At 34.3% G+C, this 140,723-nt stretch overlaps 17 protein-coding genes and 1 pseudogene across 23 annotated transcripts; 7 read left to right on the forward strand and 11 right to left on the reverse strand.

The window, feature by feature from the left end:
- Positions 1–243: 243 nt before the first annotated feature.
- On the reverse strand, positions 244–3,750 carry LOC105802628 (agamous-like MADS-box protein MADS3). Its single transcript, XM_012634382.2, has 8 exons — positions 3,442–3,750; positions 2,074–2,149; positions 1,865–1,926; positions 1,650–1,749; positions 1,453–1,494; positions 1,168–1,209; positions 881–1,020; positions 244–555 (listed from the first exon to the last, which is right to left on the reverse strand). Exons 1-8 carry the CDS (start codon positions 3,621–3,623, stop codon positions 468–470), a joined length of 732 nt encoding a protein of 243 aa, XP_012489836.1. The 5' UTR covers positions 3,624–3,750; the 3' UTR covers positions 244–467.
- Positions 3,751–16,398: 12,648 nt separating this feature from the next.
- Positions 16,399–18,709, forward strand: LOC105802626 (histone deacetylase complex subunit SAP18). Its single transcript, XM_012634367.2, has 6 exons — positions 16,399–16,622; positions 16,873–16,905; positions 17,500–17,610; positions 17,733–17,828; positions 18,221–18,295; positions 18,382–18,709. The coding sequence occupies exons 1-6, from the start codon at positions 16,509–16,511 to the stop codon at positions 18,436–18,438; spliced, it is 486 nt and encodes a 161-aa protein (XP_012489821.1). The 5' UTR covers positions 16,399–16,508; the 3' UTR covers positions 18,439–18,709.
- Positions 18,710–19,597: 888 nt separating this feature from the next.
- On the forward strand, positions 19,598–23,792 carry LOC105802622 (polygalacturonate 4-alpha-galacturonosyltransferase). Its single transcript, XM_012634362.2, has 11 exons — positions 19,598–19,893; positions 19,987–20,141; positions 20,623–20,657; positions 20,759–20,818; positions 20,927–21,061; positions 21,188–21,254; positions 21,334–21,374; positions 21,457–21,791; positions 21,906–22,263; positions 22,407–22,988; positions 23,250–23,792. Exons 2-11 carry the CDS (start codon positions 20,000–20,002, stop codon positions 23,523–23,525), a joined length of 2,031 nt encoding a protein of 676 aa, XP_012489816.1. The 5' UTR covers positions 19,598–19,893; positions 19,987–19,999; the 3' UTR covers positions 23,526–23,792.
- A 1,722-nt stretch (positions 23,793–25,514) lies between these two features.
- Positions 25,515–25,891, reverse strand: LOC105802625 (gibberellin 20 oxidase 1-like). Its single transcript, XM_052623700.1, has one exon. It carries the CDS (start codon positions 25,889–25,891, stop codon positions 25,535–25,537), a length of 357 nt encoding a protein of 118 aa, XP_052479660.1. The 3' UTR covers positions 25,515–25,534.
- Positions 25,892–25,924: 33 nt separating this feature from the next.
- LOC128032015 (gibberellin 20 oxidase 1-B-like) lies at positions 25,925–26,466 on the reverse strand (annotated as a pseudogene).
- Positions 26,467–27,248: 782 nt separating this feature from the next.
- On the reverse strand, positions 27,249–32,251 carry LOC105802620 (UTP:RNA uridylyltransferase 1). 4 transcript variants are annotated; one of them, XM_012634350.2, is made up of 6 exons: positions 31,058–32,250; positions 30,347–30,715; positions 29,453–29,676; positions 29,094–29,157; positions 28,251–28,447; positions 27,249–27,897 (listed from the first exon to the last, which is right to left on the reverse strand). In XM_012634350.2, the coding sequence occupies exons 1-6, from the start codon at positions 32,123–32,125 to the stop codon at positions 27,687–27,689; spliced, it is 2,133 nt and encodes a 710-aa protein (XP_012489804.1). In that variant the 5' UTR covers positions 32,126–32,250; the 3' UTR covers positions 27,249–27,686. The 4 variants fall into 4 exon arrangements, with proteins under 4 accessions (XP_012489804.1, XP_012489805.1, XP_052479901.1 ...); XM_012634351.2 differs by having other exon boundaries at positions 27,750–27,897; positions 28,205–28,447; XM_052623941.1 differs by having other exon boundaries at positions 27,751–27,897; positions 28,334–28,447; positions 31,058–32,251.
- A 1,246-nt stretch (positions 32,252–33,497) lies between these two features.
- On the reverse strand, positions 33,498–34,713 carry LOC105802624 (probable carboxylesterase 8). The gene has a single exon (XM_012634364.2). It carries the CDS (start codon positions 34,644–34,646, stop codon positions 33,603–33,605), a length of 1,044 nt encoding a protein of 347 aa, XP_012489818.2. The 5' UTR covers positions 34,647–34,713; the 3' UTR covers positions 33,498–33,602.
- A 3,426-nt stretch (positions 34,714–38,139) lies between these two features.
- On the reverse strand, positions 38,140–40,482 carry LOC105802623 (receptor-like serine/threonine-protein kinase At2g45590). Its single transcript, XM_012634363.2, has one exon. It carries the CDS (start codon positions 40,342–40,344, stop codon positions 38,386–38,388), a length of 1,959 nt encoding a protein of 652 aa, XP_012489817.1. The 5' UTR covers positions 40,345–40,482; the 3' UTR covers positions 38,140–38,385.
- A 2,275-nt stretch (positions 40,483–42,757) lies between these two features.
- Positions 42,758–48,420, reverse strand: LOC105802619 (calcium-dependent lipid-binding protein). Of its 2 annotated transcripts, XM_012634348.2 has the most exons (12): positions 48,114–48,420; positions 47,860–47,968; positions 46,838–46,939; positions 46,339–46,389; positions 45,773–45,893; positions 45,330–45,451; positions 45,074–45,172; positions 44,568–44,648; positions 44,372–44,457; positions 43,999–44,224; positions 43,544–43,708; positions 42,758–43,354 (listed from the first exon to the last, which is right to left on the reverse strand). In XM_012634348.2, exons 2-12 carry the CDS (start codon positions 47,962–47,964, stop codon positions 43,019–43,021), a joined length of 1,494 nt encoding a protein of 497 aa, XP_012489802.1. In that variant the 5' UTR covers positions 47,965–47,968; positions 48,114–48,420; the 3' UTR covers positions 42,758–43,018. The 2 variants fall into 2 exon arrangements, with proteins under 2 accessions (XP_012489802.1, XP_012489803.1); XM_012634349.2 differs by lacking the exons at positions 47,860–47,968; positions 48,114–48,420 and having other exon boundaries at positions 45,773–46,019; positions 46,838–46,936.
- A 9,306-nt stretch (positions 48,421–57,726) lies between these two features.
- On the forward strand, positions 57,727–77,656 carry LOC105802618 (BEACH domain-containing protein C2). Of its 2 annotated transcripts, XR_008191056.1 has the most exons (33): positions 57,727–57,981; positions 58,645–60,700; positions 61,366–62,153; positions 62,575–63,264; positions 63,562–63,696; positions 63,963–64,067; positions 64,275–64,388; positions 64,504–64,580; positions 65,162–65,243; positions 65,518–65,841; positions 66,165–66,781; positions 67,096–67,180; positions 67,448–67,642; positions 67,896–68,438; positions 68,536–68,673; positions 68,790–69,269; positions 70,207–70,352; positions 71,082–71,151; positions 71,296–71,379; positions 71,603–71,659; positions 71,741–71,809; positions 71,921–72,007; positions 72,084–72,200; positions 72,884–73,033; positions 73,188–73,272; positions 73,360–73,480; positions 73,633–73,729; positions 73,815–73,928; positions 74,067–74,442; positions 75,407–76,197; positions 76,597–76,719; positions 76,838–76,963; positions 77,113–77,262. XR_008191056.1 is itself a non-coding variant. In XM_012634347.2 (32 exons), the coding sequence occupies exons 2-32, from the start codon at positions 58,705–58,707 to the stop codon at positions 77,188–77,190; spliced, it is 8,934 nt and encodes a 2,977-aa protein (XP_012489801.1). In that variant the 5' UTR covers positions 57,728–57,981; positions 58,645–58,704; the 3' UTR covers positions 77,191–77,656. The 2 variants fall into 2 exon arrangements, 1 of the variants encoding a protein (XP_012489801.1); XM_012634347.2 differs by lacking the exon at positions 76,838–76,963 and having other exon boundaries at positions 57,728–57,981; positions 77,113–77,656.
- Positions 77,657–79,716: 2,060 nt separating this feature from the next.
- LOC105802617 (uncharacterized) lies at positions 79,717–81,288 on the forward strand. Its single transcript, XM_012634346.2, has 5 exons — positions 79,717–80,012; positions 80,098–80,135; positions 80,235–80,467; positions 80,731–80,860; positions 80,942–81,288. The coding sequence occupies exons 1-5, from the start codon at positions 79,856–79,858 to the stop codon at positions 81,065–81,067; spliced, it is 684 nt and encodes a 227-aa protein (XP_012489800.1). The 5' UTR covers positions 79,717–79,855; the 3' UTR covers positions 81,068–81,288.
- A 158-nt stretch (positions 81,289–81,446) lies between these two features.
- LOC105802616 (cytochrome P450 704C1) lies at positions 81,447–83,816 on the reverse strand. Its single transcript, XM_012634342.2, has 6 exons — positions 83,353–83,816; positions 82,915–83,130; positions 82,557–82,850; positions 82,147–82,467; positions 81,868–82,071; positions 81,447–81,776 (listed from the first exon to the last, which is right to left on the reverse strand). The coding sequence occupies exons 1-6, from the start codon at positions 83,767–83,769 to the stop codon at positions 81,588–81,590; spliced, it is 1,641 nt and encodes a 546-aa protein (XP_012489796.2). The 5' UTR covers positions 83,770–83,816; the 3' UTR covers positions 81,447–81,587.
- A 14,360-nt stretch (positions 83,817–98,176) lies between these two features.
- On the reverse strand, positions 98,177–100,463 carry LOC105802613 (cytochrome P450 704C1). The gene is made up of 6 exons (XM_012634340.2): positions 100,100–100,463; positions 99,648–99,863; positions 99,282–99,575; positions 98,873–99,193; positions 98,576–98,779; positions 98,177–98,507 (listed from the first exon to the last, which is right to left on the reverse strand). Exons 1-6 carry the CDS (start codon positions 100,394–100,396, stop codon positions 98,319–98,321), a joined length of 1,521 nt encoding a protein of 506 aa, XP_012489794.1. The 5' UTR covers positions 100,397–100,463; the 3' UTR covers positions 98,177–98,318.
- A 3,786-nt stretch (positions 100,464–104,249) lies between these two features.
- Positions 104,250–106,307, reverse strand: LOC105802612 (cytochrome P450 704C1). The gene is made up of 5 exons (XM_012634339.2): positions 105,786–106,307; positions 105,403–105,696; positions 104,970–105,314; positions 104,677–104,877; positions 104,250–104,590 (listed from the first exon to the last, which is right to left on the reverse strand). The coding sequence occupies exons 1-5, from the start codon at positions 106,305–106,307 to the stop codon at positions 104,378–104,380; spliced, it is 1,575 nt and encodes a 524-aa protein (XP_012489793.1). The 3' UTR covers positions 104,250–104,377.
- Positions 106,308–109,424: 3,117 nt separating this feature from the next.
- Positions 109,425–112,089, reverse strand: LOC105802615 (growth-regulating factor 9). The gene is given in 5 exon segments (XM_012634341.2): positions 109,425–109,713; positions 109,715–110,064; positions 110,344–110,934; positions 111,503–111,829; positions 111,911–112,089. Coding segments are annotated over 5 exon segments (1,365 nt in total). The 5' UTR covers positions 111,954–112,089; the 3' UTR covers positions 109,425–109,659.
- An 11,565-nt stretch (positions 112,090–123,654) lies between these two features.
- On the forward strand, positions 123,655–125,390 carry LOC105802611 (fasciclin-like arabinogalactan protein 10). The gene has a single exon (XM_012634338.2). The coding sequence runs from the start codon at positions 123,906–123,908 to the stop codon at positions 125,181–125,183; it is 1,278 nt and encodes a 425-aa protein (XP_012489792.1). The 5' UTR covers positions 123,655–123,905; the 3' UTR covers positions 125,184–125,390.
- An 878-nt stretch (positions 125,391–126,268) lies between these two features.
- On the forward strand, positions 126,269–131,333 carry LOC105802610 (putative WEB family protein At1g65010, chloroplastic). 2 transcript variants are annotated; one of them, XM_012634336.2, is made up of 13 exons: positions 126,269–126,630; positions 126,857–127,041; positions 127,124–127,227; positions 127,366–127,446; positions 127,769–127,881; positions 127,972–128,058; positions 128,397–128,599; positions 128,692–128,893; positions 128,987–129,037; positions 129,139–129,237; positions 129,324–129,383; positions 129,756–129,880; positions 130,061–131,333. In XM_012634336.2, the coding sequence occupies exons 1-13, from the start codon at positions 126,382–126,384 to the stop codon at positions 131,169–131,171; spliced, it is 2,670 nt and encodes an 889-aa protein (XP_012489790.1). In that variant the 5' UTR covers positions 126,269–126,381; the 3' UTR covers positions 131,172–131,333. The 2 variants fall into 2 exon arrangements, with proteins under 2 accessions (XP_012489790.1, XP_012489791.1); XM_012634337.2 differs by having other exon boundaries at positions 129,759–129,880.
- A 6,212-nt stretch (positions 131,334–137,545) lies between these two features.
- On the forward strand, positions 137,546–138,677 carry LOC105802609 (protein LITTLE ZIPPER 3). Its single transcript, XM_012634335.2, has 2 exons — positions 137,546–138,080; positions 138,176–138,677. Exons 1-2 carry the CDS (start codon positions 138,001–138,003, stop codon positions 138,390–138,392), a joined length of 297 nt encoding a protein of 98 aa, XP_012489789.1. The 5' UTR covers positions 137,546–138,000; the 3' UTR covers positions 138,393–138,677.
- Positions 138,678–140,723: the final 2,046 nt, after the last annotated feature.

The raw sequence follows: 140,723 nt of genomic DNA on the forward strand, positions 1-140,723 counted from the left end.
GTAATCCACATATTAATATTGGGCTTTGCTGGCTCAACCCACTTTTGGGACTAGAGACATTCAACCCACTGTTCCAACTTGCTTTTCCTTTCTTTAAATCCAATTTGAATGGCTATCAATACTCAATTATTGAACATTCTCTTTTTCTCATGATGTTTCGGTTGATTGAATACCACACACTTAACCTTATTAACAGAAACAATTTTGAAGGCTCAAATGGTAATAGTGCCTGAAATTGAAATATAACAGTAAAAAGCAGTATATATCACAATAGAGGAGAAATGCTCCTTAAGATCCATGCATGTTTTCTTATGTTGTACACTTGAACAAGCTGTCTCTCTCTATATATATGATGGCAATATTACAAATCCCAAACAAAAAACAAGAGACAAAATCAGAAAAATATTATATATATATATATATATATATATATATTATATTTAGCTGTGTTGTTTTTAGGAGAGGGCTCAAATGACCCATCCGTGGATGAAGTTGGTCTCACCAGCCATGCTTTTTGGGACTGAAGATCCTTCAGCCTGAACAAAGTTATGGTACCTGATGCAACACGCAGAAGTTGGTCAGAACTCACAAGTTTTCTAAAATAAATAATATGAAAAAGGAAAAAAGAACAAAAAAATTGTGATGAGCTTTTAACATTCAATAATATCCAATGTCATGGTTTTCTTTCACATGGTCATATTCCTCATAACATCTAGTTCCTGTTGTTATGCATTGAAGAGGGGTTGCCCCTTGGTTTGTAGAGCTTCTTATATAGACTATGTTTTGAGGGATACCGACTGTATCTTGAAATTGTGCACTTATGGATTCATACCATCCAAACAGGTTCAAATTATTTGTTTGTGTATATAACAATGGTTACCCTATTTGCAGAACAGGTTCATGATCACAATCCATAGGATGTGGGTGAGAAGGATGCAGAGGAAAGTTGCTAGTTTCAGCTACTGCACCACTACTCCATAAACCTTGGATTGTTTTGAGGTTTTGTCCTTCTGCCTCTAGCTGAAACTCCCAAAATACAGGGAAAACATTAGCTTTATATATAGTGTCCAAAGTGCAAATGTGGAATCTATTAACATTTTTCATTTACTGGTGGTACATAAGATGAAAGTTTAAGTGAAAAAGGGATGTTTGCTAATCAAGTTTAACCTTGATTTTCAGCTGTTTGTTAAGGTCTCCAAGCTCACGCTCCTGCCAAAACATGAAAAGCAGCTGTTAGATATGAGTTCATGAAGCCAAACCTTGGGTGTAAAGCAAAAGACGTTAAGCATGATCCTTGTTTGTGAGGAATTGGGTAAATAAGACGAAAGTTTATCAACATTTCAGCACCATTGGAATGATATCTTGGTAAAATTGTATTATTACTGGGGAATAATAATAATAATAATAATAATAATAATAATAATAATAATATATTACTACTTGCTTAAGTACCTTTTTGCGGAGGTCTTCCATTTGTTCTATCATGATCTGTGTCTGCAGTTAAGAAAAATGAATGCCAGAAAATTCACATGCATGTAAGTGAATAAAATTACTAGGAATAGCTTAATATATATTATATAATATAAACCTTGTGAAAGTAGCAAAAAAAACTTAGTAGGGCTTGTTTATAAAGACATGCAAGATAGTACCTTCCTTTGTCTAGCCAGTGCAAGAGCTCCTTCAAGCTGTTTCTCAAGGTTTTGCAGCTCCTTAACATTCAATGGTCCGAGATCTTCTCCAAGCAAATGCCTGATATAAACATATATATAAAATGAATAGAGATCATTACTTATATTCAACAAGTCAATAAAACCTTTTTTTTTTTTTGAGAAATCATATGGTTTTGCTTTGAAAACAACATAACCTTTGAGTGCGTTGCAGTGTTTCATATTTTGCCTTTAACTTGGTTACCTCTTGGTACCAATTCTGTATCGATATGCAAGAAGACAAAGTCAAGCTCATCACTAATAATGGCAGTATATATATTTACAGAAAACAGATAACCTTATTACGTAATAATTGGAATACTGGAATCACTACAAGACATTAGAAAAAATGCAGTGACCAAAAAACCTGTGTTTCGCGTTCAAGGCTGTTGTCTTGAGGAGTAAAGCAGCAACGCTGGTATCGCTCAAGGGTCTTGCTCATACTGCAAAAAAAGGAACTACAAAGTTACTATATCATCTCTCTCTATATAAACCTATTAAATGTAAGAATTGTGTTAAAGCTGGACAAGACACCATGTAGCACCATTTTTTTCTAACAGTAAAACCTAGATCTCATCAAGCTGCAAATTTTACATTACACCTTGTAAAAGGGCTCAAACGAAAAAGAAAAAAATAAGAACTACGGAGAATGAAACAGAAGCGTGGCCTAAACTAGTGTGTATTTTAGTTAATGGTAAGCAGAATCCAGATATATTGGGTGAAGCGTAAAACAAGAGAGAAAGAGAGGGTGATGAAAACAAACAGTCCAAGAGGACGATATATAAAACAAGGCAAGAATTCGTAGTAAAAAAAAAATTGGGTTGAAGCGCAAAATAATCCTTAAAAATCCCCCAGAATCAAGCGAAAGCTGAAGGGGGTGTTTGATTTTCTAAGCCCCTACAACCACCGCAACATTGATATTATTGGTGGTGAAAAATACTGGAAAAGTAGAAAGTAGAAGCAATGGTTAAACCAGAAGATCGAAGGATTAAAAGACGTGAAGACAAAAGAATCATCCTGATTTCTCCACCGACTACTCAGTACTAGTTCATGCTTCTTCTTCTTTTTTGTTTGTTTGTTTGTTTTATCTGGAGAATGTAAAGGGAAAAGAAGCAAAACCCTAGATCTTGCACATAGCCTAAGAGGTCATAAGGCAAAAACCTAGTCTTTTTGATTGGATTCTGAGAAAAGTCATCATAATTCATACTGGGTTTTCTTTTTCCTTTTCTATTTATCCTTCTTTCAGCTTTCAAGTGGAAGGAAAGAGTCAGTTTTGGTACTAGTATTCCAACACTAATGAGTGAAAAACTAAAAACACTTCACAAGGCAGCTGAAGACCCGGTTAAGAGTTAGAGATAAAAGGAAGTTCTTTTATTGTTTCGGATATGAGATGAAACGTGTCGATCGGTCACTGGTAAGTTCAGGTTTTCCCATGAATGATCCCGTAAAAGCCAAGGAAATTCATGACAAGGCCCAGATTTTGGTCATGTTTGCAGTTAAGTCAGAGATAACAAATAACTAAAGTATATGTAAATGACCCATTAATCTTAACAGTAAAAGAAAAACACTAGTAATTTGCCAGTATATAAAGCTAAAGAATAGAGAAAGATGGAAGAAAGCAAAATTCAGAAACCCACAGAGAAAATGAAGGAAGAAGAAGAAGAAGAATCAGCTAATAAAGAAACATCATTTGGTTATATACATACATACATACATACAGATATGTATTCCCTACCCTGAACTGCCAAACTCGTAGAGCTTGCCACGACTAGAGAAGATGATAAGAGCAACCTCAGCATCACAAAGAACAGAAAGCTCATAAGCTTTCTTAAGCAAACCATTTCTTCTCTTAGAGAAGGTCACTTGTCTGTTGATCTTGTTTTCTATCCTCTTCAGCTCCACTCTTCCTCTCCCCATTTTTTTTTGGTTTTAGAACAATGGCTGTGGTGTCTGAGAGGTGGGGTTTTGGTGTTATACAAAAATAGTGATGAAGAAGATAAAACTAAGGAGTGTACTAAATAATTGCTTGGTCTGAGAGAGAAGTGAAAGTTTTAAAAGGCTATATAAATTATGCAAAAATAGAAATGTGCAGCAGGAAGCTTACTGGATCTTCTTTTGCAATAAAATGGAAATCCTTCTTTTCTCTTTATTCTCTTTTCAGTTTTAATTTTAGCAATTCTCTCTATTTATTAATAAAGATTAAAATTTATCAAATGTGTCTTGTTTTCTCTTAATTAGGACTATTCTTGTGAAGTGAATCCAATTTATATGTGGATTTTATTTAAATTCAATTATAAAATATAAATATATTTTTTGGAATAATAGGTATGGCTAGACAACAAATTAAAATGTTTAAGATGAATTTAATGTTATTTTCTAATAATTATCGAATTATTTTAAAAATTAAAATACAACTAAAATTAGAATTATAAATAAATCTAAATAATTATTAGATTATATAATAATCCAAATATATTCTAATGTTAGGAAACATACAGTTCCAATGCCTTGAAAATTGGATTCCCAACTCAAATCCTCAACTTTTAATGCTGGACTTAGCAAATCGAATGTTTATTTATATGAATAAAAAGTACTGATGTTTTTAATAATTTTCCTTATTTTAGCTGAGAAAAAGAAAAAGATTAATGTTATAGGAATAATTGAGAAAAATGAGTAGTTGCGGCATTTCAAGTAATTGGATGTTTCGCGTGTACACGTGATCCTTGCCCCAAATTACATCAATAAATTTCAAAAATAGTTTTGCTGGAAATAATTATGAGCAAAACCAACTCCACAAAAAATTTATCTCCATACCTTAATTTTTTTCTTATTAAGAGATTTAAATAAAATTATAACAAATTTGAGGGACTTGTATTTCAAAAAGCTGGAAAATTAAGTATTGAAAATTTAAATATTGAATTTAAGTTATACATTATTTAAAATTAATTATTGAATATAATTAAAATCTTAATGAATATAAATTTTAAATTACAAACATATATATTCTACATTTTATGTTTACTTTTAAACCTTTTACCTTATTTGAAACCCAAATGTAAAGTTTTTACAGGGTAATATAATATAATTAAAACAAATAAAATAAAATTGAATTAATAATTGAAAATATTCTCCGTTTTATTTTAGATTACCGTGTAAAAAAATTAAATCATTAAAAATATTAATTTCAAATGAATTTAATAATTTTCAATGGTCATTGAATTATCAATTAAGATACAAAGTGTACTAAAAATAGAAATGATGTATTTCCCTATTTGCCCTTTTGTCTGATAATTTATATACATAAAATGCCTAAAATCAGGCATAACCTCTCTCAACCCTTAATTGACAGAACAAAACAGATTGAAACACTCTCGAACTATACCAAGAAAAATTGTCGATGTCAATTAAATTAAAATTGTTGAAAGCATTAACAATTAGCATTTGGGTTTAAAATTTGGTTACTTTCACTCCCCAATCATTAGTACGCTATATATCACACTGCTGAAAATATCATACCCAAAGCGAAGAATTTGCCTTTTCCTAGTAATTATATATATTGTCCCCTTGCATTGCATATTTAGAATAAACCCAAATCAGAGAACATAACCCTCACATTCCATTATTCAATTAACAACATGCAAAACCAAATTTAATTAATTGAAAACAACCAAGCAACATAACGAAAATGAGATTACAACCCTAAAATATTAAATAATATTCAAGACATTTAGGGATGTATGGGACACTCTACAATTTCGACTTATGTATTTCTTGGGAAAAAATGTCTTCCTAATTCCTGTTTTTGAGTTCAAAGTCACAGTTAATATTACACCAGTTCATCTTTAATTACTTTTTAGCAATAATAGGTAAAAGCATCGTGGAGGTCCTTTCACTAAGAGTCAGATTGCAGTTTGCTTTCTCTTCTCAAAAAAGGAAAAATTAGTCTCTATGCGTTTAAATCAGAGAGCAATTTGGTAATTTTTATGTAAAATTTCATCTATTTGTACTTTGAAAAACTGGCACAGTGGTACATGGCATGCCCTGTTTTTAACAACAAAAATGGGTGAATTTTTTAACAAATGACCAGTGTGCTCTACGATATATTGTACAAAGATTAATTTACACATTTTTTTGAGTAAAAGAGACAAAAATACAATCTAACTCAAGGACTGTCATGGTACTTTTACCAGCAACAATCCCATTAATTTATTTTCTGAAAAAAAAAAGGGTCTAACTAGGAAGTGGGGTAAATTTAAATTATATGCCTATTTTAAATAATATTTAGGAAAATAGGTTGATTTTGGAGAGAATAGTGCAATAAGCGTTTTTTGTTGACTTGTCTGAAAACGCATCCTACAAAAAAGCGTTTTCATTACTAATTTAACATATCAGTTTTTTGGTTAAATGTTAGTGGTTTTGTTCTTGAATATCGGGTTTTATTTCTTTCCTATGCATATTTACATTTTTTATTTCATATTGTTTTAAATTTTTTATTTATATAAATAAAATAATAAATATCCAAAAAAAGAAGGGCTTAAAACCTTAAATATTATTTAAAATTGGCATATCCTTCAAATTTACCCGTAGGAGGTGAGTTGATTAGGGGACTGATTAAACACTTTCCCTCCAAGAAAAAGCAATACCGTTTTCCAAAAAAGAAAAAAGTTTGATCACTCAATACAAAAAAATTAGATGGATGATTAAACAAACACAAGATATGGTTGATGATGTGGTTAAAAAGGAAAACCATATAGCACTAGCAGTTGGCATGATATGGTAAATTCCATTATTGCTGTTTCCTTGATTGGGAAATAATTGAAGCTAAGAGGTTTAAAAGTTAAAATATATGGGGTGGCAATGGAGTAGTTTTGTTATCCCCTTTTTTGCTTGTTTTCCCACTAAGTTTGCTGTTGCATCATACACTCTGTATGAGTTTGAAAATGGAAATATGCATTTTAGGAAGTAGAGACAATGACAGACTGAGAGAACCCATATTCCTCTTCTGTTGCACTGTAGCTGTAAATAATAATATAGTCTACATCATTCGCTGCACTGCACAACCATTAAATAAAATGCCACTTACATATTTTTAGGGGTCCAAACTTTGTTTCTTCCCTTTTGGACCTTTGATGGTCTTTGCCGGAACCTCATATTAAATCTTGTTCTTAACTTCATTCACCATAGTACTCAATTCAATAGTTTCTTCTTCCTTAATGATGCAGACCTATATTTTCAACCCGCATTAATAAACACGGTGGAAAATTTCCCATTTTATACCACTTAAACTAACTTGTTTTTCTTTCTTACACAACCCTTAGCCTGCCTCAAAGTCTTCGTGGACTAGCTTGGTTCAATAATGTTGTTAGAGTTGTGTGATCTGAATTTTATTTAATCCAATTTGAAAGGTTTGAGGTATAATTCATTTTTTAAAGAAATAAAATAAAGAAGTAAATTGAGGATCTGTGGACCGAAGGTTCAAGGACTATACTTCTTCTATTAGACAGATTGTTTAACCCTTTAAGAGTCAGGTTAACATTGCTTCTAAAAAGCACTTTTGAGACAAAAAAATATTTTTGAGATAAAAACATTACTAAACAAAATGCTTTTAAGCTTTCCAAAAGTATTTTTGTGACAAAAAAATGCTTTGTAAAAACACTTTTTTAGCCAAAAGCAAAAGCAAAAGTAGAAAATTTTAATTTTTGCTCACAAGTGCTTTTGTGTTTTTTTTGGCCCAAAATTACTTTTTAAGAAGTAATATTAAACTAAGTCTAAAATCTGCGCATTATCGCAAAACTTTTGTATTGTTGTTTTTCAACCTTAGTTAATTTTTCTTTCTCTTCCCGTGATTTTTCCAAATAAGGATTTTTCACGTAAAATCTGGGCGTTTTTATTTTTCTTTCTTATTATTTTGCGATCATTCCCATTGCTATTATCGATGTATAATATAATTAATAATTTAAGAGGAAATCCAAATTCAAACTTAGAATAACAATTTAAGGACATTGAACATTAAACTTTAATTTTATTATATAAATCAATTAGATTGGCCTTCAAATTTTATCTCATTTATTTCCCTACATTATCGTAATTATACGCTGTAAATGTTGTAATAATATGAAAAATAATTGGACTCCCTTGTCTTCTCTTGCTATCTAGATTCTGGAATACATACGAGAGGCTCATTATTCCAAGGTTAGGTGATATGTTTCAAACTTTTGTCCTAAAAGGTTGCTTTATCATTTAAATCACAAGGATTCCCATGTATAACAATTTCACATTATTTTTTTATTTCAAACAAGTTCAATTTTTGCAGCTCTATATATTCTTAGTATTATGGTTTGGGTTGATTTTATATACCATGAATTTTAATTGAATTTCGCTTCCAATTTAATGAAAAATAAATTAATTTTAAATTGATTAAATCAAAATTTTGAATTTAGGTTAGATTATCAAGTCTAGTAAATGAATAAAAATTATGTAATTAATTATTATTCTTAATACAATTTAAAAATACTTAATCCTTTTCACTTGTAAAAAATTTAATTCTATTATTGTATACAAAATAATTATTATTCATAAAACTCATACAAAACAATGAAATTGATAAAAGAATCCTTTTTGTTTTGTTGAATTTTATCTGCAACTAGTTAGTTTAATTATAATAAAGGAATTATGTTTTAAGAAAACACAAATTAAAAAATCTCTAGATCTAATTAAATAGAAAAGATAATTAAATAAATAAAATGATACAATAAATACTGAATTTTCAAATTACTATTTCGACACATTTTATTTATCAATTAAAATTAAAAGCTTCTTAACAAATTTGGATATTTTACATTGAACCGACCTCTTCACTTTTAATATTGACGATTGATTAAAATATGGGTTATTATGATGGTTCCTCGCAATGGTAAAAATAAAAGATTACCAAAACCATAAATATTTGTATGGTTTCACTCACGTTATGTGTTGAGTTATTTATTTATTTATTTATTAAATTATAGAGTAATTTTTAAATATTACAATATGCTCAAAGTTCTTGTACTCTTCATATATTTGAAATTTAATATCCATACTTTTATTTTTAGAAATTTAGTCCTTTACTTTTCGAATTTAAAATTAAGGTTCATTTGTAAACACCGTTAAAATTATTATGTTAAATTTGTTGATGTGACATTTTGAAATTAAAAAATACTCACTTGATATCTATGTAATAAAAAATGTCATTGTAATTGGCTCAATTTAATTTAACGGTGTTAACAATTTTAAAATTCACATAAGCATTTAATCATAATAAAGTATTTAGACTAACTAATGACATTTTAAAAGGTGAAGTACAAAATTATGTTAAAATTAAAGTAGAGAGATTAAATCTCAAGTTTGAGTGAAATATAGGAATCAAAACTAAAATTTAACCATAAAAATTAGAGGAATTAGAATTAAAATTTAACCATGAATTTGTCATGTCAAAAAAATAGAAAGAGAAAACATTGGGCATATTAGAGCTGATTTGAGTGAAATATACGAACCAAAACTGAAATTTAATCATAAAAATTGGAGGTATTAGAATTAAAATTTAGTCATTATCTTCTTATATAAAAAAAAAAAAAGAAGAAGAGAAAATTAAGTGAAATATATAAATCAAAATTAAAATTTAACTATAAAAATTAGAGGGATTAAAACTGAAATATAATCATTATCTTGCCATGTCTAGAAATAAGGAAAAACGTTGAACATGTGTCATGTAAGGAAGACCTTAGGTTCTTCGTTTTATATATCGTTGTATAAATATTGTTGTTGCTGCGTTTCATGTCAAAACGCTGTTCGGATTTGAAAAGCTTCCCTTTCTTTTTCTTTCATCAGTTTCGGTGATTGGATTTGCAAACATTACTTGTCGAAAAAAACCTATAATTATTTGGCAACAAGAGCGTGATTATGGGCCTAAACATGCGGATGATAATAATAAGCAAAATGCAATGGACAGATAAAACATTATAGGAGTAATATGGGAAGAATTCACACATTGATATTAAATTAAAATGATTTTGTATTTAATTTTTTATACAATTAATACTTAATCATTCAATTATCATGTATCATATTCTATTCATGTAGCTCATGCATAGACCTGTTCATTGATCGTGCCACTCGGTATAGAGTGCACAAGTGGAATCCGTATAAAAGTACACTTCTTATATTTCAACCTTACTGTATTGCTTCTATTAGATTTTGATTAGAATAAAGTTTTTAAACCTATAAATAGACGTAGTCATCTTTCCTCTTGTATTATTCAAGTTCAATAGTTAGTGAATTTTTCTTCTTCTCTGTTGGTGGTCTTTTCCTAAAGAGTTTTCACGTAAAATTTGTGTGTTCTATTTTTTTCTCTTTCTTTGCGATTCATTGTCATTATCGACGTTCGAATTTCATAATATACAATATATTAGATTGATATAATAGAGATATCAAAATTATTCTAAATTTTACATGTATGATAAGTAAAAATATTTTGATAAATTTAACAGTTAAATTATTAAAATATTAATAGTATAAAATTAGAGAAAATATAAAATATGATAAGTAAATTCCTATAAAAACCCTTAAGAGAAGGCGAAAGCGTGTAAGAAACCAAAAGGGATGATTAAAATCTTAGGCTGATAATTATTTAGTGAGTTGTATGTAAAAGAAGCAATTCAATTTTACACGTGACAAAACAAACTAGATTGTCTTGAAATATCTATATCTTGTCTGATAAGCAATAAATCTTAATTTAAACGAAATTTGAGATAAAGCTGGTTAAGCCTATCATTACATGAATTGATTAATACTAAAACTACTGATTTTGTCATTTATAGTTAAACATGGGTGTTTGTCCACTCTATTAGATGTGACTAAAAATGCAAGATTTAGTTACCTGTTGTGCAATAACGAGAATTTAAATATCTAATTTGTATCTCATCTAACATTATTTCATCCAAACCTACCATTAATTAGCGTTCGAATCGCATCATCATATTTGTGCATTTTAGTACGGCAGCTTGGCCTTAATGAAGATTATGACACTCGAAAATAACGGAACACCCTTTGCCGTCGGATTAGCAAATTGGTCTCGAAGGGTGAACTGTGTTTGGAAGGAAATCTCCCTTATAAAAATTTCAAAATTAGTATGACAATTAAGTTTTACAGAACGGAGGGAGGGATAGATTATGGAGGTGTACAGGTCAATTACAAAGTAACACGTCTTAAGTTGAAATTATTGTTGGTTAAATCAAATTTATCACGAGTGAAAATGATGGAATCTGTGTCATAATTAATTTTTATTAATTAATTTAAATTAATTAAGAGATAAATAATAAAATTTACATTATCATTAATTTAAGTGATAATTTTAAATGATTATTATAATTAATTAGAGATAAGTAATAAATAAAATAATTTAAATTCTTATAAAATAATTAAATGAAACAGTTAAATTCCACCTAAACTCTCTTTTATTCAAGTAACTGACATTATAAAAAAGGGGTTATCTAAGCCATGCTACATAGTTCAAGAAACTTAGAAGAAACTCTGACAAACACCATAGCTATTTTGAAGATTGTAACTCTTTTGAAATTATCAATAACACTGACTTTGAATTTTCAAGTCTAACTCTTGACTCGAAATTTGTGTGTATAAGGTGATTCAAAGTTTCAAACTGTATATGGTACGAATTGCGAAGAGCCATTATTATTGGATGTTTAAGTTGTATTTGATAATTAAGAGAGAGACAAAGAGTGATTGCTTAGTGTTTTTTTTTTTAATAAGTGATTGAATTCTTTTGTCCCTCTTATTTGATGTTGGAGGGAAGTTGGCTTAGTGTGGATCCAAGTCATTAAACATTCTATTCTACAAGTGTAGACAACAATGGTGAGTTGTCAACTTCGAACATTGTTGGAGTCGGCCTGAGATGACTAGACAAAACAACGTCAAGCTTGAGATGTGATGGATTGATTGGTACTAACAGGTGTTCTTCCTTATATATCTTAGTAACACAATGTTTGGTAAATCTAAGACTAAGCTTTTGGCTAAATCGCGAGGTTAAGCTTCGTCGAATTCTATTATCAAGCATAGGCATCAAGTAGAATACTAGGGTCTAGCTTAGTTGGGTATAATAGAATCAATGGAATAAAGTATCAATATTGAAATTTGCATATTAAATTTACTAAGTTTTCTCAAAGTGTGATTGGTTGAATAAAAAAGAGGATTCAGAGAGTGAAAAAGTGAACAGTAAATTAAATGAAATTAGGATTAATTTTTATTAATTTATTCACTTTTCAAAAATTTCATTCACTTTACTCTCAAAATTTGGGTCTATAAAATAATAATTAATTTCTTTCAATTTTTTATTTTTCTTACCAAACACATCCTATTTTCTTTTAATTTTTTTCCTTTCAAAAAAAGAGAGGAAAAGGTAAATTAGTATAATTTGGGATTGTAGCGTACGTGCTTAAACCCACACCAATGGCTTAAAGGCAAAGCGATTTGGTAATTTAGTCCAAAACTCTCGGTTGTCCAAAGTTCAATTAGTTCAAAATTAGCATTTTAAACATTCCTTTTCTACAACTTTGTACTGTACGAGGGTAGCACATGGTTCAACCAAAAAATGCTAAATTACTTTTAATAAAATGGTATGCCCATCTGACGTAAAAGGGATTAAATAAGAATATATAAAAATAACGTTAAAATATGATTCAAATTTATTTATTTGTATACATTTGAATGTTAATTCCTTTATTTTCTTCTATCTTTTAAAATTTAAATTTAAGGGATAAATATTAAAACTATACACGAGCTTTGATTTAATGTGTAATGTTATACATGAATTTTGATTTTATGCGATTTTATACATTAAATTTTGATTTGATTAAATTTTAGAAATTACTAATAATATGATAAAATTAACATTTTTTTATGTTAATATTATTGCATAACAAAATATTATATTAATCCAATATGAAAACAAAAGTATGCGTTTGTTGTTTTTTAAATGTGTACAATTAAATCGAAATCAAAATTTTATGTATACATATGAACCGCAATCCAAACTTTACGTATCAAATTACACATGAAAACAAAGGTCATGTATAAAATTGATATTTATCCTAAATTCAATTCATAATACTTTTGAAGTTATTTTGCTATATTCATTGGTGTAACATTTTAAAATAAATAATAATAATTTAATAGTCATGTAATAAAAAATAACATTAAAACAAACTTAAATTGAACGAAAAAAATTAACAGTATTAACAATTAAATTTAAATTATTAAATTCAAAAATAAAAAATTAAATTATTTGAAAAAAAGAAGAAGACTAAATTCTAAAATGACTTAAAAAGCATACTTTAACTAAAAAGAACAATGGGGTTAAAAGGGAATGAACACTGAAGAGTGAAGGTTGAGGATAATTTTGCTTTTAGTGGGTCCAACTGCCCTCAAAGACAATGACATTATCCATTGAATGGGTTCACTAATACAAGAATACGAGGGTGATGGTAGTGGTTAGAAAAGCTTACCATTTTAAGAAAGCTTTGATGGAAGGGCCAAGCTTTTTTTAAAGCACATATTTCTATTTCTTGCTATGCCCTGCCTTCACCTTCAGCTCAACTTTCAGCTCTTAACGCTAAAGCATGCTGTGTCTCATCATCCTTTGGGGCTCTAGATGAAACAGCTAGCACACAGTCCGATAAGCACTATTCTTTTCCCAATTTTTTTTGGGATAATATATCATTTCATAGTTTGAGTGTGGTTCTTCCAATTAGGTACTAAAGTTTGATTTGAGTTACATAAAATAGTATCTTAGCTTTAACGGCTTAATGACATTAATTTTAAACCGTTCATTCTGTTGGGATGTGAGATGCAAATCTTGAAAGTGTTTATCAAGTAAACATAAGATGCAGAAGAGCAAAAAAGTTACCGTCGTAGGCAATGTGGATTCCACAACACTGATCTAGAAATTGGTAAACATGCTGATATTTGGTCACGGCAATCGAACTAAAATCATTTTGTTTGACAATGGAGCAGCTAAAATCTCTAAGAACCCTCGTACCGATCTCAAAATTCGCAAGCTTCCGTCCACAGCAAAGATCCCCTATCCCAAAATGTTCCAAAAAGTCTCTTGATTTCGTTTACCCTTTTATTATTTATCAAACCATGTTTTCAATATATGCTCCATGTCATCCAATCTTGAGGTACTTAATTGAAAAACAAAAAAGTTTGGATACCATTGGAGTCAAGTATCAAATGGTATATTAATTTCAAAATTTCCGTTTATTGAGGAACAAAAGTGGAAAGAGATAAAAGATGACGATTCACAGGTGTTAGAAGCCATTGGAGGAGAAGGAAAAGAGTATATAAAGCATGAGAGGAGGAAAGTTGGGGAAAAATATCTCTCCTAAAGTCAAAGATAAGTATTTATATGCGAAGGTGGTGATCTCTTTACCCTAAGTCTTCATATGTGACTTGCGCTTATATTATCATGGTTGACCACCTTTTGTCTTGTTATTAGTACCCTTTTGTCTTGTTATTAGTACATCTTTGGATTAGTTTGCCCACATTTGTCCCCTTAGGTCGATTAGTTTGGCTTGTGTCAATTGTAGGGAGATTAAAATTATCCAACAAATTTACAGGTTTGAATCCATGTACCCATGCCCATAGGAGTTGGGAATTTGGTCTTCATGTAGAAAGTAACTAACATCATTTTGGCCAATTTCATGATCACATATTCAAATTGTGCTCAACATACCAAATCTTAAAGAACAAAAGTGGAAAGAGTTGAAAGATGGTGGTTTACAGCGTGGTGAGGTGCTAAGAGTCGTTAAAGGAGAAGAAGACGTATGTATAAAGCATGAGAGGTAGTGAATTAGGGAATAATATCCCTCGAAAGGCCAAGTATAGATATTTATAAGCGAAGATGATTATCTCTTGCCTTTAGGTCTAAACACCTAATCTACACTTATCTTGTAATGATTGATTACTTAAGAAGCATTATAACCTTCTAAATAAGTGAGAATGTGATTAACATGGACCAAATAAAACCCCACGTATGATTCATGCAAAAAGAAAAAAAGAATCTAACAAATCAAAAGAGTTTCAATGTATGTACATATTTGCAAGTCCTTTAATTAATAAAATATTATGTATAAGCAAAGGACTAAGTGTGAAGGTTGTGACTAGAGTACGGAATAAAGATGTTTAAGGTGCGCTCTATCTAAAGTTCTTTCTGTTTTTCATGCTTTTCGTAGGTAATAGAGTACGAATTTCGTAGTAAGCATAACAATCATATCGTCAAATCAATTAGAGCTTTCTCAAGGACGAGATGGAATTATTGATGCATGGCATGTCAAATTTGTCCCCTAGTAAACTTACTTGTTTTCGAGCTTGTCTTGTTTGTGAAGTGGTGTTGTACACCTCTATGTCTAAAGTTTTAACCGCTTAACAAATAAGTTCCCCAAGATAGATGGGTGGTAAACAAAACCGTAGCACAGACTGCAATTTGCTGCACATCACTGTCCTAGCCTACATCCAGTACAGGGTGTGGGTGCCTCTCTCAAGCCTTTTCTCTCTACACCACTGAATTGCATTTGCATAAATCAAAGTTAACACTTATCTTCCACTTTGGATTTTCTTTCTTTTATCAAATAATTATTTTTAAAATTTGAGAAAATAAGATCAAAATGCCTAAGATTGAATTTAAACTCCAATAAATATGTGATTGTGTGACAAGCATGGTAATAATTTGTGAAAGAGTTTTGTAATCTATAAATAATACGGAAAGAAAGCTTGAAACCTGGAGATAAAATATTAGGATGTGCATCGGATTGATCCGATGTTAATTTTGTTTTTTTTCAGTTTTAAAATTTGGGTTGGGTATTGTTAGGGCTTAGATTAATTGGGTTGGTTTGATATGAGTATTGGGTAGGGATATGGTAATCAGAATATGAGTTCTAGTAATTAAAATATATTGGGAGGGTTATGAATAAAAAGCCATTGTACTGCTAACCAAATATCCAAAAAGCTGACTTATTTAGGTGTAATCCTAGTTATGGGTTACCATTCGATTTATTCGAGTCGAATCGAATAAAAAAATTTTGAGTCGAGTTAATGAATCCTATTATTTATACTTAATGTTTCGTTTACATGGACTGATTATTTAACTAGTAGACGAAGTACAAGATTATTTAACTATATAAACAATATAATGGTTTTGTCTTTTAACTTTAGAAAAGATTAACATTTATCAAAACGGCGTAGTTTTGTCTTTTTTTATTTAGATTTTCGGATAACTCAAATTGTGTAATTCATATTCGAGTTAAAATCGAAAATTTTAATTTTTATTTAAGTTGATCCGAATAACTTGATTAACTCGAATAATTTATACTACTCAATTCAAAATTTAAATTTTTTTATAAAAAATTTCCGAATTGAATAGGATTTTGTTCACCCCTAATCCTAGCTAGATGGGTGGCAAGGTATCTTCTTTGTTGGGCAGTTGTAACTCGGCAATGGGCTAGTAAGGCAATGCAGGGTTGGACCGAAATCCTGGCAACCGTAACGTGAGTTAAGGGTTTAAGACTTAAAAGTTTATTCCAATAGGGCCCAAATATTAATTACTTTACAGATACAGATAGCAGTATATAATTATAAATCATCAGCTGAAAGATGGCGAGATGATCTTTGAGCGCGGCTGTGCTAAGCTTTTCCGTAATTGAAGCAAGAACCAGCAAGCCCAAACTGCGATTACAAACTTCTGTGGGGGAAAACATGGCGGGAGCAGCTGAACCACAAAAACGCCAGAGCGGGAGACCGTTCCCACCATCGGCGAGAGGTCCGCCTCCTCCTCCTCGCCCTCGCTTTGAACCTGTTGATCGTGAAAAGGTACCCCCTGCCCTGTTTTTTCTGTTTCTGTACCCCCTATATATTTGAAATTCTAGGGTTTCAAGGCTTTTAATCTACGTATTCTTGAATTAGAATCGCTAATCTGTAATGTTGCATAGGGCTTCTATTAGAGGAACTTAGTTGTCTTTTAATGCTTAGTTTTTATTCGTATCTGCTTTAATCTTTTTAGGGTTTCAAAGCTCTATCCTTTGGGTTATGATTTTCTTTTTCTTTTTCTTCTGTAATGCAGACTTGTCCTCTATTGCTTCGCGTTTTCACTAAGGTAATGTTCATTTCTCAGAGCTCTGACCTCATTTTTCCTAGTTTAATATGAGATGCTTTTTTTGATCCGCGTAGATGATTTTGAACTCTCCCATCACTTTAGTTGTGCCTTGATCCATAGAAACCTACATTGTTGGTGAAGTTCCTTTTCCATGGTTTAGGGGATATTTAAATTTTTACTTAGGAACTTCAAAATCACATTTACAAAGTCAACTGATGTCCAGGACACTTGGAGAAGGTGATTGGCAAGACTTGTAGTATCAATAGATTTAAGCATAAGTTTATTTCCTTTATATTTTCCAATATCTAAACACTTTAAGTTCATACGCACATTAGAGAACCTTGGTCTTTTGGGTAAGATGAATAAGTCCCTGTGAGCAAAATGTTAGTTCGCAGTCAATTTGTCCATACTCTTTTAAGTGGTACTGTTATGGTGAAAGTTTGCAGTGTCCAACAGTTAGCATCTGTTAATTGTTGTTAGGAATACTTTCAAGAAAAGACAATAATTCGTAGAAGTGGAATATTAGTCTTTTTCCTGTTTCTTATACATGGAGAAGTTCTTCAAGCTTTTGACAATTTGTTGTTAAATCCACAGATTGGTGGTCATCATTCTAAAGAAGATTTTGCAGTGAGAGGCAAGGAACCCAAGGATGAGGTTCAGATTTATACATGGAAGGATGCTACGCTTCGTGAGTTGACTGATCTGGTATGTTAATAGTTTAATGTAGTTTGTTCAATTGTCAGTACTGTTTTAAACTTTACTGGTACGCAACATTCTCTTCTTTTTTCCTAAGCTTTTTGACTCTATTGATTCTACTTCTTTTACAGGTGAAAGAGGTAGCTCCAGCAGCAAGGAGAAGAGATGCAAGGCTGTCGTTTGCATTTGTATATCCTGACAAGAATGGACGTTTTGTGGTGAGAGAGGTTAGATTTTTTTTTCTCTTGCCTGCATAATTTTGCATCCTTGTGTATCCATATAACTTCGAAAACTGAGTTCAGTATGTTGTTGTTCCTATGATGACTTATTGAGATTAACTTTTACTATGGCTTTAATAACCTTGTGAGGCTGATAGTGCCCCGCGAGGGTTGGGGGGGAACCTTGTGAGGCTAAACTCTGTCACGTTGGTAACACATTAGTGATGATATGTATGCATTATGTAGTAAAGTTTATGAACTTATGATGATAATGACTGGAATTTCCACATAGATAAGACACCTTTATGCTGTATATTAATGCATGTATTATGTAGCTGATACATGAATTATTCCTATGAGAAAGATTGTGCGATTAATGATGTAAGTTATTGCTTCGTCAGGTGGGAAAGACCTTTTCTTACGGTAATGTGAGGCGATTAGATGACAGCAAAACCTTGGGTGAACTTAGCTTTGAGGTAGGCTGGATCTCCCGTGAAACAGCATTGTTTAGTCTCTTACATCTGCTCAAGCTTTGCATTGATCTTTTTGTTGACATATGCAGATTGGAGATTACTTGGATGTGGCTATTATGTCATCGGAGCTTTCTTCTGTCCGATAAGTGACTTGGATCGGGAGGTGCTGCAATGCATTTCCCACGAGTTTATCCTACTATGTAAGGAAATCATCAAGAAGATGCAAGTATTGTGTGATTGAACTTTGTAGAATGTTTGAAAGGTAGTGATCCTTGTAGGGAACCTTCAATGGTCCTTGACTTGTTAATCCTTTGTAAGATGGATCTAGTAATGTAGCTTGAGATTTTTGGGTAGCATTTTTAACCGTATGGAAACTTCAGTGCAACTTAACGGTGGCCTTCCGAGATTTGTTTAAAATTTGGCTTCAGTTTGTCAACTTAACCCAATTTCATTGATAGTAATTAATGTTTTTTATCAAATACCTAATTGACATGAGTTTAAACCGGGTGATATTATATCAAAAGCATTAATAAAATCTTATTTATTTTATATTCATTATGTTAAAATATATTTTAAAATTACAATCGGATTCATGAAGCTGTAGAATTATGTACTAAATTAAAGGTTTAAGTCACAATTTGACACTTGAGATACACACATTTTTTCATTTCAATACCCAATTTTTTTATCCCATTTCAGTATATGAATTATCATTTTCATCTCAATTTGTCCCAATAAGAATTTGCCATATCGAATATTTTTATTGACAACTTTTATTTTTATTTTAGGTCAACTGAGATGAAAATGATGATTTAGAATGTACTAAAATGAGATATATGCTTTTATTAAAATGAAAAAATAAATAAATTTAAAAGCCTAAAATATAATTATTAATAAATTCACTCACATTGAAAATAAAAACGACATTTAGTAGTTTAAGTATTATAGAATAATAAAACAATTCAAACAAAACTAAAAAATAAATAGATGAAAGTGGAAGTGGAGGGGCGATGGAGTCAAACTCAAATTACTTACTCATTGGTTTGCAATCAAATGTTTAAAAGGGAAAATTCAAATTACGTAGTTGGGGTAGTTATAAGTTTAGGCCAGCCATGTGTCGTACATATATTGGCTATATTAAAATCAGGACTCCTTACGAAAACGACACCGTACGTGTTGGCTAGAAAAAAGTTATTAAACGGAAGATAATTTATTAAAATTACAGCAATTATCCCCAAATATGAAATATCATCTCTTATCTTTGGGAAGGGAAAGAGATGATATGTGAAGTGAAAAAGGGTAAAAAGAAAAATGAAAATCGAAAGATCGACTGTTGCTTGCTTAGGGCAACCAGATTAACACATTCTTATCCAAATTTTAATTCCTCACTGTTGAGATATATAATTTTGTTAAAGCCTCTACTCCACTACCAGTTCACACTTCCCTTTCTCTACACGCCAAGTAACACTAATCCTTTTTTTTTCTTTTAACTAATGATACTATTTGAGTAACACTTACCTTTCAATGAATTTCCATTACTACTAGCTTTTGCTTCGGATCTGCTGCTCTCTGTTTCACGAGATCTCCTCACTTTTTAACTCGTAATTATCCGTTCACTTTTTTTATTCTGGGATTTCCACTGTATCTTTTTTTCTTTTTCCCTTTTTCTGAGTGTTTTTCTTGCTGTTCCTTAGGCTTTGATAGCCAATGGCGTTGAAGCGGGGACTATCAAGTGTGCGTGTACTAAGCAACAGGAGTTCTGGATCTCGATTGCCTATTGCCATTCTTGTTTTCTTCTCAGTTCTCGCGCCACTTGTTTTCTTTGTCGGTCGAGGGCTTTATATTTCTGGTTTGTTATTTTTACTCACATTTCTAAGTTGCAATTAGCAGATCTATCGTCGTCTTTGATTTTGATATTTGATTTATATATATGTGTTTGTCTTTTCTCTCTTATAAAATTTGGAAAGTACCTTACATTTTCATTGATTATGAGCTTTGGTTAGTGATCCATACAAAAATTCTTGACATCTGATCCGATTAGAAAATTCTAAAAGTTCAAATTACTTGACTTCAGTTACACTACATTTGTCGGTAATTGTGGTGTTCCTTGGAAGTTTCAATTTTAACTTGTTTCTCCACTTCACCTAACTTTGTTTCTCCACTTCACCTAACTAAAGTTTGTCGAATTGCTTTGTGATTCCTAAATTGAGATATCAAGTCAATTGTGTTCTTATCCATTTTGATTTCTTTATTTTTCAATGTTTCAAACATTTTGGTCTTTTCTACTTGATTGTACTTGACCTTTGTACCGATTTCTGTTTCTTGTGCAGATCAAAATAGTATTCAAAGTGATTTTAGCAAACAGGTTGCCTATTCTAAAGCTTTTCCGTTTACATTGGTTGTCTTAGGTTACAGACTAGATGGCTTCTTCGTTCTCTATGATTTTCAAATGGTTGCTTTTTGCAGAATGTTGATTGGAGAGAAAGGTTGGCTCTGCAATCTATCAAAAACCTTTTCACTAAGGAGGTAAATGCATCTTGTAGAATATTCCGTACAAGCTAATCATGTTTCTTGCTCTGACAAGTGTTGGATTTTAACTGTCAATTATATGATGCCACACTTGATCAATTTTAGGTTGTTGATGTTGTAACTACAAGCACGGCTGATTTGGGGCCACTAAATCTTGATTCTTTTAGAAAAGGCAATTTGTCTGCGTCATGGAAAGTTGTTGGGGTAGAGACTTCGGTTCAGGATAATGCTATTTCAAAGGTTTGAATAATAAACCTGTCGCTTGTATTGGCACTTTCCCATTTTTCTCAATCCTTTTGCTGGAACTATTTTTCCGATTTTAGTTTCTGATTGACTGATATTTGCTGGATCCTCACATGTTCAAAGTCAAACCAAAAGGCTACAGACTTGAAACAAGAAACATCCCAGGATAAAGAGGGAAAGTTTCTAGATGGTAATTTATTTCTCTGTTAGATGTATGCATAATGCTCTTTGTAAAAATTCACTCATGCTAACCTGCCTGTTCCATGCAGATGATCATTCACATGATACACCTGCTAAAATACTTCGAAGGGTAATTACCTTCTTTTGATGCACCGTTTGCTTTAGTGTCATATAGAATTTTATAATAAATGGGCATTTTATTTACCTTGCAGCAACTTAGAGATGATAGACGTGAGAAGCGGGCCACTGAATTGGTGAAACAAGATGAGAAAGTTACCGTGAAACTTGAAAATGCTGCCATTGAACGATCCAAAGCTGTAGACTCTGCTGTTTTGGGCAAATACAATCTATGGAGGAGAGAAAATGAGAATGTTAACTCTGATTCCACAGTGCGCTTGATGAGGGATCAAATTATAATGTCAAAGGTTTATGTCAGTATAGCTAAGTCGAAAAATAAGCTTGACTTGCAACAAGAATTGCAAATTAGGCTGAAAGAGATTCAGCAGGCCTTAGGAGAGTCAACAGCTGATTCCGGTCTACCTCACAGGTAAAGGATACTCAATCCTGAATCTCATTGGCTATGTGGTCTATGTTACCTCTGTTTTTGCTCTTATTGATTCTGGCAGTTCCTTATTTTGTGTTCTCATGCAACTTTGTTTAGTGCATCTGAGAAAATTAAAGAAATGGGTAAAGTTCTATCCAAAGCAAGGGAACAATTGTTTGATTGCAAGTTGGTTACTGGAAAGCTGAGAGCAATGCTTCAGACATCGGAAGAACAAGTTAGGAGATTGAAAAAACAGAGCATGTTCCTGAGTCAATTAGCTGCTAAAACAATTCCCTATTCAATCCATTGCTTGTCATTGCGTTTGACCATACAATACTACCTCCTTCCCCAAGAGAAGAGAAAGTTCCCTAGAAGTGAGAATTTGGAAAATCCAAATCTCTACCATTATGCCCTCTTCTCTGATAATGTCTTGGCTGCATCAGTTGTTGTCAACTCAACCATCATGAATGCCAAGGTGATATAAGCTGCCTTATCTTGTGTAACTGTCTAAGTTGCTTTTCTTTTTTTCATTCTAGAGTAGAAAGTGATCTATAGACTTTATTAAGAATTGAGCCTCAGGTGATTTCTGGACTGTTCTTTTCTTGGTGGTATATGCAGGATCCTTCAAAACATGTTTTTCATCTCGTTACCAATAAACTTAATTTTGGAGCAATGAACATGTGGTTTCTGTTGAATCCCCCTGGAAAAGCCACCATTCATGTTGAAAATGTTGATGAATTCAAGTGGCTTAATTCATCCTATTCCCCTGTCCTACGTCAACTTGAGACTGCTTCAATGAAGGAGTATTATTTCAAGGCGGATCATCCAACTGTATCTGGATCTTCAAACTTGAAGTATCGAAACCCGAAGTATCTCTCAATGCTTAATCACTTGCGGTTCTATCTTCCACAGGTCTACCCCAAGTTAGATAAGATACTGTTTCTTGATGATGACATTGTTGTCCAGAAAGACTTGACTGGATTATGGTCTGTGGATCTGCATGGAAAAGTGAATGGTGCTGTAGAAACTTGTGGTCAAAGCTTTCATCGTTTTGACAAGTATCTTAACTTCTCAAATCACCATATTTCACGAAACTTTGATCCTAATGCTTGTGGATGGGCATATGGAATGAATATGTTTGATCTCAGGGTGTGGAAAAAGAAGGATATCACTGGCATATACCACAAGTGGCAAAATATGGTGAGTCTATGAATGGCTATCTATCTGATATCATATTATTATTTTCTGCATCACACAGACACACCTTCATGCATTCATACAGAAATTGTTTTCTGATTGATGGGTCAAATTCTCAGTTTATCAATCATCATATACAAATTCTAGTGGACATGTAGCTAAGTTATATATGCCAAGTGATTGTATTATAGTTAATTATCATTATTGCTTGGATGCTGAATTGTGCTGATTGATGCATGTTCCCTTTTTTTCAATGTTTATCAGAATGAAGATAGGGCATTGTGGAAGCTTGGGACACTTCCTCCGGGGTTGATCACATTCTATGGTCTAACACATCCACTTGAGAAGTCATGGCATGTACTTGGTCTGGGCTACAATCCAAGTGTACACAAGAAAGAAATCGAACATGCAGCAGTTATCCACTACAATGGCAACATGAAACCATGGCTGGACTTGGCTATGACAAAATATAGACCATACTGGACCAAGTATGTCAAGTATGATCATTACTACCTTCGCAGTTGCAACCTTAGTGAATGAAGGTGAATTAAGTGTGGCATTTTGGTTTTTTGCTTTTCTTCTCTCTATCCCCACATTGTTTATTCTTCTAGTTATTTCATTAAATTCATTCCTTTAGTGCTCACCCGTTGGAACGAGTTAACGAATTGTATGCAATGTTGACCTTTGAAGACACCCTATAATTTTTTACATTTAGACAACAGAATAGGTGGAATCTTATATGAATGTATTTTTTGAACAATGGCTCCCCTTTCTAGATTTAAATTTATATCTTTATAAAGACTCCAATTTCTTGCTTTGTTTCTTTTTGGATGACTGCTTGAACCTGTACTGTACCATACCTTTTAATGTGTACATGGTGATGCATCTAAACTCAATTTACTTCTCTACATAGTCTATCTCTAAACTCAGATCCATCGCCATATAAACATTAGCAATCTTCATCCGTGGAATTAATGTTGAAGATATTTTTCTTATTTTTGAAGCCAATTGGAGAATGCTTCCAGAGTTTTCATGTTAACTTTGTAATGTTTCTGAGTAAATTCAAGAAATGTTGCCCATTTAAAGTCCGGATATATCCTAGGGTTTTCGACATTCACTAAAGCAGTAGCTGGTGTTACCGTTTTGTTCATCTTGGTACACACAAAGAAAGCAATAGATCTTCTTGCTCTTTCATTATTTACCACTGGTCTATGCAAGCAACTTTTGTAACATAGAGCCTGAAATATCACAATTTTTGTCTCACGTCAAAATTAAGTTGAAAATATATACATTAATTTAGAATGTTGGTATAACTTTCATCATCGTCTTTTAACATAAAAGAATAAACAAATATAAGATAGTATCAACCAATGTTATTATTAGTATCCGAACATTGAACCAAAACTCTAAATATCTTATTTGAAAATGCACCACTCATAATTCATTTATATTTCTATAAGTTCGGGTTTCTCACTTTTAACATTTTTATGATAGATACTTATCTTATTCATAATAAATATTCACAAAAAAGAAAGACCTAATTATGCCTATTGAAGCATTTTTAATATCCTCGTTGCTTAATAGAATTCAAATTCATCATTTATATGTAATGAATTGTGTCAGTAGCCATTAAACTTATTTTAGAATAAATTTTACTAATACCTCATATCAAATCTAATCATATTTATTGATTTTAACTTTTAAGAATACTACATCCAACCCATATCTTAAGTTGATTTTAAGCTTGCCAGCCTTTCAAGGATACCACATTCAACCCATATCTTGAGTTGGACCTATGATTGAACCCTATAGAGACCACTTTTATCCTCTTTCATTTATAAATTATCCCTTCCTCCAAGAAGAACGAGGTAAACGAGGACATTGTGTCAAAACTCTGTTCAAGTACAATGCCAACCTCCTCAAACTATTAGTTTAGAGATTCTCCGCTCCATCTATAGTGTGAATTGTCCTATACCATATGAATTACCCCAGTTGTATTATTCAATATATTGTATAATTTAATTCTCATCTTGATTTACATCAAACCAATTCATATGCAAATATACATTCTTTTACTAAAATTGTTTAGTTTAATCATTAAAATATCATATATATAATAATTTACATATCATGTACCATAAAATTGAATTATCTTCACTTATGAATATCTTTGTGATACAAATTTCTCATTTAGCGACTTAGAAGTGGCGATCATCCAAGAACATTCTTTTAAGATTTTAATATATATTTTAATTGAGATTTCAATATATATGATTATTGTGTGAAAAATCTATAGTGAGTGAAAGAAATATTTTCAGATTTATTAAAAATTTTCAAATTTAACAAAATTTTTAACTAATATCGATATTCAAAATTTTCACAAAAATATTTAAAATGTTGGTTAATCTAAAAAATTTTAGTGTGAGCTTGGAGCCCACAGTACAATTTTCCTTGTTTTATGGTCATGGCAGCCCTTAGCCGTTTTAAATGGTAAATGTTTGTTTGAATTCTGTAAAAATTTTAAGTCGATGTAATAATAAAATTGATTTCTAACTCTTAAAGATGAATGTGTCGCCAATGTTGACCACGAAAGCTCCTGGGATGGGAGTTAGAGAATGCCATTGATGATCTGCGAAAACCTGAAGGCCTCCCACCTGATCCTGATCAAGAATGGTCAAGGCAGTAGGGTCGGCGTGAGGACCGGTTCCTAGAGCCAAATCAGGTTTTGGGCATGGCGGATAATGATTCAGTCTCAAGATTGAGTCATTTCCTTGGAAGAAATCTCTCAAGTAAGCTCGGCCGAGTACCAGACTTAATCCCAGCAGCTCCATAACCTCCATGGAAAGCTTGTTCATGGCTTCACAATATTCCTGGTAAACCTTCCTATCATTGAAACACATAGACATTCTATATTACATTTGTATGGTTTATTTAAGATACTATATAGAATGGTGAGCTTTTACATACCCAAAATGTCTAAAATCTTGACCCATTACACTGACGAAATATTGTTCTACGATATTTGGACTGTCAGGGCAATATCGAAAAGACAGTTTCTTTCTATGGCAGCTTGGAGGAAAACCTGCCAACGAAGCCACTCGAATATCCAGAGTTTTCTCCTATTTTTCTCTGTGCCTTTTGCTTCTCACAGAGTTGCATACTGAAGAAGTCCATGCACCGATGAGCTCTATCCACAAGCCCCGGATCCACCCCATGGTTTACAACCATAAAAACTCCATGCTTCTTGCATGCCTTATCCACAATGGTGGTGATCGGCACCAGAGAGGACAAATCCCTAGTCAATGGTTGGAACTACAAGCTGTGGGGCTTCCAGGCATGGTCTCTCGTGGTGTGGCCATATGAACTGAGATGGCATATCAGATTCAGATCCAAGGATTGATGCATCTAAAGCTGAAGGTTGATGTTGGTTTTTTGTTCCAGAAGTAGGTAAGAAATTAGACCTTTCACCAGGTGGAGGCATTGGCTAATATACAATGTAATGTACCATTTCAGTTGTGATTTGATTGTTTTTGTTTTGGCTTCGGGGAGAAGAAAAGAGAGCAACAGAGAGTTTAAAATAAGGGTTAGATGCTGATAGAATAGTTACGAAACATACATACAGTCAAATAATTGAAGTTAATGGTAGGCGAATTGAATCTGTGTGACATTATTTTTAATTAGCAGGTAGTATAAACTATGGTAGCCATTTCTTAAGGGCATTATTTTCAAGCATAGCAGTCGTTTTATTTACGCTTGTCAAATCAAATCAATCTGTTTTGTTTGTTTCACTTGAAGACACAAATACAATTTTGATATGAATATGTTTGGATCATACAGGAATTTTGTATACACTATCAATCAATTAATTACAACTTGTTTAATATTCATCCATAAAATGTTTGAAAATTTCTTTTCTTGATTACATATAATAAACTTAAACTTCTTTAAAATGGATGTGAACTCAAATGGACAAAATTAAAGATTATGGGGGACGCAAAGCACACCGACTACAAAAACCAACCAAATAGCTTTAACCATTGATTTTCTAACACACTTGTGTCACGGGGCTAGACCTTTCGTCTCGCAATTCGTGCGGCTTTAGGCGATCCGTTCGTCCAAACTCGTCTAAGTCAGCCTTTACACCCAAAAGTGAGGATTCTTTTAGAACTCCTCCAAGGCACCAGTTTGTATAGCGGAAGCGATTGTGCCAAAAGAAGCTACAAGAGAACAATAAAAAGCCAAAGAAAGAATGCACAAAAAGTGTTTGAGTAAATGCTCAAAGAATTCTATTACTCCTAAAAATTCAACTTACAATGGATGAGCACAAATGAGGGGAGGCTCTCTATTTATAGTTGAGCTCCCCAAAACCGACGATCAAGATACATTTACATCGACAGACGAGATTAATCATATCCCCTGATTTTAGGAATTTACAAGATATGCCATATCAAATCTAATCTAATCTTTACAAGATATGATTCCCTATATCTTCTAAAATTAGTTACCAAAATTAGCCTAAGTTAACATGTCTTCATTATCGAGCCAACCAAGCTTCAATCTGGCTTCTCCAACAATTCCTTGAATCGGGCCAGTTCTCGTGGGCTAAATGTTCTCCATCTAATCGATAGACCTCCATGGGACACATCTTCTGCCATGGTCACGGGCTTTGCACTTTGGCCGTAACACTTGGACAAGGTTTTTTTACTCAGGGACGTAAGGTTCAAAGAGTGTTATCCAAGGATTTGGATCATAATGCATTACATCAGCCGCTCGTTCAAACTCCGCTCTTAGAACTTTAATGCTGAACTTGTCCACCACTCGACCAAGGTCATGAGATACCACAAACGGATCCTCTATGCAGATTAAATGACGATCATTGTCAATTCTTCTTGTCCAGTCTTTTTCTCCCTTACTGCACAAATGGAGTCATCAAATTAAAAACGTTTTTGTTTATTTTATCCCCACCTACAACTATTTAGTCCTCGGTTTATGCAAAACCAAATATAGCATCTATTGATCATTTGCAAGTTGCAAAAGAGAGCACTCATTTTTCTCCCTGCTCAGAACTTACTACAGTAAATGGGATCTGTTAATAAAATAATTCATTCACCACAAGATGCAACTAATACCCAAAGAAGGTATTTAAAACAAAACCAGATACATGCATCTTAACTTATAGTTATAAGTTCAGAAACCATGAAAACATTTTATATTTTCACCTCAAACTTTATTAGCAATCCTGAAAGATAATAGTTTGCATCGCACCAGATCAAGCTTCCTGTGCGTACAGATATTACTGAATTTGCATAATCATGAATATATGCCCAATAGTTAAAGAATGCCCACACCAGTTGAGCAATAGTTTCCTGGTTAGAAGATCCAAAATTGCAAAGGTTTTCGACTTTATCAAAGTAAGCACACTCAACATCATCCACAGTGACAGAGAAGGTTGTCTCCATTCCCTGAAAGAGAATTAGCAAATGAAAAATCTGAATGACTAACCCAAAAACATCTAGTCGTGGTAATTTTGCAAAAAAAAAAAATCTTCTCAAGAAATGATTCATGCAAAGGAATAAAGACCATGATATGTGTGACATGAAACTAACTTCATATAAATACGGACCATACAATTGCTCATGGGGAACAGAACCAACAATCACACACAAACCAGGCAGGTAAAAAATGACTGCAGCTCCTAACCAGTGAAAGATCAAAACCCATAATAAAATGTCCTTTTCTTTCAGTGACAGATTTTTCCATTCATTATATAACTCTCTTTCTTAAGTGTGCCACCCTTTCATTATATCATCCAATTCTTTCTACCATGCCAAAGCAATACAAGGTACTGGTAAACACACAGTTTATTGATCCTTTATCCTTAAAATATACAGCCAAATTTCAGAGCCTACTAGACAAGGCATGTAAAAAAATAGTAATAAACAATAACTGAATAAAACCAAAAATGGTATATAAGAAAATAGGTTATCATGTAACCTTTACTATTTAGGAGAAGAAAATTTCTACCAACAATGTTGTAGCAAAGGTAGGGCAAAATCCAAATACTAATTAAAAACAAAAATTGATATAGGAAGCAAAAAGCATACACACCTGCAAGCATGGAAGGATAGCAGGTCTACGTTGCTGTAAGAAATGAATGCACATCAAAACATACCTGCAAAGAAAATACTAGTTAAAAATAATAATTGATAAAAGTAAATAAATAAATAACAAGAACAGGTGACTTTATAGCTGCAAGTTAGATTAAGCAATACCTGAAATGTGTCCTACCCTATCTCTAGATACATGAATCCTACCTAAATTGGCATCATCACAGCTTATACTTTTATCGATGTTTTTATTCATTTCAAAGCAAACCAAATAGACTAACCACAAACACCATTGAAATATGCTGTTCAGGAATGATGTTGCTGGCTATGGGAATAGCATTATAGTTGCAAACAACTCACGCGTAGCTAGATAGAGTTCCTTGGTAAGTTGCATTCACTCCTCTGGACTTGGCCCAGTGTTTCACAATAAAAGCCAACTGCCGTAATCTTACATCGATTTTTGCATAATCTCGTAGAAGCCTTGTATTTACTACAGCCAAAACATTGTTTACGCATATGTCACAGGAAATTCCAGTCAATGGATCCATAAGCTTTACTATGGGGACCCTGGCACGAGTCAGTGCCTGTACATAAGGCCAACAGCAAGTTATACTCAATTTTACTGTAAAGTTCAACCATAAACTGTCTAAGCTTCAATTGCAATATTCTCCATACACATTATGAGTCTGAACTTCAAGTGCAAATTCTCTATACAGATTATGAAAGCATATCAGTTGGAAGTGACAACAAAAAGTAAGAAAGTTCAATGGAAACAGAAGGGGGGGGGGGGGCTCAGAACCCGCAACTTCTCAAACTAATATAAATCAGATGATGAATCTTAAGGGTTGTAAAATAGAGACTACTTAAGAGGAATGTACTGATCAAATTTCGGCAGAAGATTTTCGCATCTTAAATTATCATCCACAAAGGCAAACAAAAAAGAATGCATTAATTGCCACTTGTAATCAACCTATCAAGATTACAAACCTGCAGAATGCACAAATTGTAATCATGGCTCATTAACATTGGCCTATTTAAAAGTAAAAAGTAAAAAACCAAATTCCTAAGAAGCTGCTATGAATAAATAGAACAAACCAGTTGAAACAAAGCGAATTCAGAAAATTGCCATCTAAAAAAAAACAAAACTGAAAATCTAAGCAAACATTATATATCAATTTGGAAGGAAAAAAATTATCGCTACACCACATATGTAGTTTATTACAATGAATTTTGGAGAAGGTAACACATATCAACCTGCACATTCTGAAGATTATCTGACTGCAAAATATCTGCCAACTTTAGCAAGATTTCAGACTTGTCGTGAATGTCCTCATTAAACGCAAGGCAAATATCAATGTCACTCTTTGACACCCCAAAAGAGTTCTCACAAGATCCATAGAGATATAACCGTGCTTCTGGCCATTCTTTGCAAACTAGTTTATCAAGTAATGCTAACAACTGTTTCTGCTTAGCTTTTTCTTCCACAGGAGGTATGAGTGACTCATAAATAGCAAGTAAAGGTGAATTTAACCTGAGAATATCACTGCGACAATCCGTCCGCCTTTTTAACATTCTCTCCCTCTGGCTAAGTAGCCTTTGCCCCCTGTTATCTTTTCTGTATTCCTGATAAAAAAAAACCACAAGTAATCCTGAATTCAAACATAGTCTAGCCTTTCACTAAGTAATAATGATGAACAGTCCAAAATTTTCAGTATGAAATTCTGACTGCCTAGACACAGTCCTTGGTGTATGATAAAACTCAAACTTCAAGGGCACTGATATGATGTGTTCAGCCAAACATTATTTGGGCAATATTACCAACTAAATTACCTGTGACCATATAATTTCAATTATAATTCAGGCATCCACCTCAATCTTTTAACTCTCAGATCTCTCAAAGCTTCACAGATTATAGCAATTGATTCAAGGCAATAAAAAGTAACAGAAGTAAGAAAATAAGTCTACCTTCTCCCGATGATGCCGCTTCTTGTCATTCTTATCATCAGATTCATCCTCAACCAACAAAGGTTCAACAAACTTTTCCTCAATTTCATCCACTTCGCCACCATCTTCTCTTCTAGGCTTATCACGCCTTGAAAACCCATTTGCACCACCATCCATATGCAATTCCAAAAGAGGCCCTTCAATCTCAGTCACTGAAACAGACTGCGGATTACTCCCTGCCGGCGGCACAGGGTGATCAAGCTGTCCACGAAGTCTCGTTTCATTGTCATAACTCAAATGACCCAATTCAGCTTTTAATTTATTTACACTGTGCGCAACATGTCTCGTATTTTTTCCGAAATCCCGACTTCCTCCTCCTCTTCTAGGCTGTCCTGAAAACCCTGGAGGCGGTCTTGGAGTTTCAGCAGAAGGGGTAGACCTGCAATTCCCACCATGCTGCTGTTGCTTTCCTCTTTCATCAGAATTTCGACGTTGGAAAAAGTATGGACTCGAATTTGGATTGGCATTAAGCCGCGAGTTAGATTGCTGATTTGAAAAACTCAAATTCGAATTTTGAAGCACGCCATCAGGCTTTGGAAGGGTTTGAATATCACTAGGAAAAGAACCAAAGACGAGTTTTTGTTCTCGATGCTTTAGCTGGGTCAGATTCGGGATTACGTGATTGTTATTACTGTCTATCCTTGAAATCCCGATCCTTCTCAAGTCATCCACTAAAGCTTCTTGATTAAAGGCAATTTGGTTTCCTGGAGAAAACCAAGGGTTTTGGCGAAACCCTATCAAATTAGGATAGAAGGGCGGAGAGAGATTGTGGGGCCAAGGACTGGGGAGATCGCGTCCATTCGGTGACCAAGATGGCGAGAAAGGGAGTGTGGGCCCCACTGCTTGAACGGCAGGATCAATGGCGAGCGATTGAGCTTGCGGTTGAGGCACGGTCATGGGAGCCACTCCAGGGGGTAATGGAGATTGTTGTGGAGGATGATGCGATTGGGGCTTTTGGAGTAAAGAAAGGAGGAATTCGCCACCATTGGCAGTCAGTGGCGGTGGCGCATCCCCTCCACTACCGGTCATCGAAGTCCGTTCCTCTGAAGTTTTACAGTTGAGATAGAAATAATGGAAAGAGGGAGTGAATGATGAATTGCCAAAAGGAGAGTTGGAAACTCTCAGCTCATCTGGTTAAAAACTCGAGTCAGTTCTCATTGGTTACCATTTATAATTCTTAAATTTAATTAAATATAGTTATACAGGTTTTTTTTATTAGTAAAAAAACGTTACAATTTAATAAATCTAGATAGTGTACCAAAAAAGATAAACCCTACAACTCTAGACAACAAATGTGATGACAGGCAGATAAGTGGATGATGTTGATGATAGCTTAAAATTGGGCTAATAGTACTGGATTGAGTCTTAGTTTTATTGATATAAGTATTATTAATATAGAAAGACATAGATTTAAGTGTACTACCTATTTAGGAGTGAACAAAATTTGATTCGATTTGAAAAAATCGAAAAAAAATTAAATTTCTAGTTAATCGAATCGAGTTGTTTGAGTTATTTGAGTCAACTCGAATAAGTGATACGAGTTTTAAGTTCGAGTCGAGTTGAATTTTATAATTTTAATAACAGATTAGTGTAAATACCCTTTTAGCTCCCGTCAATTTTTAAAAAATAACAAATTAACCTCTCTTTCAATAAAAAAATTACAAAATAATTCAAAATAAATTTTAAAATTCTAAATATTTATAAAAATCTTAAAATTTATATTTTAAAAAATCTAAAGAATATATAAAGAAAGTTAAATTTTTAAAAATTTTCTACAATAATAATTTTGGGACTATATAAGTTAATTAATGATTCAAGGGAATTAGTTATATTGTGACAAGATTTTAATTTGACATGTTTAATTTTTTAATTTAACTCTAACAAATCACTCAATTCGGTTCGACTTGACCCGAATCTCATTTCACTCGACTCGATTTGAAAAAAAATTCAAATAGAGTTAGCATGATAAAATAAGACTCGCCAACTCTATTAACTTAAATTTTTTTCACTCAATTAGATCAAACGCTCATCCCTACTCTTATTTATGGGTTGAAAGACTATAGATAATTCTAGATATTATTTCAAAAAAATTTGTGTTGATTGGATAAAGAAAGTTGGATTGTAGCAAATGAAATCTTTGGACCAATATTTATCCAAAGGAAGATGTACAAGTGATTATAGTGGAAATTATGCTCACAAATTACATTTTTGGGAAGTTTTAGACTATTTATTAATGGTCCCAATATTGCAACACCATCCTCAGTAGATTTGTCTTTATGGTGTCTCATGGCAAATTAAAAAACAATATACTAATTTTAATGTCATCGTAAAGGGAGATTATAGTTAGTCTGAAACACCAATCAGAATAAATCAATATTAGTAACAAAAAGTAGAGAGAAAATGAGACAAAAGGCAGCAAAATTAAATATTTATAATAAAAATAATTAATTATCATTTTTAACAATAATCTTGAATTGGTTATTGTTGCTAGTATGGGCAGCCTGGCTCACAGGGTTGATTTGGCAGCAGCAGACTCATAATTAACACACCGACAGCAAGTGTCGACAAATTCCTTGATGCTCTTAAGCAGTGCTTCCGCCTTCAACGGATCGAAAATTTCAATCCCATGGCAACCTCCTTCAGCGAACTCCGCCACCACATCCACCCCACGCGCCTCCAGCACTTTCACCAACTCCCTCTGCTTGTCAATTAGTGGATCCCCTCCGTGGCCTGTCACTAAGCACCGTGTCAGCCGTCCCATCTTCTCCTTAAGGAACCCGTCAGCCGTCATCGGGTTGCAAAACTCATGATCCCGGTCAGCTCCCTCGGGCAAAGCCAAGGACCACATTAGATCATTAGCTGGTAAAGGCAAGATCCTGTCATTGACGAATCGCTTCTCCGATTCAGTCCTTTCCACCCCACTGAAGTAGGGCTGATTCATTATCAGCCCTATGATTTTCACAGGCGAGGTATCGATGTCCAATGCACATAAAGCTGCATGGAAAACCATGTTGCCCCCTGCACTGGAACCAATTAGAAAACACTTGGAAAAATCTACATACTCTTTTAACCACGGATCACAGCCGTTGACGTCCATCGCCTGGTCCCGGACCCACATGATGGTTTCAACGGCATCATCGTATGCAGCCGGAAGGCGATGCTCTGGTGCCAGACGGTATTCGAGAGAGAGGACTACGGCTGGGAGTTTAACTGCCTTGACACTGCATGCATCGTGGAAAGGACGAGAAGTAGCACTGAAGAGGATAAAGCCGCCACCATGAAAGTGTATTAAGAGAGGGAGCCTATGATTGGTGTTTGGTGGTGGAGTTGGTGGCCTATAGAGACGAAAGAAGGTTTTGTTTTGGGGATTCAGAGGGATGTCCTTGAAGAAGGCGAGTTGAGATGCGTTGGAACCGGTGCTTTCTTCTTCTGTAATTGAAACTGAAGGGAAAAGAGATTGTCGAGTGAGTGACCCATCTGGATTTTGGACAATTTTGAGTAACTTGAAGGGATCAATGGATGGTGCTGAAGTAGAGGATTGATCTTCCATGGTTTTCAGACAGCTCGAATGGGATTAGTGAGAATGCGGTTTATGAAGAAAAAAGTTGTAGCAAACTCAAAATACCTACTTATAAGAACAATTATTAATTGAAATAAATATCATTACACTGTGTCTAATAAATAAATAAATTTTTTATTTCTAATAATAGAGTACAATCTTATATAATAATATAAAGACAAATATGTTAATTTGAAAATATACTATTGCAAAAATAAATAGTTGTCATTGATAGAAATAAATTGAAAGTAAATAAAAGGTAATCACTGTGATGTGAAAGACTATTATCTTAGAAGTAAATTTGTCCTAATCAGTGTAATTGTGTAGTGGATATCACCCCTAAAGTTAACAAAGTATTTTAATATTCGTACACCTGAATAAAAAAGGTAGAACATAACTGATATTGTTTTTCTCAAAAATATTCAAAAAAAGTAGGCTGGAGAGCTAAAAATTTGGTTAGAAATTTGATGGAAAAAGTTTTTTTGAACAGAAAACAAGCGAACTAAGAAAAGCAAAGAAGATATTGATGTTTGCTTGTTGTTGTGTAAAATGAGAAAATAGTCTGCTATTGATATTGTTTTATGAAGGGGTAGAATAGTAAATTAGCAGTGTCAGTTTTAAAAAATAGCAGAGGATTTTCCTCAACCGAAAATATTTTACAACAGGCAGAATATTTTCTGTAACTAAAAAAAATTATGAAAAAAGGAACAAAAAATTTATTTAAAAAAACACACACGATACGTGTTAACACGGATACGAACAACGACAATAGTGTACATGTGTTGAGCCTTTAGCCCCAATTACTCAATAAAAATTAGAGATAAAGCTATAGTTAAACTCCTTTAAAAATCTTTTCTCAACCAATGTATAGGATTACCCACTTTACATTACCAACACAATCCATACCAAGCAAATAGACGAGGTATGATCCTTTACTATGGGGTTATCTTTCTCTTATCATCTCTTTCCTCTTAGGCTCCGTTTGTTTTATTAAAAATGACTTCTCTAAAATTATTTCTAGAAAATGACTTACTTTTTTAGAAAAACTAATATTTTCTGGTGTTTAGATGAACCTGTGTAAAATATTTTCTATTATTTGACATATTACTGAAAATACTTTATAAAAGTTGTTTACCATAAGACAAACATACATTTGAGATTTTCTCATCTTTTCATTATTTAATAGAGTTTATTTTATATCTATAAATTTACATTTTGTATTGTTTTGCATATATTAAAATTATTTTGTTAAATTCGGGTTCATACAACATTATCTTTTAGTTACATGACTACTAAGTGAGTATTTTTATTTGAAAATGTGACATCAACAAAATTGACAAAAAAATTAACAATGTTAACAATTGGACTTGATTTTCAAATTTGAAAAGTAGAGGACTAAATTATTGAAAATAAAAGTACAGGGACTAACTAAATTCTTAAAAATAAAAGTATAAGGACTAAATTCCAAATTTATGAAGAGTACATGGATTTATGGTATGTATATTTTAACCTTTATACTACAAAACATTTATTATTAATATATCTATAATTGTAATAAATTTTTATTATTAAAATATTAATATTTATTATTTTCAATAATTTTCTGTTGACCAAATTGTTTTCTATGAAACAAACACAGAAAAATGCAGAAAATATTTTTTTGTAAATCATTTTACAGTGAAACAAACGAAGCCTCAAGCACAAAGACGAAGTGTTATTATTTATGGGATTAATATCTTCCCCTTAGTATCTTCTTGTCTCATTTTCATCCTCATCAAGGAAAAGCATTAGAAAATAGATACTCTGATTGTCGGTATAATTAAACTCCAAACCCACTCCATCAATTTAACATATCAGATTTCTAGCCTTTTGAAATTAAAATTTCTAGGAATTATAAAAATGAGATGCTGTCGTCATATATTCCGGATGGTAATAAATAGATGGAGTGGAGTTAGGTAAAAATAATCAATTGATTTGAGCAACTACTACCAGTTTAGTTGGGTAGTTACCATAGCGCATTTACTCTTCATAAATGCTGCAACTCATGGTTTTCTCGCCAATCTGTCTCATTCACATAATTGATCAAAGTTCGCTTTGGGTTGCTGTGGCTCCATGTGATTGATATTTTTTCAATATCTAAGAGATTCAAGTTATTGGGATTTTCAATTGCTATTTCCTTTTCACCACCTTAACCATGAGTTTGCCTTTACTTAATTTGACTTATTACTGATTTTTAAAACATAAATAATAACAAAAATGTCAATGAAAGAAGCAATGTTGAAAGAAAAATAATCATGGTAAAAGAACAAGGGGTTCAGATTTTAGCTTTGAGTGAGGTGAAAAGTTGAAGAACATTATTTCTCAAACAGAATTGCAGGCACATTCCATGGAGGAACCAAGGACTAAACCGGATCCATCTCAAACGGTGAAGGCCCATTTGAGCAAAAAACCAAAGCGAGACCTTGAAATTGTGAAAAGCCCAATAATACAGAACCCTTGTTGGGAATGAAACACCCAACTTTGTTTCATGCCAAGATCATTAAACGCAATTATAATCGTTAATTGCAGTCACAGTCAGTCACCGCCCCACACCCAAGGCCCAAAGGAGCTCAAATGCTCATCACTCTCAACTTTTCATCTTCAGGCTTAAACCTAATAGGCATAGCTTTTCATATCAGCAAATGTCACTCGGCATCCAAAACGACAGAGAGAATCTCAATTCCTATCGCAATCAAATCTTTGTGCAACTCTCTCAATCTGACTGACCTCAGATTCTATCTCAACTCGTAGCCAAATTTATGCTACAAAACCCAAAGCAAAGGCACCTACGAGTGTTTGAGAATCTTTTTGCGATGGAACAAAACTGCGTATATTCTGATGTGGATAACTTTTTCCATGCTTTTTTTGGGGGGAGGGGCGGAGGGGTATAATTTCTACCACTATAAACGAACACTGAGAAGAACCTTCTTATAACAGAAGAGACACCAATGTTTTTGGCTAACACATAGAGCTTCATCTTTCATTATTATCAATTCAGGACCTAATGTTTTTAAGATTTTAAGACACCAATGTTACTATATAATTGAATCAATGTGTCATAATGCAAAATAAAAGTCCGGGTCCAAGAGTTGTCCCCCGCTACTGAATTTCATGATCCATAGAACAAAAATCAGCGACTTTCTAAAAGGTAAATGACAAAAGGAAAAGGGACATATATATACACTGGGGCCTATAGGGGCAAAAAGAACAGTTAATTAAGCCTTAGGTATGGATTAAAGTGTATTAAGCCCACAAGAACAGAGCAAATTTAATCAAGGGTCAAATGAAGTGGGGTCGATCCTTCAATCCTTAAACTCAACGTCTTTGTAGCTTTACATTTACCGTTAATCCTGGGATTCCTAAAACTCGGCATTATCGGTAGCAAGGGTCAAATGGAGTGGGGTTGATCCTAAAATCCTAAGTCATACATGTTGATAAGCATTCGTTAAAAAGGAGACTTTTAGACTCAAGTAAACACCTTAGAAAAGGAGAAAAAAAAATACATTTCTAAGAACAAGCCAAGCAAGAAAGAGACCCACTTATGAGATAATGTAAGCAGCTTTCTTTTCTTCTTCTCCATTTTGGCAACTATTTGTTCTACATAAGCAAGAAGTAATGAAAATGACCTACAGCTAGGTACAAACTCTACAGTTAAATCAAAAGGCTTGCTAGTATCAAAGAAATACAACACTCACCGCGCCTTCTTCCTGGATTTAAACAGGAAATTTGATGGCGGCGAAGGCGAAAACTCGAAAGGCAAATGCGGTGGCTCTGCCTCACCAGAAAGCATATCCACAATCTCTTTCATGGTAGGCCGCTTGCTTGGTGATCTTTGTAGACAAAGCAATGCAATGGTAATACAAAGCAATGCTTGATCTTTATCCAATGAATGAATAGAGGGATCAACAAGTTCCAAAAGCCTCCCGTTGTAGGCCAGTTGCCTTGCCCAAGATATCAAATTTGCTCTCTCGAATTCTGACATCGGCGAGGCCGTGACTTGGAGAGGTCTACGACCGGATATTATGACCAAAACCAGAACCCCAAAGCTGTAAACATCGCATTTCTCTGAAAGTAAACCACCACCACCGTACTCAGGCGCAATATAACAAACGGTTCCCCTCATACTCGGCGTGCTACTGATCCCACCGCTCTTCGGTATATCCCCACTAGCCCAATCTTGGCTATTTCTTCTACCGATTTTGAATTCACCACTAAATCCATCTAACCACCAATCAATGCTGCCTCTGCTGTTCTTTTTCTTTTTCCTTACTACCATTTCTTCATCTCTTTGCCACCAGAGTTCTCCATTGTTACTGGAACTAAGACCCCTTTTCTTCTTTTTCTTCTTCTTCTTAGTTAGTTCTTCACAAAATTCTTCTTTCCACCACTCTCTGGGCTTTCTGTTCCTCTCCTTCTTCCGAATCTTTTCCTTTTTATGCTCAACGCTGGAACTGGAAACCTTACTATCATTAATGTTATCGACTGAGCTTGGAGAAGTAAGCCATTCATTTTTGGGTCTTTCCTTTTTAATCTCATTCCCAATCCATTCCATTACATAGTCTTTAACCCTCCCCGATTCAGACCCAACCCCAGGATCCTGCTTCCACCACCAATCTCTTCTCGAACCACCCTTTTTGTGACCAGCTAAATCTCTCCCACTTTCCACACTGACCTTGTCAAAGAGTCCTTCAGATAAAACACTCCCTTTTTCCAGTCCCACCTCCGGTGACAAAGCCGGCGACGCCTCAGAATCCAAAACTCTAAGCACACAGCTTTCCGGTGATCTATGGCTATCAGCAACAGTCAAACTCGCCCCTTCTTCGAAACCCGTCAAAACGCTCTCTGTTTCTTCTAAAATCGATCCGTTATCTTCTACATCTTTTTTCCTCAAAACTTCACCTTCTTCAAGCCCTTCGATTAGATCCTCCGTTTTCAATCTAGCAAGACCGAAATCACCAATCTTGGCGTTGAAATCTCCATCCAAAAGAATATTACTTGGCTTAATATCGCCGTGAATAACCGGCGGATCACAGAAATGATGGAGATACTCAAGCCCTTTAGCCACATCGCTTATAACACAAAATCTTCTACTCCACCCCATTAGCTCTTCGCATTTTCTATCCAGCAGCGCGTCTTGCACGCTCCGATTTTCCATTAATTCATAAACCAGAACGAACCTTCTTCTTCTGGAATCTGAAGAGAACCCAATGAGAGGAACAATGTAGGGAGAATCCAAGGCGCGTGAGAGAGAGAGTTCGTTGTGGAACTCACGCTCTCCTTGCAATGAATCTGTTGAGTTCATAACTTTGACTGCGAGCGGCTGGGGGGACGAGGGGAGAGTTCCTTTGTAAACTGAGCCGAATCCGCCGTGCCCTAACCGGTTTGAAGGGGAGAAGGAGGAGGTGGCGCGGCGGAGGAGGGAGTATGAGAAGCGGCGGCAGTGACGATGGCTTGAAGATTCCGATGGAGCTGTGCGGTTGCGGGAGAGCTTCCGGTAGATTAAGATGGTTAAGACGGTTAAAAGTATTATAGTTATGGTTACGGCTGCAGCGAGTAGTGGGGGAAGCAGGTGTATGTTTCTATGTAGGTGGCGGTGGTGCTGCGGTGGCGTCTCCGCCGCAAATTCTGGAGGCGAAAACCGTGATGGCATGATTGTAAATAAGAAAGGAACCAAAGCGAAGTTAAGATTGCATTTAGCTTTCTTTTTCTTCTCCGTTTAGACTTTAGAAGGAGAATTTTCTGCCACTGACTGAATACTAGAAAAAAAGAACTTGTTTCTAATTTTGTTTTTTTTTTTTTATTGCGTCGGGATAAAGAGGGAGTGTTTGGGTGACAGATAGTGTGTGAACGTTGACGTGTCGGAATATAGTTGGAGGGTCACGAATCTAATTGTGACCGTTGAGTGAGGGGGTTTAATTGTCAATTTAGTGATAACTGATGCGATGCTGATGGGAGGTAGAAAATGTTTTATTGAGCGTGAATGAAACGCGCCATTGGGATGAACATGGCACGAGTGTGGGGTGTCACGTGGGATCAAGGTCTACAAAAACAAAACTTGTTTTTGTCTTCTGTGAAAGCCATTGATGGCGGGTTAAGGAAGTTGGAATGGGCAACGCGCATCGGGGGTCGCGTGACGAGAATGGACTCTTGTGTCTCGTTTTGTTTTGTTTGTACTTGTTTGTTTTCTTCGGATTTTCAACTCTTTAATAATAATTATTTTGAATTTTTCTTTTAGTTAAAAAACAGTGTGCAGCATACGTTACCACAGGCTACGGCTTAACTGGCTTTGACCTATTGCCTACTCTTCTTTTTTCTTTTTTAATTTTATTTTTAATGAAATAATTTACTTTCATTAACTTAAACATTGTTTTTTTTCTAATGCCCAATAACCAATTGTTTTTTCCAAGTAGCATTTGATTGGTTGATTTAGTTTAATTAAATAATTCATTTAAAATTAAAATAATTTACTCGACCAGTTTCGAGTAATTTATGAATCAATTGATCTAATTTTTCTCTTCAAATCGACACCCATTTAATTTTCAATTCTAATATCTCCTAACTTATTCAATTATTTTGAATTACAATATTTTTATTTCAAAATCCATATGGAAGAGTAGAGCAAAAAGGGAAAAGGGTATCCTAGTAAATTTGGCGAGTAGTAATTGACTTTTTTTTATTTCACCTCGGTAAAAGGATTCATACCGTACAAAAAGGATAAAAGTAAATAAAAAGTAAAACAAAGGAAGATGTTTACAGCTTGCAATGTAGAGTTGAAAAGGAAGCGGTCAGAGAATAAAACAAAGTAAAATAAAAATAGTTGAAGTAAAGAGAGGAGAAGAGAGTGAGATCATTCATGCCAGTTGAGTTCCACTCCCACTCCCACTTTTTCTCTATATTATATTTGTTAACAAACAAAGTGTTCGAGCCCACTCTTGTCGGGGTCGCTTTGGCTAACTGACTGGCTGGCTGGCTGGGTGCAGTGCTGTGCTGTGCTGTGCTGTGCTGCTAACCCCCCCGTGATGGTCAGCGATATTTCCCAGGCCGCTATGTTAAATGTGAACGTGATGATGATCTCCAAACGATGAGTTCAATATTTATTCATAAATCTTTGTTGTTTACCCAAAACAACAGTTACTTTATTGGCAATTAGAAGTAATTAAATATGTGTTGGAACGTGATGGTATTCCCTGAGGGATTTGGGTAGGATACGGAAGCTTTTTCACTAAAGATTGAAAGGGGTGTTGAATCAGATCTTTGTAGACACCAAAAGGAGGGTGGTTTTTCTTCACGGATTTCGTTAGATTTGAACGGGTCTTTCTTTCAAACAAAAATTAGAACCAGAAATGTGCTTTAAGACACGGGCATGCAACCCTGTATTTTTTATACAGCCATTGCACCAGCTGGTGTATTAATGAAATCCTTTGTGCTTAGTGAAAATGGATCTAACCAAAGCCCACTATAATAACTATTTTTGGATTTCTTGGGTCCATTAATAGGATTGGGTGATAAGTTTGCTTTCGTTTTTTAATACTCTTTAGATTTAATTCTGATTTTCATATGAAATTTTGATAATTTAAATGGCTAAATGAATTTTGATTTATAGGAAGTCAATTACAAAGTTTTTTTTTCTGCAACTCAATTTACAATCAAATTACCTTAGATACCATATTTGAACAAAAGAAATTCAAATTAAGAACCGATTGAGTCTTAACTTGATTGGTATGGGTATTGCTGTCAATATAAGAGGACGAGAGTTCACATGTGTTGAAACATATTTCCCTCCTATTTATGAGCTGAGAAAGGAGTATCAGTAATTCTGATTTGTGCCTCAAAGCAACTGAAGCTGAACCCGCTTTAACTTATCCAAACTCAAAAAGATCACGTTTCGACAATAACTTCATTCCTTGTTTCATCTTCTGCACCAACATTAATCAACTTTTATTTTTCTGCTTCGCGACGTCTGTGGACTAACAGTAGATTTTAGTGGTGCCAGTCATCTGTGTTAATTTATAAAACCTGCACCACTGCATTAATTTATAAAATTAATTAAAATAAGGATCAAATTATATCATGATAACTAAAATTTCAAGATTTAGTTCAGCGGCTTGATTAACAATTGTAGTAACATTTTACAACCACTTTTTAGATTAGACCCAAATCATGAATTTTAGAATGAATCTGTGATTCAACCAATTCAGAGCAATTCACTCAAAAATTGATTAAACTCCTTTGTCCAGACTGGTATATCAACCAGTTCTCCATCAAACAGGCCAGTTTTGGTTCAAACAATCATGACCCAAACCACATGCATCGCCATTGGAAAGTTAAAGTGGCTTTGCACCACCATTTTCGTGGATGCTATTCACCGGAGTTGAGCTTCCACTTCTCTTGCTGGAATGCCCCGTAAAGGTCCTGCCCATGAATTTTCCGGCTTTGCTCAGTCCACTGCCAACAGCTCCAAGGCCACTCCCAACAATCCCAACTCCAGCACCAACTCCAGCACCGATACCGGTACCAACCAACGACGCTGCTCCATCAAGTGCATCCATTGTGCTTCCTATAACTCCAGCTTCTTTCAATTTCTTTCTTTCTTCGAGGATCCTCTTTTCTTTCTCTAAAGCAATCAGTTGTTCCTCCTTGTTGAACTGATGGTACAAAAGCTGCATATACAAAATAGATAATATATCAATCAGAAAAGATAAAGAACTAAATCCCTATTCACCATGGTATCACATAAGACATCAAATATACAAAGATGGAAACAAAGGGCAATATACATGGACTTAATGACATCAGAAGCAACTATCATAATATTAAGATCTAGCACCTAAAAGAACAAAAAGGTGTACCTTAATGGTGCAGTTTCCTCTGTCCTTCTTATCTTTTACTTTAAGTGTATCGAGTGAGGATAGAAGATTCAGAGTAATCTCCTTTGGTGTCTCAGGTTCCAATTCAATCAAACGGAATTTTGCAATTCCTAATCTCTTGTCTTGCCCAATGTCCTGGTCAAAAACCTGTTTGAAGCCATAAAAAACATTGCATAAACTAACCATAACGAATACATATATCATAAAATTAGAATATAAAATGACGAAGAAAACAAACAATTTGTTTTTTCAAAACAAGGGAGGGAGAGGGGACTCTGAACATGGCCACACTATAGAAGATGTACATGAATCCAAGGCAAAATGTCATTCTGTCTAGAAAACTAAAAACTTCTCAAATTTCAAACTTAGCATGGTATTCAGTAGAAACAAGATTATGACAGCATATGCAAAGATGAACAGGGAACGTGGTTCAAAACCTCTACAGTTAGTGCCTGTGTCTCTCTATCTTCTGCAATCAACTCAAAAGTTTGATTCCAAACAGGATTCAGGTTGTTGTCGATGACTTTTGTTTTAACCTTGAACAAAGGTCGAATGTATACAACCACATAAGGATCAGACTTTCCAATCATTTCCATGTTCTTCAAATCATTAGCTTTGACTACTGTAACTGTCAGCCTTCCCTCCGGTTTCAGCTCTAATTCACTGTGTAACAAAAGGAGAAATGATAAGCTTATCGAGAAAATCTCGACATGCAAAGTGAACCAAAATAAAACTCGGGCGTTCTTCTCCCCATAAATTTGCAGTATCACCTTCCACAATGGTGAAACAGCACAGACACAAAAGTCTTACCTTGTATCAACTGGTATACCACCAATTGGAACAACAATTCTATGTGGCCACTGAAGCATGTCTGTGACAATTGTCTTCACAGTATCCTACAAAATACAATAAAAGTGGAACAATCTACAATATTAACGAGTGTATCTAAGAATATCAAAACAATCAAAAATGTATGAACATGTTCAAGTAAAAACCAAAAACTTACATCAATCATATCTGAAATTCCTGGAATTGCTGTTAAGCTTCCACCAACAGCCTTCAGAGTGTAATCAATTCTAGGCTTGGGCTGTTGGAAAAAAAAAGTGAGTAATTTCCATGTAAGAAGGTATGATTCATCATGACCATAAATAACTTCCTACTTAACATTCTTTGCAGTTCTGATCAGTCACTTGTACATATCATTTCTTAGCAAAAGCTGAATGAATACACATATAAAAAGAGAAGAGTGCTAAATGATGCGAGCTGCGATGCAATCATCTACACTCGTTAAAACCCTAAACAATCTAAAAGAAGAGTGCTAAATGGTGTGAACTGCATTGTAATCATCTATACTTGTAAAACCCTAACTAATCTTACAACTTAGCAAGCTACAGGAATCATTCATTGCAAATTAACCAGTTGTTTCTAGAAACATCTGGTTAGTTCTATTAACCAAAACATCTATATAAACACTTGTACACTTGTAATTCATAAATTACTCTAATGGTATACCTCAGAAAGGAGAGCAACGACTACAGCAGAAATACAAGGTATCTCTTCAGCAAGCTGGAAGATGACACGAATAACAGTGAAAACTTGAAGATCCTTTAACTGCATCACAGAACAACATACTAATAGTAAACAAATCTAGTCTCATAAAATTCCAAGTCCACAGATGGCAAAAGAAATATGGTATGGTATGGTGTTCAAACATAATTACATTTAAATTCAATACATGAAAATTGTGGAAGGTTGTTGATGCACCAACCTGAATTGGTATTGAAGCAACAAGTGCTGCTTCAACACCTAAAATTATACTTGGATCACCACCCCACCGGAAATCAATATCCATTGTGATTTGACCTTTCTTAAGGCTCTGAACACGAACACCTACATTCAATAAGTAACCATGGAGGAAGAAAATGCTTAAAAGGAGGATCTCAAAATAGTTCATAAAATTCTAAAAAAATCAACTCGAGCAATAAATCCTAAAAAGTTTCTTTAAGTATATGATTAATATAACTAGGAAGACACGCATATAGATATTATGTATATCTAGCTTGTGTAAGGACACCTTAGTACTTATGAACATGGAAACCACCACTATCTGAAGGAAGTCCATGACAACTGTAATTAGATCTTGCTGCAAGATAAAGCAGTTATACCAAGTAAAAGCAAGAAAATGAAGTCACATTCTTCAGTGAGCCATACCTTCAATCTTGGGAGCAACAGTGCCGAGAGACAATTTGTTAAACTTCAGTGAAGTAATTCCTGGAGGTCGATATTCTTCCAAGAGTGGTTCAACAGATTCTTTGATGACTGCCGATGCTGCCTGAAAATTGAACATCAATAAACCTGTTAGCTCAATACTTTATATAACTAGAATACTCATTACAGAAGCCATTTTAAACTTATAGCAGATACTTCACGCTTCATGAATCTCCCTTTCCAAAGAATTCTGCAAACAGGAAAACTCAATTGGGTTCTTTGAGAATATCTGAAATGCCCTAATGTAAGTTCATATTTATTTACTACCAAAAATGTTTAATTATAATTGCATATAAAACAAGTGAAACTATTTCACTTCACAAAACATCAAAAGAACTGAATAAGCAGCCTAAATCTAATTTTATTCTAGACTTCAAGTTAAAACCCTCAGTTATACAAAAGCTACAGTTCTATGCTTCTTTGGCTTTCCTAGCATAGCCATTAGTCTCTCTTCAGCCTTCTTGAATAACAGCTGCTATTAATCTAATTGCCAAAAACAAGTAGCTTACCTCTGCTACAGAAGGCCATAATTTGCTCAATTGCTTGTTCAGCCACTTCACCTGAAAGGACCAACCATACCATACGATGGTAAGCAACTATTACACATGTATTAATAACAAAAACATAAGTGCCTTTTCTCTATGCCTAACAAATGGGGTATCTAGTCTTTTTTTGTCCCCTAAAAATTTGTATCTAGCCTGTAAAGATGCATATTTCAGACGGCCACAGTAAAAGTCAATGTTAAGGTATTTCTTCAAGTACAACTGCTCTTCAAGAAAAAAAAATCATTAGTTATATAATTAAGTTCGAGGTATACAACAGAAACAAATAATATTTCAAATTTTGTGAGAAGAAAAGAATTTGCACTAACAAGTGAAATGAGAGATATTTGGTTTTCTTCAGGTTGAATCAAGTGTATACAAGATTCACGTTATATATGCTAAAAATCATAATAGCCTATGAGAATGTTAACAGGAATACTAATTAATCTGACACCACTACACTAACCTGTTCATAGACAGGAAAAGATATCCATTCAGGAAAATTATCGCCGCAAATTTTCTTAAGATCATCCCTGTTGAGAGCTCCAAGAACTTTTATATCAGCTGCCTGTCAAAGAAGACAAATGTAGTGATTAATGGGCATCCAAAAGGTTGAAACATCTGAAAGTTAAAAGATGAATTAGTCACAAGATCTAAATAACCCTGGTGAACGGTTCAGCATCCATAAAGGCCAACTAAAATGTAGATCCATTACCTAACTAACAAGGCAAGAGAAATATGTTTATCCCACATTTTCACATCAAACATTCAAACAAATGATAAATTAAAACACAAGCCATGAGAACATTGTACAGTAATAGGCACTGAAGAAGATACTGTAAAACCACCAGAAAATGATAAATTTCTTGTTACTGCCAGTGCCCCCTCGGTATAGTGAGATTTTAAATGAGAATGGCGTATTAGTTTTTTTTTTTTAAATCCTTCTCCTAGAAGATGCTTCAGCCAACACATGGTTCCTTCATGAACATCCGAAATTAAACTTCAACAACTTAGTCTATTTATAAAAGTTGCAAGGCAACTATAAAGCTATTGCCTAACTTTAATTCAAAATACAGCCCTATTCTGGCCATGTTGGTTTAGGCATGACTCAAATTTGATGTTCACTACTTTCCACCGGCCTTAAATGATAATATAGCAACTGCTTTAATGCTCTGCACAATTTTCAACTCAGCCGACTCTTAAATTCCAACCTCCTCCTACACTACAAAATTTAAGTGCACTATTAAAACTACAGTTAGAAAACAAAAGAATCAAAGCGAACAGTTGAAAACATGGCCACAGCTGATTTGTAATACAAGGGAAATTAAAATGAATTTACTCAAACCAGTTTTCAACAACTTTTTAGATTTTTATTTTTAGAAACTCATTTGAACAATTAACGGAACTAGCAAAATTAACAAGAAGTTTAACGAACTGCGATCCATTAAATTGAAGGAATAAGAAACAGAGATAGGCAAAGTAGCATACCTTGGCGATTCTCTTGGTGCTTCGGTACCTCATCATATGACGCCAGCCAGCCATCAATGAAATCCCGAAGATTATCCCCAGCAAAATCCCCGAAATCAGCCCCATTTTCCTGGAATCCAACAGAAATATCTTCAGGAAATAAATAAAAAGAACTCCAAGATGTACAAATAAAGTAGTGACCGTAGAGCGAAGGAAAGGAAACTAAATCAAAATGAAAAGTGGGGATCGAACAAGAGAGAGGAAAACCAATTTACGTTGAGAAAACTTGGATTCTTCTTCTCTTCTTTGTAAAGCTTACTCCAAATTATTCGGAAACAGTGATTTAATCTCTCCTCTGCGTAGGAGAAAAAACAGTGATCGTTTTTTTTTTGGTTCAAATATAAAAAACGCCTCTATCAAACAAGTTGGATGAGGGCGTTGGGACAGGAAAGAACAATGAAAAGTTAAAAGATTGAAGCATTCAAGTTATATGTAGGCCATGGCTGGACTGGATGAGAATCAATGAAAGAGAAGAGACAATAGAGAGACTCATTTCTTTGCCTTTAAAAATCTTCCGCATTGAATTTTCTCGTGTATTTCTATATACGCGTCTGTCGGTTTTGTTTTCTGTAATAATTATTTAGATAAGAAATAAATTAAATAAATATCTACCGGGCGTGATTTCCAAATAACCGAATTTTGTATTTTCATTTTATACTGTTCAGGAGGTTATGTTAAATTAGGCGAGTGAATTTTTTTTATTGGTGCCTACTTTTCTAAAATATATGAAAATATATTTATTTTTAATTAAAATTGGCCGCAAAGCCGGGTCTTGGTTTCATGGGTTTATTATTTTTAATATATAATTATTCATAACATTGACAATTAATTAAATAAATAGTTTTCCCTAAAAAATAAATATTTTATATGTGAATAGTAATGATGGATGTATTAAAATTTACTGAAAATTAGGGTAGGGATTAAAATTTGCTATTGATACCTAAATGACATGAATTAGATTTCTTAGTCCTTTTTTCTCTTTTCCAACTTTGTATGATAAAAATAAATGCATTGAAAACTAATACATAAAACAAAAGTAATAGTTGATGGATAAAAGTTTGCCCTATGAATCTAGGTTTTTTTTTCCAAACACTATGATCTAGTTTAAAAGGAAATGTTATTATTTGAATTTTTTATATTTAAATATATTATGAAAAGTTAAAGGGATAGTTAGAGTGAAAAGAGATTTGAAAAGATAAAAACTTAAAATGTAAAGAAATGAAAATTATTTTATAGGTGCGTTTTGGTAAGAAAAATAGAAAATTTGAAATAAAATTATTTGTTTTGTATTCATTATTGAATAGAGTTGAAAAATATATAATTTTGATTTAACATTCGAGTCCTTTTAATTCTTATCTTTCATCATTTTAGTTTGGGTAAACTATTTAGTTAGTTGTTTAATTTTTAGGGCATTTTTATTTTAGTCACTTAAGCATTAAATCTCTAACAGCGATTAACTATACACAGCACATCATGTTTGCACATTCATTTTGGTCACCCAAATTTTACTTTGCTTTTATTTTGGTCACCCAAAAAAACATCTTTTTAAATTATTGATCGAAGTAAAAAAAAAAAGAAACTAAAATAATACATAAAAATATCAAATTGTACTTGTTTATCCCATTAACGAAAATTTAATTATTTGAAGGTATAAAATAAAATCTACTAAGAATGTTTGAATTTTATCCAAACAAGCCTAAAGCAATCTATTCACTTTTTATTCAATCAAGTGTACTTAAAATGTTAGAAATTTTAAAACATACAAGTGACTACTAAATTGAGCGTCCGTGAAATTAGAAAAAAATCAGTTCATCATTTGGAGGTTTAGATATAATTATATAAAAAAACTTATCTAAAAACTCTTGAATTAAAATAAATTAGTTAATTAAAAAACGTTTTAATTCTTTTTCTTAATGTTACAAGAAATTGATCCTTGACCAAAGGTAAAAGTTCAGCATTATCACATGCCTATTGGCAAAAAATATTTTAGTCATTCTTTAAATTTTCATGAATAAAATAGAACTCATGTTGTGCAACATTTAGTTAGAATTAGAAAAGAAAAAACATAAAATAAAAGGTTAAGAAATCATGAAATATAGAGATAGAGTGTGTTCAAGAAAAGTAAGATATTATATGTAATTTATAGTCGATGTTTATTGTATTGAGTAATAAAAATTTAATGTTCTTAAAATTTTGAATTAAAATATCATAAACACCAATTCAACTTATTCTGTATTTAATTGGAAATTAATAAGATTTTTATATGTTTAAAAGACATATATAAATATTATTGTTAATATTTAAATACGTGAATTTAAACTTGAAATTTATTATTTTTCTATTTATAGATAGTTGAGATTATTAAAAAAAAAAAAGGTGATATAAAGATATAACTTGCAGATTAAAAGAAGAGAATAAAAGGCCTGTGGACCAATGCCCTAATGGCTTTGGATGAAAAAGCTGTTCTCTTTTGGGACAATCACAGGCGTACACCGGGGTAAATATTTACGCAAAGATTTCTCCTCCCGTTCGACTCTTCTTATCCATCTTCTACTTCTTTGGTGAGCCAGGTTTCCACAATTTAAAACTTGTTGGTAGGTGGAGAGGTTTTGCAGTCTCACCAAAAAAAAAAAAAAACTATATTATAATTATACTAAAATCTCCTACTATTCAGAATAAATACTATTTATAATTTTTAAATTATATCAAAATCTCTAACAATATGTAATACTAATTTTTCTAACGTTTATGAAATTTTCTATATTTCTAACTAAAGCGTTAAAGATTTTGATACATATTTTTTCCAAACTATAAAATTTTGGTGGTTCGTGGAATCGTATTGATTTTAAAAGCTAGTTTTGAAAATGACGAATATTTTTTAATTTGAAACAAAATGGTATGTTATTTTGGATTTTTATATTTTTAATAATTAGGCTTTGTTTTTAAGGGCATAATGATAACTTTTAACTTTTAATGTTTATATTTTTTTTTGTCAAATTGACTCTTATTAATTTTAGCTAAATTTAATCCTCGAGCTTTTAAAAAGTGTCGAATTTGATCATTAACCTTTCAAAAAAGAGAGTTAAATTCTTGTTTTTTAATCCTCGGGCTTTTTTTACGATCCACAACTAATCTAAAGTTCCAGGTGTGTGAACGTTGTCCATTAGGATTTCTGAATAAGTCATTCTAGTTGATCTGTTGAGTATATCATTTGGCGATTTTGATGTAATAATGAATTGATTGACTAAGCATAATGTGATCTTGGACTGCCATAAAAAGAAGTTATCTATTCAGAGTCATGAAGGCGGGGAGTATTGAAGTTAAAGGTATGAAATCGAGTGGTGATTCCACTTGTACCATTTCATTGGTTCGAGCTAATAAGTTTTTGAATTAAGGCTGTGAGGCATATCCGGGATACGTCATTAACTCGAATTCATATGAAAGCAAGATAGATAAGATCGAATAGTATGCAAATTTTCATATGTGTTCTCAAAAGTTGCCAGAAATACCTTTTAATCGTGAAGTTGAATTTGCAATTGAAGTTTACTCGGGTACAACTCTAGTGTTTATTGCTCCTTATCGTATGGCATCAGTGGACCTGAAAGAGTTGAAAGTTCAATTGCAAGATCTTTTAGACCGAACCTTTATATGTCCCAGTATATCGCATTGGGAAACTACTATGTTATTTATATAAAAAAATAGGTCGATGTAGTTTGTATTGTTGTGGCCTTGTTTCCTTATCTTAAGCTCTATTTGATTAATAAGGGTCCTGAGCCGAAAATTGCTTAAGGTACCCCTTCCGAGATGCGGTTTCAATAGCGTTTTTTAAATGTACATATTGTTCAATTCGATTCTTTCGAGCATCATGGTATCTGCAATGATGGTTGGAGTTGTTGCGATGTTGGCTGGGTGGAAGATGTAGGGCCATTTCAAGAATTCCCTGGTATTTTACCTAGTCGAATATCTAGGCTAGAGAACAATTGAGCTCATAATGAGTCCTGAATTGATTGTACGGGGCTTGAAGTCGCTGGTCCTTGGCCTCCTCTATTGTTCACCCACTCCTGAGTTCTTTGGTTTGTTTGATTGTGATGTTCATATCCATGCCGACCTACCCCTGGGTTGGTCCTTGGTTGCTAATAGCCTTAAAATCTTTTAGAGGCGATTGCCGCGAGAGGTTGATTTTACATGGTATTGGGGTAGAAGTATCGGCACGAACTTTCTCAATTTTATCTCATTCTGGAAACTTATGTATCATTTCATAAAGATGAGAGAGTTTACTCAGTGCATTCTCAATGAAGATGTACCTCATATGTTGATGGGTGGTTCAAACAAGACAGGCTTGAATAACTTATTCATATGTGACCCATTTTGTAACCATGGTGACAACATTGAAACATCGCACATAATCGCCAAGGGATTTGTTTGCTCCTTAGCAGATAGTCATTAGATAAGATAAAGAATACCTGAATGTCTTGTTAGCCAGAAAACGACTCGTGAATTGCCTGACTAGTTGTTTGAAAGAGTGAATGGATCCTTGGGGCAACAACAGGTACCACTATTGAGTTGTTTGCAATAGGGTCATGGAGAATGCCCTACACTTAACTCCACCAAATGTTTTTAGTATATTCATATAATTATTATATCTAGCCAGATGGTCTTTCGAATCCCCCAACCTATTGTACACAAACTTTGGAAACTTGAAGGATGTTGATATATGGTTTTCAAGGACTTTAGAGGCTAACGGTTTGTTGGATTAATTCCAAAAAGTTTCTTCTACTTTTACCCCTTTTTACTATTTGCATTAGCTCTGCTTTGAAGACTCTAAGTTGTTCTTCTATAAAGACATTGTTGTTACCCTGGGAACGTTGGGATACTGTTAGGAGGTTGACATTATTCCTACGAAGGTTTTCCAAATTATTGCACTTGCGCTCTCCGCAAAGTGAGGACTAAGCTTCATCCTCTTGGTGAGTTGGGTTCTCCCATCTTAGGTAGCTCTTAATTCAACGACAAACTATTCATTCTAGGCATTCCTTTGATCAATGACACGTTGTTGTTCTTGCTGCTCCTAGAAGCGACGCTCTTACTGAGAAAACTACTCTTCTAAATGTTGTCGTTTTTCCTGTGTTTCTGAGTCTTGAAGACCTAATGCCTATTGGTGAAAACACTGGTTTACAGGGGTGAAGTCACAGTTGGTGGAGTCAGTGTGGTTGTGAGGCAAGTTATGGCTTTTTGCAAACAATAAGTTATTCGATCCAAGAGTCTAATGTTGGAAAAATTGAGTTTGAAAATGGTTTTCTGTTACAATGAAAAATTAAAAATTTAAAAACCAAGTTGATTTGTGATATTTATAACAATAAAATTTTCTCAAAAAGTACTTGTGTTTTGTGTGAGATGGATCCCAGATGAAAAATAATTTTTTTACTTTCAGTACGAAAGTAAATATCTCTCTCAATAGAAACTGGTAAAATTGTTATTCTCGAGAAATATAATTTATACTTAGAAATAGATTCTCACTATTTCTGAGAAGAATAGCAATATTTCAAAGTTGTGTGTTTTTAGCCTACTATAACCATCTATTTATAGGGATAGATAGAAGGATCCTAGTTGAATTAGTAGAATACAAATAAGACTTATGATCATTATCGCACGCGCATAATAAAAATAATTTTATAAATCAATTTAAAGGTGCGGTTTTGACTGTAAGCGGACAATGTCAGTTGTAATATTTGTAGCATCAATGGAACACTAGAGCATTCCAAGGATCGAACCCAAATGATTGCCGATAAATGTTTTTGTCAAGTTAATTACAAGTTAAGCATTTACTAATCTAATTGAGTCAAAAATAATTAGTGCAAATTCAGATAAAATAATATTTAAGCAATATCTAAATCAACAAAAAAAAAATACTAAACTAACTTTCTTACTTTTTACTGGGATTAATTCAAATGGATTGAAATGATGGTTGAATGGTTCATGGATTACTAACTAAGCTAATAAACCTATGATGATTATATTGTTTGTCACTCCTAGCTAGGAATCTCCTCTCGATCTCATTCTAAACTAAAAAAATACCAACTAAGCTCTTTTTTTGGTCTCACTTAGGCATATAAATCTCCTTTCTGCCTCACTATTCAACGTAAGTGTACCAAAGTACTACACGATAGAGTTTCCTCTTGGTCTCGTCTATTTAAATCTTTCATCAAAGGCGCCAATTATAGTGTAATATGTAATTTCATACACTTGAATAAACAACCAATTAAAGTATAGATAATAACTTAGCCAAGTAACTCACACATCTATCAACTAATAAGATATTTCAACACACAATTAAACTTGATTTCCTCACAAGCATTTTAACAAACACATAGTAAGCATAAAAGATAAGGTTGAGAAAATACTCATTAATAGATAAAATTCAATGAAACGCGAACGTTTAATACATTTCCCTCCACAATGTTCCAACAAAAAAGAAGAAATAAAAAGAAAATAAAACCTAAACTAAACCCTAAGCTATGAACTATGAAACTAATGAAAAATGTTCAGCCACCAAATCTGAAAACAAAGGCTTATAAAGTTGTATTTATAGCCTACTAATAGTAACCATTATGCCCTTAAATGAAAAATAGACTTAAGCTTACTGGACATAAAATTGCCCCTACAGTTTTTTCACCCATCATGCAGTGGTATCGGTATACCCACAATAGTCTTGAGATTGGGAGTATCAAGACTTCCATGCCTCGATATCGCAATACCCCCTTCTAAGTAATGTTCTCTTCACGTTCTGGTCATTATCGACTCCTTACACCACTTAATCTCATTGTTAGGTTTCCCATGACACAATTGGCCGATTTAGGTCTAAAAAATGGCATAAAACTAACAAAAATAATTTGTTAACAAGAAAAAAAAACCAAAAATCAACAAAAATAATAAAAAAAGACACCTAATTTACTTGAGAATAAGCTCTTTCAGTGTAATAGAGAGCCTAATTTGACATATCAAATTACGACAGACCAACTTATCTGATAAAAAAAATAAATCCCCCACTTCAATTAGAAGAGAGGGGTGGCTAACTCTAGTTAATCATGCTGAGATTACTGCTATTATGAAGGATTTTGGACCTCTCTATATTGGATTCAATTATGTGCTTTTAAACTTTTAACGCAATACTTTGTAATTTAATCAAATCCAATGCATGTTTTTCCATTTCACAAAATAAATATTATTTATTAAATTAATTAATTATGGGTTTAGGATGAAAGTTCAGTGTTCTCGACAAGCTTCGTCGTGGTGACGACACTGGCTCTTCTTGTGGGCGTTTCTACTGGACGTGGGTACATCAACCTTGTTTTTAAGGGCTCCTCCGATCAGACTTCTTTTTCTTCTCTAGGCAGCGGCGACTGAAGTTGTCGAGGAATCTAAGGTTTGCTTCCCTTTGATTTAGGCTGGGCTTGTTTAGCTCTGTGCTAAGTGTTCATATGTTTGCGAGCTTTGGGCTTTTATGTAATATAGCATTGATGTTTTAATGGCACTCTTGGTTTCTTCAAGAAAAAATTGATATTGCCAAAGCATGAATATTTATTTTGGTTTAAATTCGGTTATGCGGAGCTTTTGTTTAGATTTATGATATAAGTTCTTGAATATTTTTCTGTCATTAATTTAATATTGTTTTGTAATGATTACTTTTAATTATAATTATTTAGATATATTATTTATAATTGTGATTGTAGTTAGAATTGTTTAAAATTTTTTATTGATATCTTAGTAAAATTAATAAATTTAACATTTAATTTATAAAATCAACTAGCATGGTCTATTCACACTTCGTATTGGGTTTTTATTTGTCTACATTAACTTATAAAGTAAAATTTTAAAAATTAGAACATACTCTCAAGTAAGATTTTCATAAATGAATCTGTGGTCGAACTGATCAGACCATTAATTTGTATGGTTCGATGGAATAAATCGTTAAAAAAGAAAAAAAATTAAAATAAATAAAAAATTAGTTCAATCAAATTTTTAGTTTAGTTCAATTGGTCCATACTAGTTTGCAAGTCAACTGGTATGATTCCTCTCGTTGGACTAATACTCTAACTGGTTCAAATAATCATGACTTTAAGTCTCTACAGTCTACATTTTATACATTTGAAATTTAGTCTTCCTATTTTATTTTCAAGAATTTAATCTGTCTATTCTTTTGGATTTATAAATCTACTTTAAAATTATATATAACCACGTAACGTTTTAATTGAAAAGTTAATGATATTAAACTAATTAGTAACATTGAAATACATTAAGCTAATTATACATAACCACGTAACTAATTAATTACTTTGAAATACATTAAACTAATTAATAACATTATAAAAATATAGATATCAAATAGTGTTGAAAATTAAAGTATAAAGATTAAATTTTAAATTTAAGCATATTAGAAGGACTAAAATTAAAAATTAACCACTCTTATAAAATGTAAGAATAAAGCGATGAAGTATGGTGGGCATGAGGAAGATTTTTTGGACCTTACTTCAATACGGTGGCATAGATTTTAGTTTCAGATAGAACTAAATTATTGAATTACTACTTAGAATAACGAAACAAATTAGATTTGTCGAGAAGTGCAAAATCGTATCAATACGAGCTTCGTTATGCACTTTGATCAATTGGATGTTTCTTTGTGGATTCCTATATAAAACTTTTATAGATGTGTTTTTGGGTATTATTATATTATTTCGTTGACAGAAAGAGTTTATCTAATTCTCTATGAATTGTTCTAAAATCTTCTTTTTAAAATATCATTAAAAAAATTCAAATTACTTAATATTCCACCAATTAGTAATCCAAAATTTTATACCTTAATTAAAAGAGTTCGAGATCCACTAGGACAAAAATATTATAGATGTAAGATGTAAAAAGGTTGTGAATGGTTTTTTTTTTGCCATTTTTCACTTGTAAGTTGTTAATGAATCCAACTTTTTAAAATTTACTTATCCAATTTTTAAATTCAATTTACTTCATATTTTTTTATCAATTAGATGAGATGGGATTTGAATTTTTAAAAAATTAATCGAAATTTTAAATTGTGTCTATCTATCTGTCCTCCATTCTCTCCATCCCCTCACTCTCATATTTTCTATTTCATTTAATTTTTCAGTTCAAGTTATACAACTAACTCAATGTATTATTTCATTTAATATATATTTAAGCATGTTCGAAATTCCAAATACATATATTTATATTTGAAACAAAAGAACTAAAAATAAAGAAATGAAACTATTTATTTTAAGATAAAATTATTTCTTGTTAACAGACTGTTACATCAAGTATTGCATCGGAAATAGGAGATTCGTATTCGACATAAGCTGAGAACTCTTAACAGTGTTACAGATCACATGACTAAATGTGTTGATACATATAGTTCTTTAATACATTTATTTAGAGCCTCACCGACTCCAATCATGAGCTTATTGAGAAGAGATCGCAATGAATCTATCTCCTCTTAATTATGGTTTATCTAATGTAATTTTTAAAATAAAAAAAAACAAATCTCATGATTTTGTAAATAATAATTCACTATGCTCTTTCCATAAAATAATAAATTTCTTCCGTTTTCTTCGCTTGGAATGGAAGCAAAGATTAAAAGCTAAAATTCTAGAAAAAAAAAAAATCTGTTTATTTTTTCTTTGGAATGTGATGACTACTTTTGCAGTGGTAATAATAATACTGAAGTAAATTAGTAAAAAATAAATAAGGAAAAGAAAAGAAAAAAGAAGTGACATTGGAGATATCATTTAACCACCTATTTTCCTTTGTTTTATTTAATTTTTATTTTTTGACTGGGCAACCATTAGGGGGCCCTATTGCTAATTACTTGCTAAAATCTACCTTCTCTTTCTCCGGCGCCCATTTCGCCCTTCTTGCTCGTCGTCGTCTTCTCCGATTCTCCCTTTCTCATATCTTGATAGAACTTTTTCTTTTTCGTTTCTATAATTTTCTTCACCTTTTCGATTCCCTTGTTCGTTCTTTGTTTTTTAATCGATTATATATATAATTTAACGGGAAAAATTTAAAGTTGAACCGACCCAGGTAAGTTCATCTTCTCTATCACACGTCACATTTTTATATATTTTCTGGAATCATTCAAATCATTAGTCGTTAAACTTTGATCCGTGCATATATCGTTATTCTCTTTCACTTGGATTGGGGTGGATCGGTCTGTTTGTTTTTCTGGCATTCATGTTAATTTGTTAATTTCAATGCCAGTTGATCGATTCGTCAATGTTAGAAAGGTTCATGTTTTTTCTTCATATAATTCAATGTTGTTAATTCTTATTTGTTTTTTTTGAATGTGTACACGCTTCATGAGCTAGATCCGCTACTTCTTGTTTCATCTCACTCTTTGATTCAAGTTTGAATTGCCTGTATCTACGCGATTTTTGTTAGTTGGACTCAGCTGTGAACTTTTTTGAGTTTTAACTAATCGGAGAGGACATTAATGTTCTGTAATTAAGAATCTCACGTGTTAAAATTGAAAGTGAAAACATAGGGATAGACTATATGTTTTTTTTCTTTTATTTTTTGAGTTCATGAATAATTTTATAATTATTATTATTTATTGTGCATTATGCTAAAAGAGTAATTTGTGATGTTCTCGACAGTGGTGCATCTATAGTGTCTGATTTATAGTGTTTTTAAGAATTAACTGGAGTGACAATTAGTTTTGTTTTTCATATTTTGTTGTTTTTTCAGGTTTATTCAAGTGCAAATAATTCAAATGAGTATTTGCTAGGTTTTTAAAGTAATAATACAATGGAAGAAGAAGAAGAGAAGAAGTTTGGTGAAACTTCTGTAAAGAGTTTTGATACTCATGAAATTGGTGCTGTGGAGGATAGAATAGGAGGATCTCATCAGGATAATGCTACCGGTGGTGAGGAATCTATATTGAAAAACAATAATGCAGTTTCACAGGAGGTTCATTCTGCAACGCCTATAGGGGATGAGGACCAATTTGAGCCTGTTTCTTTAGAAAATCAAGATAAAGCTGCTGGAGAGTTTCAGGATGATCAGGTGGACTCCAATCGATCCTCAAGTTCTGACTATCAGAGACAGTTTTCTGTGATGGAGTATGATTCTTCCTCAATGTCTGGGCCACGGCATGATAGTTCTGCTTCAAGCCCTGGACCTGAAAGACAAACAGATTACCAAATTAAGCAGTCAATTTCAGAAACTGGCCTCGATTCTGTCTTTTATGCAGATTCTAGAGGCTCGCCCCTTGGGTCACCAACAACATCTAAGCCGAAAGCTGCTATGCCAAATGTGTCTCCCGAGTTATTGCACTTAGTTGATTCTGCCATTATGGGAAAGTCTGAAGGTTTGGACAAGCTGAAGAATATTGTTAGTGGGGCTGAGACTTTTGAAAGTGTGGAAGATATGGAGAGCATTCCTTTCTTGGTTGTTGATTCACTTATTGCCACAATGGGTGGAGTTGAAAGTTTTGAAGAGAATGAGGATGACAATCCTCCTAGTGTGATGCTAAACTCTCGGGCTGCAATTGTGGCAGGTGAACTAATTCCTTGGCTTCCTTGGGAAGGAGATAGTGACATTCTCATGTCTGCCAGGACACGGATGGTTAGAGGTTTGTTGGTTATACTGCGGGCTTGTACAAGGAATAGGGCTATGTGCTCCACGGCTGGTTTATTAGGAGTTCTTTTGAGGTCAGCTGAGAATATTTTTGCTCAGGATGTTGGTTCGATAGAGCCGATGAAGTGGGATGGAACTCCCTTATGCTATTGTATCCAACATTTGGCAGGGCATTCACTTAGTGTTAGTGATTTGCACAGATGGCTTCAGGTCATTACAAAAACACTTACTACCATTTGGGCACCTCGCTTAATGCTTGCACTAGAGAAGGCAGTGAGTGGGAAAGAGTCTAGAGGACCAGCATGCACTTTTGAGTTTGACGGCGAAAGCTCTGGTTTACTTGGTCCTGGTGAAAGTCGTTGGCCATTTACCAATGGATATGCCTTTTCAACGTGGATCTATATTGAATCATTTGCAGATACATTAAATGCAGCAACTGCTGCAGCTGCAATTGCTGCTGCAGCTGCGGCCAAGTCAGGAAAATCATCAGCTATGTCCGCTGCTGCTGCTGCAAGTGCATTGGCTGGTGAAGGCACTGCACATATGCCTCGTTTATTTAGCTTCTTATCTGCTGATAATCAGGGAATAGAGGCATACTTTCATGCACAGTTTTTAGTGGTTGAATGTGTGAGTGGAAAAGGAAAGAAGGCTTCATTACATTTTACTCATGCATTCAAGCCACAATGTTGGTATTTTATTGGATTGGAGCATGTATGCAGGCAGGGACTTATAGGGAAAGCTGAGAGTGAGTTGAAATTATATATTGATGGATCCTTGTATGAAAGTCGTCCTTTTGAGTTTCCTCGCATCTCCAAGCCACTTGCATTTTGTTGCATTGGGACAAACCCCCCTCCTACAATGGCTGGCTTACAACGCCGCCGTCGCCAGTGCCCTTTATTTGCTGAAATGGGCCCAGTATATATCTTTAAGGAGCCAATTGGTCCTGAAAGAATGGCACGCATGGCTTCTAGGGGTGGGGATATGCTGCCTTCATTTGGTAATGGTGCAGGACTTCCTTGGCTAGCTACAAATGATCATGTTCAGAAAATGGCAGAGGAAAGTTCTCTATTGGATGCAGAAATTGGAGGTTGCATTCACCTACTCTACCACCCCTGTCTTCTTAGTGGGCGGTTCTGCCCAGATTCTTCTCCTTCTGGTGCTGCAGGTGAATAGTTTCATCTTTAATTACAGTATATGATTATTGGTTACTAGACTCCAATTAAATGTCTGTGCATATAAAATTTGTCTCCTTGTCTAAGTATACTTTTGTTTTTTTATCCTTTACCCTTTTTATTTATCCTTGCTCCTGAGCCAGAATATGGTTTACGATATTGAGGAGTGAATGGAGATCTTTATTATTTTTATCTCATCCTCCTTTCTTCCCTATCTATGTGCTGTTTCAAAGTGTTATGAACATGCAAAATGCATATACTTTTATGGTATGCTTGTTTGTTTTCCTATAATCCCCCTCTCTCAGTGCATGCATGAGTAATGAAGGTTGGTGGCTTGGTGGATGGCACGTTAGTGATTTTGGATGTGCATGTAAATTCGTCTGCTGCTGTGCATACCCGTTTGATTCTTATGTTGTTTTACTTGGCCTTTTTATTGGGTTCAATTCTGTTCTGGACATTGCAATATGTATTTTGCCAGATGAGTTGAGAAAGACGTCTTTATTTATATTAGTGTCTTCACTCATTGTTTTGGTTTTTGTTTCCACTCATATTTGACTTTTATGTTGTGTATATATTTGGAATTGGTTGGCCCCCATTTCTCTTCTATGCAGAAATTATTCTAAATTCTTGCTTAGATTACCTACCTATGGTGATCCAGGTATAATACGCAGACCAGCTGAGGTTCTTGGGCATGTCCATGTTGCAATGCGGATGAGACCTGTGGAGGCTCTCTGGGCTTTAGCATATGGGGGACCCATGTCTTTACTTCCTCTGGCTGTCAGCAATGTGTGTAAAGATAACTTGGAATTGGAACAGGGTAGTCTTCCATTGTCTTTGGCTACAGCTGCCCTTGCTGCGCCAATATTCAGAATTATTTCTGTTGCCATCCATCATCCTGGGAACAGTGAAGAGCTATGTCGTATGAGTGGACCTGAAATTCTATCAAGAATCTTAAACTATCTTTTACAAAATTTGTCTTATCTTTGTTCTGGAAAGCATGATGGTGTTGGGGACGAGGAGCTTGTAGCTGCTGTTGTTTCCCTGTGTCAATCTCAAAAGCACAATCATGCACTTAAAGTGCAGCTTTTCAGTACACTGCTTTTGGATATTAAAATTTGGAGTTTGTGCAGCTATGGGCTCCAAAAGAAACTCCTATCATCACTTGCAGATATGGTCTTCACGGAGTCATCTGTCATGCGAGACGCTAATGCTATGCAGATGCTTTTTGATGGCTGCAGAAGGTGCTATTGGACAATTCGTGAAAAGGACTCTTTAGATGCTTTTTCTCTAAATGATGCTATGCGGCCAATGGGCGAAGTGAATGCTTTGGTTGATGAGCTCTTAGTTGTCATTGAACTTCTAATAGGAGCATCACCGCCTTCATTAGCTGCAGATGACGTCCGTTGTTTACTTGGATTTATGGTTGATTGCCCACAACCTAACCAGGTGAGCTCATGTTTTTCTGATTTCCTTTCACTAGTGCTTCTGAAGATTTGGCTTCACTTTTATTAAGATGAAAGTTGAATGACGTGTTGGTTTAAGAATGTTATATCATACTGAGGCATGAGAATCTTTTTGACAGTTGCCTATTTTTCTATAACTAAACTTGTGAAAACTCCTTATTTTCTCAAGATCTGATGAGCTGTGCTTAAAATTCTTTTTTGTTTCTTTTCTTTAGAATTATGGGTATGTACATCTTTTATTTGATTCGGGTTTTGGTTTCCATTGTTGGATCAGGATATAATCAAGTGCAAGTGCATCATGTGGTTATATGCATGCCTAATATTTCTGATTTATATTTCAGGGCATCTTTTATGCACTAGTTTCTTATGATTTTACCAAAAATGAATCTCCGGTATTCTTTCAGGTTGCCAGGGTGCTACATTTGATCTACAGGCTAGTGGTACAACCAAATACAACCCGAGCTCAAACATTTGCACAGGCATTCATGGGTTCTGGTGGGATAGAAACACTTCTTGTCCTCCTGCAGAGAGAAGCTAAAGCTGGTGATCACCACATTCCTGAAACTAGCACCAAGACTGAGGAAAGCTTGGCTGTTGAAAGATCTGAACCAGAACTAGATACTTGCGTTCCAGAAGGAAGTCAGGATGAAGGATCACTAAAGGAGAAAGATCAAATTTCGCAAAAGAGAGATTTTCACGGTATTTCTGGCCTTGTGGCCAGTTCTAGTTTGAAAGTGGAAAGGGTGTCATCTGTTTCTGAAAATGCTTTTATGAAGAATTTGGGTGGAATAAGTCTTTCAATTAGTGCTGACAATGCAAGGAATAATGTTTACAATGTTGACAATGATGATGGAATTGTTGTTGGGATCATTGGGCTGTTAGGTGCTTTAGTAGCTTACGGACATCTGAAATTTGGTTCCCGTGTGTCTTCAGAGATGACAAGCAACCTTTTTGGTGGTGCGCTCAATGATGCAGCTGGAAGTATGTTTGAAGATAAAGTTTCTATACTGCTTTTTGCATTACAGAAGGCTTTCCAGGCTGCTCCTAATAGGCTTATGACAAGCAATGTATACACTGCTTTATTAGGGGCCTCGGTATGATAAATACTCTTTTGCTTCTATATATCTTAACCTTGTTCATCAATGCTTATTATACTTGTACTTTATTGCAGTGTTTTCACTTGAAAAGCTTATCAGTCTGTGATTTTATTAATTTTCTACTACTTTTATTATATTTTTACTTAAAACTAGTATGTTGTAGCTTTTCAGCTTGCTTTTGATATTTCAATTTGTTTAAGTAGGAAATATTATAGCTTCTTGTGGTATCTTGCATTTGCATTTAGCATTGAATGTCAATGATTTTATACTTCTTTTTCCCTTTAATTTGCTCAGATCAATGCTTCTTCACCGGAGGATGGATTGAACTTTTATGATTCTGGTCATCGTTTTGAACATTTACAACTTTTGTTGGTTTTATTGCGGTCTCTTCCATATGCATCTAGATCTTTCCAAAGCCGGGCACTACAGGTATGCTTGTCTGAGTTTACTGGATGTAGATTTTGTTAAGTGTTGGTTGTTAACTGAAAACATTCTTAATTTAAATAATACTTATGAAAATAAAACATAGTTTAGAAGCGTCATCTGTTCTGTTGGTGGTAGCATTTCTCATATTAAATTCAACTATAGTCATATCTTGGTTATCTGCCTTTTGTTTCACATTTATATTTTGTCCTTATCATGACTTTTCAGATTTTCCATTATAATCTGAGCTATTTCTTTTTATATGATTTCAGGATCTTCTGTTTTTGGCTTGCAGTCACCCAGAAAATAGAAACAGTCTAACAAAAATGGAGGAGTGGCCTGAGTGGATACTAGAGGTCCTTATCTCTAACTATGAGGTAGTAATTTCCAGCTTCTCTTTTCTGTATGCTATTGTGCTTCTTCCCCATTGTTGTCTGTGGTGTTCTGTTGCAAATGTATCTGGTAGTGCTGTTGTTAGGGTTGGAGTTGCAGAGTTTTCTAACTAGTATTTTGACCTTACTGAATAGCTTTGAATGTACATACTCCTTGTATTAATTATTGCAGCTTGTTACCTGCTTTTGCAGATGGATGCGAGAAAAAAGTCTGATTCAGCAAGCCTAGGTGACATAGAGGACTTCATACACAGTTTTTTGATTATTATGTTGGAGCATTCAATGCGCCAAAAGGATGGATGGAAGGTTTGTCTTTATCCAACTTTTCCACTTTGCTGTACTTTCTATATACATTTGTTCCCCGTAATACTAAGTATGTCAGCTCCATTTATATTTTCTGGTCTTTGCTTCCATTTTACAGGATATTGAAGCCACAATTCATTGTGCTGAATGGCTCTCTATCGTGGGTGGCTCTAGCACTGGGGATCAGAGAATTAGGTATTCAACTGCTTAGTCCTGCTCCATGATTTCCACTGCTTATTTGTCTCCAAAAGTGCACCTTTTGCCATTTGAATGTGGTTGTCCATAGTTTCTTTTCCCTGGAGTGATATGTAAGAAGGCACATCTTTTTGTGGGAACATACACAATATGCACTTGTTGGGACATAATCAAGTTGAAGGAGAAATCTAAAGTTTGTATTTTCACTGATAAAAATGTCTTACTTGCTATCTTTCAGAATCACTGAATCATTGGATTCTGTGTTTTGCCTTTGTTAAGGTGATAAAGGTATTACTATTTTGACTAAAATACAAAGTGGCAAATTATGGAAACTATATTTTTTCTGTAGTTACTTCTAAACCTTTTGAAACATCTTGTTGGCTAAAAAACTGAATATGTTCGATATATTCACATAGGATAAATAACAATGTGACTGCAGTGATTATTTTAATGTTGATTCACCGATTCTTTTGCATAATGTGCTCTTCAAGGGGCCAATAAAAAGTTTAGCTGTAATTTTTTTTATGGATAAATAAGTATGGTTAATTTGTTGTGATTTCCTATGTGATTGTATGCTGAAGACGTGAAGAATCTTTGCCAATATTCAAGAGAAGACTCTTAGGTGGGTTGATGGACTTTGCTGCCAGAGAACTTCAGGCTCAGGTAACATTAAATTGTTACCAATTGACTTCAGCTACCTTTTTTCACTTAAAAGATTTTTGTGGCAAATGATATATCTATGTTAGTTTAGTTAGCCATGAAATAAAAAGTCGATCCTCCTGTAATTTTGTTTATCCTTTTGTTATGTTTCCCGTCTTACTACTTGTTACTCTCTCTCTCTTTTAATTTTTATGTCATCATCATTGATCTGTTATGTTTCACAGCACTCAAATGAAAAATTGCAATAATTATTTATTGAGCTTTTCTTCTTCTGCAGACTCAAGTTATTGCTGCAGTTGCTGCTGGGGTTGCAGCCGAAGGTTTGTCTCCTGAGGATGCTAAGGCAGAAACAGAGAATGCTGCACAGCTTTCTGTGTTTCTGGTAGAGAATGCAATTGTCATATTAATGCTTGTTGAAGATCATTTGCGGTTGCAAAGTAAACTTTCTTGTGCATCATGTAAAGTTGATGGTAATAAATCTCCTCTTTCTTTCGCGTCTGCCCCAAATAGTCAATCAAGTTCAGCGGCATCAATTAGTAGAGAATCAACTGAAGCTGTGGATGATAGCAGATCTGGAAATTCTGGTGGACTCGCTCTTGACGTACGTATATAGTGATCTTAAAGACACATCTATATTGCATTCAGAGTTTAGTGATTCATATATTAACTATATGTAGTTCTCATCAGTTAAAATTCTTCATCTTCTACTTTTACCTTATTTGCCAGAATTTCTTTCCTGGTTTTGTGAGTTGTGACATTGGACAAGAGACAGTTATCTTAGAGACTTAGACGTGATTGTTTTCATTGTTTTCTAGTTAAAGAAAATGGATACTTCTCGTAAGTTCAGTTGAGCTTCGTTTGAGTTCCTTTATGGCTTGTTCTGATTTTGTTATTTCCCCTCTTCATGTTCTGTTTCCAAACAAGGTCCTTGCTTCAATGGCTGATGCAAATGGGCAGATTTCTGCAACGGTGATGGAACGGCTTACTGCAGCTGCTGCAGCTGAGCCTTTTGATTCCGTCTCATCTGCTTTTGTGTCATATGGGAGTTGTGCTATGGATTTAGCTGAGGGTTGGAAATACAGGAGTCGCTTATGGTATGGTGTTGGCCTGCCCTCAAAACCAATTGACATTGGTGGTGGTGGCTTTGGCTGGGAGTCGTGGAATGCTGCTTTGCAAAAAGATGCTAATGGAAACTGGATTGAACTTCCTTTAGTGAAGAAGTCTGTAAGTATGCTCCAAGCATTATTGTTAGATGATTCTGGACTTGGTGGTGGTCTTGGTATCGGTGGTGGATCAGGTACTGGGATGGGAGGAATGGCTGCACTTTACCAGTTACTGGACAGTGACCAACCCTTTTTATGCATGCTTCGCATGGTACTTCTTTCAATGAGGGAAGAAGATAATGGAGAAGACAACATGATCATGAGGAATGTAGGCGTAGAAGATGGAATGTCTGAAGGACTGTATCGAGGCAACATCATATCCTTAGATAACAGTGGTCGAATGGCAGCAAGGAAACCGCGGTCTGCTTTATTGTGGAGGTATGTTAAACAGAGGAAATCTTACCCAATAACCACAAGGATACATATGTGTGCTTATCTATGCACTTTGCTTTACTGTGGACGTAAGTTAATCAGAGGAATCTTAACCAATAACAACAATGACGCATAAGTGTACATCAGTATGCACTAGAGTGCCTGCTTTATCTCTCCCTCTGTACTTTTCATATGCTTATGCATTCCCTAAAAATTATGGTTTGGTGCTCTTTGACTTTGTAGTCCAATGATATTTCTGCTTCATTTCCATGATTCATGCACAATGAATTTCAGAACTTATTCATTTAAATTATGTGCAGTGTTCTTTCTCCTGTTCTGAACATGCCGATTTCTGATTCCAAGAGACAGAGAGTATTGGTAGCATCCTGTGTTCTATATTCTGAGGTTAGTTTAATTGAATCAGCTTAGTGTGAATAGCAGCAAACTCTTTATTTATTTGTTTTATCAACATTATGGTTTTGTTTTTTATCAACATTTTGTAGCATAGCTATTTTTTTTCTTCTCTGTTATGTTCTCATCTATTATCATATTCATTTTTTCATGAAAACATAATGGAATATTTGGTTTTGTTTCTTCCTTTCTTATGTTTCTATGGATATCTAGGTTGTTCATTGATATTTTGCAGTGAAATAAATGTGGTCTATGCTGCAGGTGTGGCATGCTGTTGGGAGGGACAGAAAGCCACTTCGAAAACAGTATCTTGAGGCCATTGTACCACCTTTTGTTGCTGTTTTGAGGAGGTGGCGACCACTTTTGGCAGGAATTCATGAACTTGCTACTGCTGATGGTTTGAATCCTCTTAATGTTGATGATCGTGCATTGGCTGCTGATGCACTGCCATTAGAGGTTGCTACATATCAGTATCATTCTTAACTCCTTAAAATAATTTCTTAGTTTAGGATTCAAACTTGTCTTTCCTAGTGTTAGCAGTGTTAACTCCCTGTCCTGCAAATGTGTTTGTGCATGCATGCTTATTGGAAAATTTCCAGAGTTGCTTGTTGACCTTTTTGTACATTTATTCCCTTTCCATCTTTTTGTTATCGGTTCAGTATTTAAGATTCTCTAATTGTCTGTTTCTTTCTTTTTCTTTGTTTTTCAGGCAGCTCTTGCAATGATCTCTCCATCTTGGGCGGCTGCTTTTGCATCACCACCAGCTGCAATGGCATTGGCAATGATTGCTGCAGGCGCTAGCGGAGGAGAAATTCCTGCTCCAACCGCTACACAGCTTAAACGTGACTCCTCAATACTTGAGCGGAAAACTACTAAGCTGCAACATTTTTCTAGCTTTCACAAACCTCTGGACATGCCTAACAACTCACCCTCTCTTCCCAAAGACAAGGCAGCTGCAAAAGCTGCTGCCTTAGCTGCCGCACGTGATCTTGAACGCAATGCAAAGATTGGTTCTGGAAGAGGTCTCAGTGCTGTTGCAATGGCTACTTCTGCGCAGCGGAGGCATGATAGTGATGTGGAGCGTGTGAAACGATGGAATGATTCTGAAGCCATGGCCGTTGCATGGTTGGAATGTCTACAGCCAGTCGATACGAAATCAGTCTATGGGAAAGATTTTAATGCTTTATCCTACAAATTTATTGCGGCCCTTGTTGCAAGTTTTGCTTTAGCAAGAAATATTCAGCGATCAGAGGTTTATTTATGGCTAGCTATCATGATTGTCACTGCTTTTTTAGCCCACAAGACAAGTTGTCAATACAGACTTATCCTTTTTTCTTTTGAAATCTCAGATTGATAGGCGTGCACAAGTTGATTTAGTTGCACGGCACAGATTATTCACTGGGATTCGTGCATGGCGCAAACTTATCCATTGCTTGTTAGATACGTCATGTCTCTTTGGGCCATTAGTAGACCAAATTCCTAGTAAGGCATGTGAAAATTTAAGACTTTTTGCTTTTCTCCTTTATGGTTATGTTGTTAGATAACTGAACTTTGATCTTCATCCTTTGTTGAACATTTTTATTTCCTTTTATGGCATGTCTAGGTTTTTTGGAAGCTGGACTTTATGGAAAGTTCTTCAAGGATGAGACCTTTTTTGAGAAGGAATTACACAGGGACTGATCATTTTGGTGCTGCTGCTGATTTTGAGGAGCAAAATGATGTGAAAAAGATTCAAGAGGATGTCATAAGCTCATCTAATACTCCTATTCTGGCAGCAGAAGCAATCTCAACAGTGTTTGTGAATGAAGATGATGAACATCCAGAAACTGATAATGTAGATAGCAGAGGCTATGTAAATAACCAAAGTGAGGAAGGTCAGCAAAGGCTTTCTGGAATAACTGAGCAAACCTTGGAGAAATCCATAGAACCTAAAGACACTAAACTTGCCAGTGAGCAAAACTTGGTCCAGAGTTCAACAATAGTTGCTCCTGGGTATGTTCCTAGTGAACTTGACGAGAGAATTTTGTTTGAACTCCCTTCATCCATGGTTCGGCCACTGAGGGTTATACGAGGAACCTTTCAAGTAAGTTGTTAGAATTGCATTTAAATTCCTTTATGCTGAGTTTTTGTTGCTCTAAATGGGTTCTGTAGTTCTGATTGTGATATTTTTCACTGTACTACCATCAACCAGACGATTGCTTAAAGTCTTTTTATATTATAGATTTAAGATGCTCAATTTATCAAAAACTTTGGATTTCTTTAATTACGATGACATGTTTGCATTAAACTCATAATAGGACCAAAACAGTTGGCTGATGACAAGAAGCATTTGACTTTTTTGGAATATTGAAGGAAGAATTGCTTTTTCTGATCATTGTGTGTTCTGTATATTAGCAAAAGTGTGTGAACTTAAATGGAATGTAATTGTTAAATGCCTTTAAATGAGGGTTGCATGCCATCTTTTCTGGTGGTTAAGATTTGATTGTCTCCAAAAGGAATCTATGTGAGTTGCGAAAGGCAGTTCTAAAAGGTGATGAACTGTGCAGTTTAGTGGTCTACTTTTTTTTATAAGAATGATTATTTGTATGACAAAAAATATAATGGAGAGATTTATCAGGAATTTAGGATAGAAGGATCTTATGTTAGAATTAGAGAGGAAACTTTCCCTGTAATGCTTTTGGTTGAATTGGCACAGCCCTTGTTTAAATTGCTGGTTTTACTCCCCTCCCCCCAATCCAGCTGACTCTTCTAGCTTTGCTACATAATCTATGGAGACTATACATTTGTTGCTTCCGACATTAGATCTCTGGCTGCCGATGATGCTATCATTCACATTTTATGATGCTGGCTTTCTTTAAAAATTGAGAAATGTGAACAAAAGGATTTCTGTATGAGTAACTTATAACCCTGATTTCACCTACTTTTCCCTTCTGCCCCATGGTAAATCACCATGGCCGCTAGCTTTTCTATTGGTTTAGTATAAAAGTTTTATGCTCTCTTTTTTTGTTTTGTTTTTCCAGGTAACCTCAAAGAAAATAAATTTTGTAGTTGATAAAACTGAATGCAACATATCGATGGATGGTTCAGAAGACAACTCTGAAGCAAAAAATGATGAAAAAGACCGTAGTTGGTTGATGACTTCTCTTCATCAAATGTATAGCCGAAGGTGTGAAGTTATAGTGACGAATTATGTTACTCTTGGTCTTTATTCTAATATTTGTTCACGCTTGCTTTAGAAAATATAAGCTTCCCCATTATATATTGGCTTTGAGCTACTAGCTAGAACTTTTGTTATTTGACACTCTAAGTAGATATTGGGAACCATCCTTGATTTAGAAAATATATTGGCTTTAGAAAATATAAGCTTCCCCATTATATATTGATAATTATTGTCAGACAGTGTGCGTAGATATTGGGAACCATCCTTGATTTCATATTAATGAGCATGCAGGCACATATTTGTAAACCAAGATGCCTGCCTAGAAGATGGAATGAGAAGAGATGCCATTTTAGTGCTTTTGTGAAATGGCCTTTATTTCTGCATCTTATTGTGCCTGCTAACATCCAGAAATGTTCTTGAAATTCCTCAATATTCCAAACATGTTAATTTTTAATTTCTTCTCTCCATATTGCAAGTGCTGGATATGAACTGCACATGAGGATGGTTTTTTGACTGTAGAATCTAGTAAAATATACAATGAATTTGAGGTCTTCACTCTGTGTTCTTATTGCCGATTAACATCAAGAGATATTTGTTATTACATTGTGCATGGTAATCTGTAACTTAATATTCTTGTTGCAGAATGTGTTGCATTTTAAGTTTTCATCTTTCAACTTTGCTTTTGCTTTGTCATATGCTATGCACCTCATTTTGCTTGTTTTGTCTTTGTCATAGATATCTCCTAAGAAGAAGTGCTCTGGAGTTGTTCATGGTTGATCGTTCTAACTTCTTCTTTGACTTCAGGGTATTTTCCTATTGGATGCACCTTCAAGATTTATTGCTTTGTGATAAAAAGAAATATGCTTTTAATGGTTGTTGACCTAGTATGCACCCCCTAATCTTTGGCTTACCTTTTTTTGTTCTGCTCTTTTTTCTTTTAATGATCCAGAGTTCTGAGGGCAGACGAAATGCATATCGTGCTATTGTACAAGCACGGCCTCCTCATTTAAACAACATTTATCTTGCAACACAGGTTTGTTCTTTTCCTGTAAATATTTTTATTTAAAGAGGCCTACCATGTGTGTATGTATATACATGGTGAATATTGTTTTTATTTAAATTGAGAAGAGTGGAATTTTACAGATATCTTATGCCTACAAAATTTTGTTCATTACAAGGTATCTAAGGGTGTATATTTAGCTGCTGCAATTCATTTGCTCTTCACGTTGTTGAACTCATATTATTTTCTTCTGTAGAGACCTGAACAACTCCTGAAAAGAACTCAGTTAATGGAGCGTTGGGCTAGATGGGAGGTACGTGTTATGGTATACATGTATATTCACGTGTAATAAATAAGCAGTATAACCATTAAACAAATTGCAACCCCTCTGCAGATCAGCAATTTTGAATATCTAATGCAGCTAAATACATTGGCCGGGCGTAGTTATAATGACATAACTCAGGTGAGATTGTTTCTAAATATGCATCTTGATGAGTAATCGCTCTTTTTGTGGTTGTTTGTAATATCACTAAGCTACATTTTCTGTCTTTCTCTCCTTTCTTTTTGCTTACAGTATCCAGTATTCCCATGGATCCTTTCTGACTACAGTTCAAAGAGTCTAGATCTTTCTGATCCTTCAGCTTTCCGAGATCTTTCAAAGGTGGCTGGCTTTAATCTTGGTGGCACTTTATATCTGCACTCTCCTTTTTTGACATTATAACTTTGTGTACTTGCAGCCTGTTGGAGCATTGAATCCAGAGCGGCTGAAGAAATTTCAAGAGAGATATACTAGCTTTGATGACCCAGTCATCCCCAAGTTTCATTATGGCTCACATTATTCAAGTGCTGGAACTGTATGTTTTCTATTCTGTTTAACATTTTGGGTTTTACTTTTTATAGTGTGTATTTAAATTTCTTAAACTAGGGTCACCGCTGGATGCATACCAGCAATCCATGAAGAAGGTTGATTTCTTTAGTTTGTTTCTCATAGTAATTGGGAAATTTGTATCATTTGTATATGCGTGTTGCTTGCTGAGTATTTGCCTTGAAAAATAAAATTTTGTTGTTTACTGTCTTCTGTTTTATTATTCTTCTGTCTGCCTCGCAGAATATGTTTTGCGAAATTGGCTGATACCCTCTATAGAGCTGACATGTTACTTTTGTGCACCTCAAAGCTGTAGTTTATCTCCCTTAACTAATTGTTCTGATTGCTTGAAATTTTACTGTTTCATTGTTCATCTGCCATTTCACTAGGTTTTTTGCTTCATTTCAAAAGCATTAGTACTATTAGTTTTCAGCATGATCTACTTCTCTCCTTGAAGTTATTTGCAAGGACTAATTTTAACCAAGTGATAGCTGGATAGTTTCCTTGCCTGTAATTTCTTGTCATCTTTTCTTTGATTGAATTCTTTCAATTTTTTCACTAAAAAAAGTTCTATGGCAATTAGTCGATTAAGGGGATTTTTTATTTTTTAGTTTGACCTATAGATGCAAATTCTTTATTTTAACTACTGTGTTTATCGGTATTTTCTTGCAGGTATTATATTATCTTGTTAGAGTTGAGCCATTTACAACCCTTTCGATTCAGCTGCAAGGTGGAAAATTTGACCATGCAGACCGGATGTTTTCAGACGTTGGTGCTACATGGAATGGAGTTCTTGAGGACATGAGTGACGTGAAGGAATTGGTTTGTGTTTTTGTTTTATCTTTGGCATGAGAACAATTTTATCTTGTACATTATTTCTTATCTCCATCTTTTCTGATCTCCTTTGGCTGTAGCTTCAATGGGTTATCAGAAATTTTTTTCTTCTACTGTTTTTATTTTACACTTTTCATGTTAGGTTCCGGAGCTGTTTTACCTTCCTGAGATGTTAACCAATGAGAATTCAATTGACTTTGGAACAACACAATTAGGAGGAAAGCTTGGTATGTACCTGAGTGTCCTTTTTTCAATATCTGAAGAGTGACAAATGCCAGTTGCAGTAAGTTCTGATTTTCTTTTTGAACATTCAGATTCTGTAAAACTCCCATCATGGGCTCAAAGCTCAGTTGATTTCATTCATAAGCATCGAATGGCTCTTGAGAGTGAACATGTATCTGCACATTTACATGAATGGATTGACCTCATATTCGGGTTTGTTTTCTTTTACTTTCTTTCCTTACCTAAGTTGATTTTCTTTCCCTTTGTAATCTTCACTATGATATTATTGTTAATAATTAATTGTTCATGGAGATTCTTCTTTTGAACCTTGAGTTTACCAAAATTTACACAATTGGAATGTTCAGGTATAAGCAGCGAGGCAAGGAAGCTATATCGGCTAATAACATGTTCTTTTACATTACATATGAAGGGACAGTTGATATTGATAAGATATCTGATCCAGTGAGTTTGATTTGCTATGTTGTTTTCCTAATGTGTGCTCTATTTGGAAATTATTAATTATCCTATGCGTGCATGTAAATAAAAGGTACAACAGCGTGCTACACAAGACCAGATTGCTTATTTTGGACAAACTCCATCCCAACTTCTTACTGCCCCTCACATGAAGAAGATACCTCTTTCAGAGGTTCTTCATTTGCAGGTAGCAATTCCAATTCTGCAGTTCTGTTTTTTTGCCACTACTTTCCATATGATCTAATTAGATCGTCCTTTTTCTCATGGCAATTTTTCTGTCAAAATGATCTTGTTAAAACTGAATCTGGATAACATTTAATGTCAGACAATCTTCCGGAATCCGAGAGAAGTAAAATCGTACGCAGTCCCAAGCCCTGATCGCTGCAATTTGCCTGCAGCTGCTATTCATGCGTCTTCAGATTCCGTCATAATCGTTGACACAGATGCGCCAGCAGCTCATATTGCACAGCATAAATGGCAACCTAACACTCCCGATGGTCAGGGAGCACCATTTCTGTTTCAACATGGAAAGGCAATGACAAGCTCTGCTGGTGGAGCACTTAGAAGAATGTTCAGAGGGCCAGCAGCTGCAGGCTCTGGTTCTGTTGATTGGCACTTTCCCCAGGCACTAGCATTTTCTTCTTCTGGGATCAGAAACTCATCTATTGTTTCCATCACTTGTGATAAAGAAATTATCACTGGTAAGGGTAACCTATTCCTAATATTATGTTGGCTTGACTTCAATAAATTTGATTGTTATAGTACACTTTTTATTCCCATTTATGAACCCTCTTTCTTTGTGATACTAGCAGAGAATTTGCTGCAAGTTCTCTTTTTCTGATTCTTTATAACGTTAGGATCCTTTCTTTGGTCCTAGTAGTCTTTATTTGGAAAGATTCTTCATAAATGCACTGCTGCCTGAACTCTGAAGGGTACTTTTACATGTTTGAAATGAACATTTCCTGTATTACAGTTTTCTGGTCAATCCATTTAACTAGGATTGTAATGTGCTTATAGTTTGTCTCTAAAAAATCTATGTCCCTTCCTGGGTAAATGAAGGGAATTGTGTACTGGTGGCTTGGGCAAATGAAAAAGGTTGGAGGGCTAGCACGTCTAAAACTACCCTGACTTCTCATAAACATTAAATCTAAGTTCTCAATTTCATGGTAGTGGAATGCTGCAGGACAACTGTGTTTTATGATGATTATGATTTCAGTCTAATATTGTGAACTTTTACAAGATCAGCTGCTGCTGTACAATATTTAGTGTGAAGAATTGGTCAAAAAGAATATATCAATCACTTTTGCATATTTTTATTAATCTCTAGTTTAGAGGCATGTCTGATGAAATATATTTAATGGATTTAAGGCATAGGGTTGAATAATTTAAAGGTATGTTATTCATTAAGTGCTTTCAGTACCCTTATCTTGAAAGAGCTATCATAGCTCATAGGTCCCTGTTCCATTATACTTTGGAATTTGCTTGCCTACTCGATCCATTTTTTTTATAATTTTGTAGCATCCGGTGACTTTTAATTCTGAAACTCAATGTTCCAGGTCAAAAATGATGGTCATTTGCTTTTGAATCCAACAGCTGGCATGAATATATGCACATTTCTTGTACTGTTTATTATCTTCTTCTTATATACTTCTGGATGTTAACTAGGTGGACATGCTGATAATAGTATCAAGCTTTTGTCATCTGATGGAGCAAAAACAATAGAAATGGCTTTTGGACACTCTGCTCCTGTGACTTGTCTTGCTCTATCACCAGATAGCAATTATCTTGTGACAGGATCCCGGGACAGTACTGTAATACTTTGGAGGATACATAGGGCATTTACCTCCCGCCCAAGCAGCACATCGGAACCAACTGCTGGCACTGGTACACCAACTTCAACTAGTAGTGGTACTTTAGCTAATACCTTGGCAGACAAAAGCAGAAAGCATCGGATAGAAGGTCCCATATATGTCCTTCGGGGTCATCAAAGGGAAATTCTTTGTTGCTGTGTCAGTTCAGATCTGGGTGTTGTTGTTTCATGTAGCCATTCATCAGATGTTCTGTTGCATTCTATAAGAAGGGGTCGCTTGATGAGACGGTTTGCTGGTGTAGAAGCTGATGCTGTCTGCCTTTCATCTGAGGGAGTCATTTTAACCTGGAACCAATCGCAACATACTCTCAGCACCTTCACTCTCAATGGTGTTCTGGTTGCTAGAGCACAACTTCCTTCTTTGGGTGGTGTTAGTTGCATGGAAATTTCTGTTGATGGTGAGAACGCTTTAATTGGAATGAACTCATCTTTGGGCAACAATGGAATGTCCAATAGCAACCAGGACTTGAGTTTGAAGAAACCTGTAGCTGATAATTTGGATCTTGAGTCAGAAGAAACCAACAAAAGCAACAAATTAGATATTCCTTCTCCTTCAATTTGCTTTTTGAATCTGCATACTCTGAAGGTATAAGAAAATGTTTAAACAGATGCTATTATGCCCCATCTGCACCTTCTGTACATATGAATGCGCCCATGCTTGTTGCTTCAGCTTAATATTAATTTTGTTCCTAGGTGCCATCTGTACAATGGTGCCCTAGGGAGATTAAATTTCTCTGTCTCTGGGGTGGGTAGTTGTGGACTTGTTTCAGATTCTTCTTTGCTGTGCCATTCGCACATGATTGAGATGAAATTTTCATTTAATATGGCATACGTAGTTTAAGGTACCTCTGTCACAGAAAGAATGGGATGCTTTTCTCTTCCCTTTTTACGATTTTCCTATTGTAGGTAATAGGCACTCATGCACATCATGAATACGTGTCTCTTGCTCTCAAATGTTGACCTGGATAAAAACTTTCATTTGCAGGTATTCCATGTGTTGGAACTAGGAGAAGGACAGGATATCACAGCTTTTGCTTTGAACGAGGATAACACAAATCTTCTAGTCTCAACTGCAGATAAACAGTTGATAATTTTCACAGACCCAGCTGTAAGTTGCACGTTTTTCCTTTCCTCCATTTCTTGGTTCTCCACCAATCCTTTTGTAATTATTTGTTCTTCTATCATGACATTGCTGAGTGTTTGCATAAATGCTATAACAATCCCAGCTTGGTCAAGGATGTTGAGGTCTAAGGTTCAAACCTTCAAATCCCTGTCAACTTCCTTGAATTTATTGGAAGTAATGAAACCCTCAAAACCTTCCATCTTATGGATATTAAAAAAATCAGAAATTGGTAAGAAGTAATACTGTCTTAACCTAAGTTTAATGTTATCATTAAATGGCAAACCAAATTTCTTGGATTATAAGGTTCTTGAATTCTTGTTAATATTGTTTTATTGAATGTTTGAAATCAAATCTTATAATGGTCTTTGCTATATGTAGTTGAGCCTGAAAGTGGTGGATCAGATGCTTAAGCTTGGTTGGGAAGGCGAAGGGCTCAGCCCTCTGATAAAGTCATAATCTTCAGTTCAGCCTTAGAATCTTGATTGATTAGAAAATGATTATAGAAGATGCACCATTGATGCGACCAGGATTGATATTACAAATATCACAGGTGTGTCTGCCTCAAGCGAGAAGAAAACCTAGTCAATAGCCCGGCTTTCAGCACCAGCTGCCTGTTGTCATGTATGTAAAATATGTGAATTAGTACTCTTCACAAGTGGAACAACCCTATAATATGATTTAAAAAAGGAGGGTTGTTAGGTAGATTCTTTTATTTGATTTGTGGTAAGTTTATTACCATTGTGATTTGAGCTACTCCGAGGCTTGCGATTTTCACTTTTTGTTCATCGATATAGTGAGAAAATTTGACATCCTTTCTGGGATGCAGTTATCAGATTTAAACTGAATTAAGACTTTAACATTTCTTTTGAAAAGTATTTTTTTTAATTTTAATATACATTTATAATATTTTACTATTATCAAATAGTAATTTGTCTTCAAACAGTGATGAGAGGTCGCTTTCATTTCGGATTTGTTCTTCCTGGATTTCAAATTTCTTAATTAAATCTATATGACTGAAAGGTTTCAGATCCATTCAAAATTCTAAAATATTCTTAATTTCTGAATTTGATAATCATTGTCAAAATATTTTTTATAAAAAATTGGATGAATTAAAAAAAATCCAATTTTTAGGGGCAAGTGTGTCATGTTGTGATGCATAAGAGTTTTGGTTTGATACCTAGCAGTTGGTATCCTCAATTATAAAAAAATTGGATCGGTAGTGGAACCGATCATATTATTAATTATCGGTTTAACTTGTTCAATCTTTGATTTAAATAAATAATTAAAAATAATAACTTTCTAAAATATATTAAAATATTATAAACTAGTTTAATAGTAAATTTTTGTCTCGTTTTTGATAGGTTTATTCTAAGTCCAATTCAATCCCTTCTCTAAACTGAACAATACTAATTATTCGGCTAATAATTACACGTAATGAATTTTAATTTTCTAGATATGTTTAGTCAATGAAATTGCAGCATAAATCTTTCTATAAAGTTTGATAGTATAAATTATAATTTGACAATTACATAAATTTAAATTCTAAAAAATTATCAATAATGCATAAGAAAAATATAAACAAGTATCAAAACATGTAATACATTAGTCCAATAAAATATTCAACAATATGAATACTAATAAAATTAACCACAAAGATAAAACATTTTGTGCAGTTTGTCTAATTACTATAGCATTATGTATTAAGTTGTTTCCTATCTAACGTTACATATGCTATTTGTAATCATTAGTTGGTTCTTAATCAAATATAAATAAGTAATAATAAATAATGTATAATTTAAATTATTTATAATAAATATGGTTTATTTTAGTTAAATATTTAGAAGGTGGAAATGTAAGAAAATCATCTCTTCTAAATAAAAATTTTAAATTATTTAAAAAATTAATAAAATAATATATACATATATTTTAAAAGATAAAATAAACATCTTGAAATTAAAATACTAATTTTTTTTTGGTGAATAAAGAAGAATTACAAAAAAAACTAGAAATAAATAAGAGGAGAGTCAACATATAACCCTACACCTTTCTCTCTTCAACTGTCAACTTAGTAATTTGATTAGCTTCCATATTATTTTTTCTAGAGACATAATCAATGGATCAGGATGCCTCCTTCCGTAAGAGATAAGTAATGCGCCTTATTCAAGTAGAATTTGATCCCTTCAAAAAAGTTTTCTTAATGTCCCCAATGACTTCCATATTATCAGTTGTAATCGATAATTTGTCATGAAAATTTCCTTGTGCCAATGTCATTCAGCTTCATAAACAGAATAGTTCCCCACTCTGCGATTAAAACCAAGGATCCAATCATAAGATAATTAAATTATGTATAAGTGTGATTAGAAAATCATAAGATAATTAAATTATTGCAACTCTTGCTCTTAGAATTGATTGCTTCAATTACCTTCAAATCAATGAGATTCATTAATTACAATAATTGCTCAAATATACCATATATGTGTAATTACAAATAATTTTACTTAATTCGAATAAATATACACAATATTTATATTATATTTAAATATTTGATTGAGTTAATATCACGTATTAATACATACCAACTCAATCGAAAAATAATTAAAAATACTTTAAAAATACTTTAAAAAATTATAAATATTAATTTAAAAGGGATAAATCTCAAAAGTATACATGAACTTTGATTTAATGTGCAATTGTATACATGAACTTTAATTGTGGTTCAAATATATATTGAAACATTAATTTTGATTTAACTATATACATTTTAAAAATAATTATTTTTATTTTTATTTTATATTGAATAAATATAATAATTTATGCATGTAATATATAAACATAAAATGATGCAATAATTGTATAAAATCAAAATTTATATGTATAATTTTAATATTTATGGGATTAAAAAAAAACATCACACCAAATAAAACTTGGACTTCTAACACGATCTTGTTTTAATTAAGAACTTCATAATCCCCTCCGTTTATGAATCTCTTATCTTTGTGTATTTATTTTCCTTTAAAGGGTTTTAGACTTAAGAGTGGCTAGGGTTCTTCTATTTTAGGGATTTGCAAGGGATTATCAGATCATTTAAAAAAAAGAGAGAGGAAAATACAAGCAAACAAACATGGGAGGCAAAGGAAGGAGAAGGAGAGAGAAGAATTATAGAGCTGCTCATGGTGGTCCGGCCAGACTCCCTCCGCCTCCTGATCCCTCCCAAGTCGAGGCTTTACCTTCTAAACTCCGCAAAATCATGTCCTTCACCACAGATTCTCCTCCTCACGGTTCCTTTCATCTCTCTCTTTTTCTCGTTAGTTTGTTTCCTTTCCTTCCACCTTTTTAACGGATTCATCTCCTTTCTGTTTCTAGGTGAGCATAAAGCAGAAGAAGGGAATGCTGAGAAAAAAGTGAGTCATTTATCATTCAAACTGACTAATTATGTTCGGTTTTAACTTTTAAGCTTAAGTCGGTTGATTCAAATCCAAGTACTATAATTTGTGATGCAGAAAAACCGAGCGGTGAATGAAGTTAAGTTGAAAGCTAATGAGATCAAAGATGGAGGCAATGATAAGCATTTGAAGAAATCTCAAGATTCAGATAGCGGCGAAGGTACGATGCGGAATAGCAAAGGTGGGAAGAAAAATAAGAAAAGAAAGAGGAATCAAGTAACTGATCTCCGGTTTGAAGCAACGGCTGATAAGTTAGCTAGCAGTTCTAAACGGCGGGAGCGCAAGAAAAAGTAACTTCTCCCTGTCCTTTCCTCACGTAATTGGCAATAGAAACGACAATAGAATTTTAGCTTAGACTTCATTATAGTAACTGGAATAGATTATATGGTAGAGAATACTTTATAACTGTGAGTGAACATAGTAGAGATTTAGTATTATACCACATTGTAAATGATATATAATCTGCTGAATTGTGTACTTGTTTTTTTTTTCTTGTTTCTGTTTCTTGCATGCTAGATTATTCATAATTTACAAGATTTTGGTTCTTGTGTAGGTATTTTGAAGCAAAGAAGAAAAAGCATAAGAGTGCTAGAACAGAAGAGAATCTAGAGTTTCCTGGAAGAGAGCACGTAAAATTTGGAGATGTGGTTGAAGCTCCACCGAAGTTGGTTACGGTACCCAAGGTAATTTTTATAATTTCATGTTACATTAAATGTTATACTAGTGGTTTGACTCATTCAAACAAGGAGTTTCTACTTTTGCAGGGATCAACGGCCTTACTCGATGCTTCAAAGGAGAGGCTTAGGTTACGGGCTATTGAGGCTTATAGGAATCGCAAAGGATGGAGGTCAAGACCAGGGGCGCCTCAACTACCTCCAGTGACTACATGAAATTTCATTCAACACTGTTTCTACTTCAAGTGTATGCATCCATTGACATTGTCCATTTGTTTAAGCTGGCTTAACTATAAGCTGTCCACTTGTATGAGTGATCATCCTGTTGTTGATTCTGAGCTCAATTTTGTTAAAGATGATATGTCTTTGATTTTGTTGAATTGTAGCAACATATATTACCCATAATTAATTCACTACATGCATATGGCAGTTCTCTCTCTTTTCTTTTTAAATTTTATATATGACCCTGCTAGAAACCAGGGGAAGGAGAACTGAATTACTTTTTGTTAGATCTTTGCATTAAGATCATCAGGATTTTGAATCCATTGGAATATTCTGCTAGGAATTGGAAGCAAAAAGTTAGAACCATGAAGTGTGTTGTCTAAACGACTTGGTTTTGCTTATTTAGCGGTAGCCTGAACCCGTTTTATAGGACAAGAGATGATTCAGGTTTTACGTGGTATATAGATATTTAAAGTTTACAATGAACCGAGACAGCCAACAGATGAAACCAGGTTTAAGTTTGACATCGGTGAAATGCACAAACATGAAGACCCCCGTCTATATGGAGATTGATCATCGTCCTGTATGTCACTGTCCTGTTCTCATCACTCAATTTGAATACAAAGCAGCGGAGAAGAACAGCTGAGAAGATCTTCATCTGCCTATAAGCAAACTCTTTACCCAGACAAATCCGAGGTCCTGCCTGTTAATCAAATGAAAACCGAGGTCAATGGTTTTGAGATCAAAGCATAGAGCGATTCCTGCAAGTGCTGAAAATGCATATTCTTGCATACCTGGAAAGCTGTAAACTTGAAAGGGTTTTCTGGCTGGAACATGCCATTCTTGTCAAGCCATCTCTCAGGTCTGAACTCCTCCGCATTGTCACCCCAAATGAACTTCATTCTACCCATTGCATAAGGTTGATAAGCAATCATATCCCCTTTCCTTGCACTGAAACCATCTGGTAGAGTATCATCAGCCAAACATACCTTTGCATCCTGCAATCAAGATGATCAACAAATTGATTTTCCAAATAGAGTATTCAAGCTTCATGGCAAATGGAATTTCCTTACCACGGGAACGGCTGGGTAGAGCCTTAAAGTTTCAGTTATAGCTGCATGAAGATAGTGCATTTTTCCTAAAGCTTCTTCGCTCAGGCCAGCAGCGAATACAGCAACATCTTTAACCTCCATCGATTTAGTTGCTTCCTTCACTTCTGCAGCAACCTTTTCTTGAACATCAGGATGTTTGCACAGCATGTATATAAACCACGACAGAGAGGCTGCTGTTGTGTCTTTGCCAGCAATTATGAAGTTAAGAATTATATCTCGCAAGTATTTGGGGTCAGTGTCAGTCACTTCGAGGAATCTAGTTAAAATGTCTTCCTTTTTTATCTGCAGAATCCCATAGAAATACAGATCAGTTCAGAATTCTACTTCAACTCTTCATATAAAAAGCTCAAGTAGCTCTATTTTTTACTTACTACAGCCGAATCGTCCTTGGAGTCGCGTAGTTGCTCAATCTTGTTATGGATCAGCTTATACACAAAATTATCAACCACTTTTATATTTCTCTTTAATGCAGCTTCCGATCCGATGTTAAGATATCTCTTGATCTTCCAGAAGGGATCAACATATCGATAAAGAGTTAAAGCACTTGAATCATCAAAAGCAGCTGCGAACTCCTTGCCTTTTTCATTGGATCCACACATGCTATCTAGTTCAACCCCAAATGCAACTTTGAATATTGAATCCAAAGTCGATTTCAGAAACAAGTCCTGCAGAACTTTGTGTTATTTAACAGTTATATATCACCCAAACATTTCCATTAGGTGAACTTACTTGCATATCCATTGTCTCATTGGAATTAGCTGCCTCCGAGACTATATTGGCAAGTCGTGCCACATTTTTCCGAAAGACAACACTGCTGAAATCTCTTAACACCTTTGTTGAGAATTCATAGCTTGATACCTTCCTCTGTTCACGCCATTTATCCCCATCCACTGTGAAAATCCCCTCACCAAGTAAATCCCTTAGCAAGCTGTGATTATATTCACCCTGCACACAAATTGAAAAACCAGCAACAAGTTCATTATCAAAAAGCCCTTTCATTATACTAATTACTGATGAAAGTGAAACCCTAACTGACATTATTATCTGGGTGTTTCTAAAATCTATCTAATTGGAAATTAAGCTACTTTTTTCTCTTAGCCAACCACAGGAAGAGTTCAAAAATGTCAGGCCAACAAATAAGTTGATTTTTTTGAGGTAGGAAAGTACCTTGCCATAATTGTTGAAGTTGGTTTTGAGTATATACTCAACGTTGGCAGGATCCGAGGTATAAATCTCATTCCTGAAAGGAGAAAGCAGCCTGTAGGTCCGATACTTGGCTGCAAGATCAGTCATATAATGATGCAATCTTTTGAAGTTGAGGAGCTGGTTAACAAACGTGCCGGCAACGGGGTGGTACTTGTTCTTTCTCTGTTTTTGCCTCAATTTTGCAGATAAGAACTTGAAGGAGATTAGGGAGATGAGCAGAAGCAAAGCTGTGTAGGTAAATGAGTTGGAGAAATCCATGGAGAAGGCTTCCTTTGCGGCACCCAACAAGACTAAGTTTTGCCGCCTTCTATCAAATTCTTGGAGGCATTTATTCACGTGAACTATCGTGACAGATAGATCCTCAGTGCGGGAACTCATTTATTTATGTTAGGAAGATCTAACAAGTTTGAGTTTTTTAGTTGGGTTCTTTAGGAATCTCATCGTATAAGTTTAAAAAATTATGAAAATAAACTGAAATTGTTTAAATTTAGATAAATTTGAGAGGAAATTTTTTGAAGGATATATTGAGTAATTTAAATAAAAATTTTATATAATTTTTTATGTTTATTGTTTTTAAAAAAAATGAGAAGAGTTTATTTTTCTTATCTTTATATCTTTTAAGGGCTATTTAAATTCAATTTTAAAATATGACATATCTAACACGTAAATAGACTAAAAGTTTAATTAGGTGCCGCCATTCTCTCATGCGAAACTTGTTTTTCGGCCAATCTAAAAAGGATAATTACTTCAGTCCGATACCGCCAATTTGTTAGACGGCACCAAAAAAATTATTTTTTGGGGGGATTTTTAGGGTGATGCCACAGTAGAAATCAAGTCATTCTCATAATTAATTTTGAAGTCGAGTTATTTTCATAATTTTTTAAATCTCAAATAAAACACCTAATACATAGGTTCTCCATGCCAAACTCATTTATTTTCCAAAGGCATTTGAGATGCTGATCCAAACACGTTTGTTTAAAATAAATGATTCAACATTGTCTATGGACCACCTTGGAAGAAAGAAGATAGGATCAAAAAATGTGGTTGAAGCTCCGCAAAAGTTAGAAATAGTAATTTTTATCATTACGTTTGATTGGCTAAAACGTAATAAAGATGAAATTGGGATGTATATTTTAATAATATTACAATGTTTGACTTATGGATGTTGCTTAAGAAATAGTGGAATGGTAGGGTAGTTTCATATTAGCGCTAAGAAAGTAATTTAGGTAAGTTTTTTCTCTAAAAATTTTGAATAAATACAATAATAATATTTTAAAAAGCTTAAATGAGTAATATACACTTTTAATTAACTAACCTATCATTTAACAGTTTTATTATTTTTAAAACCCAAAAACATAACAACAGTAAAATATCCTTAAATAGATTAATTATTTTATTATTTTTATCAAATTTAGTATCTTGGATTTCACCCTATATTTATTTTACAACTAACAAAATGGATTATGATTTAGAAATGAAAAATAAATAAATTTATATAAATGGTAAGATATATTATATTTTAAGAGAAAAATATGGTTTAAGCTTTGAAAACGATATTGTTAAGAGAGATAACCCGAACTACGAATAAAAATCATAAACGGACATGAAAAAACCAAAAATCATAAGTATAAATTAATATAAAATGATTTTATCTATCTTTATAAGACAAGGCAGGAATAATCTTAATTATAATAATAAAACTCTTAAATTTTTATTTACTCCTACTAATAAATTTTATCTATCTTTATTCACAATTATAGGTTATTAAATTTTTGGTAATAATTGGATACCAATTTTAACATTTTTGCGACATCATAATTCAATGGTTAAATGTATGTTTAAGTCTTATATTTTTCGTAGAATTAGAATATTGTCTTTCTATTTTTATTTTTAAAAAATTAGTTTGTTAAGTTTTTCTATTAAATTGAAGTTCTTTACAATGTTGTTTTTGTTATATGACTATCGATTGAGTATTTTTTTTAATTTCAAAATGTCACACTAATGGATTTGACAAAAAAAAGGTAAAATTAAGAATTAGACCTGAATTTTAAAATTTGAATAGTAGAGAAACTACATTTCTGAAAATAAAAGTAAATGGATTAAATTCCAAACACGTGAAGAGTACAAAAACTTAAAGCATATTCCAAACCTTTTTTAATTAATTCTTCCAATATCTTGTTCTAACAAAAATCCTTACAACTAGAATCCCAATATTTGACCCATTGATCAAGAGTGTTTACCTTATCTTTAAGGTCATGGGATCGATTCATTGACCATGTCTATGTAGTTATTTAAATGAGTGAATTTATTTTGTAAAAACAAATCCCCACAACCAATTCCATTACTAAATTTTGATCAACATTCATAATAATAAAGTAGTAGTTGTTGGGTTAGTGGTGGGAGAGGGAGAATAAATACTAAGCCAGTAACACCCTAGATCTGACGGGTCTAAAGTTTTGTCATATAGTAGTAAACAATTTGCCAGACAAAGTGTTATCCGTTCAAATGATTATTTTTAACGTATATGTGTAGGCATATAGTAACCACCACATGAGTAAGTGAGAATTTTAGTTCAAGATATTCTGCTAATTAAGAGAAAAGATGGTGTTAAGCAAAAAGGGTAAGTATGATATGAGTTACTGCCTAAGGTATAGTACGTCTGATTTGTCTGGAATACTGTGCTAGTTAGATTATAAGTAAAATGGTTAGAAATCAATTGGATAACCTAGTTTGAAAATTGTGAATGTTGGGTATTTATTTAAATTTCTTTGGAAACTATAGACCATTAAGAAGGCAAATTCTGAAACGTGTGACACTTGTTAAGCTCCACTAAGTACTTTGGGTCATATATATATGTGTGAGATGGGTTCTTAAAGAGGTTCTTCTTCCTTAAATGTTGTTTTCTGATTCTTTTTTTTATATCTCTTCCTTGCCAAACTGGAAGCTAAGATTCTAAGTTTAACCAATGGTTATTTCATCTCAGGGTAAGTATTTCAGCTTTGTATGCTAATTTTTGAATAAGTTTGTATGTGATTTTTGAACAGTAAGTTGTAAGTGCAATGTTTTGTATGAAGTTGTCAGCGATTGAGATGATAAGTAAATTGTATGTACAAGAGTTGTAATAGTAAAATTATGTTTCTAAGCAATGGTTGTTGCTGGTTTGAGAGGGATATTTGGGTTTAAAGCTTAGAACCGCGGTAGGTAAGAATCAAGTGAGTCTCTACCCTGGCTCTCTTGTGTAAACTTTTCAAGTAGAAGTATTTATATATAAAGGATGATGATATCTATAGTAATCGGTAAATGTATCATCATATTAAAGATGAAGTAAGTGTTATGATGATATGTGTAAGGTTCTATTGAGAGAATACTAATTGATAAGAATATATGTATAGTTGTGATACGAAAATAATGTCAAATAGGAATACGGCTACTTCTGGGTAAGTAAGTAATGAGAAATGTCTTATAATGAAGCCTCTAGTAAGGCAATTATAATGCTAACCAAACTAACATATCATAGATTGAAAACGAGTCTAAGACCATGAGGTAAAGGCCCATGGCATCTTGGTATGATTTGGAATCATTCATGGTGTAGCCTCTAGTAATATGAGACTAGAAAGGCAGAACATGATACATGAAAGTGTGTCAAACCATGTGGTTAATACCCATGGTATGATATGATATGTCTGTAGATATGTTCATAGTGTACATTTCGATGATGTGTAAATCGAAATGGCAGATCACGATACATAAAACTCTATATAAAACCATGAGGAAGAGACCTATGACATCTTTTGTGAAGTCTATCGGGACAGTAAACATGAGATTCTATATGATGCATGTATGATGTGTTCTGTTTGGCCTGTGTGGCGTGATCTGTCAAGAATGTTTGGTAAGATTTGAACGTTTGTCTTTATAGGAAAATAGGAACAAATTATGTTAGTTCTGTAATAAGTATGGCTAAGATAATGTATAGAGATACTCAGGGTTAAGAGTTGAATAAGATATGTAATTTAATTGAATAAGTCTTAAGGGTTTTCGTGAAAAGAGACGTGTATCTGTATATGTTAAAAAGGGTATCCATTGGGACGATTTGTGGGTGTATTTGTAATTATGAGAGATTTAAGAAATTATTAAATGATTTGATTTGTATTATGTGAGGGTTGAATCCGAGTTATGTGAAATCCACTACGTTTGAGTTGTATCTTATTTTCTTCTAAAATTATTCAAAATCTGAGTTAGTGTTATCTCGAGTTTGTAAGATTTGGAAATAAAATGATATGGAATTCATCTGAATGGTCTATGCAGTACTTTATCAGTATGGGTATGTATGGTATTGAATCAGCGTATGTCTGAGTGTGAATTTGATGGTATTTAGTTCTGTGTAAGTATTCGCCAAACATATATGTATCCGCTCATGATAAATGTTAATGAACCACTGTTTTGAGATAAGTATATATGTTCAGGCATGGTTTGTTGGAACTGGACTTCGAAAGTATGTTCAGTTGAGAAATTAATACGTGACAAAAAGATTTATGAAATATTTGGAAGGATCTTCAATTAGTTAGATAAGGAAAATGTGAGTATGACAAGAGCATGACAGTTGGCGTATAAGGGTTTGATAAAACAGTTAGCGTACAGAGGAATGGTTGGAGCACTGTAGTTCAAATAAGAATTCAAAGTATTCATCAATATATTGTTGTAATAAAGCTCACTAAGTATGTGTGTACTTACAAGGTTGTTTTTTTTTTTTCAGGTAATTGGGAAGAGACTTCACCTAGAGAGACAATGCCAGTATTATGCTAAGGTGGTGGCAGTGTGGACTATCATGCATACAGCGAAAAAGTGGTCTAGTATGGGGATACGCCTTTTGTATCTATCTTTAGTAATAAACTTCTTTACTGTAAAGATTTCTATCAAGCTTGATGTAACAATTTACTTTTAAATACTTTATTTTCAGATGATAAGTTTTTCAGTTAAAATGCTAAATGAAAAATAAATAAGAAGTACAAATTTGTAAAAGAAAATTTTTTAAATATCAAATATTGTGTAGTAATACTCGATGTTCGAATCCGACGAATCGGATCGAGTCAAGGCGTTACAAAGCCAAACATAAATAATGAGAGTCAATTTCTTGTTCAATCAATACGAAAAATATTTCACATGTACTTTAAATAAAGTAAACTAAATATATTCATGAATTGATAAATTAATTCTAAAATTCAAATATTAATTTATTTAGCAATTTCGCTTCTAAATTTGTTCATTCAATGCTAATGTAACCCTAGAAAATATGATAATATTTTTTCTATTTGTTTAATTATTTTTAATTAAAAAATGATATTGGAAAAACAAAGAAGGCACTCTATTCTTAGTCTTTGAAAATGTTGGGTGGGAAAATGTAATCTTATAAACAAACAAAAGATAAAATAAATAAGTCACCGTTATTTTAATTATTAAAATTATATTGATTAATATAATAAATAAAAAGATATTTTATTTTAAAATTTAAATTTCACTCGTAATGTTAAATAATTTAAGAAAAGAGTTATAATGACACTATTCAATAACGTGAGATTATTGAATGATTGAAATGTTGACAATCCAAAAATTAAAATTTCATTTCGGATGAGGTTAGGTTACAAGCCATTGAGGCTTCTAGGAATAGCAAATGATATAGCTCAAGAGCAGGGGCACCTCATCTACCTCCGGTGACTACATCAAACTTCATTCAACACTGTTTCTACTTAAAGCGTATATAAACATTGTCGATTTGTTAAGCTGGCTTAACTACATGCTGTCCACTTGTATAAGTGATCATCCTCCCATAATTAATTCATTGCATTCATATGCCATTTCTCTCTTTTTTTCTTATGTACATCTATTCGAATTGAGATTTGAGACATCGAATGACTCTGCTGGAAGGCAGTTGCAAGGAAAAGTTTAGAATCATAAGCCATTTTGGTATGATTTATGTGGAATGTGCCTCGTATTTATTAAATATGTTGTAAGCATTTTAGATGAGAATTGACGAGTAATCGAAGAAGGCTCAAAATAGGCCCGATGCCGGGACAACGTGACAAACTCCCAACTTAAGGCAGCGGAGGCATTGTGACGAACATGCATAGTGTTAGGAATAATAGCAGTTAGCAGTTGTAGTATGCAGTTAAGGAAGTTAAGTTTTCTATTACAGTTGGTTAGTTAGACTCTTTAAATACCTAAAGTTGTATTCATTCAATCATCAAGATAAAAGCGAAGTAATTCAGTTCTTCAGTCTCGTTTTATGGAATCATAACATGGTATCAAGAGCCATCTTGTAATTTTTTTCTCTTTTTCTTTTTCTTTCATGGCTACAGAACCAATTCCTGGGACTCCTCATCATTCGGTCAGTTCTGGAGAAGGTGTTCATTCACAGAGTCTTGGCAACGGTAGCTCGTCGACAATTCACTATTTTGCAAAACATGATACAGTAAAACTTGCTGAGCATAATTTCTTGCTATGGAAACATCAACTTTTACTGATTCTTGAAGGATATGGTCTTGAAGGTTATGTTTTAGGAACAGTTTTGACTCCTCCAGCGGTTCTTGCAGGAGATGATGGACAGTTGATTGATAATCCGGCGTTTATTGTTCATAGAAAGCAGGATAAATTTTTAGCATCTTGGCTTCTCTCGACAGTTACTGATGAGATTTTGGTTCATTTAACAGCAGCCAAGACTAGCTTTGAGGTTTGGACTGCAATTGAGAAAAGGTTTGGTACTACTTCCAATATTAAGATAGGAAGTCTACGCTATGCTTTGTATTCGGTCAAGAAGTCAAGTCTAACTGTTAAAGAATACTTGGCTAAGGTAAAGAGTCTTAGTGACAGCCTAACGGCAGTTGGAAGTTTGGTAACTGATAGAGAAAAAGTTAGTGTCATCTTGTCAGGTCTTCCTATGGAGTATGAGTCTGTTCGGGTTTTTGCATCTGCAACCCCAGTATCTTTTGACTTACTTACTGATATGCTTCTTGATTGTGAAGCTCGCCATCTAGCACTTCTGACAGAGACTCCTTTGCAAGCAAATTTGGTATATAAACATCAAGGTTCTTCAGGTGGTTCACAATCTACTTACTCTCAAGATTCTAAACAATGGTTTAGTAGATCAAATCGTGGCTGGTCTCGAGGGCGAACTAGAGGTACTGGTCGGGGCTGGTCTCGGTCCAGGCCATAATGCTAGTTATGTGGAAAATTTGGTTACATTGTTCAGAATTGCTATCATCGCTTTGACGAGAATTTTTCTAGTCAGAATCCTTCGGTCAATCTTCATCAAACTCGTGATTGCTCATCTATGATGTCTTGTTCTGGTTCATGCTCGTGCTCACAATCCTTATCTTCATCGACTTCTATTCATAGTGATCAGACCTGGTATCCGGATTCGGGGGCAACGAACCATGTTACACCTGACAAGTCGACATTGGTCACTGCTTCACCCTATGTAGGTACTGGTCGAGTTTTTATGGGCAATGGTAAGTCCGTTCCTATTACTAATGTAGGATCGTCTAGTGTTCTAGCTGGTTCCAGACTTCTTCATCTTCAGAATGTGTTACACGTTCCTACAGTTTGCAAGAATCTTATATCTGTCAGTCAGTTTGCAAAGGACAATTCTGTGTATTTTGAATTTCACCCTTATCTATGTTTTGTGAAGGACATTCAAACAGGGAGGATTCTTCTCGAGGGCCACATGCATGAGGGTTTATACAAGTTCCAGTTCTCAAAGTCTGCTCCTAACACCAATTGCTCCTCGTTGAAGCCTAAGTCGAGTATGGTAAATAATGTTCAACTCTCCTCTGCTGCTTTATGGCATAACCGACTTGGACATCCATGTTCCAACACATTGGCTCGTGTTCTAAAGTCGTGTAATGTTCCGTTTGTGCAAAATAGCTTACCTAGGTTATGTACAACCTGTTAGCTAGGCAAAGCTCATAAACTCTCGTTTTCTTCTTCCAAGTGTATTCTCTTCCTTTTGAGCTAGTTGTTTCAGATGTATGGGGACCAGTTTGTGTTGCTTCGAATGGTTTTTGTTATTACGTATCTTTTGTTGATATGTACAGTCGATACACATGGGTTTATTTTCTTAAAACAAGTCTGAGGTTGTACAATGTTTTCTCAATTTTAATCAAATGGTTAAGGTTCAATTTGGTTGTTCAGTTAAAATGCTACAAACTGACTGGGGGGAGAGTATCGGGTGTTGTCAAAGGAACTCTCTCGTATGGGAATACAACATAGAGTCACCTGCCCCTACACTTCAGAGCAAAATGGTACTGCTGAACGGAAGCATCGACAAATTGTTGACATGGGATTGTCTCTTCTTGCTCAATCGAGCATTCCTCTAATGTAACAGCCTGATTTTTAAACCTAATCGGAACAGTGGTTTCGGGACCACAAATTCGAGTCTGAAAAAAATATTTTAGTATTATTTTCTGTGCCTATGATATTTGAATTTGATTGTGTGAAATTTTCGTAAATTAATTTGACTATTTGTGTGTTTAATTTGATAAAATGACTTAATCGCGTAAAATGCAAAAGTGGCTAGTTAATTGTTAAAGTACTTTATTGCTATGGTTTTTCTAATGTGGGGTCCTTATGTTGATATTATACCAAATAAATTATAAGTGGACTATTATAGACAAATGTTAGTGGATTTTAAATGAATAAATAAAGGTTAAAATAGTAAATTAGGTATTTATATGTATTAAATAAAATAAAACATGAAAGTGGCCATGCATTTGGCTTTGTTTTGCTGAAAATTGAAGAACAAAGAACACCTTTGGTGTTTTAAACATTCGGCAGTTAGGAAGCTAAAATTTGGTATGTATTTTGCTTGGCTTTTGATAATTTTTACGTTTCTGAGATCGTTGCTTCGTATACTTTAAAACCCATGTCTTAATTTTGTGAATTGTGGATAATTTTGAAATGTGCCATTGATGAATGCTTGAGTTTTATGATGTTAATAGGTGGGAAATAAATATATGTTGTTAGATTTTCATGTTATAATTAGTAATTTTGATAAAAATGTGTATTAAGGACTAAATTAAGAAAATATTAAATTGAGGGACTAGAATGTGAAATAAATTACATGCAAGGACCTATATGAGATTATGAGTATTCAGCCATACTATAGTAAAATTAATTTGGAATATTTTGTGTTTTTTGTAAAAAGGACTAAATTGTGAAAATGTAAAATGTTAGGGCAAAATTGTAATTTTCCCATTTATGTGAATTTAGGCTAAATTTGATGGAATAATGTTTAAATAAGTTTAATTTGAATTTATTTAGATCAAGAATTAAAGAAGTCGAATTTGGATCGGGGAAAAACAAAAGTAGTCGAATAGTCGAACGTCTCCGTCTGTATCCGAGGTAAGTCTATTAGCTATTTAATGATATTAAATTAGTATATATGTATGTATATCGATTGTAGTTGTTTTTGAGCTTTAATTTGAAGTAATTTGATTGAATAAATTAGAATTATAAATGGTATATATATGTGTATGAAGTGTTCAATATATATATATATATATATATATATATATATGCTTATATAAAATTTTGAATTAAGTTAAAGTAGGAATGCTATAAAGCATATATATATAAATATATAATGTATTAATATTTATATATGTATCTATATGAATATGTTCTGAATTTAATTGGTTGTTTGAAGGTTATATATATATACACATAAGATTCAATATGAGAAAATAAACACATGTATAAATTCTTGCTTTGATAAAAGGTGTGTTATACTCATGTATACATGGGTTTTCGAATATACATATATATATGTAAAAAAAATTTGGGTTTTGATTAGTGATATGTATATTGTAATTGTATAGGTAATTTTTTAAATAAGGTGATTATATGTGAGATGGAACATTTATATATATAATTAAGTATTGATTATATTATAAGATATGAATGTTAAGCATGTATGTATAATTTTGAATATGTAGGATGTACATAAATATGTTTTCATATTGAGCTTAGATACAATATATATATATATATATATATATTATGCTCGAATAGGTGTGTATACATAAGTACATGTAAATTATTTGTATTAGATTTAGTTATGTATATTTATATATACATGAATAAGTTGTGAACTTAGGTAAAGGCAAGAATGTGTATATATAAAATCATATAGGTTCGAATATAAATAACATACTTGTATGGGCTTTTAATTTTATTTAAAAGGTATAAATGTTAAATATGTATACGGGAGTTTGAATATATATCTATATGTACATTTGTGTACAAGTTTTAGATTGAATTAAAGACATAAAAGTTTATGTTTTTATAAATGAGGTTGGAATATATATTTATATGATTATAAGTTATTAGTACTTGAAGTGGATTGAAAATATGATTTGCAAACTCATTTATGTTTGAGCATGGACTACGGTGAATATGTGTTTGTTGTTAATAAATATTTGAGGAATTATTCGTATATGAGAAATTGAGATTTTCGTGTTTTAAAACCTAGCGTGCTAAGTGCTTGGTGAACTGAATCAAAGCTATAAGCCTAGCAGTGCTAAGTGCCGTGATTTGAATCAGCTATAAGCCTAGCGGTGCTAAGTGTCGATGATCTGAATCGTGCTATAAGCCTAGCGACTAAGTGTCAGTGAACTGGATTAGGCTATAAGCCTAGCGGCTAAGTGCCTAGGTGATCTAAATCGTGCTTTAAGCCTAACAAGCTAAGTGCCGTGAATCTGCTTTAAATTAAATGATTATTTGCATTAGGTATATATATGATTTTGGTTATATGTAATGGATAAATATATGAACATTTGTTTCTAAGTATTTGATGAGCATATAAACGTTCAATCTTTGTGTTTAGTGAGTATATATATATGTTGGTTATCATGAAATTGTTGGATATATATATATATATGTATGCACTCGACAAATGTAGATTATAGTAAAATATATATGTGCTTTCGGCACATGTGGTTGATAAGTATAAGTATATGCTTTTGGCATATGTATTTGAATAATATATATATGCATTCGATGAAGTGCAAGCGATAAGCACTTATATGCATTTAGATATATGCAGTGATAAATACATATATACATTTAGTTATAATAAGTGTATATGCATTTGGAGCTAATATTTGTTAAGCATATATGTATATAAGCATTCGCTATTCATGTTTATGGTGAATTTACATTCGGTTTTAAGAGTTGATAATTAAGTATGCTTTTGACTATATGTAATAGTTAACATATATAGTATTTATGAATTCATTAAGTGTATCAGAAATTACATAATTATTTTATAATTTCATTATGCTATAGACTTACTAAGTTATAAAAGCTTACTTTGTTTGTTTATGTCTTTTGATTTTTAGACTTAAGATCAAGCTTCAAGCTCGGGGATCGTCAAGAAGTTCATCACTCTATCTCTGTCCCTGTATTAAACCTGCTTAAATTTTAACTTTGGCATGTACAAAGCTAGATAAATGTTTTGAAAAGTCATACTTTGATATATTGTATATGAAATTAATAGTCATACGAAAATGGTTTATTTTCTTATGGTTTAACGGGATCAAAATGTTATGTTTTGTTTTAAAAAGGTTAAAGTAGAATTTATAATTATACTTACATAAAATTTGGATAAGCTTAATATATTTCCATTTATATATATACAATGCTTATATTTTGATTTAGAAATAGTTGATTTAAACATGTATTCAAACGAATTGTATATCAATGTTAAATTCTTGAATTCTATTGAACGTTTGTATTGAGGTGTGTTTTGTTCAGTAATACCTCGTAACCCTAGTCCGACAACAGTTAAGGGTTAGGGGGTGTTACATCTAAAGTTCTGGTATTTTGCTTTCGCACATGCGATTTTTCTGACAAACAGACTGCCAACACCGGTTCTTCATAATGTAAGTCCTTATGAAGCTCTTCACAAACACAATCCTGGCTATGATTTGGTTCGGGTATTTGGCTGTGCTTGTTTCCCTGATTTACGATCTTTTCACCACCGTAAGTTCCAGTTCAGGTCTCAGCAATGTGTGTTTCTTGGTACTGCTTCTAACACAAAGGGGTATCGGTGTTTAGCTGCAGATGGTAGGGTGTATCTCTCTCGACATGTTAGGTTTGACGAACTGTCCTTCCCATTTCAAAATGGGTTTTGCTCGTCAGAGAGTTCTCCACAGGGTTTGCATCAACAGACTATACTTCCTATAGTCACGAATAACAACCCTTTTGAAAGTTCTAGTGGGCAGTCTTCTGAGGCTTCAGGAATGTCTCCAGCGGTATCTTCCCCGATTGTTTCTACTTCATATTCTCCTCATGTTTTTCCACAAATCCCCGAATCTTCTCCTCATAATGTTCCCCAAATGACTGTGTTGCCTCCTTCTGGTCAACCTGAGTACAGTACAGTGGCTTCTCAGCCTACCAACTTTCATCCCATGCAAACACGTCCCAAGAGTGGTATTTTTAAACCAAAAGTTTTTTCTTCTACCTTGGATGAACAAGAACCTATGACCATAACTGAAGCTCTTCACAGTCCAAACTGGACTGCAGCTGCTGAAGTGAGTATCGTGCATTACTGGCGAATAAAACTTGGGATCTCATGCCACTACCTGTAGGTCGTCGAGCAGTTGGCTGTAAGTGAATCTTTAAACTCAAAAGGCATGTTGATGGATCTGTTACGAGGTACAAAGGACGACTGGTGGTTAAGGGTTACTTACAAGAAGCTGGGGTTGATTTTCAGGAGACTTTCAGCCCAGTCGTTAAGCCTACAACAATAAGAGTGATTCTCGCTTTGGCTGTTTCCTCAAATTGGTCTCTTAGACAGGTAGATATCAATAATGCGTTCTTAAACGGGGATTTGAGTGAAGAAATTTATATGTTGCAGCCTCCTGGTTTTGAGCAACAAGGCTCTAATGGACAGCAGCTGGTCTGTCGACTTCGGAAGGCTCTCTATGGTCTCAAGCAAGCACCGAGGGCTTGGTTTCACAAGTTGCAAGAGTTTTTGGGAAGTATGCAGTTTAAAACGTCCAAAGTAGATAGTTCCTTGTTCATTTTTCAATCTGGATCCAGGTTAATGTACGTGCTGGTCTATGTTGATGATATCATCATCACAGGGAATGATGATCAGCTCATAGAGAAGTTTGTCACGCAACTAAATGCAAAGTTTTCTTTAAAAGATCTTGGCCGATTACACTATTTCTTGGGCATAGAGGTAAATTACACTCCACAAGGAATTTATCTTACACAAAAGAAGTATATTACTGAACTTCTTTAGAGAGCTTCGATGGACAGATCGAATAGTTTGCCCACACCCATGATTTCCTCAAGTAGATTGTCAGCAAATGAAGGAAGTCCTATTGAGGATGAACATCAGTTTAGGAGTATCGTTGGGGCCTTGCAGTATGTTGTCATTACACGACCAGACATAGCTTATTCAGTAAACAAAGTCTGCCAGTTTATGCATAAGCCTTTGGATCTCCATGTCAAGGCTATGAAGAAGATATTAAGATACCTATAAGGAACGATAGATTATGGGCTGAAATTCACACGAACATCCAGATTCTTACTTGAAGGCTATTCAGATGCAAGCTGGGGGTCTGACATAGATGATCGAAGATCAACATCAGGCTTTTGTGTCTTTCTTGGTGGAAATCCAGTATCCTGGAGCTCGAGGAAGCAACAAGTCATCTCAAGGTCTACTGCAGAAGCAGAATATAGAAGTGTGGCTCATGTCACGACAGAGATAATATGGATTCAAGCGCTGCTGACTGAATTAGGTATTTCAATTCCACAGAAAGCTTTGGTATGGTGCAATAGTTCAGCAGCAGTTGCAGTTGCGGGGAATCCAGTTATGCACTCAAAATTTAAACATGTTGAAATGGATTTGCTATTTGTTAGAGAAAAAGTTGCTGCTGGAATAATTCATGTAGGGCATATACCTGGTTCAGAACAGACAACAGATATACTGACGAAACCCCTATCAATAGGAGCCTTCACTAAGTTTCGCGATCGACTTTGTGTTGTTACAAGTGAGAAAAGAACTTGACAAGTATGGGGCATGTTAGGAATAATAGCAGTTAGGAGTTGTAGTATGCAGTTAAGGAAGTTAAGTTTTCTGTTACAGTTGGTTAGTTAGACTCTTTAAATACCTAAAGTTGTATTCATTCAATCATCAAGATAAAAGTGAAGTAATTCAGTTCTTCAGTCTCGTTTTGTGGAATCATAACACATGGGATGTCACGACGACGCGACGTATTCTCTACATAAGCTGCCGCGTTTAGACTTCAAACAAAACTTTTTCTTCTTGTTTAACTTTGATTATTCTAGAGATATTTTAGTATGATTAGAACTCTAATCTAAGTCTATTTAAACAGCTATTGTATGTCTGTTTTAATATGTTAATTAGAAAGAGATTTTCTTTGAGGACTACAAGATGTAGTTACAGATGAATTTTGATGAGAGTTTTCGTGGTAACTATGGAAAGAATTTTGTACTCTTTTCAGGTTTGCTCTATGAGGGTTTGTACGTTTAGTGCATTTAGGTTTATTTTCTTCATATTGTACTCTCGTTTGTTTACTTATTTAGTGAAAAGTCGAAGTCTCTTTCACCCGTAATTTTTCCTTTTTTAATGGTTTTCTATGCAAATATTTGTGTATTTGGTCTTCTCTACTTTTCTTATCCGTTGTTTATACGGGTTGATACCTAAACGTTTATTTGGATGCAATTGCATAGTGTTCACTTAACAATTTATTTAGCACTTCCCTGAACTCATTTTCTTCGGACAGAGAAGGTTCAGGTTTCACGTGGTATGGATATATTTAAAGTTTGGAATTGCTAGGTACAATGAACGGAGCCGGTTAGTAGATGAAACCCTTGGTCGAACAAGAAGTAAGGACCTGGTTTTAAGTCCGACATCGGTGAAATGCACGAACATGAAGGCCCCCGTCTATATGAAGATTGATCATCGTCCTGTATGTCACTGCTCTATTCTCATCACTCAATTTGAATACGAAGCAACGGAGAAGAACAGCTGAGAAAATCTTCATCTGTCTATAGGCAAAGTCCTTACCCAGACACACTCGAGGCCCTGCCTGTTAATCGAAAACAAAGGTCAGCCGTAAAATCACGCCAGTGAAACAATATTCAGGAATTTTCATACCTGGAAAGCTGTAAACTTGAAAGGGCTTTCTGATCGGAACATGCCGTTCTTGTCGAGCCATCTCTCGGGTCTGAACTCCTCTGCATCATCACCCCAAATGAACTTCATTCTACCCATTGCATAAGGTTGATAAACAATCAAATCATCTTTCCTCACACTAAAACCATCTGGCAGAGTATCATCAGAGAAACATATCTTTCCATCCTGCAATTGAAGTGATTCACAAATAAATTTTTCTATAAAAGAGTTAAGGAAATTTCAGTAAGAGAATTCAAGATTCATGGCAAATTTCCTTACCATAGGAACTGCCGGGTAGAGCCTTATAGTTTCAGTTATAGCTGCATGAAGATAGTGCATTTTTTCTAAAGCCTCTTCTCTCAGGCTAGCAGCGAATTCATCAACATCTTTAACCTCCATTGATTTTGTTGCTTCCTTCACTTCCACGGCAACCTTTTCTTGAACATCAGGATGTTTGCAAAGCATGTATATAAACCACGACAGAGTGGACGCTGTTGTGTCTTTTCCAGCACCTGTGAAGTTAATAATTGTATCTCTCAAGTATTTTGGGTCAGTGTCCTTCACTTGGAGGTATCTAGTTAAAATGTCTTCCTTTTTTATCTGCAGAATCCCATAGAAATACAGATCAGTCAGAATTCTACTTCAACTCTTCATATAAAAAGCTCAAGTAGCTCTATTTTTTACTTACTACAGCCGAATCGTCCTTGGAGTCGCGTAGTTGCTCAATCTTGTTATGGATTAGCTTATACACAAAATTATCAACCACTTTTATATTTCTCTTTAATGCAGCTTCCGATCCGATGTTAAGATATCTTTTGATCTTCCAAAAGAGATCGACGTATCGGTAAACGACCAAAACACTTGCATTATCAAAAGCAGTTGCAAACTCCTTGCCTTCTACATTGGATCCACGCATGCTGTCTAGTTCAACCCCGAATGCAACTTTGAATATTGAATCCAAAGTCGATTTCAAAAACAAGTCCTGCAGAACATTGCGTTATGTAACAGTTTTGATTTTATATATCACCCAAACATTTCCATTAGGTGAACTTACTTGCATATCCATTGTGTCATTGGAAATAGCTGCCTCAGACACTATATTGGCAAGTCGTGCCACATTTTTCCGAAAGACAACACTGCTGAAATCTCTCAACACCTTTGTTGAGAATTCATAGCTTGATGCCTTCCTCTGTTGACGCCATTTATCCCCATCCACTGTGAAAATTCCCTCGCCAAAAAAATCCCTTAGCAGGCTGTGATTATACTCACCCTGCACACCAATTGAAAAACCAGAAACCTGTCATTTAAAACACCACTCTGCCCCTTTTGGGTACCCATATTATTATCAAAAGCCATTTCATTATACCAATTACTCATCAAATTGAAACCATAACTGACATTATTAATACTGACTAGATTAAAAAGCTTTTTCCCCATCTAAATCTGGGTATTCCTAAATTCAAGCCAACAAATTATTCTGCGTGTTTTGGATGGGCAGGGAAAGACCTTGCCATAATTATCGAAGTTGGTTTTGAGTATATATTCAACGTTGGCAGGTTCCGAGGTATGAATCTCACTCCTGTAAGGAGAAAGCAGCCTGTAGGTCCGATACTTGGCTGCAAGATCAGCCATGTAATGATGCAATCTATTAAAGTTGAGTAGCAGGTTAATAATCGTGCCGGCAACGGGGTGGTACTTGTTCTTTGTCTGTTTTTGTTTCAGTTTCGCAGTGAAGAAGGTGAGGGAGATTAGGGAGAGGAGCAGAACCAAAGCTGTAAAGGTAAATGAGTAGGAGAAATCCATGGGGATGGAACAAGATGAGGGAAGCACTTCCCATAAATGTTCTCTTTTATGCTTCTTCAAGGACAGTATGTTTGAGGCTCACACTATCATTACTAATTTTATTATTTCACGGCGGATATTATTGAAGCTAATTTCTTGTTTTTGTCTCATTTGGTTATGTCTACGATAACTTGCAACTGTCGTGACAGATTGATTGTCTGTGTCCAACACTCAAATTCTTTTGGGTTTTTTATTGGTAAACTAAGTTATCTCTTCATCATTTAATTTCGAAATAGTTATTGAATTATTAAAAAAAAGTTATTTAAGTTACTAAACCATTTAAAATTTTTTATATAAGTCATTAGGTTTTTAAGTTTTTTCTTTTTTAAATTTGACTAGTGATTTTCAAGCGACGATTCAATAATCAATACAGTGGATCAATACCCATCAACGAGTGAAGAACATATCTTAGATTCAAGTCAATCTGACGTTCAGTGTCAAAGATTGGAGAAGAAAATTGTTTGAATTTTGATTTGCAAATTCGTGATATTCAAAACTATTTCATGAAAAAAATTAATTGTAGAAGAGAAGAAGAATAAGAGCTTTCAATTGGTGCACGCGGTGCAAAGAGTGGTCATACAATAGCGATTTTAACAGCTCGTTAACTTAAATGAAAACTTTCGAATAGCTCAGTCACCATTTTGAAAATTTTTGGAGTGATCAAAATGTAAATTTACTAATAGTTTAGTGACCTTAAGTGTAGTTTACCCCTTTTTTTTCATTTCAGGCATTTTGAAAGGGTAAACCACAAAGTTGGTCACTTAACTTTCATAAACTTTCATTTAGAGCATTGAAAAAGAAGGTTTGCATTTTAGGCATTGTTGTTAAATATCATTTTCATTTTAGTCACTTGCCATTAATTCAATATTGTTGTACACTCATTTTAATCACCCAATTTCAATAATTTTTCATTTGTTTTATAGGAGAAACTTGAATTTTATAGATAATTGTGTTATAGAGAAAAGCTTAGGTTCATCGTTACAACCGAGTAGCTCAATTTCTTCCAAAATAAAAATTTATTAAGGTTAAATGATTAAAATGATTGCAAAATAATATTGAATTAACAACGAGTGACCACAATAAAAATAGTTTTAGCAACAACATCTAAAATATAAACTTCTTTTTATGCCCAAAATAAAAATTTATGAAAGTTTGGTAAGTATGTGTATAATGTATCCCGTAGAAAAATAACTCCAAAATGTATATTTCTATATATAATGTTTACAATTTTTAAATTGAAAGATATTATACATTTAAACTTATAATCTTTTAAGTTAATGTAATAACAATGATATCTTAAACTTAAAATTTTTTAGAATCAATTGTGAAACTTGATTTCATTACTGATTTGGATAATGAGACAAGTCTAAAACCATATATAACTTCTGATGAAATTCTCCAGCAACAATATTTAAATTCTACAAGTCTTTTCCTATATAAAAAAGGAGAGAAATAAAAGGATGTTGAAAAAAAATTCAGTTCGAAATCGATTTTCTTATACAGCGAAAAATTAAAATTTTAAAAATTAAGCCTGTTTGTGATATTTATAACAATAAACCTTAAACTGAATCCGTACTTGTGTTTTCGGATTCCAACCAAACGACCTTCTCTGCTATTCTCGTAGCATGAACTGCTTCGAGTGTGGACTCGAACAATTCGAATCAAAATACAGAATTAAAAGTAGTTTTCTTTATTTAAATGTGAAAACGGAAAATCTCTTTTTAAATAGAAACTGACAAAAATTATTATTCCAGAAAATATATTTAGACTTAGTTTGGATGGGCGGTGCGTTTACTTGCGGTTAGTGTAAAAACAGCAGTGGCGGTGAGATTAGATATTGTAGCATGAGACAAAAAGTAAACTAAACGCATCACACCGCACCCAACCGCCTATCCAAACCCCGCCTATCCAAAAATCTCTATCTATTTTTGAACAAGGTAACAATATCTTAAAATTGTGCAAATAGCCCTACTGGTTCAATCTATTTATAAAGGAGAAGGTAAAACTCCTGTTGAATTATAGAAGTTTTTTCAAACTTCTAGTTCATTTAGGAGTATATGGGGCAACAACCTTAATTTTTTGAGTTATTCAAGTCAACCCGAATAAGTAACAACGGTCTCCATAATCATGACGATGCTCCTTTTACTTGATCTTGTCATGGTCTCAACTTCCCCTTGGTGGTGGGTTTATTGGTTGGAGACATGGAAACTTCCCTATCTCTCAGACATATTGGATGGTCTTCTCTCTCATTGTGGCTACCAGCGACGGTTGGTGGGGCAGTTTGGTTAAGGTTTGTTTATTTTGGGATAAAGGTTGGGCCTGAGTTAAACAGGTGTATTTAATGCTTGATCTCTTGATCTCATTTGGAGCACTTGCTTATAATTTTACTTAGAGTTGTTCATAGGTCAAGTCAGGCCAATACTTGATTTCAAAAATATTTTATATTCAAGTCTAATTTTGGGCCGGCGTGATTCATTTAAAAAGCACATTTTATTATTAAAATATTTTTAATTGGTATTTTATATTTTTTATTAGGGGTGAGCTTTTGATTAAATCGAGTGAAAAAATTTCGAGTTAACGAACCTTATTTTATCATCCTAAATTGATTCAAAATTTTTTCGAGTTGAGTCGAGTGAAATTATTCGAGTTAAAATAAAAAATTAAACATGTCAAATTAAAATATTGTTATAGCATAACTAATTTAATGTTTTAACTTTCTTTATATATATTTTAGAATTTTAAAAAAAATTAATAAATTTTTAAAAACTATAATTTTTGTAGTTTTTGTAAATATTTTGAATTTTTGAAAATTATTTTGAATGTTTTTGTAATTTTTGTTGAAAGAGTGACTAATTTGCTCATTTTCAAAATTGACAGGGACCAAAAGGGTATTTATACCAATATGTTATTCAAATTATTCGAGTTATTTGAATTGTAAAATTCAACTCGACTCAAACTCGAAACTCGAATTACTTATTCACGTTGACTCGGATAACTAAAATAATTCGATTCGATTAACTCGGAATTCAAATTTTTTTCGATTTTTTCGAATTGAATTTTTGTTCATCCCTATATTTTATAATTAAATTTAAATTTAAATTTATTTTTTATTATTTAATTTGAATTACAAAAATCTTTATATAAATCCAACTCCACTATCAAGTTGACCTGAGTACCCAACCCTTAAATAACCAAAAAACAAAGAACTTCATAAAATTAAAGTGAAAATCAGTTGTCAAACCTAATTTCACCACTAATGAAATTCTACAACGACAATATTTAAATTCCACAATTCTTCTCCCTTCCCATCCCTACAGTCGACAGACAAACAATAAATACTCATCCGCGGCTCACCCACTCCCAATCATTCTAAAACCTCCTCTTTCACTTTGTCCCAAAGAAATACATGTATAAAAGATTGTATGAATACTTAATTGAAACTAAGTCATACCATTAAAAAGTAATGTCACATTGTTGGACGTCAACACAGATCTTGCACACTTGTCATTACCAATCTTGTCCTTCTATGAAGTTAAAAAAGAATTTGGATATATTTCAAATTAAATCCTATATGATATAATTTAAAATTAAAATTTTATAGAAAAGTAAAATTTAATTAAAGAGAGAGTGAATGACTTTAAAAATCTCAAAATCAAGATTTAATTTCATTAATTTGACTAAATTTTGAACAGAAAGAATTATGGTGAGAGTGAGAAATCCTAATATATACATATATAAATAATAGTAAGTAGAAAACGAGTGGCCAAATTCTGCTTATCAGATAGCAATGATCAAAGTGTACTATTTTGCGATCTTGACCCAAGTTTCATCTTCAATATTATTAGAAAAGCAAATAAAATTTACGGAATCCAGTTCTTATGCTGTGTACACAGAACCGGAAGCGGAAACGGAAACATATTTTGAACATTTTTCAAGGATCTATTATAATTGTTCTTGTCGTGAATTGGTTTGAGTTGTCCTGGGAATAGCACGAAGATGAAGCCCACCTTTCATATGAAGAGTGAATGTTACTTTGTAGATTGCATCTTTCGATTCATCCGCTAGTTTGAAGTGAAAAAAATGAAGAAGTGCGATTGTGAATATCTTCATTTGTCGATAAGCAAATTCTTTGCCTAAACAAATTCGAGGACCCGCCTGTAAACAATGCAAAACCCAAATCCAAAATTATGTACTATATATATAAAGATATGTATTAAGGAGGGAGTAGAAAGGGTTCAAACATGAAACGATATGAATTTGAAAGGCGATTCGGGTTGAAAAACTCCGTTCTTAAGCCATCTTTCCGGTCGAAAAATCTCAGCATCTTCACCCCAAATGTAACGCATTCTACCCATGGCGTAAGCCAAGTAGCTAATCTCTTCTCCTTTCTTGATTATGTGGCCGTCTGGTAAAATATCATCCTCCATTGCACACCTCCCATTCTTGTAAGTACAATAAGGTTATACCAATGTTATGGGTTGAATAAAAAGTTGAACCAGGGAGAAGACATTCAAAATAATAAGATATTATATACCATTGGAGTTACAGGGTACAATCGCAAGGTCTCAGTTAATGCTGCATGAAGATATTGCATTTTTTGTAGGGTTTCATCAGTTATGGTTGCTAAGATATCGTTAGTATTAGCATGGTTTTCTCCGCTGCCGCTACAGGTGCAGTCTATCACTTCTTGTGCAACTTTTTCTTGTATCAATGGGTTCTTGCAGAGCATGTAAAAGAACCAGCACAAAGTGTTGGCAGTTGTATCTTTACCGGCAATCATGAAGCTAAAGATTATGTCCCTTAGATATTTATCACTCATCGTTTCTGGGTTCTTCTCTTTCTCCGCTAAAAACCTTGAAAGTATGTCTTCTTTAACATTCTTAAAATCGCCAAAAAAGGGAAAAAAAACATTTAGCAATAGTACTGTACTTTTAAAACTAAATTTAGTGCAAAAAGATATGACTCACACGATCAGGGTTCAATGCTAGTTGTTTCTTCTTGGTTCTTAGAACATCGTAAATAAAATTATCAATGACTTTGATGTTTCTCTTGAGGGAAGCTTCAGAGCCAAGGTTAAGAACCCTTTTCAGCTTCCACAAGGGATCAATATAGCGAAAGTAGAGCGACTGTGTTGCATCATCAAAAGCCTTAAGAAAGGTACTCCCCTCATCATCTTCATTGCTTGATAAACTCATGCAATTCAAATCTACTCCAAACCCAACTTTAATTATGGATTCCATAGTGTATTTCATCAACATATCCTACATACACACACACACACACACACAAAAACCCGTAAAATTAACACTCAAACTTAATGTAAAAAGAAAGATTTCAAAGCATGACTCACTTGGAATTCAATTACTTGACCAGACATTGATAGCTCTGAGACTGCTGTCACCAGTTTGGAAGCATTTCGTTTGAAAACAGAGCAGCTAAAATCTCTAAGAACTTTGGCTGAGAACTCATAGCTGGCAAGCTTCCGCTGCTGCCGCCACTTATCTCCATCAACTGCAAAAATCCCTTCTCCAAAAAGGTCAGAAAATATTTCATGGGTATATTTACCCTTTCCGTAATGTTCAAAATTAGTTTTCAATATGTGCTCTACGATTCGTGTATCGGTGGTGTAGAGTTCGCTACGTCCTAAATCAAGTAACCTGTAAGTGCGCAGTTTTTTGGCAACTTGGGTTTGGTAGTCGTAGAGATGGTCGAAGTAAAAGATCTGGTCGAAAATAGTGCCCTTTACTGGGGCATATTTGGGGTCATTGATGGATTTCCCACTCAAGATTTTGATGACAAAAACAGATAGAATGAAGAAAACAAAGAAAAATGGCAAAGCTATGAAGAAGGAGATAATAGTTAGAATGCCCATTTTCTTTTAATTACCTATATACGTAACAGCCATCTACTTATACATAAATGAGTTTGGGTTTTCTTTTATTTAATAATTTCCTATTTATGCATGAATTAACTTTCATTAAATATCAATACGTAAGATAATATTCCTTCGTTGTTGAATCATAAGAATAATCCAATCCTCCATCTACCAAGTTATTTGTCCAATTCAAATCTTATACTACATATTCCACTTTCATTACACCAATCTGGCTCTTTGGTGATTTTAAATAGTTCTTGTAATCATTTTTTTGATTAATGTAGCTCTACTTGTAATTATTTTAACTATAATGAATTAACAACATTATTAAATATTATCTTTCTCTAAAGAGGGTAATAATAATTAATAAATAAAGAATGAAAAAGACTTAACAACAATATCGATGTAGACCACTTTAACTCTTGTGTTTCGGTGAAAATATACAGGATAACCATAAAATTATTTGCGTCACCCAAATTACGTATGGCTTTGTTTCTATTTCATTTATTTTAATTTATACCTATTTATTATATTATAAATAAATAAATAAATATTGGTTTCCTCTCTCCTCTAATTTAAAAGTTCGGAAGTAAGGTATTGACGGTTGAAAAAGTAAGACTAATTATTTGGTGTTGAAACCATAACTTTTAGCCATTTTTTTTCTATCAAATTTTATTTTAATTTATCGGTACCATCAATGTATCAGATGACACTACAAAAAATATTTTTTTTCACTTTTTCAACTTTTTTTTCTAGTCAGGTCTTTTAAAAAAAAAAAAGTTTATCGGTGTTGCCAATGTGTGGCATCCAAAGTTACTTTGGCAAACATCTCAATTTTGTATATAATTAATCTTTTAATATTATTTTTATTAAAAAGTCAAACAAATTAGCTGAGATTCAATATGATATTTATAGTTAATTGCACTAAATATCCCAAAAACTATGACCCTCATTTTACATTGGTCCCTAAACTTCAAATCATTTTAATTACATCCCTAAACTATCAAGCTTATATTAATTAGGTCCTTTTGTTACTAAAATTGTTAATTTGACTGTTAAATGATACGCCAAATCTTGTGTGACATAATTTAAAATGTCAATTTTAAGAAAAATTGAATATCATAAAATAGATGTTTTAGAAATCTTAGTTTTGAGGTTTTTCAAGCTTCTACAAAAGTTTTATCGTTCACTCTTTTTTTTTTTCTTTTACTTTTAAAAATTATGCGGCAACGTTCTATTTCTTTAAATTTTTAAAATTCAATTATGTAAGATTTAATGTGTCATTTAACAGTTAAATTAACAATTTTAATAACGAAAGGATGCAATTAATATAGCATCGATAGTTTGGGGATTTAATTAGAACATATTGAAGTTTGAAGACCAATTTAAAATGAGGGTCATAATTTGAGGATTTTTTGTGCAATTAAATCTAAGGGCAAAATACCAAAAAAAGCCCCATTTTTTTAAAATTTACTGAAATGGGCCCGGTATTTTATTATTTACCGAAATGGGCCATTTTCCCCAAAATCGCGTCCACGTTAGCGCGATGTCAGGGGACGTGTTAGCAAATCGCGTGGACGTCAGCGCGTTTTGCTGATGTGTTAGAAAATCGCGTCCTCGTAGGCGCGATTTGTGTCCACGTAAGCAAAGCACGCTGACGTGGACGCGATTTGCTGACACGTCCCCTGACATCGCGCTGACGTGGACGCGATTTTGGGGAAAATTGCCCATTCCGGTAAATAATAAAATACCGGGCCTATTTCGGTAAATTTTAAAAAAATAGGGCTTTTATGTGTAATTTGCCCATCTAACTAATCAATTTATTTAAAAAATTATAATAAATATTACATTTTAAAATAATTTATTATTCAATTTACACAATTTAGAAAATCCAAGTCTAAATTTTAGAATCTTATTCTCAAATAGGGTAACTTAATGGGTAAATTATTGAGATATTCTGCTTTTTTTTAATTTAAATATTTAGGCTGTTTTATATATATACTAGGATATGTTGTTTTTGGAGAGAGAAGTGAAAATACGTCTTACATGACGCGTTTTTAGGAGAGAGAAATAAAAATGTGTCTTATAGGACGCGTTTTCAGGGTAACGATAACTTTTCCAATGGTCACAATTCCAACGGCTACACCCGAACATTCATTTTTTTTTCCTATATAAATCCCGCCAAACTTCATTCTTTTCAATTCAAACTCAATTCTCAGTTCTCAATTCCCAATTCTCTCAATAATCTTATTTTAAATATTTCTCTGAATCCTATTCTGTTCGATTTTATTTTATTCCTTATAAATTGTAATCGTTTGAATGACAAGCACATCCCTAACATTCAATTACAAATGGTAAAAATATATATTAAATTATTTAATTTTAATTAATTAATTATTATGTTGTTAACAAACTTTTTATGTTTATATACTCAAGTTAAAAATCGAATTTAACATTATTAATTTTTATGTTTATATATTCCGTCTGTATGATGTGTTTTCATTCCTCTCTCTAAAAACGATATATCACGATAAATATTAAAAAAAGCCTAAATACTTTTTTTTAAAAACAGCATATTTCATTAATTTACCCCTACCTTTATATTATTTTTCAAAAAAGAAAAACCATCGTCATGGCTTGATAAAACAAGGGAAACCCGTTTATGAGTTACTAGCAAAACTCTTGTATAAGTGACAGCTGGGCTCAGGTTTTAAGTTTATTAGAGCAAATGAAATAAAAGAAGTAGACCCGTCTAGTTTCCATTCTGTCTGAATATGGGAAAGTCTTTCATCTGTAATGGCCTAATACTTATAACTATGCTTTCCAATTAGAGAAGTTCACTTTCCAATTTAATCTCAGAGATGATCTATTTTTAAAAGGGTTTATTATTACAAAATTTAATCTCAGAGGTGATATTATTACAAATACCTTGTGGAAACTAGCATAGTGAAGGGATTGTATGAAATTATAATTCTACATAATCTTTCCGATATAATCTTTTTCTATTTCCAATAGGAGAATGAAATCAGATTTTTTTTCTCCTAATTTTTAACATTTTTAGGTAGTATTTGAGTTAATATTAGAATTTAGCGATACCAAGTTAACAGAGAAATGTACAAACTTCTAAGTAATTATAGCATATAGAAGCCCAACAGCAGGGAAATTAAGTACATTGGACATTATACAGAAAAACCCATTTCCATGGCCATACCAAGGAACTCGTCTCATTTTGCTCACCTGAAAACGCAAAAATAAGGCACCCATTTTCATCTTGACAAAATTTTAGACTCAACAATTTGCCACTGATACCTATATACTAGTTTGTCTTTAGGAACAAACACCTCAATCATCACAACTTTCCAAATATCACATCTAAGTTACTATTCTCGAAGACAGTAATCGTTGGTGTCACTGATGGTCGTCTCACTGCTGCTGCTCGTACTCTTTTCATCTTCTGCAATGTGCTGCGACCTTGGAATCGAAATAGACAGACTGGTGCTCAGGGCTGGACATGCTGCTTTGTATGCTGTTGTTAATCTACTAGGTGGACGGCATTCACCAACACTGGGAACTGCAACAGGCTGAGAAACCTCAGTCTGTTTTCTAGCACCTCTGTGCATGTGTCGTGCACAATATTTTTGATCGGGGATAACATCCCTGCTGCATCGCCATCTTTTCCCATCTGTTCTTCTACACCTCCCAGGCTCAAGTTCTATTTCATTTTTGTAAGCACGGGAACTGCTGTTGCCTAGCACTGAAAAGAATACCAGGAAAAACTGTTATATTCAACGCTATGCATAATAACACAAAGTTAACCGCAACCAATTCTGCTATCAAATAGTACACAAGTATTAATAACAATGGTTATAGTAAATGACTTCATGCAGCACATCATTTTTCAGCATGTGCATTGTAAGCATAAACTACTAAAACTAAATAAGATAGGATAACATGGAAAGGGTTCTTCTATATCTGTTTTTATAGCAGAAGGGATCATGTAACAAGAACATCATACAAACTTCTACGGAACTACCTTGAAGAACGCTTTTTGGAGAAAAACCCACACTCGGAGATATATTATTACCGACAGTGGCCTTGTTTCCACTCTTGCTGCTTCTTTTGATGGTATTATTGTTACTTACAGAGAGTTTTTCTTCACCCTTCTCACTAGTATTTGTCACGTTTTTGTTCCTTTTCGGATCATTTTTGTTGTCGTTCTTCATTGTGGCAATGATGGTGCCACTAGTTGCAGCATTGATAGAAATGGAGTTTCGGTTGCTGCATACATTGTTGCTTTCTATAGCAGTGGTTCCATGGCTGGTGCTGGTATTACAGGAAAATGGGTTCGTGTACTGAAAACTTACAGGTGTTGGAAGGTTTTTTGAGTTTTCTGACAATCTGATTGAAAATTTTGATGATGTTGAGTCAGGCAAAGCGGATTGAGAAGTTTCCACAGGCTTTCTTGAACGCCGACAACCTCTATGCATGTGCTGTTCACAATATTTCTGATAAGGAATCACATTCTTACTGCACCGCCATTTTTTCCCATCAGTTCTTCGACACCTTCCCGGCTCAGGATCCGCCATGTTCCTATAATCCAATGCTTGAGGACTGACTCCTACAACTGAAACGACATTCTTCATGTAAACTAACATTCCTATAATACCATTACGAATTTACAATGCAAAGTAGGGAAATTCTGGCCAAGTGTATAAAGAGACTCAATTTTCCAGGAATAATTGAATTTTAATTAATAGTACTTAATGATTAATAAAGAACCAAATCATCTGTTAATTACAATACATCTTCAAGTGGGATTTTACCATAGCTTAAATATTTCTTGGTAAAGATGAGGATTTTGTAGATCAGATGGTAAAGACTAAAGATGCATATCCACTTCCAGTTTCCTACCTTATACTATAGCTTAAATGTGTAGTCTAACTGATAGTTAACAAAAGGTTCACTCTTATCCTTTCACATCTTCCTACCAATTAAAACTTACAGAAATGTATGGAAAAAAAACCCAAATTATTGATCTTCTAACTCTCTAGTAAAAAGGAAAAAGAAAATATGGATGTAATCAAATTCAGGAAGCAGAAAGAAACAGAAAACAAAATCAAATTCCACGCAAAAATGAGGGGACAAGAAAACTGGCACTAGGCAAGAGAAAAGTTAAAAAGAAGAAAGCTTACAGCTGGGATACCGTTCATAGATACAGCCACGAGCAGAGCCAAAGGAGGAAGCGACGCTTTTCCAAATGGGTATAACAAGGTTAACGGGAACTTGGATTCCACCCGCTATGTATTTGAAGATGAGCGTTTGTAATTGCAGGTCATGCAACTGAGCTGTCGTAAACACACACTTCCCGTGTTTCTTCACGGGTTTCTCCGACGTCGTCCCATCAATCCCCAGTCCCAACTTGATCGAAGGTGATCCTCCCTTCTCCGTCTCCTCCTCTTCCATCTTCACCGTCCTTCCCTTCCCCTCCAACCTCTCTTGGGCCCCACTCCCACCACCCCCTAAAATTAAAAACATGCTCAAAATTAATTAACCAGCCAACCACGATACTTAAAAACTATATATATCTAGAAATAGACTACCAGAATCTGGAAGAATTCGAGTTTGAACCGGTTGGGCATCCATTGATGGAAAAAAGAAACACAGATTAAAGAACGGTGGTACAGAGATCTGCGAGAACTTAAGTGTGAATGATATTTCAAAAGAAGTAGCTTGAACTTAAACATGATCGCCTTTGCTGTGTTTCAGTTTCACGATATGCAGCGACGAGTGTGACATAAAGTTGATGTTAAAAACGCGTGTCAGGATTCTGACAGTTATCAGCCTTTTCGCAGTCACTGCAGGCGAAATTCAGTTACTTTATCATTTTACAGACTCCGTAAAAGGTGAAGCTCACCTCTCAAAATCGGCGTTTGAAATGGACGTCCCAATGAGATGGTGAAAGAGTGGTGCTGTTGCAGACGGTGACAATGTGGTCGGTTGTTTGCCACGCGCGTTGTCAGATTAATTGCCTGGTGCTGTGGATGGGCAGAAGAGGACACGTCACTGGATTCAGTTATGGTGGGTCCTACTTTAAGCATAGGGACCGGTAGGGCCCGGTTCTGTACGTCAGCAGTGACACGTGGACTGTTGGCAGCCATCGAGTGGTTCTCAGTTTTCTAAAAGCCCATAATTAGGCTATTTTATTCCTCTAACTCTAAAAAATTTAATATCTATAACAATAACTCTAATTCAAAAATATTTATTAAAATAATTTGAAATGATCAATAAATTTGAGTTTTAAAAATTCAATAACCGGCACCACCATGCGATCATTACCTAATGATTGTGTTAAGCTTTAAAAAATAATTTTTTTGAGTTTGGGAACCCAATGGTCAACACCAGGGTTTTTTTTTAAATCGAATCATGTTGGTATACAAAAATACCAGTATTTGATAAAAATTTTGGCTCTAGCCATGTAATGGCCAGCACCAGAGATATTTAAAAAAATTTTGATACTAGCCAGTAGATGGTCTGCACCAAGTACATTTTTTGGGCCCCCAATGCACTTTTTTTTTACTTTGGCACACTAATGGCCAGCACCAGTGTCATTTAAAAAAAATTCAAGTGCCGGCCAATAGATGGCCAGCACCACCTTTTTTAGGTCCCGAATATTTTTTTTTTTGTTTTGAGACACCAATGGCAGGCACTAACTGTATTACATTAAAAAATTATTTTTTTCTATGGTGGTCAACACCTCTGAATGGATCTTTAGACAATGATTTTAGTGACCCCGATTTAGATAACATCCCTAAAGACATAAACAAAAAAGGCCTGATGGAGGGTGAAATACAAACCCTTATTCAGCCGAGAACACGGGCCCTGGTATAGTTATAAGAAATAACCCAGGTCCCTTCATGATCGACGTAGACCCTGATGCGGCTTTTGCACACGAGTTCCTAGAATATACACACATTGTGTTGGCTTATCTACTTGATGATGAATTCGACGATGAAGAGTTGTTCGTAAGACAATAATCCGATAACAAAAAAGATTGTTTACATGCTATTTTAAACAACTTAGCTTGAAGTTAGGTGTGGATTATACAGTAACGAAGTCGACGCTATCTTTGTACGTATGAGAATGTTGGAAAGCCTCAAGTGGTTGTAACTGGCGTGTTCGAGCCACGTTAATGCAGCGAACACAGATGTGGATAATAAGGAAACTAGAAGGTCCACACACATGCACATATGCTCGTATGTCGTAAGACCATCAAAAGTTAGATGCAAAAACTATATGCAACTGCATCATCTATTTGGTGAAAGAGTCGTCCACCATTCAGGTGTCGATCCTTATTGCAAACCTGCAAGCTCGATTCAAGTATAAAGTGTCGTATCGAAAGACATGGTGGGCAAAGCAAATGGCGATGTGAGAGTTGTATGGTGATTGGGATTTGTCATATAACGAGTTTCAATGGTAGATAGTCGGGATGTGGGAGTATATGCTTGGGACAATGACTGATTTGCAAACAATGTCGTATAAAGGCCCGAACAGGGAGATACAATAAGGGAAACGAGTTTTTCACCGATTATTTTAGACGTTCGAGCCATGTGTTAGGGTCTTCCCTCATTGCAAGCCGATGGTGCAGGTAGACGGGACCTGGTTGTATGATAAATACACGCAAATACTCCTAATTACTATTGCACAAGACGGTAACTGAAATGTACTTTTGATCGTTTTCGCCATCGTGGAGCGTGAGCGCTTCAAGTTTTGGGAATTTTTCCTCAGAAATTTACGGAGGCATGTTGTCAGATAAGACAACATTTGCCTTATATCAGATATATCGAAAAGAATACTTGCTGCGATAAGGCAATTGGGGGTTTCATGGAGGTCTGTTTATTGCATCTGAAACATCGCGGCAAACTTCCACAGAGATTATAAGAATAAATATTGGAAAAAATAACTCGTGAACATGGGTAAAAAATATTGTTTGTATTTGTTTCAAAAATTCCTTTTCAATTTTTTTCAGCCTGTAAGTTTTTAAAATACTGATTCCAATTTGCATATGCAGTTCATGAGTTAGAACCGCGAAAATTCAGGCAGAGGTTCACTAGGCTTGAATCTCAGATGTCATCTTTACCAACAAATCTCCGAACATGGTTGAGTAGCATAGAGAACTGACAATGGACTCAAAGTTACGACGAATGGTTTCAGTATGGGTAGATGATGACTAACCTAGTAAAGACGGTTAACTCTGTATTGAGGTGCACACATCAACTGTCGATTTCTATTGTTTTCTCGGCGACATTCTATAGGTTGGCCACATTGATGCCTAGGATGGGGTTGAAACAAGCTAAGCATATCGAGGCTGGACATGAGTAAGTTGAGGCCGTCCGAAAGGCCATTGCGGTAAATAGTCGAAGGGCACAAACAATAAAAGCAGAATCGCGGCCTGGAGACTTTCCGAGTTCAATAGTACATCGGCTGTCATTCGGGTCTTCCACCTAGATCGTACGCAGTTGATCTACGAAACAGGAGTTGTAAGTGCGAGATATTTCAGACTCTTCGATATCCGTGTGCGCATATTCATGCAGCGTGTGCGAGAGCAAACTTAAATGTTGAACAATTCATAAACGAGATTTACATGTTGCAACGCACATTGCGTATATGGGGGAACGAATTTCTTGTAATCCCTAATGTCTCAAATTAGGAAGTTCCACTGCCTGCTTTCGAGATGATGCCTGACCGTTGTATTCATAGACATCCTAAAGGTCGACCACAATCGACGAGAATTCAAAATGACATGGACGTCAGGGAGACGGGCGAACTCAAACTGTGCACTGTGTGTCAAACATCCAGACACAACCGATCGACTTGCTCACATCGTATCTATGTTTCCGGTCAATCGTCTCGTAATGTCGAACTCGAAGATGATGAATTATATATTGTTGAGCGCATGTTCTTGTAAAAACATTGTAAAAATATGAAAAATTATACAAATGATATACTTTATTCAAATTATACAATTGATTAAATATAATTATTAATACATTTTTTTCTTATTCCTAATTTAAAACATGTTAAATTATAATACAATATACATGAATATTTAATTTAAAGCACATTAAATTATAATACAATATACATGCATATTTAATTTAAAATACCTTAAATTATAATACAATATACATGCATATTTAATTTAAACACATTAAATTATAATACAATATACATACAAATTTATTTTAAAATGATTAAATTATAATACAATATACAAACATATTTAATTTAAAACACATTAAATGAAATAAATTACAATGAGAGAAAAATTAATATGAAAAAAACGTAAATTAAAATGGAAAGAAAGATAATTTAAATGAAATGAGAAAAAATAAATTTAAATGGATAAAAGATAATTTAAATAAAATTGAAATGAAAATGAAAATGAAATAAAATGGAAATAGAAATGAAATCAAAAAAAAAGTTGAAATGATAGGTCAGGCCTGCAGCAGGCCCCTGGCAAATGAGCTTTCAGTGGCCGGCACCAACAAACGGTCTACAGGCACTAGGCCTGCTACGATGTGACCCAACAGTTCAAGCCTAAAAAAAACCAAAAAAAATGAAATGAGAAATTTTTTAAATTTAAATAAATTTTAAAATGGAATGGTATTTAAATTGAGAAAAATTTAAATAAAATATGAAAAATTTTAAATAAAATGTAATTGAGACTACTTCTAATTAATATGAAAAAAATATGAAATGAATTGAAAAAATTTTAAATCGAAAAAAGATAAATTGAAATGAGACTACTTGTGATTAATATGAAAAAAAATTGTATATTAGGAAAATTAAATTTAAATGGAAATGAAATAAATTTAAATGGAAAATTATTAAATTTAAATGGAAATGAAATGAAAAAAAGAAGTTTAAAGGACACGGCCTGTGTCAGGCCTACGTCAGCGTTAGAGGGCCCATTCGGCCTTTTATTGGCCGGCACCAACAGGCTTGGTGCGACGTGAACCAACGGGTCAGTACCTGAAACAAGGTTTTTTTTTCAATTTTACCCCTGCTCAGCCATTATGGTCCTCCACTATAAATGGGGTACTTCAACCCAAAACCCAATCACCATCACCGATAACTGATGCTCACCGTCAACTGTCGCCATTAACTGCCGACCACCATTGTCTTCCGCCGATCGATAACCACCGATCACCTCCAAACACCTCTGACAACCTTCGTTAATTGTCGACCACAGCCGATTACTTGATGGATCCTAATCCTAATATTCTTTTAAATGACAACAACCACATTGCTAAAAATGTGAATAAGATAAACGAGAAGAAAAATGTCCCACTTAATTTTAAATATTCATTTAAATTCTTTTTTAAAACGAGAAATATAACATTCTATATTTACTATAAACGCAGGATCAATACCGAATTGTGAGACCCCAGTTGTATGATCCTGGTTATTTTCCAAATCGAAAATTTTTATCGTATTTGAAAGTTGCGGGTTTTGGGGTAGTCGCTTACATTCAGATATTCCAGAGACACATACGTTTCACCTCCCGTGTGGGGAGGTAACTATTACACTACAAGACGTAGCAGCCTAACTTGGGCTATCTATAAAAGGTGAAGCAGTGACAGAGCTTGAAAAAGTACTCGATTCATAGGGCACTTGCGAGCAATTACTTGGAAGAGTGTCCCCCAACGATGAGAAAGGACGATTAACCTATATTAAATTTACTTGGTTAAGAGAAAACTTCCAGCATCTTCCAAGTAGTCCAACGTAGAGGGATATTATCTACGCTACAAGAACATTCATTCTGCAACTTATAGGTAGAATACTGTTGCCAGGCGTTAATCAAAATAAAGTCAACATCATGTATCTCCTCTAATTAGAGGATCTCGAGCTATATATTCCTGGAAGACGCGCAATTGGAATATTCTCGATGGAAACAGAGGAACGCACAACCACGCCATAACCGAGTTTCACCATGCAGGAACACCAAAATTGATTCTGCCTCAAACCCCCTATAACGGCCTATTTTTAGTGAAATCAAAATAGTGGTTTCAGGACCACAAATATAATGTCGTAAAATTTATTTTAATATTATTTTGTGGTCTACAACATTATATTATTATTGCATAAAAATTTCGTTAATAAATTTTATCGTTTGTATGCTCATTTTGTGAAAAAGGACTAAATCGCGTAAAGTGCGAAAGTTGTGTTTTATTAGCTAAAAGTGTTAAATAGCTATAGAAACTTAAATTGAAAGTCCATATATGGTAATTAGACCATTAAATGAGTTAGTGGATGTGCATGGCTTGGTAATTGAGTAATTTTTAAAATTAGGTAAGGGTAAAATGGTAACTAGGTAATTAAAAGTAAATTAAATAAAACAAAACAAAACAAATAGCCATCTTCCTCATGCAATTTCCACCGAAAGTTTCAGCAACTTAGAGCCATTGGAGAGCTTGAAATTTCAGCAGCATAAACCTCTTGCATGTAAGTGAATTTGATGTTCATTTTTATTGATTTTTATATTTTTGGAATTGTTGTTGCTTAACCTAGCTAATTAGGGGATTAATTTGCAAAATGGTTGAAAGTATAGGGTTTTTCCATGAGAGAATTATTGTTTTTTTAAAGTTTAATGGGAGAAAATGAATCTTTGTTGCTAATTAAACAACTTTTGTTAAGTAAGTTTTAATGAAATTACCAATTAAGGGTTAATTTGAAAATTGTGAAAATTGTGTGTCAAATGAGTGAATTTGTGATGTGTATGGACTACTATGAGCACATAGTATATTCAGCTAGGCTTGGGTGTAGTGAAATTTCATGAATTTCAATTTTACGAGACTAAGGACTAAATTGTAAAAAAGTCAAATGTTTAGGGGCAAAATGGTAATTTTTCAATAACATGAATTTTGGATTGAATTGATTAGAAATATGATTAAATGAGTTAAATATGATTATATAGATCAAGAAAATTAACATTCAGAACTAAATCGAGGAAAAGATAAAGTCGTGGACTAAACGATCGTATTCTCCGTTTGAGTTTGAGGCAAGTTCGTGTAAATACATTGCGTAATTTTATGTTTTGATTGAAATATATATGTATGTGATTAGTTTAATTATTATGCATAATTATCGAGCACATAATCGATGATGCACGAAGAATACCAAGCCCCTTTTTGAACCTTAGAAATTTGTAGAATAAAAACGACATGTCATTAGGGTTACCGTTTTGGTTGAGGTCCTGCATGTGTTGCGGACTCACCACAGTTTGTATGAGCTTATCGATTTGCAACTCGTAGGAGCTTACCAATATTCAGCTCGAATGAGTTTACCGTTTATCGCTCGTATAAGCCTACATGTACAGAAATTGACAGATTACAGTTCAGTACACCTCGTGTGTACTACCTGTATATCTAACGAGATTCTAAGTGATTTAACGGGTATAGTGTTATTACGAGATTATATAAGTTCGATACGAACTAGTACAGGTATTTACATGGAGATGGTTTTTATATATGATATACGGATATACGGTAGAGATATTACATGTACATGGAATTTAATAATTTTTGAATTCAAACATGATTATCGATTTTTATGTGTATACATGGCTAACTTGGTGAATGGTTATGTGATAGGCTTTGGCCAAATTGAATTGAATTATGCTTTGAGTTATTTACCTAAATTATTGGTTATACGGTAAGTTTATTCTATGTTTTACGAACTTACTAAGTTTAATTGCTTACTCTGTTTATTTTTTCGTATTTTATAGTGCTTTAGAAGTTCGCTCGGTTTGGAAGTCGTCGGAGATTTGCGTCACACTATCAAACACTCATTTTGGTACTTTGGACTTTATATTTTGGTTAAATGACATGTATAGGTATTTTGGCTAATGTGGCCTATATGTCTTGTTGAGTTTTAGCCATTTGAATTGGATTGTAACGTGGTCATGTATTTTGGTATGTATATATGTATAAATGGCCTTATGATATGTGGTGTATAATTGCTATATGAATGCTTTACTTGCGAAATTGTGTTTTGGCACTAAATTGTTGGAATTGAGATGAGTATGCATGCTAAGTTTTAAGCACAATGTCTCATATGTATTTGACCATTTAGGTAGACTTTGGAAGTATGTTTGATCTGTGTTAAAGTGGTCAAATGAATGTGCTTATGGATATCATGTTGTGTGTGTGAATATTACATGTTATAAACTTGATATTTGTTGGTTTTGAAAGTTTATTTATGACATGGTTATATGTGCATTGTTGAACTGAGGTTGGTACTACATTGGGTAAAAAATATGGCTTGGAAAATGGCCTAGTTTTGTCCACACGGACAGAGACACGGGCATGTGTCTCAACCGTGTGTGACACACGGTCAGGTGATACAGCCGTGTATATCCTGATACTGATTTAGAAATCAAGTCACTAGCTTCACACAGCCTAGCACACGAATGTGTGGCTCAGTCGTGTGGCACAAGTCAGTATACCCTCTAGTTTTCACACGGCTTGGCACACGAGTGTGTGAGGCCATTTTAAAGGGTACATGGCCTGGCACACGGGCGTGTGTCCCCATTTCGAATGCCTACACGGCCTAGCCACACGGGCTTGTGTCCCCTGCACTTTGAAAATTTTCAATATTTTTTAAAAAAATTCCTTGAGTATTCTGTTTAGTCCCGAACCATTTTTAATGTCTATTTGGGGCATCGATGGCTCGTATTAGGGACGATATGAATGTATTTGAATGTTCTTTGATTTGAATGATAATTGAATATGAAATGTATGATTGTTTAAGTTATAAGTTCGGTAATGCTTCGTAACCCTGTTTTGGCATTGAATACGGGTTAGGGGTATTACAAATCTCGAGCCCCAATATAAAGCATTCGACTCGTCATCATACCACCCAGAGCTCGAGCCTGAGCCCCAACTTTCCCCATCATTCGAGGATATTTTTGGTGACGACCTCGAGCCTCAACATACCACTGGGAGCTCAACTGAGAAGCACGTACACCTACTACTGATGACATTTTTCCATCGGCACCTCCGGTCACACAATACCCTTAACTCCCGATTATGGTATATATTATTATACTGTTTTTCTAAATACACCGGACAGGACACCGGAGGCCGAACTGAGTAACTATCAAACGCCTCAGCAAGGTGCATGACATAGCCGACGGAGGCAGCTGGACCGTTATGCACTAGCGTCGGGGACGTCGCCGAGATCATCACAATTTTGATTTTTATCTATAAATATTTACTTTATTTTGTAATTGTTATGTTTTTAATATTAATTTAAATTCTGCAAAATAATTATTTGTTTATTTAATAAAAAATATAATTCGAATAAGTAATAGTACACAACGAATTAAATTTACGAGATACGATAAAATACAAACATTCTAGAATATTAATACACAAAATATAAAATTCAAACAAAATAATACGCACTAAATTAAATTTAAACACCCAACAAACTACAAATAGATAGGTTAAATTAATGTACGAAAATTTTAAATTCAAACTACATATTATATGACTAAATTAAATTTAAATACCCAACAAACTACAAATGATGGATAAAATTAGTGCACGAAATTTTTAAATTCAAACTATATATAACACAGACTAAATTAAATTTAAACACCTAACAAACTACAAATAGATAGGTAAAATTAATACGAAAATATAAAATGAAATCTTAAATCCTAAACAACTACATTAAATTTACAGATATAAAAAAATACAAACATTCTAAATAAATAATATAATTATTTTGAATAGTAGTTTCTTCACAATTAGTCATCTTTTGCTCGAATCAAGTTTACATTGCACCAGTACCCCACTTATAAGTTCGGAATAAACTTTCTTGCACCATAGATAATGTCAATCGGCGTTGGACATCTCGATTAGCCATCTATGGCGCAAAAAATCATCTTACCCTTAATGACGTAACCTTTAAGGTTGACATGACAGTATATAATTCAACTCGTTAAAACATGACAATATATAATTCAATCCCGAAATTCAGTTGTACACTACAAAAAACTCCCATCTACAAATCACTACAAAAAACTCATTTGATGATACACTACAAAATACTCTCATTTTGATAGCTCTCTTGAAAAAAAAACTCATTCATTTACACTATTAGAACCCAAACCACCCACTATATATAGGGTGAGGGTTTGGTGCCAGCCATCTGATTCCCAAAATTAAGAAAATTAATTTTTTAATACTTGGTGCCGGTCAGCAATGTTCTAAAATAAGAAAAATAATTTTTTAATGTGACAAAGTTAGTGCCCGCCATCGGTGTTCCAAAACTAAAAAAAAAAAATTTCAGGACCCAAAAAAGGTAGTGCCTACCATCAATATCCTAAAGTAAAAAAAAAAAGTGCATTAGGAGTGAAAAAATGTACTTGGTGTCGGCCATCTACTTGCCAGCACACAAATTTTTTTAAATGACACTGATGTCGGCCATCAGTGTCCCAAAAAAAAGTGCATTGGGAGTCGAAAAATATACTTGGTGCCGACTATCTACTTGCCAGCACTCAATTTTTTCTTAAATGACACTGGTGCCGGTCATCAGTGTCCCCAAAAAAAAAGGTGCCCTAGGAGCCAAAAAAATGTACTTGGTGCTGGCCATCTATTGGCCAACACTCGATTTTTTTTAAAATGACACTAGTACCGACCATCAATGTCCAAAAGTAAAAAAAGTGCCTTTGGGCCGGAAAAATGTATCTGGTGCCGGCCATTACATGGTCAGAACCATTTTTTTTTCAAATGCTAGTATTTTTGTATTCCAGTATGATACGATTTAAAAAAAATACATTGGTGCTGACCATTGAGTTCCCAAACTCAAAAAATTCATTTTTTTTTGAGTCTGACACAATCATCAGATAATGATGGGGCCAAAACACAAGGTGGTGCGTGCCATTGGGTTTCCAAACTTAAATTCATTGTTTATTTTAGGTCATTTTAGTGAATATTTTTGAACTAGAGTCATTTTTGTAAATATTAATTTTTGTTGGATTAGATGGGTAAAATAGCCCCATAATTAATATGACCGGATTTCAAACTCGGGCTAGTAATCCCGTTATGGGTCAGCCCAGACAAATCTTACTAATTATATTTTTAGAATTTAAAATTTTAATAAAGAGAAATTATGGGGACAATAAAGTGGACCATCTTTAAAATCTTAATGGAGGTACATAGTCATTGTATCACATGACATCCAATGGGAAGCAATCTCTGCATACTGCCCCCTCTTTGCTTTGATGCTACATTGTTGCCGACAAATTCATACCTTTTCTCCTTTTACTTTACTTAATACAACAGGTAAATTTCCTTTTTCAATGACTAGGTCGTCTATTTTTTTTAATCTTTGTCAATCGTCATCAGCTGAAATTTATGCTTCCTGCTTTACTGTCTAGAGATTAAAGAAAATCTTGTAAATGAAGAAAAAGATTGAAAATTAAAACTATATTGTGCTCGTAACTTTACAGCTAGGAAAATATGTAGGCACATTGCTTCTATTTGTGGCATTGAATGATGCCCATCATCAATCAAGGCATCATTGGTGGCAAAGCAAGCTTTAAAATTTCACCTGCTGAAAAGAGAAAACCTAATTAACTACCCTAATTACTCTTTGTTAAGTCTATCTGTGTTTAACACTTTACATGTTAGGCACCTATCTCTTGATCTCAATACAATCTACAATCTCTCATTCATGTTATTTTATGACAAATTCATTAAATTTTAATGGAATCGCTATTTTCTAATTGATTTTTATGTTTATTTTATAAGTCAAACTCATCCCTATAGAAGATGAAGACATTGATATTAACACTATTATTATGTCAGACAGGACAGGCCACACAAATAAGATCAGAGAGGAAAGGTCAAATAACACAGAACATAGATGCTTGAGAATATGGAGATTATGGCGGGGATGGGGGATGTGGATGTGCAAAGTAGTCAAGTGGTGTGGGGTACAAGCAAGCTTTATAAAAAGGAAATGTTTTGGGTGAATCATGAAAGTTCTCTGTGCCACATTGAGATTTATGTTAATAAACACATAATTCATCGAATATTAATTGGATCAGACACTTACAGTAGAGTTCTACGTTCTTCACACGAAGGCAAAGTCTTTGAAGCTGGAAATGAACCAAAGGATTGACCAAGCAACATAGCCAAAGTCAACCCAAGAGACGTTGTGACCCTGACCTTTGGGTTAATAGCCGTTATAAAAAGCCCGTTTCGTCAGTGACAAGCATAACGGATAGCTTCAATGATGGTATAAAGTAAAAAGGCAAAGTCCATTATCGTCAATATAGTTCACCCCCATAACCACAAAATCCTTTTATATTTCCTTTCCAGCTGCGGCCTAAGCATAATGCCCTGACCCATCTCACGTGGTCCCATCCTTTTTTCCGATTATTAAACCATAGTTGTTATTATTTTAACCCTGATTAAAATTCTACCCCGAGTCCTCCCTTTTTAGCTCTTGTTCGGCCCGTACTCTGCTTCTTCACTGATTAAGCTCTGCTGCCTGCCTCCTATCTCTTCAACGTTCACAATGGGCGCATTTCACCGACTCAACTTGCTCCATTTCACGCTCTCTTTAGTTGTCATTGCCGTCAATGGCCACAATATAACGGCCATTCTCGAAGGTTTTCCAGATTACTCTGTTTACAATAGTTTCCTCACCCAAACAAAGCTGGCCGATGAGATTAACACCCGAGAGACCATCACTTGCCTTGTCCTCAACAATGGGGCTATGTCTGCCCTCACATCCAAACACCCCCTTTCCGTCGTCAAAAACATCCTCAGCCTTCACGTTCTTCTGGACTACTATGACCCCCAAAAGCTCCACAAAATCTCTGATGGCACTACCCTCACCACCACGCTTTACCAAACTACTGGTAATGCCCCTGGAAACCTTGGTTTCGTCAACATCACCGACCTCCAAGGTGGCAAAGTCGGCTTCGGCTCCGCAATTCCTGGCTCCAAACTCGACTCATCTTACACCAAGTCTGTTAAGCAGATTCCCTACAATATCTCTATCCTTGAGATCAGCGCTCCGATTATCGCTCCGGGTATCTTAACGGCTCCGGCCCCGTCGTCTTCTGGCGTCAACATTACCGGTTTGCTTGAAAAAGCCGGCTGCAAGACTTTTGCTAGTTTGCTTACCAGCAGTGGCGTGCTTAAGACTTACGAGTCGGCGCTTGATAAAGGGTTGACCGTTTTTGCTCCGTCCGATGAAGCTTTTAAAGCTGAAGGTGTCCCTGATTTGGGCAAGCTCACCAATGCAGAACAAGTCTCACTTCTAGAGTATCACGCCTCGCCGGATTACAAACCTAAGGGAACGTTGAAGACGACGAAGGACCCGATCAGTACATTGGCGACTAACGGCGCTGGAAAGTACGATCTGACAGTTACAACCGCCGGCGACTCGGTGACACTACACACAGGGGTTGGCCCATCCAGGGTCGCCGAAGCAGTTTTTGACTCACCGCCGGTCGCCATTTTCACCGTTGACAACGTTTTGCTCCCTTCTGAGCTGTTCGGCAAGTCACCGTCGCCAGCACCAGCCCCGGAACCAGTTTCTTCGCCTTCACCGACACCATCTTTATCTCCAAGCCCATCCCCAATGTCTGAAGCACCGTCACCACTTGCAGCTTCACCACCAGCTCCACCAACTGGCACCCCCGTCGGATCCCCGGCCGATTCGCCAGCTGGCTCGTCAGAGAACAGCACATCGGATAATGCCGCCGGTCACGTGAGTGCTCCTCTTTTGGGCACCATCATTTTCACCGTCTTTGCCACTGTCGTTTCATCAGTTATCTTGTCCTGAATCGTAATTATGCCAGTCCGTTAATTTGTTCTTTCCTTAGTTTTTTTTTTTTTGAGATTATTTAATTTGAGTAGAGAGGGCTTTTCTTATCTAATTTATGTGGTTGAGAGCTTTGTTAAACGTTTGTTTTTGTTGATTACAATTTATTAATCGTAAATTAAAGATTTATACAAGAAAAAGAGGAATTGAGTGTTGGGAAGTGGGAAATGGAAGCGCATGGATGGCAGGAATTGAGTGTGAGCGCACGTGGAGAGATTGTGGGTGGTTACAACAAGCGGAAAGTGCTTGTACTTGTAGCAGGCAAGGCAACGCTTAAGTTGTGACAGTGGGTGGTCCTTCCTGTTCCGGCCCAAACCTTTTTATTCTCTTTCAAAATTTCGGTGTGGGATCAAAATCTTGAAATCGCCCATGCTCCTTTTTTTTGTTTGGATGCTTCCCAACTTCTCTAGTTGCCAATTTATTTCAAATGAAAAATCGTGCTTCTCAAAACGCCACATTGGGTGGCTTCGGTAAGTAATGACTGCTCACCGATATGATGACAATACCATAACCATTGTAATCATGTATTGGTATGATTGATGTTTGGGAAGACAGCCAGCATGGATTGCCATTTAAACGTTTATCAGGAGATAACAGCCACCCCCTATGGTAAATGTTAAATCTGTCCATAACAACGGTAATTCTCAAGCCTCTAGGCCCGGCCCACAACCTGGAAGTCATGTCCTGCACAACAAACCATGTATCGAAATTAAGATCCAAACTCAAGTCCACTAACAAAAGCTGAAATTTTAAATCTGTCTAAAACCAAATACTATTCCTTCTACCTGATGCAACCTGTTGCTTTTTCAGAGATTCCAATTTCCAAACAACCCTGAAATTTTATTTTTTGTTATATTTTTTTAAAAAGAAAATTGTTTTGGGTATATTAAAAATTAAATATTTTTTACTGACTAGGAAACGACGTAGTTTTGTTATTTTCACAATAAGATGAGCTGACCAAGTGGATGTTTCTCATTGGATCAAAAGCTGGAAATCAACTAAGGATAAAATAATAAAGAAATAATGACTACAATTGATTGTTGAACACAAAAATTAACGCAATAGCGACTAACCCGTGTACCACTGATTCAAGGCAGTTAGGGCTTCAAAATCCCCGCCTTTTTCTTTTTCTATTTTACTTCGCACTCTGCTTTCATCAATGGCCACAAAAGAAGATGAAGAAAAACCAGAGACACCAATTCCTTCAAAGCCAAGTCCAAACTCCAAGGACATTGTGTCCCAGCCCAAGCAAAACGATGTCTCTCCGCCTTCTAAGTTGTCGTTGAGTCCCAAAGAGTTAATAGTCTCAGCCGCCGCCAACATCTCCTCTCATCCTCTCCCAACCAACGATCCCAACGTTTGGGGCGTTCTCACCGCTATTTCTAACAATGCCCGCAAACGCCAGCAGGTTTCCCTCTTTTTTAAACCCTAAACCCTCTCTCTCCCCGTCTTCTCAATTTTATTTTGGTTGTCAAATTTCCCATTTTTCCACAACTTTTATTTACATTATAAGGCTTCAATTGCCTGACTGGTTAAACTGAAAGGAAAAGAATTAGAAAAAAAAAATGAAAGAAACGATCAGACAGAAATCGTAATGTACAAGTAAAAGGCTAATGAGGAGATCATTTTTCTAGGGTATGAACATGCTTTTGACTGCGGATGAGCACTGCATTGGTCGATCAGTAAAGGAAACAAGTTTCCGAATTGATTCAAATTCCGTTAGCGCGGTACATTGCAAAATATATAGGAAGAGAGTGACCAATGAAGATACACAGCAGTCCCCCAACTGTTATACATCCGTTTTCTTGAAAGATACAAGGTTAATGTGCTGTCCATGATTTCTTATTGGTTTTAAGTATTTCTAAATTCTGATTCTTTTATCTATCTTTTTTTTTTTGTAGCACAAATGGGACCTATCTTAATTGGGAGAGATTGAGAAAGAATAGTCCTGAATTTAAAGTCCAACACGGAGACATCATTTCATTTTCTGCCCCTCCACAACATGGTAATACTAATATCTGTATCGTTCACCGCCTTTTCTTTTATTCAGATAACTAGCATGTGATTGTTCTTTGTTTCTTTCATTTCAAAAGATATTTGAAGCTTATAATGCCTTGGAAAGTAACTGTCTTCCTGTTTACAGAACTTGCTTTTGCGTTTGTATATCGAGAAGTTCTTACCTCTATTCACTCAGCAGAAGGTGCATGTGCAAAAAGAAAAGCTGGTATATATATGAAAAGCTCCTGCCTTTATTTTTAGGAACTCTTTATTTTCTCTAAAATTTCCATAAAATTGATATAAGCTTTAGTGAGAAATAAATGCCATGACTATCTTTAAGTTTTCAAACAACAACGAAACAATTAACAGGTGTATGTGCAAATCTGTAAGTCTAATGCTGTTATTGATAACAATATTAATAGCTTGTTTTAGACTCGTTTTCTTCCTTTTATATGGTTGTCCTGTCTTCTTGAGGATAAATATACTGAAGCATTACTATGAAAACAGTTGCCCCTAATAAACTTCAAATGTTTTACTGGTCATCCCAGATTGTGCAGATGAGCTTACCTGTGAAAACAAAAGATTAAAAGGTATTGGCATTGGTGCTCCTGAGGGTCCTATATCTCTTGATGATTTTCGGAGTCTTCAGCGGTCAAACAGGGTATCCTATTTTAGATTCATGGGTCTAATGATTGTTCAAACAATTAATTTATGTCAAATAATAAATAATCCTGAGAACTGATGAATGCAGGAACTGAGAAAGCAGTTGGAAGATCAGGTGCTTACAATAGATACATTGCATAATGAGAATCGTGCAACCGTTGAGCGTCATGAAAATGTATGCTCTTCTGATGGATTATGACCTTTCATTCTTTCTGATTTATGTCTATGTTTGGCTTCATTGAGTTGGTTTAGCCAAGTGTCTATGTTACTGGATACTGTGGTTCCTGTTTGACTTAATTCAAATTCATGCATTCCACTTTGATTTTACCTGGCTATGACTTTCCCAGAAGAGAGAAAAATAATGTACAACATGGTGTTAATGATATTTCATGGGTCTCTTTCTAATTTTATGCCATTTTTTGTATTGTATGTCACTATTTCTTGCTTTTAACTGGTTACTTTTTTCATCCTTGGTGATTAAGAATTAAGATATATAGTTATCTATTTCTGAAGGAAATCAAAGAGGTAAAAGAATCAGTTGCGACGTCGTACCTTGATCAGATCAAAGAATTGCAAATTTTGTTAGATGGTAAGCAAAAGGAGCTTGTAGAGGTCAATCGGATATCAGCTGAACAAAAGCATGCTATAGAAGACCTTAATGAAAGACTTAGTGCTTCCCTGCAGTCATGTACTGAAGCAAACGAAAGGATGAAGAGGTAAGAAATGAAGGCTTTATTAACTATCGCCAATTTATGGCACCAAAAAGAAGACAAGAACAAGATATAATGTCCTAATTTTATACTTTTAGTCAGAAGGCATCTATAGCTGAACTTAAGGTTCAGTTAGATGAAGAGCGGGACCAGAGACGAGAAGAACGAGAAAAAGCTACTGCTGATTTAAAAGCAGCGGTGCAAAGAGCTCAGTTTGAGGCTCAAGAGGAACTGCAACGACTATCAGATGTTTATTTAAAACGAGAAACAGAGAAAAAGGAAGTAATTAATAAGCTTGAGGTCCGAATAATTTTCCTGTGCTTGCTTGGATTTTGATGTGTAATTTATTTCTAGAGAATTGAGAAATGAATTGTTATGCATCTCCATTCTTAGGAATCACTGAGAAAAAGCTCAGCACAAGTGGAAGATCTGGTGTCCAAACTGGTATTGTCTGCAGGGCCATCTGATTTTGAAGTTAAACACATGATACCAGTTTTCTACATAATCTCTGAAATTGTTGTTCCTTATTTCCCTATCTTCTGCAGGAAGACACTAGGCAGAAATTGGTCGATTCTGATAATAAAGTTCGCCAACTAGAAACCCAAGTTTGCGAAGAACAAAAGACCTCTGCAAATACAAGAAAAGTAAACGTGTTTTTCTTGTGCTTGCTTATATAGTCAAGCATATACAAATAGATTCCTTATCTGACATTTAATGTGCATTTGAGCAGAAAGTGGAAGAACTTGAACATGAAATAAAAGGATTGAGGAAAGAACTTGAGACTGAAAAGGTATAATTTTATATCATTTGCCTTTTCCTTCACTTTAATGTTATACTTTTTTATTTCAACTGTTGGAACTCTCTTTCTGCCATACAAGATTTCAATTATTTATTGATTTTGTTGATAACTTGCTATCACTTTCATTAATCTGCATGCAAATCTGGGTAGTACCTGCAGCTTTTGAAAGCATAAAAAAGAAAATGAATGTTGTGTTATGAGTATTTTTTTTATCTGAACACACTACAATTGATTTCTTCAATCGTACCTAGATTGGCGTTTATCAGATAAATAGATAAATCAATCTGGGTACAGCAAACCTCTGTTCTTCATCATTATGAAGTTAGTCTATTGTTAAGCTGAAGTTTCCTTTGCGGTTGGTAGCAGGCAGCCCGAGAAGAAGCATGGGCTAAAGTTTCGGCCCTTGAGCTTGAAATAAATGCTACAATGCGAGATCTTGATTATGAGAGGAGGAGGCTAAAAGGTGCCAGGGAAAGAATTATGCTTCGGTATGACTTCTGTGACAATAGCTATTGTTTGATTTTTAGTTGCAGCATTGGTGTAAGCATTTTGCTGAGCAAGGTTCTATCCTTTTGTATATTGCGGCCTTTGGTATTAACATTGGCTGCCATCAATACCTAGGAATTTTATGAATTGAGGATGGTGATATTTTTGTGGTTGCTCCCCAGAGAAACACAGCTACGAGCATTTTATTCTACAACTGAGGAAATCTCCATACTGTTTGCAAAGCAGCAAGAACAACTGAAGGCAATGCAGAGAACTCTGGAAGATGAGGAAAATTATGAGAACACATCGGTTGATATTGACCTTAATGTACCGTACCAGAACGTAAATGGAACCAGAGTTAGAGAAAAGGCTCTTACTGGCCATCATGAAAATAGTACCATGAGGGAAGGCTCCACTGCTTCAGCTCAGAGGGTTAATATTTCTAGTGATGAGGCCAGTGTTACTGAGAAGCATGACTGCGGTATGAGAAGTCAAGATGTTGGCGAAAATACACAGGAGGCAGAATTTACAAGTGCTGATCGTTCTGTTAAAGGCATCTTTGGTTTTTACGTTGATGGTGTTGGTACAACACGTATTCTGGAAGGAGATCCCATTGGTACTGAACATGTTCTTGAAACTGAAAGCTTGGGAATTGAGGTTGAACCGAATATTGATTTGAACAGGTGTGGAACTTTAGGTGGAGATACAATGCAGTTTGATTATGAAACTAATGCACATGAAAGTGATGAACGGGTTCAAACAACTTGCCTAGATACTTCAGTACAATCTCAGTTGAATAAACCACACGAGACTCAAAAATGCACAGAAGACAAAGAAGCTGGAGGCACAATCAGGACAACGGACCTTTTAGTTTCAGAAGGTTTTGAGAGTCAGGCCAACGGTACTAATCCTTCTGTCCATGGAGAAAATGTCTTACCTAAAACTAGAGACAATGATAAGAATCGTGCTATGGTAGGTGAGAATCAAAGTAGATCATCTTCCGAGGCTACTACTTCCATGCGTAATGATGAACGTCAAGCATTGAGTGAGATGATTGGAATTGTTGCTCCTGATTTGAAAGAGCAATTTGTGGGTGCTGCTACTTCTGACTCAGGTACTGAAGATTGTGCTGACAGCGAGGATGGTGATCATAATAACTACAGAGTAGCTGCTAAGTCTGGATCAATATCAGATGCAGAAACAGAGGGAAGTGACCAGGCTGATATGGATCAAAAGCATAATGATAAAATGGATGACGATGATGAAACTACAAGTGAAGATTCCGTTGGGTAGCAGGCATGCCCTTATCGTGTGAAACCTTGTTCATCTCCTTTTCAGTTTCCAGTTCACATGCATTCAATTTCTTGTACATTATTTTACGCTTAAAGATGCATACCAAAAGTGCGTACATTGATCAACTCAATTCCTAATAATTAAAGATTTAATAGTTATGCATGGTTCGAGAGTTATAGTAGTATTACTCACTGTAAGGATCCTTCATATATGCCTGATCTCTTGCCAAACTTGCTGTGCCTACTTTTCAGTATTCACATTTTAGATTTCTCGGATGGAATTGATGGTTGAACTACACTGGTTTACTTATGAATTAAGGATTAGGGTTTGTTTTTTTCTTCAGCCCTTTATGGGGAATGAGAGAATGCAAAAGTCAAAAGTGGGTGGATTCACGCCATTTCCATCTCTTTCTAGTAACTCGTAACTAATTCAGACCTCAAAAGTCAGAGACAACAATGAGTTGGCCAACCAGCCATCCAGGCAAAAACTTTGAAAATTTTCCCACGTTATGCAATTAGAAAAAAAAAGAAAAAGAAAGAAGATATGCGTGGCAGAGGCTGGAGGGAGCCATGAGGCCCATGATTTGTTTGGGTTTTACTTTAAAGTCAGGCTCCAAGTTTCTGATCATGTAGACTAAAATTATAATAATAATATAAGTTGCTATAAATTGATCCAAAATTTTGAATATTCAAAGAAGCTATAATTGCAGATTTTTTAGGTTTAATGATGATAAAAAGAAAATCAAGAAAAAGGAGGAGTAAATATTAGGGACAGCTGCATTCCGTAAGGGAGAGTGATAGATTAGTAATTTGAAATTTATAGAGTATGGGTGTGGGTATGGTGATTTGGACCACCTGGACATGGTTGAGGGTTGAGAAGTAGTAGCTGCTCCACCGTTGATCACTCGTCATTATCAGAGGTTGCATGTGAACTCATCATCCATAAAAGTTGCTCTCATCACTCTTATTGATTTTTCTCACCTTAATAATTTCTTCTCCATTTCCAACCCCCAGTCTAGGAGAATAGCTTAAAAGGTATATAGAACGACCACTATGAAACATGCAATCACTCTTTTATATATTCCAATCCCAAAGATACAATCCAAATATAGGGCAATTAGCTCGTTTCCAAATGCCCACTAGAGATTCATTTCATTGTTGACTACTGCCTTTATATAATTCCATTTATGTTACTTCCCCTATTATTTCTTTTTAAAATACTTGTGCTCCATATTTATTTAAATAATATTTTATATTCAAATAAAATCCCAATAACTTACATAATAATATAAGAAATGAGTAAAGGTAAGCTATATTAGTGCGATGGTCTTACTTCCCATCAATTTCCTATCCATCTGTATTCAAAATAGCATGATGAGGTTTTTTGTTTTTTATTTCTATTTTTTGTTTTTCATTTGCTACACTTCTAATCTAAAAAGAAATATGTGATATCAGTCCCACTCATTTGTGGGCTGGCGAAGCCCAACGTGATAAATTCCCTTCACCGCAAGTAAAGTGGGTGATGCGAGATTTAACCCAAGAGAATTATTACCGTATCCACAAATGTATTGTCGTGTACCGGTTTTTAAAATTATTTTATAAATATTAAACATATGAGATTGAATATTTTTCAAATATAAATACTCACAAATTAAATTTATTTATTTGATGGACAGCTTATTTATTAACCCTTAGAGTTTATCGAAACCTAAATTTACACCGAAAGTAAGATTAGATGTATCTTTCTATCATCTATATATATATATATATATATATATATATATATACAATAAAAGAAAACATTTCCTATGTGGCACTTTTAAAAATTTACCATTATAACACAATCCATCCACCAAGAATGAAGATCCATCCATGATCTTCCAAACTTGTAATCCAACTAGCATCCGAATACCCTTCTAAAACTGGAGGATATCCATTATAACACAATCCATAGTTAATAGTTTTCTTTAAGTACCTAAGTACTCTATTCAAAGCTTGCCAATGCAAACTACTTGGATTACTTGTGTACCTACTCAATTTTCCAACATCTGGTCTTGTACAAGTCATTATATACATAAGACAACCAATTAGACTTGCATATTTCAATTGATCAATTTTCCTACCAGCATTAGATACTAATTTTAATTGAGGATCCATGGGTATAGATGCTGGTATACAGTTGAAAAGATCAAACTTTTTAAGCACATTTTCAATGTAATGTGATTGTGATAAAGCTATAGTGCTTTCATCTCGGGTTATTTTAATCCCAAGAATAACATTTGCTAATATCCTTCATAGCAAAGTCGTTTGACAAGAATTTCTTTGTGTTTTCTATTTGTTCCAAATCCGTGCCAAAAATGAGCATGTCATCTACATATAAGCAAATTATGACACCTTTTCCATTTTCAAATTTACTATATATGCACTTATCGGATTCATTTATTTTATAGCCATTAGCTAAAACAACCTTGTCAAACTTTTGGTGCCATTGTTTTGGTGCTTGTTTAAGCCCATATAAAGATTTAACAAGCTTACATACCTTATGCTCTTGTCCTGGAACAACAAATCCTTCCGGTTGCTCCATGTACACTTCCTCTTCCAATTCACCATTTAAAAATGCAGTTTTAACATCCATTTGGTGAACAACCAAATTATATATAGAGGTAAGTGATATTAAGAGTCTAATTGTAGAGCATAGGTATCAAAATAATCAATACATTGTCTTTGTGTAAAACCTTTTGCTACCAACCTTACTTTAAATTTATCAATGGTTCCATCGACCTTCATTTTCTTTTTGAACATCCATTTACAACCTATTGGTTTGGAACCTGGTGGAAGATCAACTAAGATCCAAGTTTGATTTCCCATTATTGAATCCATCTCATCATTTATTGCTTCTTTCCAAAAACCAGAGTCTTGAGATTTCACTGCCTCTTCAAATGTAATAGGATCAGATTCAGTATTATAACAATAAGGTACCTTATTACATATACTTTCACCTTTTCCTTCTACAAGAAACATAATGAAATCTGGTCCAAAATCTTTGACCTTTTTAATCCTCTTACTTCTTCTTAATTCTTGATAAGATTCATCATTATTATCAATTTGTTTCAATGGAATCTCATTCTTATTTGAAGAATGAATCAATTGTTGTGGTTGTAATTGTCTTGATATAGAATTAAATCTATTTTCATCAAAAATAACATCTCTTGATTCAATAACAGTATTAATTGAAATTGAATCAATTGGTTCAATTACCATGAACCTATATGCCTTGCTATTATGTGCATAACCTATAAATATGCATTCAATTCCTCTTTAACCTAACTTTTTACATTTAGGTGTTGGAACTTTTACAATAGCTCTACAACCCCAAACTTTCAAATAATTAAGGTTTGGTTTCCTTTTCTTCCATCGTTCATAGGGGGTTATTTTAGTTTCCTTATTAGGAACTCTATTCAATATATGACAAGCTGTTAGAACAGCTTCTCCCCAAAAACCTTGTCCAAGACCCGAATATGATAACATTGAATTTACCATTTCACCAAGACTCTATTTTTCTTTCACTACACCATTTTGTTGTGGTGTGTAAGGGTGAAACTTGATGGACAGCTCCAGTGAGTTCAAAGTAACTTGGATTATAGTATTCTCCACCTCTATCGATCTTAAGCACTTGATAAATGATTCACATCAAGTTCAACTTCGATTTATAAACTTTAAATTTATCAAGCGCTTCATCTTTTGAATGCAATAAATATACATAACAATATCTAGAACAATCATCAATAAAAGTAACAAAATATTTCTTTCCACCTAATGTAGGAGTATTATGCAAGTCACATAAATCACTATGTATCAAATCAAGTAATTTTGTTTTCCTTTTAACCTTAGGGAAATGGTTTCTTGTAAGTTTAGTCAACATACATGTATTGCATTTTCAATATTATTATTAAAAACATGAATTAAATCTAATTTATACATGTCATTCAATTTTCTACCTAATCTATAATGCCACAAACAAAAAGATTCAACCATATAAGCGGAATAGTTTTTTATTCTTATTAATAATATTGAGTTTGAACATGCTCGATACATATACCCTTTCCCACAAAAATTCCTCCCTTAGACAAAATAAACTTATCGCCTCAAAACAAGTTTGAAACCAAACTTATTCAATGACTTCAGACACTAAATTCTTCCTAACTTCGGTACATAATATACATCATTTAAGGTTAAAACCTTTCCGTAGTGAATTGTAGTTCAATGACCCTTTGCCTTTAATTGTCATGCGGTGGAAGAATTTCTCATGTACAAGACATTGTCATTTTCACATTGTGTGAACTTTGTGAACATGCTTTTGTCTTTGCACACATGTTTGGTTGCTCCAGTATCAATCCACCATGTATTATCATATTGTGCCATATTAATTTCAGATATCATTGCAACGAACTTTCCGTTATTATCAGCCTTAGAAGATGATTTCTTCTTTAAAAATCGACATTCATTCTTGAAATGTCCCGGCTTTCCACAATGATAGCATGAGCCATTTTGTTTCTTTTTGAACTTAGGTGCTCTATCAGTCTGATTGAACTTTCTCTTGAATGGTTTAGTAGTCTGTACTCTTCCTCCGTAACATGTACTTTGGCATTTTCAGAATTTAGGTTCTGATCTTGTTTTCGATACTCTTCTTCAATACGAAGATGATTTGCCAAAGCCTCAAGAGATATTTCCTCTTTTTTATGTTTTAGACTTCTTTTAAAGTATTTCGAAGATGGAGGAAGTTTGTCTATAATGGAGGATACCACAATCATTTCATTCATTTTCATATCATATTGCTTAAATTGATTCAGCATCTTTTCAATATCACGAAATTGTTCCATAACAGAACGACCATCAACCATTTGATAATTATTGAAATGATTGACAAGAAATTTCTTACTTGTAACATCTTCAGTCATGTATCTTGCCTCCAATTTGTCCCATAATTCTTTAGCGGTGACCTCATTTTGGTAGGTGTCGAACAAACCATCAGATAAACCATTCAATATGTGGCCCATGCACATGTAGTCAGCATTGTCCCATTATTGTCTTTCTCGGGTTGCAGCAACAGATTCGTTTTCATTCTCTTCAGGTCTTGGAGTATTCAAAACATAAGCAATCTTCAAAGTTGATAATAAGAAGTGCATCTTTTTCTGTCATCGTCGAAAATTGCCACCATCAAACCGATCAAGTTTAACAAAGTTGGAGTGTTCCACTTTCATGTGTTGTGGTAGTCATAATGAATTATAACCTTAAAATTGTTAGTTCAAAACTCCGGTAAGGAAAATCTTGAACACACGATCGAAACTCGAACAGAAAAAGAAGAAATAGAACAGGCTCCAAGGCGTGTATCAAGGCACTACCTTTAAGGTTATATCAAGCTTATACTTTAGTTATAACCTAAATTAAATCTAATAGCTTCATTTTAATTTTTTATTTTATATGAATTTGGAAATATTATTGTTATATTTAGCATGATTGGTTTGATTTTGTAAAATTTTATGTATGATTTGCATTTAGAGATTTAAGATTATATCTTATATTAATTCAAAGCAATGTAAACTATTTAAAATAGTAATAAAATAACATGATGTATTAAATAGACATGAACAACTAATTTATTACTAGAATAAAATGTTTTTATATAGTTTATGCATGAGGATATTTTAATTTATTTTAAAAAGGTTGTGATAAGAGAGTCATCCCATGCCGCATTAAACACGATATCTTATATCATTTCATTCAATAAATAATAGGTTCTAAATTTGGAATTTTGGACATGTTTAATCCTAAATAAAAAATAATGGGAACACAAAGTAAAATGCGGAAGTGCCAGGTGTATCCAGCCCTTTTTACGTTTGAAAATTCCTTCTCATAGTTAATCAAAGATTAGTGTTTGAGAAAGCATAATAATGAGGTGGATTTGATTCAAACCCTTGCCCAGTCCAAGACGTAAAGGATTTCTTTCATAATTAAAAAAACATGCTTTTCACCCAACTTTACGACTTTTAATTAATTCTCCAGTGAAGTTATGGGTGATGGTGCATGGATTCCTAACCAGCTTATTAATTCATTACAAAATGGAGGCTCCTCCTAATTTCACTCCCAACTTGGTTTTGGTAACAGCTGAACCACCTTTTGATGTTAATATCAACCCTGGATTTCAAGTTAATTTTCTACAGCAATGATACCATCAACTACTTGCACCCATTTGGTTGATTCATTACAGCGCGTCAACGTAATATAATATATTGAAATTTGGACGTATAAGGTAAAGAGGAAGGGGCCTAACTGTTGAGAAACAGAAGGGGAAAGTTCTAAAATTCAAAAAAGTGAATGAAGATGGAGAAGGAATAGTCATTTTCTGTGTGCCCCAACTCAGCCTACACCCTTTGGCTCAAGTCTTTTACACACTCGATCGTATTAAATAATAATGGTACTTGCAATCCATAAAGGCCATCCATACAAAAGATAAGAGAGAAGCACCCTTCCTTCTTGCCCTGACCTTCTCTCTGCATTCTTTCTTCTATTGCTGCTCCTTTGTAATCATGAGTCCTTGTGTCATCATTACTATGAAAAGCCTCTCTTTCTCTCTCTGTTTTTCTTTTTCTTTTTTCTTTTTTTCTCTTTTTACAATTTCAGATTCAAACACGATTTCCCAGCTATATAACACTTGGTTTTTTCTCCCTACTTGGATCACACAAATAATCTTCTCCCAAGTCCCAACTCTCTAAACGAAACCCTTCCCTTGAGTTTTTTTCTTTCTTTTTTTTCCATTCTCAATATTAAACATGTTGGTTAACCCTTCTTCATGCTGCCGAAAACGTCAGTCCAAGCTAAGACATAACGTTCGTGTTCCAAGGCTCAACAGGTTAGTTAATTAAGATTCTTTTGTCTTTTTGTTGTTGTTGTTGTTGTTTTATCTCTGCTGGTTTCTATCAAGGTGCTTAAATAATGGAACTACAGGTTGAGAAGATTAAGGACAAAGAAGATGGGGGCCGTCGGGATTAAAACAGATATGGAAAAAAAAAACTTGAAACTGTACATGGAGAATCAGATTATCATACAAGAGAACGAGAAGCTGAGGAAGAAAGCACTTCTTCTTCACCAGGAGAACCAAACCCTGTTGGCTCAGCTACAGAAGAAGTTGTGTAATCCGCCGAATCAGTCCTTAAAAACCTAGAAAATAACTGGCTAGCTAGCTGGATTGCATGGGATGGGATATGGGTAAATACTACCTTTATTAATATATATACAGTGTAACACTAGATGATGTGCTGCTGATGGGGAGACTGTAGGAGGAATTAAAGGATCAGGGGGGACGTGCTTCTTCATTTCTTTCTTGTTTATCTTTAGGGTTTAAATTGAAGTTGGATTTGTAATGGGATCAGCTGATCAGGTTTGGAATAATTTTGGAATTTTATTGGATGTATCAAGGATGGGAATATAACTTATGTAGTGTTTAGCAGCTGCATGCATGTTATTTTTACTTGTTTAATTTGTTGAGCACTATATATTTTCTTGGTGAATGGATGAATATTTTTGTAAGAGGTAACCAGACACGAAGACTTAATTTTAATAAAATCATTTTATGGCTGAGAAAAAAAAAACATGAATCCATGATTCTGTAGCCCAAAACCTGGAGCAAGTCAGCAAATAAATAAATATTCGCTTTTTGTTTTTTATCTTCCTTGCTCGTTTATTATACTAATATAAGCGATATGTTATCAAATGAAGTTTAAAAATGGACGTAAAGAGGTTTCAAGCCCACCACGTGAAACCCATATTCGATGGGGCAGGACATCTCAAGACAATATACTTGAGTATGGGATTTGATGGGCGGTACAATAGGTAAGTTTAATTTATTTTTTATCTAATATTATAGCATAGTATTATTATAATATTTAATCTCACCTTCATATTTTTACATAAACGGTATCTAAACAGGGCTTCAACTTGATCCGAATGACTGCCAACTAAAACACAAAGCTAACACCTCAGTGGATCAAAGAACGCCACGAGGTCAGAAACAAAATCCACGGGTGGATTGCACTACAATTGCAATAGCAGAAGAAGGGATTTGTTGCCTGCATTACTTTAGATTGTTTAGGACCGAAAGGACTCGATGGTCATGGCCCTGTGGCATATCAAAACAAGTTAGTTGCTGACTAACAAGGTTATATTTACGACAAGCAATAGTGGAATTATATCTGTAGCATATAATATACAGTAACTTCTGTTTTCTGCCGTAATTTAAAATAGCTTATTAGATTATTATTTGTACTTTATAAAAAGAAAATGTAAAATTTGCAATCTCCAAATTGAGACACAAAACTAGGGTCTTAATTAAATAGAGTGTATTGAATACCTTGTTCAGTCGCATGAATAGCTTCCATGGTTGGATGTGCTTCCAGTGTTACCAGTAACCTTAATCAATCCGCCAAAACAATAACACTTTGAGCACCATTTTCAGTTTGCATATTCACCAAGCTGTAATGTGATTCAAGATCAAACCTTCCATCACGTAGATTTAATATATCTTCTGCCGATGTCCTCCTGCAACGCAACAAACAGACAAAAGAACATCGCCGACAGTAAGATGCAGTTCTTATATTTAAAGGCAGTAAAACAACGCTCTGATTAGGATAGTACAAAGTTTATTAAGGGATACCACTTATTAAAACGCTCTCAACAAACTTGAAAATCTCCATTCCTTGTCTCTTTTTCTTTTTTCGTTTTTCTTTTTTTTCCCTTTTTTGTATATTAGTATTATACAATTAAAAAAAATACATGGGTTCCGGCCATTGACAGGCCAAAACCCAAAAAATTAATTTTTTAAGTCTGACACAATTATTAGGCAATCATGGGTGTAAAATACGAGTGGGTTCCGGCTATTGACAGGCCACAATCCAATTTTACTGTTCCTTTTAGGTTATTTTGGTGATTGTTTTAAACTTGGGTTATTTTTGTAAATATAATATTTTTTTGGACTAGTTTGGTAAAATAGCCAATAAATTGTTACAGTATTATATGAGTGAGTGAAATTGAAACAGAATAGATTTGGGCAGTGACAGTGACGTTAGTTTGAAAAATCACCAAAAATTATAGTAATTGAGTTAGTGGTTGAATGAGATATGAAATTAAATCTTAATGAGTCTATTTTCATATAAAAGAGAAATAATAGACAAAAGAGTTATATATTCCGAGATATTGGAATTTTAGTGAGATAGGGTCAGAATGATTTCGAAATCCTCTGTTCTAACTTTGGAAAATCACTAAAAATTGTACAAAAATAATTATGGTTTGTAATTTACATGCTTAAATTTCTCAATGAGTCTATTTTCAAGAAAAACAAACGGGAACATCATTTGAATTCTGTACAAAGATATAATTAATTTTTAGTGAAGAGGGGTCAGAGCTATCGAGCAGCGAAACAGGGGAAAATTTAAAGAATAAAATGTAGTAATTGGCTAAACCAAAAATTCTTAAAATTTTTTGGTAAGAATATATATGA

Source organism: Gossypium raimondii, chromosome 11 (assembly GCF_025698545.1).
Source record: "Gossypium raimondii isolate GPD5lz chromosome 11, ASM2569854v1, whole genome shotgun sequence".
NCBI lineage: Eukaryota > Viridiplantae > Streptophyta > Magnoliopsida > Malvales > Malvaceae > Gossypium > Gossypium raimondii.

Bases quoted from the DNA above. Each gene is read 5' to 3' on its own strand.
- LOC105802624 (XM_012634364.2), bottom strand. From the start codon at position 34,646: ATGGAAGATCAATCCTCTACTTCAGCACCATCCATTGATCCCTTCAAG.
- LOC105802620 (XM_012634350.2), bottom strand. From the start codon at position 32,125: ATGACCGGTAGTGGAGGGGATGCGCCACCGCCACTGACTGCCAATGGT. The intron at 29,677-30,346 runs GTTGATATGTGT...CCTTATGTACAG, and splicing joins ATAATCTTCAGAATGTGCAG to GCACTGACTCGTGCCAGGGT. The intron at 27,898-28,250 runs GTGCGATGCAAA...CCATTTGTGCAG, and splicing joins CGCACAGGAAGCTTGATCTG to TAAGGGAGAAAAAGACTGGA.
- LOC105802628 (XM_012634382.2), bottom strand. From the start codon at position 3,623: ATGGGGAGAGGAAGAGTGGAGCTGAAGAGGATAGAAAACAAGATCAAC. The intron at 2,150-3,441 runs GTAGGGAATACA...CTTTTTTTGCAG, and splicing joins TACGAGTTTGGCAGTTCAGG to TATGAGCAAGACCCTTGAGC. The intron at 1,021-1,167 runs GTTAAACTTGAT...TGGGAGTTTCAG, and splicing joins ACAAACAGCTGAAAATCAAG to CTAGAGGCAGAAGGACAAAA.
- LOC105802617 (XM_012634346.2), top strand. From the start codon at position 79,856: ATGGGAGGCAAAGGAAGGAGAAGGAGAGAGAAGAATTATAGAGCTGCT. The intron at 80,468-80,730 runs GTAACTTCTCCC...GTTCTTGTGTAG, and splicing joins CGGCGGGAGCGCAAGAAAAA to GTATTTTGAAGCAAAGAAGA. The intron at 80,861-80,941 runs GTAATTTTTATA...CTACTTTTGCAG, and splicing joins AGTTGGTTACGGTACCCAAG to GGATCAACGGCCTTACTCGA.
- LOC105802609 (XM_012634335.2), top strand. From the start codon at position 138,001: ATGTTGGTTAACCCTTCTTCATGCTGCCGAAAACGTCAGTCCAAGCTA. The intron at 138,081-138,175 runs GTTAGTTAATTA...ATGGAACTACAG, and splicing joins CGTGTTCCAAGGCTCAACAG to GTTGAGAAGATTAAGGACAA.
- LOC105802613 (XM_012634340.2), bottom strand. From the start codon at position 100,396: ATGGATTTCTCCTACTCATTTACCTTTACAGCTTTGGTTCTGCTCCTC. The intron at 98,780-98,872 runs GTAAGGAAATTT...CTTCAATTGCAG, and splicing joins TCTACCCGGCAGTTCCTATG to GATGGAAAGATATGTTTCTC. The intron at 98,508-98,575 runs GTATGAAAATTC...TTCGATTAACAG, and splicing joins TCAAGTTTACAGCTTTCCAG to GCAGGGCCTCGAGTGTGTCT.
- LOC105802616 (XM_012634342.2), bottom strand. From the start codon at position 83,769: ATGAGTTCCCGCACTGAGGATCTATCTGTCACGATAGTTCACGTGAAT. The intron at 82,851-82,914 runs GTAAGTTCACCT...AAAGTTCTGCAG, and splicing joins ATGAGACAATGGATATGCAA to GACTTGTTTCTGAAATCGAC. The intron at 81,777-81,867 runs GTATGCAAGAAT...TTTGATTAACAG, and splicing joins TCAAGTTTACAGCTTTCCAG to GCAGGACCTCGGATTTGTCT.
- LOC105802618 (XM_012634347.2), top strand. From the start codon at position 58,705: ATGGAAGAAGAAGAAGAGAAGAAGTTTGGTGAAACTTCTGTAAAGAGT. The intron at 62,154-62,574 runs GTGAGCTCATGT...GTATTCTTTCAG, and splicing joins ATTGCCCACAACCTAACCAG to GTTGCCAGGGTGCTACATTT. The intron at 73,273-73,359 runs GTATGTACCTGA...TTGAACATTCAG, and splicing joins ACAATTAGGAGGAAAGCTTG to ATTCTGTAAAACTCCCATCA.
- LOC105802626 (XM_012634367.2), top strand. From the start codon at position 16,509: ATGGCGGGAGCAGCTGAACCACAAAAACGCCAGAGCGGGAGACCGTTC. The intron at 16,623-16,872 runs GTACCCCCTGCC...TCTGTAATGCAG, and splicing joins AACCTGTTGATCGTGAAAAG to ACTTGTCCTCTATTGCTTCG. The intron at 16,906-17,499 runs GTAATGTTCATT...TTAAATCCACAG, and splicing joins TGCTTCGCGTTTTCACTAAG to ATTGGTGGTCATCATTCTAA.
- LOC105802622 (XM_012634362.2), top strand. From the start codon at position 20,000: ATGGCGTTGAAGCGGGGACTATCAAGTGTGCGTGTACTAAGCAACAGG. The intron at 20,658-20,758 runs GTTGCCTATTCT...TGCTTTTTGCAG, and splicing joins AAAGTGATTTTAGCAAACAG to AATGTTGATTGGAGAGAAAG. The intron at 21,062-21,187 runs GTTTGAATAATA...ACATGTTCAAAG, and splicing joins AGGATAATGCTATTTCAAAG to TCAAACCAAAAGGCTACAGA.
- LOC105802619 (XM_012634348.2), bottom strand. From the start codon at position 47,964: ATGGGGCTGATTTCGGGGATTTTGCTGGGGATAATCTTCGGGATTTCA. The intron at 45,894-46,338 runs GTAAGCTACTTG...TTCAATTTTCAG, and splicing joins TATGGCCTTCTGTAGCAGAG to GCAGCATCGGCAGTCATCAA. The intron at 43,355-43,543 runs GTACACCTTTTT...TTGTATATGCAG, and splicing joins GAGGAAACTGCACCATTAAG to CTTTTGTACCATCAGTTCAA.
- LOC105802612 (XM_012634339.2), bottom strand. From the start codon at position 106,307: ATGGGCATTCTAACTATTATCTCCTTCTTCATAGCTTTGCCATTTTTC. The intron at 105,697-105,785 runs GTGAGTCATGCT...GTGTGTATGTAG, and splicing joins GTCAAGTAATTGAATTCCAA to GATATGTTGATGAAATACAC. The intron at 104,591-104,676 runs GTTTGAACCCTT...CATTGTTTACAG, and splicing joins TCAAATTCATATCGTTTCAT to GCGGGTCCTCGAATTTGTTT.
- LOC105802625 (XM_052623700.1), bottom strand. From the start codon at position 25,891: ATGTCTATGTGTTTCAATGATAGGAAGGTTTACCAGGAATATTGTGAA.
- LOC105802611 (XM_012634338.2), top strand. From the start codon at position 123,906: ATGGGCGCATTTCACCGACTCAACTTGCTCCATTTCACGCTCTCTTTA.
- LOC105802610 (XM_012634336.2), top strand. From the start codon at position 126,382: ATGGCCACAAAAGAAGATGAAGAAAAACCAGAGACACCAATTCCTTCA. The intron at 128,600-128,691 runs GTAAGAAATGAA...TTATACTTTTAG, and splicing joins GCAAACGAAAGGATGAAGAG to TCAGAAGGCATCTATAGCTG. The intron at 128,894-128,986 runs GTCCGAATAATT...CTCCATTCTTAG, and splicing joins AAGTAATTAATAAGCTTGAG to GAATCACTGAGAAAAAGCTC.
- LOC105802623 (XM_012634363.2), bottom strand. From the start codon at position 40,344: ATGCCATCACGGTTTTCGCCTCCAGAATTTGCGGCGGAGACGCCACCG.